Source organism: Dipteris shenzhenensis, chromosome 16 (assembly GCF_047967505.1).
Source record: "Dipteris shenzhenensis isolate YYH24624 ecotype China chromosome 16, Dip_SZ_1.0, whole genome shotgun sequence".
In the NCBI taxonomy this organism is placed as follows: domain Eukaryota; kingdom Viridiplantae; phylum Streptophyta; class Polypodiopsida; order Gleicheniales; family Dipteridaceae; genus Dipteris; species Dipteris shenzhenensis.
In genome coordinates this window covers 52534188-52678366 of record NC_141611.1, presented here as the reverse complement: position 1 = coordinate 52678366, position 144179 = coordinate 52534188, and the positions used below count along the sequence as shown (strand labels likewise).

General features: G+C 43.9%; 3 protein-coding genes across 4 annotated transcripts; 2 read left to right on the top strand and 1 right to left on the bottom strand.

Moving 5' to 3' along the window:
• Positions 1-3683: 3683 nt before the first annotated feature.
• Positions 3684-6869, top strand: LOC147893118 (biotin carboxyl carrier protein of acetyl-CoA carboxylase, chloroplastic-like). The gene is made up of 7 exons (XM_087387100.1): positions 3684-4009; positions 4574-4621; positions 4712-4860; positions 5064-5397; positions 5814-5885; positions 6011-6076; positions 6220-6869. Exons 1-7 carry the CDS (start codon positions 3833-3835, stop codon positions 6241-6243), a joined length of 870 nt encoding a protein of 289 aa, XP_087243226.1. The 5' UTR covers positions 3684-3832; the 3' UTR covers positions 6244-6869.
• A 26812-nt stretch (positions 6870-33681) lies between these two features.
• LOC147893116 (uncharacterized) lies at positions 33682-102580 on the top strand. Of its 2 annotated transcripts, none has more exons than XM_087387209.1 (10): positions 33682-34137; positions 36189-36415; positions 37836-37956; positions 44839-44996; positions 45130-46341; positions 54177-54231; positions 59044-59192; positions 66747-66833; positions 66960-67088; positions 101567-102580. In XM_087387209.1, exons 2-10 carry the CDS (start codon positions 36200-36202, stop codon positions 101654-101656), a joined length of 2217 nt encoding a protein of 738 aa, XP_087243335.1. In that variant the 5' UTR covers positions 33682-34137; positions 36189-36199; the 3' UTR covers positions 101657-102580. The 2 variants fall into 2 exon arrangements, with proteins under 2 accessions (XP_087243335.1, XP_087243334.1); XM_087387208.1 differs by having other exon boundaries at positions 44827-44996.
• On the bottom strand, positions 81358-100454 carry LOC147893117 (uncharacterized). Its single transcript, XM_087387327.1, has 5 exons — positions 100287-100454; positions 85514-85591; positions 85191-85266; positions 83439-83993; positions 81358-81857 (listed from the first exon to the last, which is right to left on the bottom strand). The coding sequence occupies exons 1-5, from the start codon at positions 100452-100454 to the stop codon at positions 81358-81360; spliced, it is 1377 nt and encodes a 458-aa protein (XP_087243453.1).
• Positions 102581-144179: the final 41599 nt, after the last annotated feature.

Below are 144179 nucleotides of genomic sequence, written 5' to 3'. Positions count from 1 at the left end.
CTAGCCCCCTATCTTAGGGACACCGTCTTAGGGCCAAACCGACACCAATGAGTGCCCACATCTTAGGGCCAGGCCAGCACTATATTGTGCTCATTCTGTACGCTAACGAAATCATTATACTTCCCAAAACCATTACCCCAAAGGAATTTCCTAGCCCATGTACAATAAAGACCACAACTGACCTTGCCTGCTCTATGTAATCCATCTGACTAGGGATAATTGGGTGTTGGTAGAGGAACTGCCTAGTGATTGGGAAGTCTTGGATCCTACCTTAGTGGAAGCAACTATTCCCAATATAGTATATTGTGAATCAGTCTAGTTACATAAATCATTATTTTGTGCAGGATGATTAATATATTCTAGTATACCAAATGGACCATATCTTTCAAAAGGCTAGAGATATGAATTCTTGACAAGAAGACCACCATCATGCTTATAATACAAGTAGTCTACAATTAGCCATCTCCTCCCCCAATTTCCTAAGCAAGGCATGGACGGACTCAGGGGGTGGTAGCTTGAATGATCTTATATGTGTCCTACTGTGTGATTTGATGTAATGAACCTCCTTGTTTTGACTAAATCTAAAACATACTAGAACTCTTGATTATAGATAGCCTTATTTTTGGAAGCATCTGGGGTATATTTGGAGGTCTAATGGGCTATTTTTAAGGAACTCCAACTAGTCTATAAGCTTGCAATCTCTCATTGAGCCCTATTGAATTTTCACTTTGAAATAGTGGGAAAGCAGCAGTTTAGAGGGAATGATTAGTTTTTACTTTATCAAGAAAGAAAACATGGAGTTTTTATGATGCTTCTCTACCATGCCCAAAGGTTTTTCAATATCTCTTGCAAACTAGGCATACGATATTTACAAGGATATATATTTAGTGTCTATAGTCAACTCATTGATGAGTTGTAGTTGAGTGCGTACACTCACCTATAATGTGTTACAATGCCTCTAGTCAACTTTTTGGTGTATGGAATGTTGCAATGCATATAATCAACTAATAGTGAGTACGTGGAACATGTCTATAGTCATTTTGTAGGAATAGGGAATCTTTTTTGGCCTGTCCTGAGGAGGAAGGCTTTAGTAAAGGCTACTTCCCTTCAGAAATGAAAATGAAGTGGATGTTTTATGATTGCTATTTTTGTCCCCATTTTTTTCTCCCCCTTTCTCTCTCTCTTCTTCTTCTTCTTCTTCTTCTTCTTCTTCTCTCTCTTAGCTTCCAGGCAAGCCTTTTGAATTTATTCAACTTGTTCAAAAAAGACATCCTTACATGATCAATTACAAAAAGTTGCAACGTATGCACTCAACTACTATTATAATGCATACAAATTATACACTCAACTATTATTACAATGCATGCAACCATCTATGTTATGGAACACCTTTGTTGGATTACAAACAATTGCAATCAATTATTTCCTCGTTGTGGTATTTTCATATTGTAAATTTTCATGTTGAAGATTTTTGCATCCGACTATTGGTATCAACTTTGTATCCTGACTTGGAACACTTCATTAAATGAAATGTAAAGCTTGATGTTGTGGGAATCATCATGTCATACGGCGGCAAATACTTAAGTATTGAGTTTTGGTCCCTTTACGTATGGTTCCGCACCCCCTTTTTTTCCTTTGTAGCTATTTATATATTGATGGCACAAGTGCATGAGAAAGACGATATATGATGCAATGGGAAGTATGAGTTGTTTTTTGTCTACTTACCCACTACATTTAGAAATGGTGAGGTATTGGTGAAACTTCCTAAAGAAATCGTGGGGCTCTTGATGCCCTCAACGTTTAACATAAGACATGAACGTTAGAGACTAAACGCCTATGTGTAGTCATGTTTTTAAATAGATGAACGTGGATAGTTCAAGAGGTCATGTTGATATGAACCTTAACAAAGCATTTCCTTTTTTCCTTAGTATTCCATTTTATTGTTAATAGCACCAAGTAATGCTAATAAGAAACTAAGATCTTCTCATTCTTTGATTTAAATTAAACAATGAATAAAGCGGTGGCATTGCTTGATGGCTCTTACCCATGAAGAGCAAGCATATCTATATGTTGATCGCTTTTCTAATAAATAAAACCATATTATGTTTCAAACCAAACTCTATGCCCTCGCTATTTGTATGATGATGTATGTAATGCACACATTCATGCCATTTTACAACATAGCAATATCAACAAGTAGGTACTAATCAGATAGCTACCTTGTTCTGCTTTTATGAGCTTGTTTGCTATAGTTTTTTTTGGTGAATCCACATATTGCTATTGGCTTCTTTTTTTCTAATTGGGTTTCCATTTTGTTTAGCCAAATTTTAAGAGATCTTGCAAGGGTCATCTTGTACAAATACCCCATTTTATCAATGAAGGGTTAATTAAAGATCCCCTACTTATGTATAGACTTTTGATTACTTTTTTATAAATTTAAAAAATACTATTTCCACGTTTCTTTTCACATATTAAAATTTTTTTCTTTAAATTCAAACCCCCCACATAATTACATGTGGTAATATCTCAAGTGGAATATGTTTTTGCTCTTGACTTTTTTTCTTCTTCTATTAAAAAAAAAAACTCACCCACCCAACTCACACAACGGTTTAGCCTATCGAGGGGGCGCCGCCCTACCTCTACTCCCATTGGGAATCGAACGAGGGCTGCGCGCCTTGGTAGGCAGGCAGCCTTACCATTGGGTTGCTCTTGACTTTTGTTATCGACAAGGGTCCTTCTTAAAGGTTTCTGGATACATGTCCTATTGTCCTAGTCAGAAAGGTTTTGAAAGTTGATTATCATAGCATTCAAGGTTTTAATGGTGATGGCCTAGTTTGAGCCTAAGTGCTACAAGGGTCCCATGGTTAGCTCAATGAAGTCTATGGGGGTTGAGGGTAGTTGTACTAGAGTGTAGGTGATGGTAGGTTACAATAATAGAACTAGGTGGAGAGGGATTGGCATAATTAAGAGCCCATGTGTGCATATGCATGCATGTGTCATACTACTATGTGCACACAAGTGGCACACATTCCATATTTGTCTACATGTCTATGCATCTTAAGAAATTTTTGAGTGAATGTGTGTGTGCACACACATTGGCAGGTGCAAAGATGTGCACACACATGAACATTGAAGGCATGGAGTGGGAGTTCCCCGTTGTTACATGCCAAAAGAGGGAAAATGGTGGGTGTGGAATTTCATTGTGCAAGGGTGGGCCACATGAACATTGAAGGCATGAAGTGGGAGTTCCCCGTTGTTACATGCCAAAAGAGGGAAAATGGTGGGTGTGGAATTTCATTGTGGAAGGGCGGGCAGGGCACTATTTGTAGAAGAGGGTGAGATGGAAGGTGGAGTGGGAGCAAGAGCCCATGGTTAGGGAGATGAAGATTTGTTGCCACTTCATCATTCTTCCACAACAAAAAGCTGCATGTCTAAGAAGAAAATTGAGTGGGGTGGTGGTGGGGAAAGTAATGGTGGGAAGGGGTGGGAAACGTTAGTTGGGAGTTGGGTGAAGGAAGTAAAGGACGAAGGTACGTTAATATTTGAGGGGAATGGGCTGCCAGGCCGCCCATTCCGACATTAACAAATAAATGACGTAAGTACGTTATTATTTGACAAAAGGGCATAGGGAATGCAGGAAGGGTGCATAGTAGGGGCCGCCGGCACAACCATTCCGCATTGGAAAGGCCGCCGGTTCGCCCATTCCTATCGTCGTCGTCTTTCTCGTCATCATCTGCTGTATTTTACTTATCCTCAGCTCTGAGCTCACCCGCGCCATAGCCAATCTTGCATCGCCCTCCTCAATTGCAAGCTTTTTCGCCACTCTGGATCCATGGCTGCCGCTGCCCAATCAGCTTCAGTAGCTTCCTCAGCTGCTGCTGCTTCTGTTGCTGCTCTCTCTTGCTCCGATTCTCCCCAATCCCACCACCTCAAGCCCTCCTCCTCCCTCCCCCCCTCCAGCTTCCTCGGCTGCCGCTTCTCCTCTTCTCCCCCCCTCAGACCCGTCCAGGTATGTCCTCCCTGCATGCTTCTCTGTATTGGAGCTTCTCTCAGACTCTTGTTCAATCAAGTAGAAGCCCAAAAACTCTGCGAATGAGCTTCCACGAGTTCGTATCAGTCCAAGCCTTAAGCTTTCTACAAAAACATCCTCCGGAGCTATCGTCTTTCGCACACCTAGTAGTGCCTGAACCACGTCGGGTTGTTTTGCAATTTTGAAAATTCTCTTGCGTGGCATCATTCATCCCTCTTTCTCATTCGTTGCTGTCTCGCTGCATGCCTGCATAGTAGACGTTGGACATGCTGCATGAGTTAGTACGTGGTGCATTGAGGCTCGTGACATTTCTAGACGCCCTGCTGCCATATCTCCTCATCACCTTCTCCTTACCCATGGGCCTAGCTCTTCAAGCTCGGCAATCTCTGATGGTCTTGCGCTGATTAGTCGCTTTTAATGGACCTCAGCCTTGGAATTGTGCGCTCCAACCTGAAATTTTTTCTGATTGGTCTTTAATCTCAGCCTAAAGAAAGGTTTGATTCCCTCCAGAGGATCTAAAACCCATCGACACATGTTTTACAGGGACATCAAGGACCTTCGTCTACTTCATGGATTTCTCCTGTTAATGAGGTGCACAAGTCTGTCTCTCTGTCAATCACTCTGCACGCATGGATTATAAGTTCGGCTTTTGCTGAAGTTGTCCTCGGCCTTCCCGTACAGGTTGCTGTCGACGGCTCCTCAAATGCTGCTGCAGTGACCACCTCGAAGCTTGACGGAAAATCAAAGGACGATTTGCCTGAGCAGCCTCCTGCTAGAGCTAATGAAGCAACGATTTCGGCATTAATGGCAGATGTGGCCAACTTAGTTAAGTAAGTCCCTCTTCGGCCCCATTTCCTCAGTTGACAGGAGTTCTCTGGGCGCTCTTGTGGCTGGGTCGTTGCTTAAAAAGACCGTGCTTTGCCTTGAATATGACCTTGACAGTAGAGCAAGAGAGCATCGTATTCTTTGCCTGGGCTTGCAGCTCATTATGTTGAAGGAACTTATCGTACCCATGTGCCAAAATTCTCTGCAGGCTTGTGGATTCCAGAGATATTGTGGAGTTGGAGTTGAAAAATTTGGACTATGAAGTTGTGATAAGGAAGAAAGAAGCCTTGTCGCCACTACCTGCTCCACCGTCTTATCCACCTCCCCAAGTTTTTGGACAGGTACAATATCCTGCGTATCCTCCACCCCCTCCGCCACCAACAGCTGCTCCAACACCTGCACCTGCCCCTACCCCTACCCCTGCGCCTACCCCTGCCTCAGCTTCTGCCACACCTTCTGCCTCTGATGTACCTCGTATGTTGTCACCCATGGCTGGGACCTTATACAGAAGCCCTGCTCCTGGCGAACCTGCGTTTGTGAAGGTCAGTTGAATCTCACTTTCTGTTAGTCTAGTTCATACCAAGTTGCGAGGAAGGGCATCCTGATATGCTGCATCATCACTAAAGAAAATGAAATTCACTCTAGAATCGGAGAATTTTGACAACTTACTATGCAAACTGCTAAAGAGAAGGCTGCCTGATCCCTGCTCCACTTTTTTACGATATTCGCTTATCCTTGAGGACATGGGAAGATGTTCCCTGCCAAGTGCCCCTAATAATATTTCCCCCTCCTTAAATGAAGTTTCCTGTATTGAGGAGAACCTGTTCCGAGTATTGGTGAATGGGAATGTGTTTCATTTTTGTGAATAGCTGTATGGAGGTATTTGTCTTGATTGCAAATGGTATCTTTTGGCAGGAGAAGTCAGTCTTATTTTTTGTACATGAATGTATATGGGCAGGTGGGAGACAAGGTTCAAAAAGGCCAAGTGATTTGCATCGTAGAAGCCATGAAATTGATGAATGAGATTGAGGTACCCTTCATGTGTGCTGGTCTTGAACTCAGACATCATCTTTTTGCCACTCTCTGAATTTTCGGATGGCCCAAGTTTTACATGCTACCTTTGTGATTGAATTGTCGTTTTGGAAATGTTCGCAGGCTGACCAGACGGGAACAATTGTAGAAATCTGCGCAGAAGATGGCAAGCCAGTGTCTGTTGACACGGTAAATCTCTTATCTTACTGTATTTACAAGTGATGAACAAGTGATGAAAGATTACTATTTTTTAAGCGATATTGATAGTTTGTTAACTAGCCTTTATAGTACATGTTGTCTTTGCTGGCGTTTGATATCCTGTTTTCGTGCAGCCTCTATTTGCAATCAAGCCTTGAGCAGGATCAGCAGGGTTGACTGATAGTTGATTTCCAGAAACCAAAAAGCTACGTACTTTCCTATGATGAACCTCCTCAACTGATACAGGCAGTTGTAAGAAGCAATGGTTTGGACAAGTTGGATCACTCAAAAGCACGTTTGTTGGTGCAGGAGCTAGAAAAGGAGCTAACAAAAGAGTCTTACAGCAGCATTCTTCTGGATGAGTTCAGCGCTGCAAATTCTAAATCAATTTTGATCACTAATTTTGCTCGGTGCATTGGTTCTATTTATCAGGTTGGATATTGTAAAGCTGTTGCAATTTTTATGACTGACATCCATTGACCTCAACTTCAGGCTTGAGAGCCTTGACCTGTTTTCTTTTGGTAGTTCTGACACCCTACAGGCTCACATTAGGTCTCCTTACGTCACTTTTCTCAGACATAAGGGTCCTTTGCCCATCCTTTCTCAGATGGTCAGTTTAAAGGATTTTTGTTAGCTACTACACCTAAAAGGCAACAAAAGCGTATCTTATGATCCCACTTTGTAAGCATTTTTTGTACAGTGTTTTCAAGGTTAAGAGCTAAAAGTAGTGTTCTGACAAAAATAATAGTTCGAATGATGGCTTGTTGGCAAGAGCATCCCTTCACCGCACCCTCCTTTTTCAAGGTTCTGCTACTACTGGGATGGTTGTTGTCTCACTGTTTCATGCTACCAATCACCCTGAAAATTCTTGAGCTGTGTTTTTCTGGTTTGACGGCATGACCATTTTTCTGGGATCAAAAAGTAGGTGAGATCATGTCCATGACCTTTGTTTGAGACAACATTTCAGTGTTTTGCTCTCTATGATACAGGGATTGTAACATTATTATGGTCTTCTGGAGTTCAGTCCCCTTTTTGAAGTTGGTACTAGTGATAATTCACTTACATTCAGACTGAAACCAACTGTGCAAACTGGTCTGAGCCAAGTGGCAGTCAACCATAACGAAAGCAAGCACAACAAAGCACCACCCCCACCAACAAAACATACTTTCAATCTTCTCGGAAAAACTGTAGAATAGACATGAAAAGATGTGTGGAGTAAGAATAGATATAGATTGAATATTAGGCCTCAATTCTTATTGACTCTTGCTGTGTTTTTCCTAGATCACTTGCACATGTCAATGGATTCATTGTGAAAACTCGGAAAAATGAGTGATCTGATAATGGATCAATATATAGCTCATAAAATAGACAAAGTGAATATGTTAGCATGCGTGGTTGGACTGCACACCTGTGGAAAATTCTAGAAACATAAGTTGCAACTAGTAACATGGAGGTTTTGTCTTTGTTGTGATCTCGTCTACTATCATGGTTGTGGAAGGTAGGTATCTAATGATAAGTATGGCTTGTAGAGACTTGGTCTTAATGGTACTATCATGCCTCAAATATTAAATAATATTAAAGCTGAGTCGTCAAAACAATTTGGAAGTGTGTTGGGGTATGTACCAAAAATAGGGAGGTCACGTTTGGAACTGCAACAAGTACAAATCTACTTTGGAGGTCACAAATAGTGATAACAAAGGGTGTACTTTTCTATGAGCTGTGATGAAGAACTACCCACCTAAATTCCAAACCTCCTCTCCTCTCTCCTGATACTATAATGGCCTACATCAATTGGATACGCAGCTCAAACATGGGAACTTGTAGCCATGATTAAAGAATTATGCCTTGAAAGTCTATAAATGGCTGAGCCAACTAACCTCCTAAGCATGATTGGGACCTGAAATCTCTATAGGATACTTAATTAAATAACCCTCAAAGTGTCAAATTATGGATTGATTGTGTTTGTGCGAGTGAGAAATGTGTCTACTTTCTTGGAGTCAATCAAAGGGTTGGTTTTTGAATTCAAGTACTAGGTGGTCGCATATGGGCAAGAGCCTCCAAAATATTCAATGTGTAAGTATGCCTATTGTGTTGTTGGCATGACTTGCAATGCTCTTGAGTATGGCATGGTAAATCAATTGAAGGAAAATCCAACCAAACCATGTTTTACTTACAACTTGAGCTTTAGGGATTTTGAGGAGGACAAAGAGGCAAAAGAGGAAGGACACAAATTACAAAATGTAGCGCTTATGTCACTTTTTGTTGAATGTAGGGGCGTGTTGCCATTGAATCTTTGAAGTTGCAAGGAACTTTTTAAGCATGCAAAGTACATTACCATGACCAAAAAGGAAAGGGAATCTTGTTATGCTTCTCAGTAGCATAAGAACAGCAAAAGAAACATGCAATTGCTTCAACATGCTAATAAAATGATATAATTTTATGCCAAAGTAAAATTCAAATATATCTTTCCATTATAGAGCACTTAGACTATATGTATGAATTTGTCAATTCATTCCCTTCCAAATGAAACAAAATCCCTACTATTTTTGGGTTTGGGAAAAGTTGGGAATTGAGCTTTTCCCAAAATTACTAATGTAGTGATCAATTGGGAGATAATATTAAAGACAACATCAATGACATCTTTCCCTTCCAAATTGTAATCAGTGCACCATTCGAGTAGCATCAAAATGTCGAATCTCCAAAATCAAGGGAGAGGCAACTCCAATTAGTCAGGGAACCTACATGATATTCTAAAAACTGTGGTCAGCGGTTTACTTATGGCTTGTGTGAAGGACTTGACCTTTGTTTTGGTCATTGCGAAATTTTTTCAACTGTTCCATGAAAAAACCAACATCTCCTTTTGTCAAAATATATGCGTTGCTTTTAAGTTCCATCAAGTTTGGTTAGAAGATCAGCGTCTTGTTTGTTTCTTGAGCTACAATAGAGAGAGAGAGAGAGAGAGAGAGAGAGAGAGAATCATTTACCACCCTTTAGAGGACAAAGTAGCCTCTAGGACCACTGAAATATAATGGAGAAATTCAATTTATTTATTAGGTGAAAAAGGTGGAGTAGCCTAAATTAAGCTAAGGTCGAGGTGGTAGCTTCTAAATATCACTTGGAAAGGGAAGACCTAAAGTCAAGACATCCTTCACCCACTTATAGGGTCATTCCACTAGGGCACATGAAGATGTGATGCAAGAAGTACAGTAAAAGGGTCTAAAGTATAGTAAAAGGGTTTGAAATTCACCCTCATTAGGCTCAACAGCACCCTTTCCCCTACTCGCTCCTTGACTCTCTTTGCCTTGGTCCTTGTTGATGTCATTCATTGTAGTGGCTAGTTACCCTATTTCTCCTTCCCATCCATACGAGCCCTTGGTCCTCTTGATCGCTGCCCTTTCATGTTGGTTGACCTACTTCATCGTCATACTCAAACGTTGCTCTTGTTCCTCTTGGTTTTCGTCACTCTTTGAGAGATATGAGCATAGCTGAGATGGTCTATTGGGGGGGGAGGGGGGCGGTCGAGTTGGGAATAGTAGATCTTTCTACTTTGCATGCGATTCGTTTCCCCCCTACTTCCCTTGCTCGTGAACACTCATCGGGAAGGGCGCAACTATGTAGCCAACCCAGGGTCAATCAGTTGATGAGGAATAGTCGATTCATTGACCTTCAGGTTGGTTGACCTGACCAAGGTTAGCCCTTGAAATGGCCTAGCTAGGTGGCCCTACAACCTAGGTAGCCCTATGTATAGCCATGGAATAGGCCTCCACTCATAGGTAAATGTAGCTAGGTGGCCCTACAACCTAGGTAGTCCTATGTATAGCCATGGAATAGGCCTCCACTCATAGGTAAATGTAGCTTGAAAAGGGTGAGCACACTCATAAATCATCCCTCACTCACTATGAGATGCATATAACTTCCAATACCTTCCCTGCAACCCATGGTGAGCATAATACTTTAAAGAAGCAAGCTGAAGAAGATTCACCTCAGTGAGAGCACCAAATAACTTGGATCCTCGAAGAAAAATGCCATCTTGAACAGAGAAGGGATCTTCCTTAATTGTGATTTCCTAAGCCAGTTGCACTAACTTTCCACTAGGGTATAATTATTTGTGATACACACTACAACCTGTATCCTCTAGTGAACACATCACATATAGGAACTTCGGCCTTCAAATGCCAATACACACTAGGTCTATAGTTGCCACCAAGTATTGCACCTTGAACTGATCTAGTTCATAGCTACACACTGTTAACTTGCTTGCTAGACTTTTAAATGATGGGGCCATTATTAGTCTGTAGTCCCCCCCACAAGCCCTCTCTGGCTATGACCTGTCGAACCTAGAACTAATGCTAAAAGGCAGGAGACTAGAAAGAAGATTCTAACTCCGAGACCTAGTGCTTAGATTTCTTCTTGGACTGACAATTTCTATCCAAATGCCCTTGCTTACCACATTTATAACACTTGCTCTTCTTTTTCTTTTGCATTGATGAAAGTGCTTCTCCTCCAATTGGAGTGCCACACCTAGAGTTATCACAAGCTTTCCTTAGGATACAAGAATTGTTTCCTCCTCAAGGAGGCTTAGGTCATCAACTTCTAATTGATACATTGTGACCTGGCACCTTAACGCTCGGGCAACCATGTCGTAATCCAAAGGGAGCAGCTTGGTCAAGATGAGAGATGCCAATTGACTCATAGAAAGGGTAGCACCCGTAGCTTGTATTTTATCACTTGGAGAATCTTGGCCTACATTAGGAAAGGTTTCATAGAGCTCCCATTGCATTAGGAAAGGTTTTATCTTGCGGATCTGCAAGGGCATGTACTTCCACATCTAGTTAATGGTTTTCGGCTCCGTCCATACCATCATGATGGCAGTCTTCAGTGCCCATTTTCGATCTCTAATGAGGTGCAGGTTGAGGTGGAGGCAGCAAATCTATCGCATGAGGACATGTGGCATAAGGGTTCGTGGCATGATGATGACATCAATCTTCTGCAAGGTCCTATCCCAGCCACCATGCAACTACCTTTCATAAGGGCGAGGTATTGGCAATCTGGATTGTAGTTCTTGAGCATTTGTTTGCATGTACCAGTTGCTTGCTGCTTTTTCTTCATCGCACTTATAGTTCTCTTGAGTTCTTTTGCCTTCCAGCTTTCATCTACATTCAGCGCGCTCTCTTTCCTTCTCCTTTGCATAGCTATGGGGATGGCTCATGCTCAGTTTCTTCCACTACTTCCACTGGTTTACATTGATTCCCAGTCGATTGATGCTCGCTTCAACTATTACGCATTTGAAGTTTCAGCAGCATTGATTGGCAAAGAGTGCCTGATCATCCAGCAGCATTGGCGCTTTGCCCCAGTAGTTGTCGGTGGGTTCTGTTGTGGAATTCTTGGCATCGGGAACCGACGGTTCAATTGATTTATCAACAATTATTCTTGCCCATGGATGGAGGAGTGATCGTGCAACCGATGTGTTCAGCGGAGGGGATGGCGGCAGAGTTTGGAGCCCATGCTAGAGGAGAATACAAGCTGAATGGGTGCCAGGATGCGCAGATGCGGGATCTATATTAGTGGATACTCGAGTCTGTGTTCTTGTAGGCCAAAACATATACCATCACTCCTCGGACTCGAGGGATGATCATGATTGCTGAGCAGCGGGTGGTGCCAGGGGCTCAGATTCTGAAGGAGCGTATTCATGCAGAAGCTCAAAGGGTGGTGACAGTAGTGGAGAAGAAGCAGATAGTGAATTCAAAGATTGCGCAAATTTTGGAGATATTGTTTCCCTTGCATCTGGAGTCTACGGCACCTCGTCGGCCTACGACGTTGGTACTAAATCTTGAGCCTGAGGACCTGCACAGAGAGAAGCTGAGGGGTCTACTGGAAGAGTGGCCAAGAAGCAAAAAAGACAAGGGCCTCGTCTCTCAGTCAGGGGATGGCCTCTACCCTTGCACCCTTGCCTCCTTCTCATGCAGGTGGAACGGGGAGTGTATTCACCAGTGGGGTGGCATTAATGCAGATCAGTGTCTTGCCTCCACTGGCACCACCGGTCATGGTGGAAAGGGTGACAATGACGGTGACTCTAGCACCCACTGCAACGGGGATTTTCGGAGGTAATCCACTGGTAGGAGGCTCACTTACTCAAAGGTGGCTGGAGCAACATCAGCAGCATTCAGCAACAATGACTACTACAATGACTCCTCCAATGGTGGTGGCGGTATCCGAGGCGGTGCAGGTGTCAACACGAGAGGCTTTAATAGTAATCTTCGAGTCTGCAATTGCTTCAACAGTGTCCTCGATCGGGTTTTCTTTTCGAGCGCAGCCTCTTAATGTTCAGCTGTAGTTTTGTTCCAATTGCTCGCTCGGCTTGCCTCACAATATGGTGCAGGGGGTGATTCTACGAGGGTGACCAGTTTGGAAGTAGAAGTCACTCAATTGTGGATGGAGAATGAGACCTTGCAGAGTCAGCAGGCGAGGGTTCGGCAACTAGAGGAAAGGGTGGCAGTTCTTGAAGCACATGTGCAAGTGGCGGAAGCACACTCTAGTAGTTGCATTCGGAGTATGTTTTGGGCATTCAGCATGAATTGTTATGCCGACATACTACCGATGCACTGGCTGAGTATTTAAGGGCTTCTCCGAGGAATGTAAGTGTCAACATGGAGTAGATGGGCTCGCTCCTGGAGGCTCTTCAAGGGGATGTGCAGGCGGAGTGGGATAGACAGATTGCACACTAGAGTGCGGCTATTGTTTTGCAAACATGTCGGGAGCTGGTTCCGCAACATGTGGAAGCATACATGAAAGGGAGAGGGAGAGAGAGAGAGAGAGAGAATTGACACATGTATGAGGCTATGGCAACTATATATACCATAAGGGAATCATCCAAACAAAGAGGAGATGAATGCTCTAGAAGATGCTCAGCAAAGGAGGAATGTGGTCAGGGCCAGCCATGTGGCCAACTTAAGGTCAATCAATTGGCCAAGCATAGTGGATTAGTTGACCCAACCAAGGTTAGGTCTTGAAATGGCCTAGCTAGGTGTCCCTACAACCTAGGCCATACAACCCTGTGTACAATCTAGGTGGCCTCTAAATTGTTGGCCGACCCCATTGGCTACCTGGGCCTAGGGCAGACTGCCCCGACCTACTACTACAAGATGGCATTGGTAAGCATCCCCAAATTTCCTTAGGTCGCCTAATAAGGAGGCCTACAAACAATGATTAGCACCTCAGATGCCTCTAGATCTATGCTACAATGCCTTGAAAAAGTGTGCATGAATTCTACTCTCCCTTGGACCCAACATCTGATACCATGTGAGAGTGGTGCAATGTGGAAGCATACATGAAAGGGGGAGAGAGAGAGAGAGAGAGAGAGAGAGAGAGAGAGAGAGGGGGAGGGAGAGAATTAACACATGTACGAGGCAATGGCAACTATATATACCACAAGGGAATCATCCAAACAAGGAGATGAATGCTCTAGAAGATTCTCAGCAAAGGAGGAGGGCAGGGCTGTATATAGGCCCTACCATGTGGTCACCTAGGGCCAACCATGTGGCCCAGTCAATTGGCCAATCCTAGTGGATTGGTTGACCCAACCACTGAGAGTGCTCTCAATGGAAGCAAGAACGAAAGAGGGAGAGAGAGAAATAGAGAGCCACACAAGTTTTGGTGGGTGCAAAACCACCCTAATCTTCTTTTTGATTCATTTATATATGCATTTGAGTATTGTACATAACCGAGGTAAAGCACAGTGACCTTTAACCCCCACAATCTCCCACTTAAAGGACAATGTGCCTTTAAGGGAGAACAACTAGTGAGCATACTATCCAATGCCCATCAATACACGACAATACTCAAACTGCTGACTAGGTAGACTCTTCGTCATCATATCTGCAGGGTTATCATCTGTATGAACCTTGACAAGCTCTATGCGCTTGTCCTCAAGCACCTCCCTAATGAAATGGTACTTGACCTCAATGTGTTTGGTCTTTGCATGAAAGACCAGATTCCGTGCTAGCTGAATAGCACTCATGGAATCACTATGCAATGTCAGTACACCTGTATGAATCCCCAAATCTCCCACTAGCCGATCAAGCCATATAGCCTCCTTGCAACCCTCTATGCCTGCAGCATACTAGTAGACAAAGCAACACACTTCTGTGCGCGAGACATCCACGACACTGCACCACTTGCAAAGGTGAACACATAACCAGAAGTGGATCTCGTACTATCCACATGCCCTGCATAGTCTGAATCTGTGTACCCAAGTACACGCATGTCTCCTTTACCAAAGCAGATGCACATCTCCTTGGTACCCTTCATGTACCTCATGATGCACTTAACTGCCTCCCAATGCCTCTTTCCTGGATTAGCCATATACCGGCTAATAACTCCCACTGCAAATGCAATGTCTGGCCTAGTAGCTATCATAGCATACATAAGACTTCCAACCGCTGATGCATAAGGAACCTTGGCCATCATGGCCCTCTCCTCATCTGATTTGGGACTATCTGTATGACTGAGTTTCACATATGGAGGCAATGGAGTACTCACTGCCTTCCCCCCCTCCATATTGAAATGCTACAATACTTTTGTAACATACTCCTTCTGTGAAAGCCAAAGGAGTTTCCTAGTCCGATCACGCGTGATGCGCATACCAAGAATATGACCTGCAAGTCCCAAATCCTTCATATCAAAGGCCTCATGCAACTTGGCCTTTAATGCATCTAGCTCATAAGTATTCTTGCTAGCCAATAGCATATCGTCCACATATAGTGCCAGGATTATCAGGCTATTATCCTTAGCCCTTTTAGTGTAGAGGCAGTGATCAATTTCACTCCTTCTAAAACCCTGGGACCGAATGAAAGCATCAAACTTTTGATACCATTCTCTAGGCACTTGCTTAAGACCATAGAGACTCTTCTTCAGCTTGCAAACTAAATGTTCTTTGCCCTTTTCTTCAAAGCCTTCCGACTGCACCATGTAAATTTCCTCATGCAAATCCCCATGCAAGAAAGCTGTCTTGACATCCATCTACATAAGCTCCATATCCTCAGCTGCCACTAGTCCAAGCATGCATCTAAGTGTGGTCATCTTCACAACTGGAGAGAATATCCCATCAATATCCACACCCTTCTCTTGCTTGAACCCTTTAGCGACCAAACGGGCCTTGTACCCAGGCACATCATCACCTGTGACCATTTTGTAGGCCCATTTACATGGCAATGCTTTCTTTCCATGTGGCAAAGAAACCAAGTCCCAAGTCTTATTCTTCATAAGTGAAATCTCTGATTGCATAGCATACTCCCACTTGCATTGATCCTCGTGCATCATAGCCTCTCTGTAGCAAGAAGGCTCCCCGCAATCAGTAAGCATCACATAGTCTACCCCTGGAACAAACCTATCAGGCGGTCTAGACACTCTAGATGATCTTCTCAAGGGCATTTCAGCTTGCTGTCCCACCTGCATATCAGCCACATTTGGCTCATCATTTCCACCAATAGATGATCCATCATCTACCCTTGATTGTATCCTGTGAGAGTATTTGGTGGTACCATTTCTTGCACATTTGGTGCATGGACAGCTTGCTGTCTATCAACATATGCAGGTGGATTCACATTCTGGAAAGTGATTCTCCTCATTTCAACATCTGTCATGGGTGCCTTATGCATCTTCTTCTCATTGAAGACTACATCATGGCTGCATATGATCTTATTTACTCTTACTAGGTGATCTATTAATCACATGCACTGCAGTCTTCATTGTCTCAGCCCAAAAACCACCAGAAAGACTTGCATTGGAAAGCATGCATTGCAACCTTTCTTGAATGGTACGGTTCATCTTTTCTACAACTGGATTTTGCTCTGGAGTACGAGGGGATATGAGCTCCCTCTTAATCCCACGTGTATCACAGAAATGTTGAAAGTCATGAGAGAGATACTCTCCACCATTGTCAGTCCGTAGGCATTTAAGCGTTCTACCTGACTGATTCTCAACCAAGGCCAGCCATTTTTGAAATACCTAGAACACATCACTCTTCCGAGCTATAGCATAAGCCCACACTTTCCTAGTTGCATCATCAATGAATGTCACATAGTATTCAGCCCCGCCTAATGATCGTGTAGGCATGGGACCACATACGTCTAAATGCACCAAATCAAGCTTTTCAAACTTTCTTTCCCCTTCTTTTATGGGCTGATTTAGTCTGCTTCCCATAGAGACAGTACTCACAAAATTCAAAATCAAAGAAACTCAAATGCGGTACATAACCCAAATGGCATAAGAGTTTCATTCCATTTTGGCTTATGTGCCCCAACCTGCAATGCCACAAAGAAGTGCTTGGCTACTCGGTTATTGCAACGACATGATCAAATACCCCTGATACATGTAAGGGATACAAAGTACCACACTTGGCACCCTTGGCCAAAAGCATAGAACCCTTCTGAATTTTCCAACTCTGAAAGCCAAAAGTGGTGTGAAAACCAGCATCATCTAGCTGATCCACTGAAATAAGACTCTTGGTCAACTTAAGCACATGTCTCACTTGTTTCAAAATAAATGCAGACCCATTTGCAAAAGAAAACTTTATGTCACCTACTCCCACTATGTCACATGCATAGTCATTTCCAAGATGCACACAACCTGTCTTTCCACTGTCATAAGTGGAGAACCATTCCCTATGGGGAGTAACATGGAATGAAGCACCAGAATCCAAAATCCAATCCTAGCAATATGCATCATCTGAAGTGGTAAGCAACTCTGCAAATAAACTAGATATGAAGAGAACGTCATTGTCACTATCATGTGTGACTGCATTGATCTCCTCGATCTTCACTTTTCCTTTGTCCTCCCTTGGACTCTCTTCCTTTTGATTTGCACCCCAATTTGCATTCTTTTTCTTATCCTTTTGCTCTCTTTTCAGCTTGTAGCAATCCTTTTTCATATGGCCCTTCTTGCCATAGTGGTAACACTCAATGTTCCGTGCCCTAGATTTGCTACGAGACTTCCCTCTTTCTTGGGACTTCCCCTTGAACTGTGATCTGCCCCTTTGCACATTTAAGGCTGCATCCTGCTTGTTGCCGTACATAGACTTCCGTCTAATCTCCTCAGCCAACAAGCTACCCACAACATCATCAAATTTCAATACTCCACCAGGTGCAGAGTTACTGACAGCTAGATGATGCTGGTTTTCACACCAGTTTTGGCCTCCGCATCAAAATTCATCTTCTGAGCCTGAAGCTGGCTGAAAATAATATTGAATTCATTCAAGTGAGAAGCAATGGAGACCCCTTCCTTCATCTGTAGCTCAAACAACCTCTTCATGAGGTAAACTTTATTAGAGGCAGTTTCCTTCTCATAAGTGGTGCACAGTTTCTTCCACAAATCTTCTGTAGTCTGCTCATTTACTACTGTGAAATAAACTGACTCTGCAAGATGAAGTCTAATAGTAGAATTTGCTAATGCATCCAACTCATTCCAATCATCCTCAGACATATTTGCAGAGGCTTAGCTTCAATCCCTGCCAAGGGTTTAATCTGCTTCTTTTGAATAAGCACATCCCTTATTTGTTCTTTCCACAAAGAAAAGTTTGTCCCATCAAACTTTTTAATGTTAAAAAATCCTTTTCAGACATGGAAGAGGATGCCATGATGCAAATAAAGCAAAATCCCAAATGCTAGTGCCTGCAAGAGAGAATCACACCAAATACTAGGTGCACCCAAATGTGTACGCCACAATAGAGTGAAATATCACCAAAACTCAAAGCTCAAAGCATCAAAAGATACAGCTAACTCATGTGCATGTACTATGCATCCATATGAGCAAATCTAGCCCAAAAGAAAATGCCAACTGCATTGCCAATCCAAAATGCTAATAAGTGCCAAATGGCTCAAGCATAAACACCATCCATGGGCATAGGCATCAATAATATCTCATTCAAGAGAGCATAACACTATCAGTGCATCACATGCAATGTGTCAAAGCTGTCCCTCAGCATAAAATAGCATCCATGTGTAAAGCGTCCATAAAAATAACATCCTACAAGCAATCTGGGCCTATCAGCGCATCCAATAAGGATCGCAATGCATCCAAATGGCCTATAAATCATCCACTGCAAGCTAATGCACACCACGAATGAGCGCACATGGCTCAAACTGCAACCAGAGTGATCTGCATAAGGTATGCTCAAGAAATCATGGTCCCACGAAAAAGACCGCTACTGAAAATAGAACCTGAGATGCCTCAAAACATGGGTGCCATTGCATAATCGGACTCAACAAGAAAATCTGCAAATATCTCTCTTTTGTTGGAACTCCAAAGTCCCAACCGATGAGTGAGAAATGGGAGTCAACACTTATCCACTGCCATGTGGCATAAATCTAAGGTTTCAAAACCTTAGAATGAAAAATTGCATAATAGAGAGACGAAATCGAATACATAGAGATCTATAACTCTGAAAATACTCCACCGAATCATGCAAGAACTGACAGGTAGGGGTTTTTGGGCGTCCGAAATACAATGGGACAGACGGTTTTGGAAACCATGGTCTCAATCATTAGGTCCAACACACGGATTGAAAAACGTTTTTGGAAATAGAACTGTTTGTAAACTTCACCAGAGTGCGAATGATGAGCAACATAGAAGTTTTTAGGACTCCTGAGTCCACTGGAACTGACAGATCTGCAAATGGTTGCTCCAAACTTGAGTTCCAACACCCGGGTAGAAAAACATAAGAACTGACACAGTGAGTCAGAAATCCAATGAAATGATCCCAATTCAAGAATGAAGTGAGGTGGACACCAAAATCAAGCAATAGTTGCCTCTACAATCAATACGGAGTCTCTGTCATCGAACGGAACAGGGAAAAGCTCAAAAAATGACTTTTTCTTTGAAAACACTTAACATGCTCTCAAAACCACTTTGCAAAGCCAAGGTGACTTTTCCAAAGGTTCCTCCAAGGTCTCTACACACTTAAATGCAAGTAAAGTCACCCACAAAGCTTCCCACAGAGCTTCTCCTTCCTCCCATAGACCTGCTGAGCTTCCGGGCATTCATGCATGCTCAGCTAGATCACTTGGGCTCTGATACCAGTTGAGAGTGCTCTCAATAGAAGCAAGAACGAAAGAGGGAGAGAGAGAAACAGAGAGCCACACAAGTTTTGGTGGGTGCAGAACCACCCTAATCTTCTTTTTCATTCATTTATATATGCATTTGAGTATTGTACATAACCGGGGTAAAAGCACAGTGACCTTTAACCCCCATAACCACTTGGTTAGGCCTTGAAATGGCCTCACTAGGTGTCCCTACAACCTAGGCCATACGACCCTTTATACAACCTTGGAACAGCCTCCAATTAGAGGTTAACCTAGCCTGAAAAGGGCTGGCACACCCACAAATTAGCCCTCACTCACTATGAGATGTACATAACTCCAATAATTGCCCTTTTTCAATTGATTCTCCCTTCGGTATCTACCTTTGTTGGCTCTGTTAATGCTTTCTTATCTATCCCATTAACAACTAGATTTGATGGTACTTCCATGCCAACTGAAACTACTAGAATATAAAAAGGAGTAGCCTTAAAATTTTTTTAGCAAGCCTTCATCCTTGAGAAGGGGTAGAGAGATTACTAACTAGGGATAATTTTTTACTGTGAGACCTTTGACTCCACAATAAAAACACAAGTTGGGTAGATTTTTGTAGACTAAGTCATGGGCGAGAGGTTGACTTGGAGAAATAAAAAGATTTTTTGGAAGCTCCTCCCCAATGTCCATAAGAACACATAGGATAAAAGTCTCATTTTCAACACCTATGACATTGCCCAAGCTAGAGCATAACCTCTCAGATTGGCTACAAAATGCCAAAGGAAGATAAGGTAACTCAACCCACACCAAGGCTTTGGTTGCTCAGGTTCAATTAGGGTCAAAAGAAAAGGACCAGCTCTATCTCTCTAAGTATACATGCTTGTTCCTCAAAGACCAATGCGAATGATCCTTTACAGCAGAGCTGAAGCAATTTCTAGCTTTCCAAATAGAGAAATAAGATATCCCTTTCGAAGATATATTAGGCCCTTACACTCCAAGGACTCCCTATCGATCATTAATGGGATAGATCCAATCATGATGCCCCATTGGCATGGATAGGCACATCCCACTTTATACACAACCAAAATCTGGGTCATTCCAAAATCTGAGCCAGATGTCACCTCTTGCCCATCATAAGAGATTTCATAGGCTGGCAACCTTGGTTGTCCAGGCTCAGGCACCCATTGCCCAACCAATAAAATTCAAGTAGAGGATGATTCCCTATTAAACGCTACCTTTTTATAAAGATTCTTGCTTGGGAGGTCCCTACTGGGTGCCTTTGGAAACGCCCTTACATAAAGCCAGGTTCACACCAACCACTGTGTGGTGTTCAACCAACTAGATAATAGCTCTTGATGTAGCCTAGTTATTTGCTATCAAAGTCCGCCCAACCGCCCCCAATTGGTGTAGTAAAAGGTGATCGGTGCTTGGGTTTTTGGACACCCTTCCCTTTCAGCACCCCCCCTAAAAAACTAATGGGTTAATTACGCCTCACCAAACGCCCCTATTGCAAATCCAGCCTCTGGGTGGTGTGAACCTAGTCATGTCTTACATTTCTTAAGGAGAGTATTCATGAACCTACCACATGGAGGACATCTCGAGGTTTGGGAAGATCAAGAGGAGGTTCGGAGGAGGCTAGGGAAGAGCAAGAGGAGGTTTGGAGGGAGTGGAAGGACTAAGAAGCTAGAGGAGTGTTGGGGAGACTTCCATGTGTTGGTCTTACCTACACAGCCTGATGACTCAAAGATGCTCATGGGCAGTATGACATGCAAGACTAGAGTCTAACACCAAGCACTCTGGCGCATGAGATTGTAGCCTGACACCCATCTATGGCACATGGCAGGGGCCACATAGCACATCACATATGGCAAAGACCAAATGGGTGCATGCCATGTGGCAGAGGCCACACCATGACATGCTACCCAGAAGAGGACATGTACCATTTGGGGGGGAGAGAGAGGGGGGGGGGAGAGAGAGAGAGACAGAGAGAGAGATGTTAGGTTTAGAGCACCAATATCTAGGCACTATATGTACTTATACTAAGTTAAATACACATAAAATGATAAAATCCGTCCCATGAAATGTCGCATTGTGAAAGCCAGCACATAAAAGACTCAAACTATGAATTCCTTAGATAATCACGGAAAAGGGAAGCATCAGAGACAAAGATAATGATGCAAAATATATTGAACCAAAACTGATAGACCTATGGCAACTCATCTTAACTCTTTCCTACTTATCCAAAGAATATGGTATACATTGTTACATGAGAGCTTGTCAATACTTCAAATATGGGACTTCTAGAGCTAAGGGAAACTCCTCTAAATCCATTGACTTACAATAATTCTAAAAGAGAGTATGGTAGGTAAGGATTTACAAGAGTTTTTAAAGTGTTCAGATGTTCTAAAAAATGAGGGTTATAATGATAAATAAGTATGTGATTCCATAAATGAGAAATTAATAAAGAATTGTATGTTCCTTTGAGAAATATACTTTTTTACTCGTAGGTTTTTGCTCAAAAACTATCCACATCACCGTATAAACCTAGAAAGCTAATGACATAGAGCCCTTGAATACATTGTGGAAACTTGTAGAAGAACACTGACCCGAGAAGCCTCTATATTGCATCCACACTAGAACTTACATAGCCGAAAAAGGTCTCAAATGGTCACAAGCCTCCAAATATCAAGGCAACACCTCTAGCGTGCATGAAGCTTCATGACATCTCTTGCCACATGGTTGCTATAGCATATCCACCAATCATCACAACCCCACTTGCATGGTCCAATCACATCATGAGGAGTATTGCCCCCTCCAGACCTTTGTCCCACAAACCACTCCTAGAGGAACACCTACTAATAATCCCCCTCATCATTTGAATAGGGGACACCCATAGTAATAGTCTCGAGCAATTTACTTGACAAGAACCAAAAGAACTAATGCTACCACCTACACAAGGCATGGTAACTCATTGTCACCCACACAGGGCACAACATCAAAATCAAATTACCCACATAAGGCACAACCAATTTACAAGATCTCAATCAACATTGACTAAAAAGCCCAGTCATTATTTGACATGGGGCTCTCTTCCATAGTAAGTCCGATGAACTCTTCTATTAGAGAGGCCTCTTTAGATGTATATACCTTTTTCTTCTTAGCCTATGAGTCATAAGCCTTTGTGTAGCTGTACCAGTCATGATGACCATCCTTGCCACTGCAATACAAACAATTCACTGGCTCTTTCCCTCTGGTTGGGTCCTTCTTCTTTTTGTCTTTGCTCCTTGATGCTATATATGATGGTTCTTCCACTAGCGACATAGCGTTCATCCTTCTTTCCTCACTCAATAGAAGAGCAACAAGGTCTATGAAGTCAAGATCTTTAGAGCTAGCCCAAAAGATTTGGCTTAATTCTAAATACTTTTGCGAGATTGCAGAGAGCAAAATGACTTTTGCATCCTCCTCATCAACCTTTGCACCTAATGCACTTCACTGCTTCATAATTGCCTGTAACATGTTTAGAAATGTGCCTAAGCTTTTCTTTTCACTCATCTAGAAATGAAACAAATCCTACTTCAAGAAAGACTTTGAATGTTTCATGTTTGTTCCAAAGAGACCTTCTAAAATAGTAAAGTTATTTGATGCATTCTTAGAGACATCCAAGTGATGGGTGGAAATACTTAGGCCAAGTGCCTTACCAAGAATGTCAATTGCCTTCGCATTTTGTTGCTTTCACAAAGAATTTTTTCTGGCTCATTGTCTTTGGGCTTCTCACCATTCCTACAACAATTTCTATCATACCTTTCTACATGAGATGAAGCCAATATTCGATTGTTGCCATGCAAGGAAATTCTGGCTCAATGAGCACCAGCATTTCAAATTTATCCTTCTTCCACGTATCCATTCTACTAATCTAAGGCAATTGATTACTGTTAAACCTGTGGAAACAAGGGCCAGAAGTGTAGTCTAGGACAACAGTGATGAGAGCATTGTGTGTGTAAAGTAGCGGCGGCAAAGCTCTGCTTGTAATATCTTGAGCCTGAAATATGGTATGATGAATCTTAAAGCATGAGGATAGCCAAAATACTCTCAAGAAAAGATCCAATCATACTTGCAAAATCAAGATCTAGAGAGAGAAATACTAAATATAGAAAGAGAAAGACTGCACTTTTTTACGTCCCCCCACTTTGTGTAGAGACCCAAAAGGTCCCCCCACTTTGTGTGGAGACTCAAAGGTCCCCCCCACTTTATGTAGAGACCCAAAAGGTCCCCCCACTTTGTGTAGAGACCCAGAAGGTTCCCCCCAAAAGTGGAGGCTCTTGTCCAAAAGGTTTCTTACAAAAGAGGTCCCACCACGGAGGTACCTACAAATTGTGTAGAGACCAACATGTATAAATATCTCTCAATGGAATGAAGCTCCCACTCTTGGGGGTTTAGTGTTCAAGCTCACCTATTGTGTTCATGTGATTGATCTCCATTGCGTCCATGCTCTCTTACACTATCATGTTCTAGCATACCCTTACCCTTGCACTCCCTACCCTTGTACTCCCTCGTCCTCCTCCCTCCTCCTTACCCCTCAAAACCACTAAGGAGACTAGCTCTCCACTCCTCAACCTTGGACTCCTCCTAAATCTTGCAACCCCCTCTAAACACTGGAACTCCTAGATACTCTCTCTCTTGTCCCCTTTTTGAACCCTGAAATCTCCTTCTAAACCCTTGAACTCCCATGGAGGCGACAATCTCCATTAATCATTATGATCAAGACCTCTTTCTCACCCACGCACGCATGAGATCTGCTTTCCATGCTTTAGCCTACACCTCTCACCGGAACACAACCTAAGGACCTATGTTACACTTGTGAACACCTATGCTACAATGAGCAGCGACACGATTGTAGGTGACCAACACCCTCGAATGCTACACTTGGGAGAAACAGTGACAACAATTACACATAACCTTAAATCCCACATAAAATTAAAAATTGGTCACATGAAATGTCGTGCAAAATTGCAGCACATAAAAGACTCAAACTATGAATTCCTTAGACAATCACAGGTAAGGGCAACATCAAAGACGCAGATAAAGAAACAGAATATATTGAACCAAAACTAACAAACCTATAGCAGCTCATCTCTATAAATCTTATTGTTAACTATTACATGATGGACCCAAACAGTACAACTACGTTGTTGCTTGAGCAAACCATCTCAACTCTTGTCACTTTATCATCTTCCAAACAACCTAATAAAACCTAGAAAGCTGTTGATAGAGAGCCCTTAAACTACATTGTGGAAACTCATAGAACAACACCAACTTGAGAAGCCTCTATAGCCCATCCACACTGGAACCTACGCACTCTAGAAAGAGTCTCACAGGTCACAAGCCTCTAAATATGAAGGCAACACCTCTTGCATGCATGAAGCTTCACAAAATATCCTACCATGTGGTTGTTACAGTGCGTCCCCCAATCATCACGACCCCTCCTGCATGGTCCAATCATAGAGTGAGGAGTATTGCCCCTTCTAGACCTTTCTCCAACCACTCTGTGTGTGTTAGAGGAATGACGATCACTCTAGTTACTAGGCATACTGGCTATGGCGTGTCCATCTCGACACATCCCTCTCTTGCCTTTCCTCCTGCTCCTGTTCCCCTCTTCTTCGACTCCACCTTCAGGGCAAAACCCAACCCTCCTTCCCATAATTGTAAGTTCTATTGCATTGATTCACCTCAATGCTTTGCTTTCTCTCTTTCCAATCACATTCACCATCGTTACTTTATGCAATCCATTGCAGTCGTTGTGTGATTTTGTCAACATTCATTTTGAGCGATTCATCGCAATTGTTTTTCCTTGTTTACCAAATCAATTCCTAGCCAAGTGTGGTAGCGAGGATGAACTCTTGACGCTGTCGTTTTTTGTGTGGCAACAGGCCCTCCGATAAGAGAAGTCAAGCTCATTTCCCTCACTGTACAAATTACTAATACAATAATGCTCGCAACCCCATTACACGAACAATTATGTCCACCAATGTAGAGTGAAAAAGAAAAGAAACCAGAAGCATTCGATCATACTCTCAAATGGTTCAGCAAAAAGATCTGTGAGCCCTGTAAAACTTGTCTGACTATCTATTATCTGCTCTATAGGACTCCAAAGATCATACTCGCATTATTGTCTTCGCTTCATGGGAACATCTACATCCTCTACTTGTTTTGCTTTCTACCTTGTTTTCTCTTCTACCCTTCTACTTTCCACAACTCCTGTAGACACAAACTCTTTTGATCTCTGTGCAGAGTGTGGTTATCTTCGTGTCCTTGTTCCTAACATCACTAGTTTTTGACAGTTTGTAAATTGTTTCGACCCCTCTAATGTTACAGGATACTCACATCGATGTCTTCACGGAGGCTGTTTAGAATTTCTCCCCAAACAAGACCGACCTTGGATACGATGCTATGATAATTGAACTGGCAAACGAGGTACGTGACCTAGACATTTCAAAATCTTCAATGCACATAGTGGATTGACTCTCAAGCAAAATCATAGCCCTGTTTCTTTCCCTGCTGCTATGGGAAAAGATTATCCACATATTGATGTCTGCTACAGAGCGAATACCATGCAGTTGTTTTGAGACATGACAATTGGAGCACAGTGGGTATCGATGGTGAACTTCAGCCAACCATACCTTCAATCTGGAATTGTAATGGTGGTAAAGGCTAGCAAGCAAGAACCTGCTTATTCACCGTGGACATCCTTTTTCGTACCTTTCATAGGTGTATGGTGATCGGATCGTTTCTGCTCACAAGAGTGTTGTTGTGGCTATTGGAGTGCAACACTCATCCCCACCAGACAGTCGGTTGGTGAGCCTCAACTGTGCGCTCTCAACATTTTTACTTGAATGCAACATTAGTAAGGGCTCCCAAACTACCCACTAATAGTTAATTTTTGTTTTGTGTGTATTTGGTCAACGTGGTTTAAGTGTGGGTTAGTAGTAGTTAAGGGCTTCTAACACCTCTTTTCTCTCCTTTCTTTCATCATCACCTTTCCCTTCACCTTCACTTGCTTTTTCTCTTTTCCTTTCCTTCCAATTTACACCTATCGTTTCCCTTTTACAAGTTATTAGAAATATTTATCGAGCAAATTTACACTTACACTTATAATGACACTCCAAGAGGCAGGGCCTTAGTGGGATCCCCACCTTGTTTCCTTAATGGGAATCCATGTCGAAGATCTTGACCGGCTCCATTAGGTGGACTTGACCTGTTAAATAAACAATTCAACGGTTCGCGAACATCACCAAAACTCAATCCTTGGATTAAATGTGGCTGATAGACCTGAAATTAAATAACTCTCGCGAATGGCAGCCCTTAGATCTTTTTTAATCTAATGGCAAAGATTGATATATGCTAGCCACCCAATCGTCGTGAGACACACGTACATAACACGAACCATCGCATACACAACTGTCTCGATGCCACACCAACCAATCCTCACATGATGCATGGACATCCCCTCCACCATCTGTTGACAACCGGGAATCCAACCCGGTCGCGCAAATAAGCAGGGTCTGCCGGTCCCCGTTGGCTGGGTTTCCTCCCTCAAGTAGAGACTAGTATGGTTTTTTTGGCCTGCCACCAGGAGGCTTAAGTGAAGAGGCCTATCAAAGCGAAAAACATTTTTTGCTTAATTTCCTTAGACGTTTGGGCAATTTTACACGTGGCCCAACTAGAGTTTAAAATCACCCTTTTCATATTTAAAAAGCATTTCTTTCTGTCTCTGCCACGCAATTCTAAAGCAAACCTCGTCAGTTAATACATTGGAATTGAAATCGTACTTGTCTTTTGGCTTCTTCTTTAAACTACTTAGATCTCATGTAATTGATACTATATTTACTTCACCTATTTGCAAGCAAACAATACGGATAGCATTTCCTTTTTTTCCACATACTACTTAACACAATGAGATTGTTCACATAAATCTTTGCATGGATTTTTAACACAAGCACTACACCTTTGTAAGCAGCCTATTGGGCTCATGGATGTTGTAAGACTGACAATAATGTGCAACCATTTCCTTTATTGACATGGTTCACATTACTCATACTTTCACACATGATTCGTGCGAGTATTGTAGATACTGCCCAAAACATTCAACCAAAGAACATGCCCATTCGAATGCATTGTAAACCAAATATTGCAACATTGTAGTTATTTTAAACGGTGATAATAGACTAGCACGAAACACGAAATTAAATAATTCGAATATCTAAAAGTATATACATACACTTGGTGGGTGTATAAGTAAAAGACTTCCATTACATATCGAAAAGCAATCTTGCTCATAATGTACAAATGCTTTTTTGCCCATCAAGCTCAAACGTTGGAGTGCATCCTCAAAAGAGCATTCCTGATGGGAATTTGAGCTACTTGCACAATGCACCCAACCCAATTGGAATGAATGATGGGAGTGGACCGAGCAAAGTGAATGAAGGTCTTGATGTGCCCACACCAAATGCAAACGCTCTCCCGATATTGCCAATCAGCACATTATCAGAGTTTGTCCTGTATCACTTTGCTTTTGAGGGAAAAGCATTGGCTAAGTATGGAACATTCAAAGCCAAAGATGTCCCTTACCCAGTGTACATACGTATCGATCTCGCAGATCATGCATGCTCAAAAACTATAACCTTGCATGTGCCGCACGCCTATGTTTTGGACTTCAAAGACATTTTTCAAATGGATGAGTTCTTCCACATTAAAGGTCCAACAATAACCAAGAGAGGCTCCGGTGAGGGAGGCATATCATCTTTTTCCTTGTGCATGGATGCAACTACAACTATCTTGAAAGCTGAACCTTTCGAGGGCAACGTCTATTTCATCCCCGATAATGTGATACGTGATTATGCACCTTGGGCGACCAACCAGTGGAAAACGTACATGCATCTGCTATCTACATAGTCACCTTTGTGATTGTGAAGATGGATCTAGATGGCCCACGTACTGATCAGATCACTATTGCCGATGGGCTACATCCAGAAGACCGTGCAACTATGAGGACAAGCCATCTCCTTCTTGCCCTTTGCTTCAGTTTTGTGTGCACGTAACCCTATTGTTTGACTCTTTCCCCTTGCTTGCTAACTGTTATCGTTCGTCGCGGATAGAAGAAATACACTTGCATGCTTATCATTGATGAAGGCATTGTGATGTATGTCACCAAGAACATTTCCTACATGCGTGCAAGACATGCCCTTGGAGTGTTTGACTTTACTATTCTCGATGCAGTCCCCGAGGAAAGCCTTCGCACCACATTGCACTAGGCTTTCATACGTCAAGTATCCCAACTAGTCTATGGGAAAAAGGTATGCCACCATTGACAAGTTGCTTTCATTATCGGTCCAAACTCATTTTAAAAAACATGTTGACCTCAAATTGCTTTGCAAGTAGTTGGTGTCTTGCACTTTATTAGCCTCAACAACCCCCTCACTAAATTCCATTGCGATGCACGTGGTGGCTCTTGAGTCGGTCGTGACCCTCTGCGCCCATACTGTTACACATGTGATGGTGTCCAGATCGCTTCGTAGGTCCCTTCCCTCAAAGGCTATATCATATTGCGCGATGCTACCCAGGTTGCTATGTAGGTTCGTGGCCCTCATGTCGATGAGGTTCTTGGGCTATGATGTCCCTTCCTGGAGTTTCACAGTCGGAGCATTGTGGCAACACTCTCTATGCTGCTGGAGAAAAGGCCCATGGGGAAGTTTACAGTGAACAGTTCAGGGTTTGTGACAAACTTTGCCGAGAGTGCCCAGCCATGTAGCCCGCAGTTGTTGCCTCTGAATGTAAATACGCAAACTATCCTTTCCTTGCGGCTCCTTGCCTAGTGTGATTATGTTGCCTTTGCTTTCTCATATCCTGCTCAGTTACTTGTGTGTGTTTCCATCCTCATGGACATATTGTACAGATAGAGACACTCCTTTGCGTTTGCAACCATTGTATATAAAAAAGTGCATGAAACTGCTTTGTTGAAAACCCCATGCTCCTTCTTCGCAATGTCTTCTTTTCTTTCAATACTCATGCCCTTGCAAACACATTGTGCAGTGAAGAATATGGCTACATGGTTTTTGCCTCTGTGAATAAACCCACTTGTAGAACAACTTCTTTGCTACAAGGCGTTTGCTCAACCTCTTTCATGTGTGTCCATGCCATCAAGGACACACTGAGCGGACAAAAATACAACCACATAGTTTCTGTGAGTGCAAGCGAATCCAAGGCCGAAACTATTCTGCTTTGAACGAACTTTTCTTTGAGTGCCTACAGCTAATAGGCATAGTTTTTGTTGTGTACATAAAAACATTGAAACCAAAAGGCAGAACCCTGCCTTTGAAAACATTGCAGAAACCACTGAATTACTAACACAAACAATTACTCGGGAACAAACGGCAAGATCCAAACACATTGTATAGCAAACAACTAAATTTCGCTCGTAAAGCCATGGACCCAAGAATAGATTTGGAGCCATTCAATGCCTCATGGAATCACCCATTTGGCAACGCAAACCCACAAAACACAGACTTGATATGGTGCTTGGTTGCTCTTTTCCCTTCATGAAATTATGGCAGGATCTTGGACCTGCTCCTGAGCACAACAAACATCCTATGCATCCCTTGCAAGGGGTCTCCCACCACAACAATGGCAAGAGGCCTCAGAAAGATATGCAATGTGAAAGGTTCAATTTTTGCACACAATCCAACATTCTATTGATTGCCCCCCACTAGTCTACGATTCTGTCATGGCCATGCATAACAACCTGGATTCCCTCTTTACTATCTTTTTGTATGATGCACAATCGGTATTGCAAGTAATGGAGGTCGGCAACAGAATTCCAAGCTAAGAAAAACTCCTGCTCATAAATCAAACAACTTGCCCCGCAACAATTTGGCCACTCCTTCATCAGAGAAAGAAGTAGGCATGCAATGTTTGGGCGGAACAAGAGGAAGCCCAATTGAGAGAACTCTCTCAGCATAGCTTGGAACTCCCTGCAAGAGCTATAGCAAAAGCCTACCAAATTAAGTACAGCTCCGAAAACTGCACTGTTGCAACAATAAGCAATAAAATATACAAGATGCGCTCAACAAACTATCACGCACGTATTACGGCGTCCATCAACAAACCACTCCAACGGTGGAGCTTCTCCCCCAGCACCGCATCAATGCATCATTGTACCCCCCACGCAAGCGAAAGCCTATTGAAGCGAAAGCGAGGGTGGTCAAAGCCACAAAGAGCATATATGCTAAAAATCAAGGAGGCTCCCAGTTGCACTTGATCTTCCTATGGTTATCTGACATTCAAATCGAAACTGAAAAAGGGAGGCAACTCTTTAGCGGCAATGGAGATTGACGCAAGCACGACTAGAAACGAAGTCGAAGACATTATCTATGTCTGCAAATTGTGCCGCACTAAGATTCGTGCCAACAAAATACCGAAGTTCAGCAAGGCACACATGATGTCCAAACCATTGGAAAATACTTCTACCCTCAATAGGATCGAAGAGCGTCTAGTTTCAATAAGAATCCCCTTGCACAGATCAGATATTTTACGTAGGAAGGGTAGCTTGGGCTCCATGGGACCATGATCAATGTGTTTTCGGACCTTAATAAAGTACAACCACCACTTCCAAGATTTATCAACAACAGTGCAACAGTTATGGTTGCAATCAAGAGGCAAATGTAATTCAACCATAACTACCTCAGTTGTTTGGTCTGACCTACTTTGACAATGCTTGCACCGTAGGAGCTACTCGACACACCTCTTTACATAGACAACCACATCAAGATAAACCATGAATGGCAACAACACATTCACGAACTTCTGCGGAATGAGCAAACATCACAGCAAAGCCCCGCAACAACAGAACAAGAGCAACGTCTACATGAGCTTGAGATAGACACATTGGTTCACAGACTATACACAAGCCAACAAGTGGTGGAATTCGAGAGTAAACCCATAGTCATGGTTCCCTCAGAAGGTTTTTCACGACTCGGACTTTTCAAAGACAAACAATGCGAAGAGCTAGCATTCCCACCCTTGTTTTATGGCCATCCGCATGCATACCGACTCCCAAACCGTTGCAGCTACCAAAAAATCGTGAAATGGGGATCACGGAACGAAGATCGGAGGTTTGCATTGTGTATAGAGAACTTATTCTTCAAAACAATGAAAATCTTGGTGCAGCAAGTGCTATCTTCGACTTGGGTACACACGTGAAAAAGGCCAACTGTAGGGGAACAAGCCTCGCTGGCAAAAACAATGACACTCGACACCAACATTGAGAAGCTTCTGCAATCCAAGATTGGCTTTCGAGACTTCGTTTGTCTATGGACATCAACAGATTACAAACAACGTTTGAAAAGAAACATTTTCACAATGGTCAAATAGCTTGTTCCACCAACGTTCTTCATTACATTATCAGTGGCCGAGAAAAGATGGGAGCCCTTGGTAGCATGCCTTCAAAGCCTTAATAACAATGGTGTAGACAAAGGAGATGAGAAAATTCCATCAACCATCTAAGACCTCATCCAATTAGATCCTGTCACAACAACTCAATACTGTGTCCACAAGTTCAGAGCTCTGAGGACCTTGTTGAAAAAAGATGACACGATCCTAGGCACGGCTAGAGAACTTTTCTTTGCAACTGAGTTTCAAAATAGGGGAAGCGAGCATGATCATGGCCTACTTTGGATACAGGGAGTGCTTGCTTGCAATGGCCTTGGCTTCAGTGTGATTGAGGAATTCATTGACAAGTTTATTTCAACTGATAGCTCAAAGCTTTCAACCAGAAAGGAGGATTTACAAAGCCATAAGCACGGGAAAACATGCAATAAAGGAAAGAAACAATGCCGTTTTGGCTTCCCAAGGCCTCCTATTCGGGAAACAATGATACTGCACCCAGTGCCAAGTGAAAGCAGTGACAAAAACCATAGAGACAACTACAAGAAAGTAACAGAAGCAATGCACAACAAGGACATTTCGGGTTGGTCGTTTCAGGCATTCTTAGACTTGGTGCCTCTTACTATGCATGAATACATACTCACAATGAGGTCCACCATATTGTATCCAAAGATCTTTTTGAGAAGGGAACCAAAGGACACTTACACCAACAACTTCAACCCAACATTGACAAAGCTTTGGGGGGCAAACACTGACATCCAATTTATCATGAACCCTCACGGTGCAGCCTCCTATTGCACATCGTACATAACCAAAATAGACAAAGAGACAAATAATGCTGTGAAGGATGCAATTATTCAAAGCTGCCAACAAAATGCACCAGTAGATGAAAGGATCAGAAAAGTAGGCAACACAATACTCAATACGCAACACATCAACGCACAACAACCTGTGTACCTTTGCCTCTCACGACCGCTCACCAGTGTAACAAGGGAATTCATTTACATATACACAAGCCAACTGAAAAAAAAACCCTTCATTGTGTGGCTTGAATTCAGTGACAAGAATGTGGGCCAGAAGGCATGGTACGAAAACAACAAATCCTACGACAGCAACACACCTAGAACATGGACACCAATTCTACAAGTAATCCACCAGAACACAATTCTCGATTCAAGCCACATCGGGAAGAACAATACATCACTCACAAGGGCTAACCCTTGAGTCACTTGCATTCGACCTTGCGGGGATAAAAACACATGGACTAGTATACACCGCTCTGTCAAGGGTTCACAACCCCTCAAACCTATTCTTCCTGTCGAAACTAGAAATGAAACACATAAAAACAGACAAACATGTATTGCAGGAAATGACAAGGCTGAGAACGGAGCGCAAATGGACATGCAAACAGGTCGACTTCGGACAACTACACGAAATAGGAAAAACACTACAGAGCCTCAACACAAGATCATTTCACGCACACAGAAAAGAATTACTTTCCTCCACAAGCATTCTCAATGCAGCCATCCTATGCCTACAATGACATAGGTGGAACTACCAGGGTACAAGAACATCTCGACAACAACAGGACGAGGCCTGGCGACATACTACAACACAATGAAACTATTGTGGGGAAAATCTTATTACGACAAAGGGTGCGAAGCGCTAGTCACAAAATTATAAACAAAAGAGGAAAAAGAAACAATAATTGTTAACATGTACAAATCATCGGGAACTAACACTAATGGATGCAATACCGAGTGAACAAAAACGTACATTGCAGGCGATTTCAACGTAGACTTCAATTCTGAAGCAATAGCAAAACAGAAAATAAATGTCTTAATGCAAATATACGGAATGGAGAAAACAATTACGACAACAACAACAATTTACGGAACAACGTTGGATCAAATGTGGACCAACGTCAAGACACAGGGCACAAGGCAAGGAACAAACAACATTTAGTGGACCGACCACTCCCTCCTCTACACAACCACAACAGAATGAAAATTAAAAACAAAACAAAAAAAATAAACAAGTACATCCTATCTGGGCAGGCCCAATGAAGATACTTCATCTTGTTCAAAAATTTACGTGCAAAGAGCCTCTTCATCTACAACAGCTATGGCAGACTTAGTGTTTCTTTGGGCTTGTGGAACTGGCTCTTCTGACTCTGGAACTGGCCAATGCAGTCGAGGCATCAATGTCTGAAGGACTCCGTTGCAGCTTCGATGGCCTGCACATATGAAGCCTACGGTTTCTCGTCGCTTCACCTTGCTTTGCTTCTGGAGCTAACTCTGTCTCATTTCCTGCAGCGGAGGGAGAATTGAGTTGTGTTACATATTCAAGGCGGAGAGTGACGTTTCAGCCAGTTCTGAATCAGGGACTGGCCTTGCCTCATACATTCTGCTGCAACGTTGGAGCGCTGAATAAATGATGGGTGCCTGAATAAAAAGCTCGTCTGAATCGCCAGGCACAGCAAAGAAACTTTTGGAACGTCACGCGACATTTTGCTTTGGGCCCGCTTGTTCAGTATTAAGCACACATTGAACGGTAACTTTCTGAGAAACAGGGTAGGGAGAAGTCCATTATCGCGAGGCAATATGTGAAAGTGGAAGGGAGAAACCAAGGGTGGAACGGCAAGCTGAGCGACAAAAGGGGGCCGGCCAGCTGGGGGAAAGCGTGAGCTTGAGGAGAAAGCCGAAGGAGCGGAGGAGGGGCGTGGGCAAAACGCAGGGGAGAAGGAAGGGGGACCTATTTGACCCTTGACATGGCGATAATCTTCTCAATCTGTTAAACCCATTTATTTTTTGGTTTGAAGGTTCACACTGATTTGCTCTCTCGGGTAGAGAGGGATACACATTAATCCTGTGAGCCTATGGCTAATAGACTTTATTGGCCTGCCAGGTGCTATGTGGAAGCCTAAGTAGTTTGTAGGACTTTTTTAAAATTCCAATATTCCACGCCTCCTCTCCTTCCACTCTCTATTTCTTGCTATTTGCACCCCTTCTTTTTCTCCCCCTTTCTCTCTCCCTCCTCTTTTTCTTCTCTCGCCTAGCTTCCAATTCGTGCGCACCATCTCTGGCAGGCCCACTAAAGTTACTTCACCTAGTTTTTTGCTCTCACATGGGGAAATGGGGTACACAATAATCTTTATGCGAAAGTGAATGACAGTTTAGTCACTACCTCCACTGTTCCACGTGTGAACCTTGCCACTCACTTTCTTGTCCTCCCACTCATCAAACGGCCCATTTGATGTAGAACACTCAATTGGCTTCTAATTTTGAATCTTTGCAACATGTTAGATGCTTTGTTTTCTATGTTTGTTTCAAATATTTTTTTGGTTGTCTCCCTCGAGTCCCTTGAAAAACTGAAGGTAGTGCTAGCGGGCATGCATATTTCCTTGTTAATTCCCTCCCCCACCCTCTTTTTCCCACTGTTTTCAAATATCCTGAAGCTGTTCTGCCTTCTTATCTTCCATTTGCTCTTCAGCCCCTCCATTAGAGACCTTTCCTCCTCCAAACACCTGTAGACAGACTTAGTAGTGATTTCCCCCCTAAGACTCCCCATTGGTTATTATAACGATTACTGCAAGGAATTCAGTTAGTGGGCAACTAGCCTTAGGACCTCCTCAACCATTGGGGGTAGAACACTTGCGGCTTCGACATGTTGACTATCTACTTCGTCTTTTAACCCCTTTGCCACATTTGGTTAAAATGCCCAATTTATTAGCAGGATCGCCAGTGTAATAGGTAGAGATTGGATCCCAAAATCTACCTATTAGTAAACATATGGTATCTTCATGAATGCATTCAGAGCTTTCAAAAGAGAACACACTAACTCAAGATTGAGTGCAATAGAGATGATTAATTGAAGCAAACAACTACATATTTCTTATATTGCAAATGCTTCTGTAACAACAGTATATAAAGTAGGCATAGAACTAGCCAATCAACAACACCATATCCGCATTCGGAATACTGTGTGATAGATCCATGAGTCAAACGATTAACTAACTACATATGGTAGTTGCTTGCTGAATTGCAGACGCGCCTCATCAGTGGTTGCACAACTAACTCCCATTAAGGTACCAGATTGAGGCCGCATATGTTGTCGCGACCGTGAGCACATAGAGGATGACATCAATATCCCTCCCCTCGCGCCCATGCATGATGAATGCTTCTTCCCTTCATTAATGCCCTGCTCTTGGCCTTCTTTTGTCTCCTCTCAAATTGAGGCTGCAATTTTCTTGGATGTCTCCATGAGACAACTGTATTGATGATACAATCGAACTTCTTCAATTTTGTCAGTGTTGCTGTTTCTCATGCTACTTTTTGGCCTCTCTTGTTTGTTAGTGATGTCACTGTCCCTGACTGCGTAATCTAGAGCAATGATCCCTTAAATCTGCAATCTGGCAGTCTTAAAGGGGCTAGCAGCTCATCTCTTCAATTATGGACTGTTCTCTATGTGTTTTTTTGCGTACCCCACCCGATTTTATATAAATTAAAGGTATGCTTCAATTTGAGAGCAATAGTATCTTACTCATAGCTGCACTAAAAAGTTTCTAATCATCTGATGCAGTGGATGTTCATTTCCATGTGTAGGGATTAGAGGAATGGACCATGATGAAGCCGATTTTGGAGACAATTTCTTTGGTGAAGAGGACGAGGTACTGGTAGACATGGAGGTGGTGAGGGAGGGAATGAAGCTTGTTCCTCTTTCTGACATGTGCTTTGGAGAACCAGATGGTGTTATGGATGTGGAATCCTCAATGAAAGAGCACATTCTGAGCCCTTTAAGATTTATGATGCCAGACCAGATAAATTTTCAGGTCTCTCTCTTTTTGTGTGTGTGTGTGTGCGCGCACGAGTGAGTGTGTGTCTCATAGATATTGAATATAAATATACTGCGCTGGATTTTAGTAAAAAAAAAAGTGTGTCTCATAGACATTGAAGGGTCTCACGCAAACTTAATACAATCATATTCTCTCTCTCTCTCTCTCTCTCTCTCTCTCTCTCTCTCTCTCAGGCAGTGTACACCTAGCTACTCGCAGAAGAATAGGGGTCCCACGGAGCATACTAGCACCAAATCGCACTCCACATTTGCACATAGTTGCTCAGAATTGGATCATTACTTAGCAAAGAAGGCAGCAAAACACTGTCATTATCATGCTCCTCTGAACAGGACTGATGAAAAGTACAGAACTTTCCCCAAGTGTGATGCCTGGAGCTGACCTACCTACAGCCTTGGCTGCAACCGTTGAGCACGAAGACAAGACTCTCGACTCCTCCCACACCTGCTGGCCTCCCTTACTCCGGTCATAGAACATTCCAAGAAGAGTAGTGATTTTGCTAAGCTTATAATTGATGGAAACAAATGAAAAAGTTGCAGTGCCAGTTGAGGTCTTAATATTTGGCACGGGGAGCAAGCTTATGGACTGTACCTCTACCTGTTGCCCCTTGCCCTAGCTGCCCATTCAGCATACACATGGTCACTTTCCTTTAATTCAAGAAGTAAACAAAACGCCCTTTATGAATGGTGCATGATATGAAGTTATGGTTCATTGAGAGTTTTTGAAGCGCACTTTTTGAGTGGCTCATGAGTGTTGGATTTGCTGCCATCAAAATCAGTTGTCTCATGAGCAAACCTTCAAATAAATGCGGGTGGATAAGGATAGCATATCTTTAAACCAGATTTTTATGTCTAAGATGAGATTTCAATGGGGCAGACATTAATCTAAGTTTTGGTCAAGTACAAGTTAAAGTCTAAGACGAGATTTCAATGGGGCAGGCATCAGTAGAAGTTTTGGTCAAGCACAAGTTGAAGCGTTTTTGCGAATGGCTTATTATATTTGGGTTAGGGCCTATAAAGAATCAAATGGTTTCATGAGCAAATGTGTAGGTAGAGGATTATAATGGAAGCATTGTGAACACCTCATGGAGTGCTAGTCTATAATAGAAGATTTTTTAAGAGGGGGAGGAGGGGGGGGGGGCAGATCATCTTTGCAATCTTTACTTGTAAGTTGCTGTTTCGGCTGTTTGAATTCTTTCTTGTTGCTCGAGGTCAATTGTTTACTAGCAACAAAAGGATGTTAAACACTCTAGCAAGGTTCTTCTAGCTGGTTTGATTTCTGGTGTGAGTATGGATTTGGTTTGCAAGGGACTTGTTGACCGAGGGTCTTCTTTTGTTAATGAAAGCTTGCCAGGTTTTTTGCATAAAATTTCAGCTAATTTATGAGTTTTGTGTATTAGGGGCCTATAAAGCAAGAAATTGGAGCTGGAGGGATCGAGTATCCAGAAAGAAAGAGTTTTGGAGATGGTAGTGGACAGGAGATCGTGAGGCATGCCAAAATAGAAGCTAATGAGATTGGAAGTAAGCTACTGACCTAAGTCTTCAGCAGTGATGATGAAGCTGTGTTTCAGAAACTTTCTTAAGAGTTAACTGTGCATCGTGTATCTTTAGGTGCAGCTTAAGCTTCAACTCTGACAATTAACATGCTGGGATGACTTTCTTAGGGGTTTTAAGAGGGCATAAATGCTACATTGCTGACAGGATGCCTTTGATAACATTGAATTGTCTTTGTACTCTCTCTCTCTCTTTCTCACACACACACACACACACACACTTTTTTTTTTTGGTGAAACCAGTAACTATAAAATTAACATGAAATCAATGTACATGACATTAGACTCCAAAAGAGAGCCTAATGGAAGAACTCAAAAACAGTGAGAAAACACTTCAAGGCTAGTAGCATCCAAGTCCCTCGCAACATAACTATCATATAAAGATTGCTTGAGGGACATTTTGAAGAAAGCATATGCCTGAGGAAACTGTTGTCCCATCCTAAAATGCAATCTCTGTGTCCAAATAGTCCATAGTACCCAAAAACGAGCCCAGTGAAAGAAAAGGAGGAATGGAGACATCTGAGATGAGAAGCATCCAAACATTCAGAAGAGTTTCCCGAATCTGATAGAGTTTCCCGAATCTGATAGAGGGAAACCGGAGCCGCAGCAAATGAGAGACATGAGTGATCAATATCCGAGAGTGCGGGCAAGACCATAACAAATGGGGAACTGTCTCATGGTGATGAGAGCAACGGGGGCAGGAAGAAGAAGCAATACGACGTGCTTCCAATTTCACCCCACTGGAAAAAGCTCCCACTATACATCTTCAAAAGAAAAGCCTCTGTTTCAATGGCAATTTAGCTTTCCAAATTTTCTTGAGTTTTGATTGCCACCAAGATAAAGGCCTATCCAAATTCCAAAGAGTGTTGGCATGCTTATCAATCCATGGCAGTGGAAGAGGAAATCTGCAAACCATCGAGGATGTCAAATTATGCATTGAAAGTGAACAGGTAGCAGGAGACAAGGAAGTCAAATTCCAGTCCAGTAATCTGTCCTGTACAAACAACAGCGGAGGAACAGGAACAAATGGTTGCAACATAGTTGTAAGTATTCTCCAAATGGGCCTATGATGCAGACCCAAGGGGAATGTCGTGCAAGCTTGTGGAAATGAAAGCACATAACCATGTTGATCCACCACATCTCCGACAAATCTTATGCCCAATTTCATAAGATTATATGCTTTAATAGGTGCCTGTAAAGCAAGAGGCGATTCAAACACCTTGCTCCAATGGATGCTTTCCAAACGAAGAGAATTACCATGATGGGAGGAAGCACCTGACCATTTAGCATAAGAGAGAATTCTCTTCCAATCATGAATAAAAGCAGTGGAAACAGGACAGCCAGGAATTTTCCCCTGAAATGTAGTCATGACTGCTTCCCAGTGATCTGTAATCCAATGCCCATATGCGTGAGACCTCATGTTTCCACACATAGCTGCTAACATAATAGCCCATGGCTGTTTTTGCTGAAATAAATCAGCAATCATAGTGCTCTTTCTTGCCAACATATGAAATTGAAGATTGAGAATATTCAGTCCCCCATGAGTCTTAGGAGAACAAACAGACTGCATGGGAAGTAGTCGCAAAGCCTTTTTATGAGATTTACTTTTCCAAAATATCTCCATAGCCTGGGACATATAGGAAGCCAAATGCTTAAAAGACCAGTGATGAAGAGGCAAATAAAATTGCACATATGCCATAATGATATACTGTCCTATCCGAAGTCGAACATGTAAAGGCCAAGTTGACAAGTGCCAGTATTCCAGCTTCTTGTTAATCTTTTGAAGCACCCATTTAAGCTGTTGTTGAGGGGTAATATTCCAGCCAATGGGATACCCTAAATGCCTCACAATGGTATGGGAAGAAATAATGTGGCCTGGCGAGAGAAGTGTGTGCCAATCAGCTTCTTTCAATGCTAGAAGGTTCGATTTCTGAAAGTTGATATGCAGTCCAGCAGCTATGCCAAAATCATCCAATGTATGCATCAAATGAGAGAGGTCACGTTGAGAATTCCTGGGCATGAAATATGAATCATCAGCATATGCCTGTGCAAGAAATGGCTGTGCACTTGGAATTTGTAAGCCATGAAGTTGCCCAGTATCTACAAGATGGTCCATAGGCAACAATAACAGATGAGTAGCAATGGCATACAGTAGTGAACTAAGAGGGCATCCCTGTCTCAGTGAATGGGTCATAGTCCATGTCCTTGACAACCCACTACCAAGCAGACACTGCGCAGTGGCATGAGAATACAACCAGTAGATAACATGGACCAGCCGAGGGCCAAAGCCCAATTTATGCATAGTCTGAGAAATAAAATCCCAATGGACAGTATCAAATGCTTTCGCAATGTCCACTTGCAGAGTGAGAACATCTTGTTTAGAATATTTGGCATACTCAATCGCAAGCAAAACATTGGAGATATTGTCAGTGATCTGCCTTCTGGGAACAAACCCATACTGCCTGGGATGAAGTCCTGCCTACAGGATAAATCGAACCCTAAGGACAATCATCTTGGCAATGAGTTTGTAAATGACTAGCATGAGAGATATGGGCCGCCAATCAGCCATTGTCTCACACAACCTTTTTTTTGGGATCAATTTGACAAGGCCATGTTTCCAAGAAGGAGGAAGAGATTGTTCTGCCCAAGCATGATTGATCATAAGAAGAAGAGTGTCCTTGAGATCACCCCAAAATGCACGGAAAAATTCAGTAGTCAATCGATCCCAACCGGGAGAGCTGCCTTTACGTAAATGACTCAAAGCATCATCCAGTTCATTAAGCATAAATGGCTGCTCCAATGCATGAGCCTGTTCCCGAGACAATATAGGCTGAACATGCGTAGGAAATTGAGACCTAGCTGCATTCACTTGCATCGAATAATCAGGCTGAGGAGAAAAGAGATGCTGAAAATGACTAGAGCATTGCGATTCCAATTCTGATTTGGAGGTGGTCCAGGTGCCATCATCTTGCCTGATCCTGCAAATATTCTCCTTTCGCCTATCCGCATGCAGGCTTTTAAAGAAGGCCTTGGAGGAGCAACCCTTATCCAAAAGGGGTTTCATGCAAGCTCAGATTTGCCACTTCTTTAATTTGCGAAGATCATTTTGATGGATGATATGAACCGCATAAGCGCAAGAATCTTGTTCAGAAGAGGTGAGCTGCCTATAAGAGCTGATTACATCCATTTGTTGCTTGTGAGATTGAGCCCATTCAGCTTAAGCCTGAGGTTTTCCATGTGACTCCGTCCATAATCTTGAATAACAGCCTGCAAGCGATGTGCAAGACTGATCCAAGCAAAATCCATGTCCTCCTGAGCATGTAAGAGGAGGGGGCGGATAGCCACTCTCACCATATTCTGAAATTGTTGATGAAGCAAATAAGCACTATTAATATGGAGTAGACGACGACCAAAAAAATGCATATTATCTGTCAATCGTGCTATAGATAATGTCAAGCATACTGGAAAGTGATCAGACAACAAGAGGGAATGATCAACCCATAATGTACATGTGAAACTAACATACTACTGAGCATGCAACAAATACCATGTGTCAAGTCGAGCCCAGTAATGAGTGAAAGCATTGTGATGGTATGTATAACCCATATCTCTATCCCTTGTTGAGAGCCATAAATCTTCTGCATGCAAGAAAGAAAGCATATCCTCCCAATGTCGAAGCTCAGTGGGGATCATGTGAGATTGATGAGTGGTGTTGTCTTGCATGGCAGGCGAGTTATTAAAGTCTCCACACAAAAAAGCATTAGACAGCCATGGATATTGCTTGAGGGAGGCCCACATTTGAGCTCTTATCGCAGAAGTTTGAGAGGCATAAACCGATGCTATTTCATAAAGATCGGCATGGCAGATGCATCTGATTACCATCCATCGACCCTGGGGGTCATTGTAAGCAACCGTGGGCTGCATATCATGTTTCACTAGCATGCATACCCCCGAAAAGTGCATTGTACCAGCATAAAAGATGTCATAACCAGCAAAGTGGCCTTGCTGGCCAGCCAAGAAGTGTTGATTGTGTTCGTGCAAGGAAATTACATCGGGGTGCATTCTATGTACATAGTGCCAAAAAAGTCTCCACTTATTGACATTGCAAAGACCTTGGACATTGTATGTAATGCAAGTAATTGAAGCAGACATAAAAGATATGTACAGTCGAACCGAGAAACATAGTAAAGGTACAAGGTGTCAGGCATCAGCCATGACATCCACATCCACCTGGCCTCCTGGATCAATAGCTCTATCGTCCTCATCATTGTCACATACAGGAATGCACATCAACCCATAATCGAGAAGTCAGGCTATCAGCAGAGGTAGAGGCCTGACCAGGGGTGGAAGTAGAGGCATCCCAATGCCAAGGTTGTAACGGTCGTGGCTTAAGCGCAAATACCTTTTTGGGTTGCTGCCAGGCACCCTGGGGAGAGGCATTAGATTCTGAAATTTTGCCCTTTCCCTTATCCTTTTGCTTGGCTGAAACATGGACCACACTGTCTTTGGAAAGAGCAGATTTAGATGTCACATCACCCAACTTGCTAGGCATAGCCTTAGGCCCCGGACCATAAGTTGGAGGGGTAGTATTTTCTGTAGCAATAGCCGTAGGTGGGAGCTGATGCAGGACTGCAGACACTGTGAAGCTAGATGGCCAAACTTATGACAAGTAAAACAAGCACCTGCAAATACTCCCCATTTCAAGTCAAAATATTTTTCGCCCAAGGGAACATCCTCCACCTCTACCGCAATAGAAGGAGGGGTTGGGTGATCTGTATCCCAAAGAATACAAAACCGATTTCGATTACCCGATGGACGGGGTGGGCATACAACTTGCCCCAAAGTAGCTGCCAGACTAGGTAACTCAGCCCTCATATAGTCCGGAAAATCCACTACCTCAACCCATACAGGGCAGTGATGTCGAATGAGACCGTGATAATCCTTATTTGGCGACCATGGCATGGCATGCACCATTTGTCTGCCATAGAATAGAGGGGACATCTCCAATTTCTGTTGACGATATGAGGCATCCAAAAAGTGCACTTCATAAAAACCTCGAGAAGCAAAGTATACTCCTTCAACAAAGCAACCTCCCAACAAAGCCTGAACCCACTGAGCCACATCATTTGCAGAAGGTAACTTCCCAGGGAAAAAAATGATAACTGCTTGCTAAGAGAACTTCCGGAGAGGAGTGACCAATGAGGGCAGCTTCAACTTATACCTAAGTGCCGGGGGAGGTTTGGCCCACTCCTTCCGGCTCTGGTGAAATTCATCCTTGATCATATCGAAAACATAGTGAGCATCTTTAGAGGCTGAAGTAGACAATTCGACTTGCTGTCTTTTGGGGTCCCGGGAGAAACACACAGACACACACACAGACACACACACACACATTGTTGAGCGTCCAAAGGAGAACACATTATGTAGCTGAGGCTTTGACTCTCATTATTGATACGCTTGGAATGATCTCGTTCTATTATTTTTGCAACCCATTTTATGCAAATAAATTCAATTTGTTGACAGTGTGTCTTCAATTCCCCTAACTCGTCTTTTGCTAGGCTTGTGGACCATACTGTTCAACTTAATTGACTTTTACTTGTCTATGGTACTAATCTCTCTAACAATGACTTGGAGTTTTAGATAGACGGAGGGAGTTTTTTAAACCTAAGATCCTTCGATTGGGGGTCTGACTTTGCCCATGTGTAAGGGTCCCCATTTGTAGAGGATGTCTCACTTTAGAGGCCTTTAGCAGCTTGGATGGGAGTGGTGGCCATAGCTATACAAGTGCTCACTATTACCAACCGCCCATGAGCTTGGAGAAACATATTGAGAGAGGTTGATGTTTAAGTAGATTTAAGTTGGATTTTGAATGACTTGTTGGTAGTTAAACTTTTCTAGGCATGTGTAGAAGAGAAACATACTCCAATCGTTCTTGAAACTTTGATTCTATACTAAAATAAATCTTGAAGATTTGAAGTTGCGAATAGAAGCTTGTTTCACAAGTTTTCAATTATAGATATGAAAAAGGTAGCCTTACATTTTGATTCTTGTTGGCTTAAATTTCAAAAAGCAAGACCTTGAATGGGAAAGAAAAACGTGCATAGAGGTTGTAGTGTTGGAGAGTTAATGCCAATGTTCAGCATTAGAGATGCATGTTTGAGGATTGGCTTGCTGTCTTCTTTAGAGGGTTTGATTGGGGCCCTAGTTGCATCAGATACCTAGATTAGAGCTGCTTTGGCATTTTTCATTTTTGGGGACGAGGAGGCACATTAGGGTACCTGTCAAGAGCCCTTAATCTCTTGTCGGATACCGACCATTGGTCTTTCTAGGCAGGAGAGGAGCCGTACGTTTTATAGCAATCGCTTTCTTTGGTTTACGGAGGTTGGCTTGATTCAAAGAACCGGATATCTTCAGATCCAGTTGTCCCATCTCCTTAAATAGCTCATAGTTTTATCCCACAGATTGGAGATCAAGAAATAACAATGGAATATTTATCTAGATTGGAGAATGTGCATGATATGTGATTCAAGCAGGTGGAGATTGAAGACGGCTAGACCTGGAGGGAAGAAAAGTCGGTATCCTGATGATTGATATCACAGATTCTAATGCGAGAGCACATACTGCAAATATTTTTTTTGTCCTGATGTGTATGGTCAGTGTTTTAAATCTTCTGTTGCATTCTTTCAATCTGAAAAGTATGATTGCTTTGTTTTTTAGTTCATATATGTTTAATAATCCTGAATTTATGGTCTGCATTTTAAATCTTCTGTTGCATTTTTTGATCTGAAAATGCTTTGTTTTTCAGTTCAACTATGTTTAATAATTCTGAATTAGTCAGGTCTTGACTCAGTGGAGGCTATTGGGGAAGTACCCACAGCGGCTGCAAAGGTGGCTGCGGAAATTGGTGCCAATGTTGTTACCAGTGGTGCTGTAGCAGAAACTGGCCCTCGTCCAGACTTTAGCTCCTGGACTGTGCAAGATGATCTTATGTTGAAAAATGCTATGGAGGTGCTTTCTCCTTTTGTCTTTGCTACTAAGGACATCCAAAGGCTATCGTAGTTTTTTGTTGGCAGTGTATCTTTGTCTCGTATCATTTTGCTCTGAATAGGATCAATTGAAAACGTCGACTTGGGGATTTTAGGCTGGTGCAGCTATGGAAGCACTTGCAAGAGGTGCAGTGAAGTTCTCACAACGTTATACAGTACAGGAGCTCAGAGAGCGATGGCGAGCTCTTTTGTATGATCCAGAAGTTTCAGAGCAGGCAGCAATTCGGATGCTAAAAAGTGAAGCTGCTGCAACAAATCCAGGGAAATTCTCTTTTTTAAACAGGCAAAAAGATCCAAAAGATGCTATGAGAAAATGGAAAATGAACAGTGTCCGGACACATTTTTACAAGATGAGGAAGCTGATTGCTGCTGAAAAATTTCTTGATGATGGTGAAGCCCTACCAAATAAGATGGCCACTGATATTTTATGTAGAGATTCTCCCCCAAAATCTTTGCTTGCTCAATTAGATATGTGCACCTTTGAGCCTGGTGAAACAATCCAGAAGGAGCTGGAACCTTGTGTAGAAGAGAGTACCTTTTCTCAGATTGTCAGGCTGCTGGCTGTTGGAGATGTGGCAGTTGTTCAAGCACTTCCATCTGCTGCCGCTGGCGATCCACTCCAAGAAGCAACACATGCTCATGAGCATATGGTCTGTGTTTTGAATACTGAAGATACAAACGTCCCTTCCCCTCCTCCTGGTTCTATCATGCACTCACCATCCTTCTTTCTCCGAGTAGATTCACCCTTGGAGATTGAAGGTGAGGAAAACGAGTCAAGTATTTCAGGTGGGGAATATGAAGGGACTGATGACTTTGAGATATCTGCGCATGAATTATTGCCAACCATTTCAGAGGAAAAAGGGAATATTTCCAGGGTAGCACTGGTTGGTAAGATGGAGCCCAGTTTAGATAACATAGAGAGCAGTGGAAGATATTCCATTGATACTAAGGCTTTGACCGTTGCTGTGCAATCTCGCATGTTAGATGGAATTGTTCAGAAGAATGACAAACAAGCAATCATTCCTGTTGGAAATGCTGGTCCAATGAAGGAGAAGCCTTATACGGATGATCTTTGTGCAGGTGCCAACCATCAGTCTAAGTCCTATTCTAATCTTCCCATATGTGCAGAACATGGAGTAGCCTCCTTTGCTTCACATCCAGGGTTTTCTGGCCAAATTGAGGAAGGTCTATGGTATGAGGATGGTGTGTTAGCACCCAGAAATGGGACAGGTGCTTCACAGGAAAAGTATGAGGAGAGTTTGGAAAGTGAAGAAGAAATGCCGAGTTTTTCTGATGTGGAAGCAATGGTACGCCCACTTTCTTTCTCTTTGTTGATGTATTTCTTTCTTTTCCATTTGTCAATGATATTCCATCTGTTTATAGGCTGATAGTAAAATCTAACATGCTTAATTGGGGGATAGGGGGGGGAAGGCTGAAGGGGGGCGGGGGGGTTTTTTTTTCTACATTGTGTCCATGGACTATAACATCCTAAGCTAGGCGATACAGTATATTTTTACTTCGGTGTGACATGTATCAACCAAGGTACCAAGGTAGTTAACCCTTGTCACATGCACCAGGATCAAGCCTAGGTGGCAGTGACAACTGGCTGCCTTGTCAGCCTATCGCCACTCCCTATGCAGCATATATGGCAGGTTTTGGGGCCTCCAAAGGGCAGCAACAATCATCAAAAGTGGGCTGGGGGAGGCGCCTTTTATAGGCAGCCTCAACCCCCCCCAGGTTGGCCCCTAGGGCTGAGTAAACAGTCCGACCAGCCCAGCCAACCAGTTGACTGGCTGGTTGGTTCGGCCAAAACGGGCGTTTCCAGTCGCTATATAAAGAGGGCCTTGCCCCTCATTTCAGCACTCCTCCGGCAAGGTTCGGTGCCCTGTTTCAGCAGCAGAGCTCGTAGCTCCATCCGCAGTTTTGTATGCCGATTTGGCAATCATGTACAACAGTAGTCAGGGCATTTATGCCATCAGTAAAAATAAAGCAGTATACTAGAGCTAGGAAGATATCTGGTGTATATCGTGCTTGAGTTCTTCCTTGTATGCTCATCTATTTTCCGCACAGCTAGTCCCCGCATATTACAACCCTTGAGGCTAAGACTGATGAAGGGGAGGTCTAGGTGGAATTCCAAGTGATGAGAGGAGGGTTCAGCTCTCCTTCTATAGCCCCCTAGTGGCTTGAAATGACCTGGCTGATCTAGAAAGGGCCCAACTGTAGACATGCCATCTGCCACGTGGCAGCCAGTCGATTGCCATATCAGAAGATTACCGCATGGCTGTTGATTGTGCCACATCAGTAGACCTTTGGCACAATTAAGAGCACTCGTCGTGTGCACCATGTCATAAGTTGCTTGTAACACATCATCAATTGCTTTTGCACAATGTCATCAATTGTTTGTAATTCATCATCAGTCCACGTGTTTGACATCTTGGCATTTGGTCTGTTGATAGGCGGCTGCTGTATCAACATCATGAAATGATTTACGTGAGGGGTTTTTGACATATTATCTATGCTTGGGAAATCTATTTATTGAATGGCCATTTGTGCCATGCCCCAATCTTACCTGCCATTGTGCCATGTCCCAATCTTACCCATAGATGGCTGAGTTTTTAATCTATTCTTTTGCTCTTTAGCTTCTCCTCATTGGGGGCCTCACATGTTGAGCATCTAGAGCATTGAGCTCTAACAATCCTTCCCTCCCCCTTTTCAATGGCCTATTGCTCAAGCACGGTGGTGGTCCAATTCCAAGAAGCTTTATAAGGTACTCGTGTGTTTTTCGACTGAGCACCTAACCCTTGTTTGGACAATCTGACAAGACCAACGCTTTGCTGAGCATGTCTTATCATATAGAGTGGTTTCAAAGCCCAATCTGGAAGGTGGGGAGGGAGGTGGTCCATTTGGATACCTTGACTAGCAAACCATCTGGATATGCATGCGTACCAGGCCGTGCCAACCCCACTCTCGGCTAGTCATTTGGATGCCAATAGTGCCAACCTTGGTAGTCTTTAGCCAGGCAAGGCCCAAACCTTGTGAAGAAATGTCACCGTGTGGAAGATGGCATTAATCTGGAGTGGTGTCATAGGGAACTTTGCCTGTATGATCTAATGGGGAACTGAGGCTTTCTTTGAATTATCCTGATAGGTCTCCCCCAGAAGGGTCCCTTCTATAGTTAGTCCTCAGCCTGGCTCAGTCCGGTACAACAACAGATCCGGGACTGCCCTCCAGTAGCCCTCAGTTCCAGGTCTACAGTGAGGGATCTCCCTCTCTACAGTATTCTCTTTCCTCTTTTGACATTGAGGGTCTTCCCTCCATACCATACTTATTCTTTCAGTTATATTCAGGCCTATCGGGCAGACAGTTATTCAGTTATTATTTATCTCTTCGGAGGCCATTTACATCCCTCCCTCAGGCTCTCACACTCACTCCGCGATTCCACATGTGTTTGAGTGCATATTTCATTTCAGTTCAGTTATTGTGAGCAGAGAGAGAGAGAGTGAGTTAGGCTATCTCCCTGTTACAATCTTCACTCCAGGTTCACCAGACCAGAGGCGCAACCAACGCACGCACACTAGCACTTGTCGAATGCGATATATACGACAGACCTGTCAGCGTGTCGAGGGCTGTCGGAGTGCTGCAGACTCTCCTATCCTGATCCAGGCCTCTAGAACTGCTGCTGGCTCAAAGCTAGAGCACTGAAGGGTTGGACGAAGAATGAGGGCCAAGGGGCTGCCTTTTCTTGGCCCCTTGGGATTGGCCGCTGCAATCCCACTGACCAACATCCTGCCAATACCCGATTGCACCGACCTGTTGATGTCACCCGACTACCACGTGGCTCGTGTTGACATCAGCCACTGATGTGGCGCTGATGTCAGTCTCACTGACATGGTGCCTGCTGTCCGCCTGCATGTACCTGTGTGTACCTTGTGGTAGTCCATTTGGCTGCTACACAGAATGCTGACATGGCTGCTTGCGTGGCGGCTAGCATGTCCACGGGCTGTGGATGACCGTGACATCCCCTTCTGCTGAAACTCGAACTAGGGTATGGAAAAGGCCTCCTTCCACTCCACGAGGAGGTCTGGATAATCTGTGAAAAAATCCTATTCCACCCATGGTGCCTCGTGGGAGCCCCTTTGCTTGAATTTAACTGCATACAAACGTTGTGGATTGCTTGTCCCTTTCTTGAACCGAGGAAGCAGGATTTTCTCAGGTTCAACTACCTCGGCCTCATCAGCAATCTCAGGCAGCTCCACAGTTGGAACTGCTGCTAGTGCCATGGGCTCACATACGGCTTGAGCCATGACACATGAAAAATGGGATGCATGGTCCATGTCGAAGCACAGCTTTGAATATCGGAAAGGGGCCAAAGCTCCGATGAGAGACCTTCGGGCACTTTCTTCCCATGAATCCAATTCAGCTTGCATAGCCTTCAACCAACAATCATCTAGAAAGGCATCCTGATGGCATAATGGCTGTTCATTGCATGCTGTAGCAACCAATGCACAAGCAACCAAATTCTCATGCTCTTTCCGGACAGCGGGTCTAGTACGGGTTGGCAGAGGAGTATCCTGTTTGCTGTCTTTAAATGTGTCAAGGAGCCAATGGGGGACCTTTTTGGGCTCTTGTATTTCAGCTCTTTCCTGGTCAAGAGCCCTGTGCATAATGTCCTGATCAAGCCGAGGCATATCAGGCTGTAAATGAGGCTGAATATCAGGCTGCACATGTGGCTGATAATGACCAACAGATGTAGGAGGAGCAACCTCAGATGTGACATCATCCTGAGCATTTGACAGAAACAAAGACATCAAACTGTCAAAGAGATCTGGTGCATCAACAACGGTTTGATAGTCCAGCAAAGGCATAGTGGAGGATTCATCAAATACAACATCCCTACTGACGAAACACTTGCCTGTGTGGGGCTAGTAGAGCTTGTAGCCCTTGCTCTCTGAGCTATACCCAATAAAAGTGCATTTGACAGCTTTATCATCCAACTTGGTGCGTGTCTGAGAAGGCACATGGGCATATGCCAAGCATCCAAAAGTCCTCATGTGAGAAATCCTGGGCTTATGACCTGTCCAAAGCCTCATAAGGTGTGATGGTCTTCAATGCCTTGTGGGACATCTGTTCAAAATGTAATTAGCAAACATAACGGCATCCGACACAACTTGTTAGGCAAGTGCTTGCCTTTCAACATACACCTAGCCATCTCCATCATTGATATATTCTTGCGCTCAACCACGGGATTCTGTTGAGGAGTGTAAGGCACCGTGCACTGATGATGAATGCCATGTGAAGCCAAAAAAACAGCAAACTCCTTTGACATATATTCACCCCCCCTATTTGTATTAAGGTGTGCGATTTTCAGCCCACTCTCATTCTCAGCCAAGGCAATAAAATGCTTGAAGCATGCAAAAACTTCAGATTTGGATTTCAATGCGAAAATCCAAGTGTACTTGGTAAAGTCATCAACGAAGGTGACAAAAATAATAGAATCCCCCAAGAGCTGCAACCCGCATGGGTCCACAAACATCACTATGAACCAAATAAAGCTTGTGTGAGGCACCGACTCTCCCATCCTTGGGAAATGCAGAACGGTGCATCTTATCAAGCAAACAAGGTTCACAGACATGCTTTGAAGGCATATGCATTTTGGGATGATCAACAACCATACTATCCTTATGTAACTTCACCAAAGCCCCAAAATTGAGGTGTCCAAACCTCTCATGCCACAAATGGGTATCTGCCATGGTAGAAGAATCAAGAGCAAAGGCATCTGCATCTGCAAGTCCAACATCATCCAAGCATCTGTCATAGGCATCAAGTCTATACAGTCCTCTAGCCAATGTCCTAGTCAAGACCATGGTAAAGGCATGTAGCATCATACACTACAAACCGAACACCATAAAAAAGAACCTGATAGCCACAAATAGCTATGGCTGAAATAGAGAGAAGGTTCTTGCGAATGCCTGGAACATAAAGCACATTCTCTAGAGTGACAAGACCACCAGAAACAGAAGCAAGAGCAACTTGCCCAATGCCTTTCACTGTATATGATGCATTATTGGCACATTTGACTGTCCACTTTCATTGGGAGGTACATTAGCTTGATATCAAGACCGCTTTCCTTCATGGGCATTTGTAGAAAGAGGTTTATGTTTCCCAACCTCCTGGCTTTGAGGTTGAAGGTTTTGAAAGTAAGGTATTTTGAGCCATGTCCAGGATACTTCAGCCCATACCATGGAGGGGGGTTTGTAGGCCATTTTATGGGTTATCCATAGGTGCCACTCATTCCTTGGTATGTGCCTTGTAGGCCTAGTTACATTCTGTTAGGTGAGTTGGTACAGTTAGTACATGTACCAATTAGGATAGTTAGGACACTTAGTCCAGTTAGGGCACTAAGCTTCCACTCTCAATTTTGGCTGCAATTCATTACAACATCTTGATTTTTGTCTTCTCACCTCCATTTTTGAGCTTCCATTGCTTGCCATAGCCTATGCAGTCGACTATTGGGTTGGGTTAGCCTGCTAGGTGGGTCCGTTTAGACCGAACCAGCCAACTAGGGTAGAGTCGACTAGTAGTCAGCCCCCTATTGCCTATAAATAGTTCTTTTTTGCTCTTTGTATTGTACCTTTTAGAGGTGCAGTTCTGCCTTTGTTTGGAGTCTTCCAAGGCACAGCTCATTCATCAGCTCATAAACAATGGTTCATCAAAGGCACATTTTATAAACAGAAGCATGTCTATCCATCAAGTTCGTGGAGCTTTGCAAATTGGCTAACTTGTGTGTCGAGCATGATGCATAGATGTTGGACATGAGAGGCCAATCATAATGGTCCTATGGTTTTCCACTAATGGGATCCCTTGCCCTGTGAATGGGACTGATGGTAGTAAGAGTCCATGTGTGGGGGAAACTGGTGCTTAGTCCATATGCAATGTATTCAGTACGTAGTCTCTCGTGATCATTGGCTTGGCCATTATGTAGTTTTAGAGCTGCGTGTAGTGGGCAAGAACATCGTTGTATGATTCTTTAATGAGAAGAGTGTTAGGTGCAATCGTCGGACGAATTTTGTTTCTGAAATTGTGAGGTGCGAGCATCTAAAATAATAGTGAGTGTTTTAGATTTGTGTGTTTGACATCATTGGTGGTGAATAGTGCGCAAGAGCGTCGTTGTACAATTCTTTAGGTGCGTAGCATGTGAAGAGTATTAGGTGCAAGTGTCGGAAGAATTTTGTTTCCAAAGTTTTAAGGTGCAACCACTTAAAATATTAAAAGAAAAATAAAGTTAAAAAAAGGGGGGGAACTATTCACATCACACGTAGAGAAGAAAATGAAACACATAAATGATATAAAACATCACATTTAACCATTAACAACATGAAATAGTTATTGAGAGGAAAGAAACTAAGAGAAGTTTGATAAATACATGATGAAATCTGATCAAAAGACATCTTGTGCAATACATATACTGCCATACTGCCTACATATCTGAACTTGAGTCACCCTCCTTCTTGCAAGGGCACAATCCTCTAGTCGTGGAAGTCGATTCCCAAGAGCTTCTGAATCAGGGTCATCCTTCAGCAAGGTCCCTGCCTTCAGGCTCCCACACCTGTGAGCCTCCTACTTGGGCTCTGATACCATGTTAGAAATGACCCAAGAGAGGGTACGCACAGCGGAAGACTGATAGAATAGCCCAAGAGCTCACACAGTGTGGTGTGGGATGTGGAATCACAAACTTCTTAACTTATGTGCATAAAATAGATGTGCAGACTCATCAATAGACAATGAACCAGCCAGATAGAGAAACCACCAAAATAATATATCTCTGTCTAAAACTATGGACACAATACAAAAGAGATAGATCCAGAGTCCCACCAATGGTGTGGTCCTCTGATCTTACCACAAGGTACTTCTCCTATCTTCTAGCTATTTCTAGACTCGAGCCCGCGTGCTCCTTGTCGAGCGTCTGTAGACTTTCTGTCCAGACTTGATCTCTACACCTTGCTGTCCTGGATGTCAGCCTAGGTGTGCAGCCCTAACTCAGCTTGTCTGCAGCTCTTCAGCCTCCTATACACCTCCTGGATGTAGGCCCTATAGATACTGATCTGCTGCTCCAGTCTGCCGAGGCTGTGCTGCTCCAGATGATGATTTATGAGGGCTGGAGGCCCTCCTTTTATAGGCCCAGGGGCCTGTCATAAAAACCGACCAGTCAGCTTCATACTGGCCGACCAGGCTGCTGCTGGTCCAGCCCTTTAAGGGCTCTAAAACTGGGGCCCCTTTGGCCCACACTTCTAGGGCCTTTAGCCCTCCAACAAGGCAGGGGCCCAGCCCTATATAAGGCATGCCACTGCCCACTAGCAGCCCCATTTGCTGCTCCACCTGGCCTCCATGTGGCCGACCCAATCTGCTGGTCTGCCCCGCCCTTCTGCGCCATCTCCTCTGCCAGACAGCCCGCCACGCAGGCGCCTTCAGCCTGCCTATGCCGCCACCTGTGTGCCTCTTTTGCAGGCCCATGGATTCCTGCTTTGACAGCTGCCCACATGGCAGACTGTGTGTTGCCCATGTGGCAGCCCCAATATCCCCTGGTCTACCTCCCCCATGCTCTCCTCATATGGGGGCTTACAGATGGGGAGGTGACCTTTCCAACAATAAAGAACATCAATTCTTACGCTCAAGGAACCTCCTACCAAAAACAAAAGCTACCACCATTACAAAAATGTAGCCTTCTTCTAAGAAAATCACCCTCACACACGTCGTCAATTTAACAAGCTCTATGATGAAACTGTCCATGATATTACACAATGTACGATGTTCAACATTCATTGCCTTACGCATGGCCATATCTATTACTGTCCGTTGAAGGATATGCTTATTCTATATGAATTTTGCAACCACTAGGTCCACAAGACTAATTTTTTACTCGTTTCATGGGAATAGATAGTAATTGGCATCTTGACAAAGCATGCAGTTTTAGAAAATGAAAGCTTTCTTTGTAGAGGTTGATTCCTGACTGTGGACCTCGGGTATTGTAGAGTGGTGTGCTTGTAGGTTGCGTTACTAAATGTATGTCTTTGCTAGACAAGAGAGATCACAATGCATGTCATTATTGAGAGGCCTGCCTTATGGATTTCTTCTTTAAACACAGATATTAGACATGGATCTGGACCCAGCATTTGATGAGGATGTATCAGCACGTGCAGGTATTCCAATAATATTTGTTTGTCAAGAAGTTTGGATTGTATCTGGCTGAATTGTTACTTCATTCGTGATTATGTCTATTTGATGAGTTGTCCGTGAGAATGTAGTCTTATCATTGAAATTGTGTTTCTAGAGGATGATCCTTTGTATATGGTGGTTGGATCATCAGGTCCTAGCTTGCTTTGCTGCTCTATGTGTTCATCTCATTGAGTATGTAATGGATTTCTGCTGTTTACTCTAGGGGAAAAAAACGTGGCTTAGCCTTTCATTGTAGTTTGGAGGTTCATATGGATAGTTTGAATATGCCTTAAGGAAACTAAAGGCATTAGTTTGCTTTTTAATCATCTAAGGAACTTGAACCTGTATTTCAATAGAGCCAGCTCATTGCTTTGTAGGTCTTGTACCTTTGATGTATCTCAAGACTCTCTTGGCTGCATTCCAATGAGATTGTATTGGATTTTCCATAAACTGTGAAAGTGAACTTACTGCATAACAAATATTTGGTCTTGTGATAGTCTAATATATAAGAACTCCGATGAGCTATCAATTGTACTTGTCTTTAATTGTAGGCTTTTTTGGATCTTTTGTAAGTTTCAGACTCTGTTCCATGGGAGTGGCTGCAATCTTGCAATCTGCCATGCCATATGAAACTTTTTCAAGAGACTGTCCACATATTTTTGCTGGCTGAAGAAGGTGCTGTCTGAGTCTATCTAGAACTTAATACCAAGACAATAGTGCATAAGTCCAAGATCTTTCATGTCGAGCTTTGCACATAAGTCTTGTTTCAACTTGCTGATGAAGCTTTCATTGCTTCCTGTTCAAATTAGATCATCTACATACAAAAGTGCTATAGCAATGTCTTCCCCTTCTGCATTGGACTTCATGTATCCCAAATTAGCAAAATACTTGTCAATTTTGCTATACCATTTTCTTGGTACTTGCTTTAAGCGGTAGAGACTTTTCTTGAGATGGCAAACGATGCTCTTTCCTTGGTTCAACATAACCTGTTGGTTGCTGCATGTAGACTTTCTCGTCTAAGTAATCATTGAGAAAAGCATTTTTGACCTCTTGTTGATACACATTCCATCTGGTGAGTGTCGCTAGTGATATAAAGAATCTAGTAGAATCCATCTTTGCTACTGGAGCATAAGTCTCATCATAATCTTGACCATATTGCTGTGCAAAACCTTTTGCAACTAGTCTGGCTTTGTATCTTTCTATGCTTCCATCTGGGTTGCACTTTATTTTGTAAACCCATTTATTTGCGATGAACTTCTTTCCTGGTGAAAGGTTACATAAATTCCAAGTATTGTTTTTGTACAAAGCTTCCATTTCTTCATCCATAGTAGCTCGCCATTCTTGCTTGTGAACTTCGTCTTCGAAGTACATTAGTTCTTCTGTACTGTTTTTCGTTTTTGAGCATATGTCAATCTGGCTGGTGGTCTGCTTTCTCTAGTAGACCGTTTGAGTTGTTGTGGCTCGTCTGGCAATTCTTGCTCTTCTGTATCAACCCTTTCTGTAGGTGTCTGAGTACTTGGTGTGACTATCTCCTGAGTATTTGATGTTTTCTATTCTGATTCTTCATTAAATATTACATCTCTGGAGATAATGACCTTTCGGTTGATGGGATTGTACAACTTGTATGCTTTGCTTTCTTCACTGTAGCCAACCATGATGCATTTGCGTGACTTAACATCCAACTTTCTGCGATGATTGTCATGTATGTGGGCATATGCTATGCAACCAAATATGCGGAGATGTCCAATGCGTGGCTTGTATCCAGTGAATGCTTCTTAAGGTGTCATACCCTGAATCAGTTCAGTTAAGCAAGTAGTTTGCAGTGGCAATGGCTTTTGCCCAATATTGATTTGGAAGATGCTTCTCATTGAGCATTGCTATAGCAATGTCTTCTAAAGTCCCATTCTTCCTTTCAGTTATTGCATTCTTGTGAGGAGAATTTGAAGATGTGAATTGTCTTCGAATGCCATTACTTATGTAAAAGTTCATGAATGCTGAAGACATGTATTCACCTCCTTTGTCAGATCTTCGGTCTTTGATCTTTCTGCCTGTTTGTTTCTCAACCATGGCTTTGAATTCTTGAAATCTGGAAAAAACTTTAGATTTTTGTTTCGAAAAGTAGACCCAACAATATCTACTGTAGTCGTCAACAAAAATTAGGTAGTACAGTGAACCATTGATGCTGCAGGTCTGTGAATAACCCCATACATTTGTATGTATCAAATGAAGAATGCCTCTTGCTTTAGAGATGCTTCTGTCAAAATTGGTTCTCTTTTGTTTATTGAAGTAACATGCTTCGCAAACTTTTCCAAGGAATTGAAGTTTTGGAATTCCAATTGCCATATTATGGTTTCTTAGCTGCATCAATCTTTTGTGATTGACATGTCCATATCTATTGTGCCAAATTATGGAAAGTGGCATTGGTTGCTATTGAGCTGACATGGCATGCAAATTTGGTACTGAAGCTAGTCTTCTGAACAAGTGTCCTTCCTTGACTAGCTGGTATTCCCTAGATTTATCTTTGATCATCATTCATCTCCATCGAAGCTGACTCTGTAATTGTGTTCTGTCATTTGTCCAACTGACCAGAGATTCTTGCTGAGCTTTGGAACATAGAGTACATCTTTCACTAATCCTTTCGTATCAGTAAAATTGTTCATAGGGACAATGTCTTTTTCTTGAACTTGATTTGGTGTGTTAGCTGTAGTGTAGATAATATTCTTCTGTCCTTCTAATGGTTTCATCTCTGTAAACCATTCCTGATGCTTTGTCCCATGCAATGATTCAATACTGTATATGTACCAAGGATCTTGATCTGCTTGATCAACTTAATAACAACATTTGCCTTTGGAAATTACAATCTATGTCAGTGTACACTGTTTCAGTCTTCTGTGTATCCTCACTTGCAAGATACATATTCCGAGGTTCATTAGCATAATGACTGTGACTTGAATGTCCACCGATGATTTCCTCTTGCACGGAAATTCCCTCGATTGTAGCTAGATTGACCTCCTCGGTTGTACTGCTTCTTGCGAAAATCTTTGTCACAGTGTCGAAACTTGCACTGAATGTTTGACAAGTTGGTGGATACATTCCCTCTTCCTTGAAATCTTCCTCGGTTGGAATGATTTTCTCTTGGATGCTGATTTTGCTGTTGCTGCGGATGCTGCTGTTGATGATGATGACTACTTCTCTGAGATGCTCTACCTCTGCCTCTACCTCTGTGTGAAGCTGTGAATGCTTTATCATTGGAATGACCTTTGCATCCTTGAATGGCATGAGTCCTCAGTTCTTTATTAAATAACACTGACTGTAACTCTTTCAGTTTGGAATTTGTCTTTGAATGGCAATACTCTGGACTAGTCTCGTATCCCTCTCCTAGTCCATTCAGGATGACTTGAACCATCTTTGTTGGATTCATAGTCTCTCCTGTTGCTGCGAGTTGATTGTTGTAATCCTTGATCCCGAGTACGTAAGCATGACCTATTTCATTGCTGTTGCGAAAACTCTTGTTGATTGGGTTTCTCAGTGTGAGAATCCTAGATGTGTTCTTAGACTCGTAAAGAGCTGCGAACATATCCCAGCCTCACCTTTCCTCACGGTGGCTAGGCGGCCTGGTTGGTCCCAGGTACTGGGCCATCAGCATTCAGGTTCCAACAATGCTTTTTAAAAATTTGCTTGCTAGTTGAATGGAGAATGTTTGAGGCTCATGGGTCCTTGCAGAGAGACAAGTTCTTGCTAGAATGGAAGCCCTTTAACGAGCTTTTGCTAATAGTATTGTCGAATAGGAAATTGCTTTAGATTTCTCTTGTCTCGAGGGTTGCTTAGGTGCTGGCTGCCATTTGGATCCGGTTCTTTTTGTCCCGTTTTTGTGTAAAATTTTGCTTGCTACTTCAAGTAGTTGAGTTTACCTGTGTTTTTGACTTGCTAGTGTAAGCTGTGGTGGCATATTTAGTATTGAGGTTCTCTCCTTCTACGACCTTTTTTTGTCTTTGTACTTTGCTAGGCTGTTTACTTTGCTAGTTTTTAAAAGGCTTTTGTGCTCTATGCTGCTCTGCTGGCTGTTGTATTGCTGAGGTAGTTTTTCTTGTCCTTTGTTGTTGTCTCTTCCTGTGATGTCTGCTCTCTTCTCACATTTGTTTTGTTTTCCAGCCTGTAGCTAGCTTTGTCATCCAATGCCCTGCTGCCAGCTTCACTTGGTCTCTGAATTATGTGGTTTTCTCAGGTTCTTCAATTTGCTAGTTTCTTTTTCTGTTGCTTGTGTCTTGCAGCTCAAAGGATTGCACTTTGTAGCATGCCTTGTGGTAGTTTCTCTAGGATGCCCTTTCTTATTTGTAGGATCTTTTTGGCAGGGCTGAAACTTTATTTTGGTGAATGTCACAAGTTTGCAGTCTCCATATGCTCCATGCAAATCCTTAATCTAAACTCTGTTTTCTCTCATAATTCGAGTATTAAGCGTGTTATGACAGTCATTACTATGCTGCTTTGGCTCAGTTAAACTTTGCTTAATGCTAGAAAACATGGAATGGCAAAGTTGGAGAGTTACGCCTATCACTTCTGACAAATATGGTGCTTATGAAGATGCTTTACCTGCTGCTTTTTTGTTAGGTTGGAAAAGGTCAGGTTGCATATGGTTGCTTTTTCAAGGATCGTATTTAGAAGGAGATCAAAGTTGAATTGTTGTCTTGCGTGTCGTTTTTACATCTTTTGATTGTAGATTTTTCTCTTTAACTCTGAAATAAATGCGCATTTTGAACTTTTAATTTTGCATTGTTTGCTAATTTCTCTTCTTGTAGAATCTCGGCGCTTGTACAAGAGACACCGCAAGACTTTTATGAGGTTGGAACAAGGTGCTAGTGCTGCTCTTGAAAGGACTTTGCATCTCCGAGGAGCCATTGCTATTTTCTATGGACACCATTTACAGTACTTAATCACTAGAAGCGAGGTACATTTTCTTGCTGAATTGATTGTGGATCTCAGGTTTCATTGATTTTTTTTTTTCAGTAACTAGAAGGATGAAATTTCCTCCCTGATCCAGGAAATAGCATTAGCAAAGAAGCTCTTGCTTGTTCTTGGAAGGTCTCTTCCTGAGCTGAATCCGTAGTTATGTTTTTTACTCCTTGTTTGTAGAATGGCTGTAATTTGCTTTCTTGGAGATTTCTAAAGGGTAAAGGTGCATCATCTTCCAAAGATATGCATTCATCTCACTAATCAATAATTTCAGACAAGGCCAGTGTGAGATAGGGAGATGGAAGTAAGTAAGAATTTTTAAGACTTATGGTCTTAATTGTTTAAGGAGTTTATGAAAGGGATGAATAGCTTTCCATTTGTTCCGGTTGTCTTCGATCTCCTCGTATTGTGGAAACCTTACTATGGCATGACCAATCATGATTGTGCAGTCTTTTTTAAGACTGGATGGGGTGCCTATCTTAAGTATGGGTATTATAGAGTTTTATGCGTAGGGGTGAGGGCAAGAGGGTATTTGAGGCACTATCCTTAGGCTTAGGGTTAGCTCCTAGGTCTCTTCCTAATCTCAAGTAGTGCATGTGTTGTTCAGCACGATCGAGGTCCCAATTCTAGTTTGATTCTTCTTCGATGTGGAATCAAGAGTAGACAGTGCCTTGTGGCTAATTTATCATGCATTGAGTTAGCAATTTAGAGTGCATTGAAATATGGTTCAGTGTGTATTGAAATACGGCCAATTCAGCATGGTGCTAATTCAGTGTCCTGCGAATTCAGCATGCTGCTAATTTAGCGTGCCCCCTCCCCCACCTTCTCCACCACCAACCCCCCCCTTTTCCACCCCCCCCCCCCCCCCCCCCCCCCCCCCCCCCCTCCACCCACCCCTCAACCACTGGGTGGGGATTCCTCGCGGAGGGAAAGTCACCCATCCCCATCACCGCCAATCCAGGCGTGTGGCACACCTATGCATGCTCCTTATATGATGGCCCGAAGCAGGCACCGCCAGACATGTCCACTATGCCCAGGCCCACTACTTGTCATCTATTCACTATGCAGAATGTGCGGGCAGCACTTCACCAGCTCCACAACCGGAAAGCACAGGATCACGAAGGCCTTCGGACAGAGCACTTCGCACATGGATAGGAGGTCCTAGCACCGATCCTTGCACATATGTTTAACCTTGTAGTTTGCCACGACTTCCCACCAGCATGGAGCACCACTACTATCGTATGGATACACAAAGTAGGAGACCCTATGGACACTGGGAACTATCTTACCCTCATGATTGGCCACACACTGGCCAAGATCTATGGATCGGTGCTAGAGAGAGAGATCAGTAGTCACACAGAGACACGGGGCAACGAGCACTAGGGCAGGCAGGATTCAGGAGACATCACTCTACTCTAGACCACATTTTTACTCTAAGGGCTATCATTGAGGAGGCGAGGTCCAAACATCAGAAAGTCTACACATGCTTCGTAGACTTTTGAAAGGCTTTCGACACTGTTCCACGATCCCGCATGATCTGGAGACTACAGGAGATCCAGATCCTAGAGATACTGATTTGGGGTGTGATGAGCTTATATGAGTCAGTCAAAGGCAGGGTCTGTGCCCCAGGCGGCCTATCGGAGTGGGTCGAGAGCATTATTGGGGTGAAGCAGGGCTGCCCTCTCTCACCGACTCTTTTTGGACTCTACATTGATGAGATCACATCTTTCGTAGATCGCATAGGTAGTGAGGGCTCATCACTAGGGGATCTCCTCATACAGATACTGTTATATGCTGATGATATAGTCCTCATATCCTCTTCAACGGAGGGACTACAGAGAGATCTGGAGGCCTTAGAGGTGTTTTGCAGAGAGAGAGAGATCTGACGGTCAACCTTGGGAAAACTAAGGTTATGATCTTCAACACCTCACGAGCAGTGACTAATCGACTTACTTTCACCTATCGTGGTGAACCAGTGGAGATAGTGCAGTCATACACATATCTGGGAGCAGTCTTCACAGGACCCAATTTCACGATGAAACATGCAGCCCAGGCACGACTCACATGAGGGCATAGTGCTATGGCTAGACTAGAGCAGCAATGTTTCCAGGCTCACTTGCAGGATCCACCAACGAAGGGCTGGCTTTTCGACACACTAGTGCGACCGACTGTCATGTATGCAGCATCTTTCTGGGGATGCAATCTTCCGAGGACAGATTGGAGGAGCTTCGAGTGGCTACAGGTGGCGATGGGATCGAGGATGATCCGATGTAAGCCCTCAGTTCCACATGAGATAGTACAGGTAGAGTTCGCCATGACACCTCTCCAGGTTGATGCCATCTTTCAGACAATGACTTTCATCCACAGGGTGTGGGACTTACCCCATTGGAGACTCCCAAGATTGGCCCTAGAGTCATCCAGACGACTCACAGAGAGTGGGGCAGACACATGGTATGCACGCATATCTACATGGCTCGCCAGGCACGGTATCCAGATGGATAGGCCTCCCCCCTTTGAGTACAGCATGGATGCACCTCCTGAGTTGATTCTGCAAGATGAGATCAACCGTATTATACGGTTAGACCTCCTCCAGCTTCACACATCTCGGACTTGGGGGGAGGACCAGGAACTCCCCACCATGACCCAGTTCTATCGCGACCACTTCCTGCGAGTATCAGAGGAGGGATTCATTATCAGACCCCAGTATCTTGAGGATAGAGGAGTATCTCATGCATCGAGGATTGCCATTGGTCAGATGCGGGTTTCATCCCATTAGCTGAGGATTGAGGTAGGGAGAGCAACGGGTATACCTAGAGAGCAGCGGATCTACACGCTATGTACGTTGGGGGCGGTTGAGACAGAGGAGCATTTCCTTTGTATTTGTCCAGCCTACTATGAGATTCGAGGATGCTACCACTGTCTCTACCTAGAGGGGAATGGCTTCGGTCCTTTGTCATGATTGATCCATTTCCATGACCAGGTCTGTATCGGACTCTATTTGATGGAGATGCGGCGACACAGGGAGGCGCTTCTATGACAGATCAGAGAGCAGCAGGGGTTAGTTAGACCACTATAGGACATAGAGGGTGATCGGGCACAGCGGCACGTCACAGACTTCTATACATTTGAGTCAGCCCTTGGACACAGTGGAGTGGAGGAAGAGGAGCTAGCCGATATGAGAGCAGTCTGGATGAGCAGCCAGCACAGTACCGTTGAGAGAGGGACGCAGAGGCCACATGTGCGACAGAGAGCCCCCAGAGTACTCTATTGAGGTCCGACCTATCACAGCTTTCCTCAGAGGAGACCGACAGAGATGAGGGATCACTCTAGACATAGCCCAGAGAGTCCAGAGAGTGAGGAGACCACGCCCCCCGCCACAGCTCGAGACAGCTCGACAGACGCAGATACCGGATATTTTCGCAGCCCACCAGAGAGCCATCACGGTACCAGGCTTCGGTTTCGTCCCAGCGCTTGGATAGATTGATTGATATGATATGACTATGATTATGTTTATGATTATGATTCTGTTAGCATAGATTAGTACTCAGCAAGGGTCCTAGCGTACCCTTTGCTTCAGCCCACTGAGGATTGTATGAGTTCGCTTTTTTGTGCGCTTTGTCCCATAGGCCCGCGAGGTCTCCGGTGGATGTTAATATCTCTCTCTCTCTCTCTCTCTCTCTCTCTCTCTCTCTCTCTCTCAGCCCAACCCCTCCCTTAGCCCCTCAGCCCCCTCGCCAGCCCCTTAGCCCCCTCCCTGGCCTGTTGCAATCCAAGCGGCAGGCTGTGGAGCTGCCCTTAAAAACAGGCCGTTGGGTCTACTCTCAGCCCTCGCCTAGCCTATACACCATTGGGCCTTACCACGGGCTGTCATCCAGCCTAAATCTCTCTCTGCCCTCGCTTTAGCCCTCGGACTTTCAAGAAAACAGCGAGAACAACCAAGAATCAAGATTCGAATCAAGAAAAGGCGCCAACAAGAGCTTCATCAACATCTATTCACAATGCACTACTTAAAAAGAAGAAGAAGAATACCAGTTCAGTTGAAGATCACCTAAAGACCACTACAGGCTGCAAACATGCACATAAATGTGAGGAAATTATATTTTTCTGTTTCTCTGCACTTTTGCAAATAGACAAGGGACAAATAGAGCTTTTGCAAAATGCCTACACGAGGATGTGTAGAGAATATTTGGGGGAAGCAAGCACTAGAAAATGCCATGACAGCCTACACAGCAGGGACAACTCACACTGCCACATCTAATGTCCTCGGCATGCCTGGCATTGATCGAGAAAATTGATAGTGGTCACAAATGTGGCCCAACAGAGAAAGCAGGTGTGGATAAAACACTGGCTGAAGTGAAGAAACAAGGAGGGAAAATACAAGAAGAGTGGAGAAAGAAGAAGTCGAAAAGGGAAGAATGGGAGAAGGAAAGGGAAGATGGGAGAAGGAAATAGTTGAGTGGGAAACTTAACAAAACAGACTCCAAGACAAGGTACATGCTTTGGGGTTTGAAGTGCAGCAACTAAAAGACACGAAGGGGACCTCCAAGGCCATGGAAGAGCTCAAAACAGAAAATCCCACTCTCCGAAGAGATACTGCAGCTATGCAAGCAACAATACAAGGAACACATGCTGAACTCAAACAACAAATCAGCAAGGGAGAGGCAAAGATGATGGAGTGGAAAGATGTGGTTAAGAAAGGTACATCAGCCCCCAAGAAAGATTTTATTTCTGAAGCTCTGGAGGAGGAAAAGCGTCACATTTTTGCCGCCTGTACGTCTCAAATTGCCACCCATACATCGCCGGTATGCTGAAATCGACCTTCAGCTCGTACATTTGCCTTTAGCCTGTCCAACTGCAGCACAGACATGAATCATGATTCATGATTCCATGTATCTTTTTCAATTATGAAATATGACCATTGATGCTTGAATCTAAAATGTATTGTTAATTTTCTGATTTAGAAATTAGAAATATGTTTCAAGCATCCAATTTCAAGTTCTAATTGACATATCAAATGTCTGTGTACTATGTTTCATGAGTTTTTTTCAAGTATTGGACTTCTGGTGGTAATAAACTAAAATGTTTTAAAAACGTTTTAACAGACGTTTCGGTTTGCCCCGAAATGTTTCTGAAACCCCGAAACGCATTTCAAAACTTGGCGTTTCGAAACTCCTCGCCTACTATGTTATGGAGGCTCAGGACATCATCTTTATCAGCACCAGGTTTCTAGTGATCGTGTTGAGATGTTTCAAGCCAAGAGGGCGCTTCTTCGATAATACCTGTGGTGATCTTCAACGACAAAATGTCACACGACAAAATTCCTCCGGCTGTTCCAGCGGCACACAGAGCTCCCTGGAGATCATGTTCCATCCAAGAGCTGAGAGGGGGTGTTGGAGGTCGATGTCCCGTGGCTAGGTTAGTTCATGAGTGAGGGTCTTTTTGTGAGCATGCCTGCCCCCTCGTGGGGCTAGCCTAGTGTAGAGTAGGGCAGATCTGCATGTGTAGAGGAGACTCGGGGCCCAATGGGACTGCTATGGTGGTGCACTCCTGCTAGGGCTCCCAGGAGGTAGGGCTTCTTCTTGGCCTGCTAGTTGCCGCGTGGCAGCCTGTGCTGTGGTGCATTCTGCTGGGCAGTGTTGGGGGCCTGCGTGGCCACAGTTGAGTTGGCCTTGTATAGGTAGAGGTGGGCTGACCTGCTGGTTGGCCTATAGGTAGGGGGGTCAGTGCCCTTACATGGCTGCGTGGCAGTCCATGAGAGTGCAGGAGGGGGTTGGCCCTTTGGAGCAGTGCAGTCGCGTACCTAGAGCCAGGGGTAGAGCCCCTTGTAGAGCTTCTTGGCAGCCCCTATGTGGAGCAGAGGGGGTTGGTGGCCTTATGCAGTAGGTGGGTCGGCCCACCTTAGGCTTGCTGGTTGGCTTGTTAGACCAGCCGACTGGGGGAGGGGGGAGGGGTGTGGTGTCTATTTATAGGCCCCCCCTCGCACACTTGATCTTCATCTTATTGCAGCATCACCTGAGCATCTATTAGAGGTTTTGCCCATCAGTTCTTGGGGCTTTTCTTTGTTCAGTTCCGCTGCACTTCTCACACAAGGAAACGTAGGAAAGGACTGCAGGAGCTTGAAATCGCTTGGGAAATTGGGGTTTGGATTGTCAGAGAGGGGGGCGAATTATTGTAGGCTTGTGAATTCCAGCTTCTGGAAGGCAATTTGTGGTTCACACTCTCCGATCTTGGCATAGCACTTCCATCCACCAGAGTTTCCCTACAACTATTGTGATTCATAGAAGGTGTATGTTACACAGAGTTCAACTGATGTCCACCTCTTCCTCTTCCTCGTTTCATCCCTTTGCCCACGATCCTTATACCGGAGAACAGAAGGCCAAACCAAGGAGGTGGTTGATACTCGGCTACACAAGTGGCAGGTACACTTCCCAATTTCATCCCTATGCTGATGATAGGAAAATTCAGCTTGATGTAGGGTATTTGTTAGGCAAAGCACTTCCTTTGTGGAAGGAATTGTGGCCGAAACCTACAACCTGGGCTGAATTCGAAGAAATCTTCTGGAAAAGAATTCTTGGAGGAGAAAGATTATGACATCGTGGGCAATTTTAAATCCCTTGACACGGCCAAGCAAAATCTTATCTAGAGAAGCAGAGACTTGCAGAGACGTGCGACCAAATGGGTCGCGGCACTGGTTGGGATTCTGTGCTGATGGATTACTTGATTGTTATAAGCTGCTGCAGGTCAAGTACAACAAGAGTACCACTTTTAGGAGGCCATAGGATACACACGCATTTATGTACTCCCTTACAGGTGGCCGCAAAAGCATCAATAGCACTTTAGAGAATCTAGAGTGTTTATTTTATCGGCCAAGGATGTAGAAGGACATTTGCGCGGATGCTGGAGTGCTGCGTGGCATCCACTCTCCTTCAGTGAACACGGTTTAAATTTTTTTCTAAAAAATAGGTGAAAATTCTCAAGGGGGGCTTCAATCGTGCATGATAGCACTATCTCTCTTTGAGAGGTAGTGCTAATAACTAAATAAATAAATATATGTCTGTGGGCACATACATACATACATACATACATTTAAAAAAAAAAGATATTTATATGTAAGTATGTATACACAATACATTAACATTAAATATTTATATTTATATGTATATGCATGTGTAATGTCACAGATGATGGCTTGTGAAGTCTAGTATGTAGGTCTGTTAGTTCTTCATTCTCATGGACTATGGCATGAAGATGGATGTTTTTTACATAGGGTTCTTTTGTTTTGGATAGTAGCCAGGAAAAGGCTCCACCAATTGTATGCTCTTCTTGATGTAAATGTTAATTAATAATAAATAACATTGAATGTCCAATAAATGCTCAAATATTCTGCCAGAAATAAATCAGAAATGATGCAATTGATATAGGATAATTTATAGCTGTCTTTCTAACATTCTGTTATCCTAAACAAAGCTTTCAGTATCATTTGGGTCACATATTTGTTTGTATACATTATGCATCTTTATGATTGGTTGATTTTCGATATTATATGTAGGTGTTACTAGGGAGAGTGACACAAGATAACTTTGTTGATATCGATTTGGGAAAGGAAGGTCGTGCAAACAAGGTTTCTCGTCGGCAGGTTGCCTATGTTGCCATAACCTGGTTTAAGTCTCTTTCCTAAGTGGATGGTGAATTGATATGATGGAATGTAATCTTTGATGTCTTTATTGTGGTCATCCTACCTGACTTATTCTGTTGCTTTTAGGCCACTATCAAGCTGAAGGAGGATGGAATGTTCTACCTAAAAAATTTAGGAAGGCGAGATCTTTCAGTGAATAATGTTTCTATTGCAACTGGGCAACATGCGAGTCTTGGGTCCAATTGCCTTATTGAGGTTTGTGGGCCCTTATTATTTGATTTTCGTAAGTTCTTATTGGTCGTTATTTTGTGGTCATGCATGGAAACCAAGGGTGCAATCAGATAAACTTGTCGTAGCCAGGAAGAATCCTTTTATGCTGAATACTGCAATATTCTTGGAATAATAATGTTCAAGTAATATATAATGAGCTCTGCAGAATTGAAGGAAGGCAAGTTTATTATAAATATTACAGGATGGAGCGTGTTTCCAACTAAAATCTTTACAAAGAGAGAGGGATGAGCATGAAATTAAAAGAACCATAGAACTGTGGAGGTCTACAAATTAACAAGACTTCTCTATGTCATACGGTCACCAGTTTAAAGGAGCAGATGCTTTTTTGTTCTTAACTTCAAGACTTTATGTGCAAAGATGCTAGTGCTTTTGGAGAAGGAATCTATCCTCGTGACTCTTGTGAACTGAATTGCACTTCAAGAGGGGATTCTTGTGTTTTCTTAGATCTTAGAATTTCTCAATCTACCATAGGATTAGCGGTTGATATATATGATAAACGTGAACAACCTGAATATAGTGGTTTACACATTATAAAAATGCCTCACATTGACTCAAACATTTCTGATTTGGCAAAATATGGAGTCATTTCTTCCCAATTCCATAGATTTTCCCGCCTTTGTACAACTAAGGAGTCTTTTATCACTCAATGTAGTAATTTGATCACTTTACTATTACACAAGAGGTATAATCCAAGGAAAATAATGAAAAAAGTACGCACAATCTTAGATATGAAGTCTTTTATCTATGGTGTATCGGCCTTAGGTATGTTTAGAATGATTGAACATAAGCTGAAAACAAAAAGCGAGGAGCTGAATAGCCCGTTTTTCTTTTAGTTTCAAAAGAGAGTTTGTTTGAGTATGCTTGTGCTTTCTAAGTTAGAAATGTATTTTTGACTCTTTGTAGGAAACAATACATAAGTGTAAAGGACCATCTAGCTTTTTACGTTTTAAATAAGAGTGAGAGTGAGAGTGAGAGAGAGAGAGAGAGAGAGAGAGCGATATTCCAGTTTTTTGGAAGATTTTGTTTCTTGACTTGCTTGTTTATTTTTGCTTAGTCACCTGCTTCCTTTCTTCTTTATTTCTTGTTTTCTTTCTCTTCTGTTTATTTGATGTATTTTAGTAAGCACTGGGTTTGCCCAAGAGACTCCGCGGGTCTTTAGAAACCCAGTATAGCTGCTTATGCTTGGGCACTGATGATGACATAAGTGTTGCTTTGCTTGCTAAGTATGTCTTCCTTTTGTTTTTCTTAAAAGTTTTTGTTTACCTCTTTTTTCTTCTCTTTCATATTCTTTGTTATTTTCTCTTTTATTTTCTGTGTAGATTTTTGATCTTTAGAACAACAAAAAAGTATGATTGGACTTATTCTAGTCTTACAAAGGTATATCCTAATTGTGCTTTCTTAATAACCGCATCTTGTAGGCAATCCTGGGATTTGTGATGAATCTATGACAAGTTATGAGGAAATCTGTACCAAGGAGGGACACTTAAAACAATGGCCTTTCATAGACTCTGAGGAAGCCGTTTCCAAGGAGAGGGATTTGAGACTATGGTCAATTGAGTGCTTTTGAAGGCTGCAGTTAGTTCTGATCTAAGCGACTTGTCTTTGGACCAGTGCTTCTGGAAGAAATTTGTCCCTTGGCATCAGATCGTCTTATGCATTCGGTAGCAAAGGATAAGAACTTCTACTTTATGGAACTGATGTTCATGAATAACAAAGGTAGAAACGTCTGTGATAACGTCCTCAGATCTCATAGTAGATTGGACAGGTACATAAGAAATGCTCCTCCGTCTCTCTCTTTCCCAAAGTGCATAGTCTGCAGATCCGGTGCTCCCTAGGTGTACCTCTAGCTCTCCCTGTCTCAATTCTTAGTTGATGGGATGAGACCCGTATCTACTCAATGGCAATCCTGGGGGCATGTGAAACTCGCTTGTCGTCCAAGAGAGAGAGAGAGAGAGAGAGAGAGAGAGAGAGAGAGAGAGAGAGTGTACAAACGATATTAACGTCTGCAGGAGGCCCTATGAGACAAAGTACGGAATCAAGTAACTCATACAGACCACTGTGGGCTAGGGCAAAGGGCTCGCTAAGGCCCTTGCTGAGTACTAAAATGCTATACTAGTACAAAATAGCAAAAAAGTAGCAAAATAGCATGAGGGTGGCATGAAAATACCAAGTGCTCAGAGCTAGAGTCCCAAGTGCATGAAGCGGTTCCATGTATCCAGGCTTCATGGTGGCTCTCTAATGAGATGCAAAGAGCTCACGTATCTGCATCTGTTGGGCTGTCTCCCGTGGTGGTGGAGGGCGTGGTCTCCTCGATCTCTGGATCCGATGGGCTATGTCCAGGTGAGGCCTCACCTCGATCGATCTCCCCTGAGGAGAGCTGAAATAGGTCGAGCCTCGATTGTGTGTGCTCTGGTCACCTGCGGTGTCATGTACGGTCTCTGTGTCCCTCGCCTAGCAATGCTGTGTCGGCTCTCTCCACAGATCCATACATCTCTCATGTTGGCTAGCTCCTCCTCCTCTACCCAAGAGTGCCTTGGAGCTGAGTCAAATGCGTAGAAATCCGTGACGTGTTTCTACGCTCGGTCTACCTTAGTGCCCTGTGGTATGGTGGTCCCATCTTATTGCTCTCTGATATGTCGTAGTAGTGTCTCTCTGTGTCGTTGCATCTCCATTAGGTAGATCTCAATACAAACCTGGTGCTGGAAGTGGATCAGTCGTGAGAGTGTGCCAAAGCCATGTCCCCTTTGAAAAAGGCAATGGTAGTGCTCTCGGATCTCATAGTAGGCTGGGCAGACACACAGAAAATGCTCCGCTGTCTCGATTGCCCCCATCGTGCACAACTTGCAAGTTTGCTGCTCTCTGGGTATGCTTGCAGCTCTCCCTGCCTCGATCCTCAGCTGATGGAACGAGACCCGCATCTGTTTGATGGCAACCCTCAGCGCGTGTGAGACTCCTCTGTCCTCGAGATACTGAGGTTTGATGATGAGCCCATCCTCCGATACTCTCAGGAAATGGTCATAGTAGAGTTGGGTCTTGGTGGGGAACTCTTGGTCCCCCCCCCAAGTGCCAGATGTGTGGAGCTGAAGGAGATCTAAGCGTATGATGCAGTTAATGTCATCCTGTGGGATCAACTCGGGCGGTGCATCCATGCTATACTGAAACGGGGGAAGCCGGTCCATTTGAATGCCGTGACTGGCAAACCATGCGGTGATGTGTGCATACCATGCTGTACCGACCCCCCCACTCTCTGCTAGTCGTATGAAAGACTCTAGTGCCAGTCTCGGAAGTCTCTCGCGAGGTAGGTCCCAAACTTTGTGGAGGAATGTCAACTATCTGAAAGATGGAATCCCCTCCTAGGTGGTCGATGAAAGATGTGATCTCATCAATGTAGAGCCCAAAGAGAGTCGGTGAGAAAGGGCATCCTTGCTTTACCCCGATCGTGCTCTCAAGCTAGCCTAATAGGCCTCTTGGGGCACGAACTCTCCCTCTGACGGACTCGTATAGGCTCACCACTCCCTAGATCAGAACCTATGGAATCTGCATATCTTGTAGTCTCTAGATCAGTCTCTAGATCATGCAAGATCGCGGGATAGTGTCGAAGGCCTTCCGAAAGTCTACAAAACAAGCGTAGACTTTTTGGCGTCTCAACCTTGCCTCCTCAATGATAGTCCTCAGGGTGAAGATGTGGTCTAGTGTGGAGTGCTGTCTCTGGAAACCTGCCTGCCCTAGAGCACGCTATCCGTGTGCCTCTGTATGGCTGCTGATCGCCCTCTCCAGTACCGATCCATAGATATTGGCCAGCGTATGGCCAATCATGAGAGTGCGATAGTTCCCAGTATCTATGGGATCATCTGCCTTGTGTATCGGTACAATGGTAGTGGTACTCCAGGAGGGTGGGAAGCTGTGACATATGGCGTGGTTGAACATCTGCGCTAGGATCGGAGCCAAAACCTCCTGTCCATGATCGAAATGCTAAGTTCATAGCCCCTAATGGTCTTGTGCTTCCAGTGCAGCCCGCACATTCTGTGCATTTAACAAGTGGCAAGTGGTGGGCTTGGGCATAGTGGACATATCAGGTGGTGCCTGCATTGGAACATCATAAGTGTGCCAAAGACCTGGATTTGTGATGGGGATGGTGGCATGCATAAGTGTGCCAAACACGTGGGTCTGTGATGGGGATAGGTGGCTTCCCCTCCGATAGTAGCCCCCAGCCAATGGTGGGATCCCCCCTTGGAAATGAACTGATCACCTCGTCCAATCTTTGGGTGAGGAAGGCCCGCCGCTAACGGTGTGTCAGTTGCCGTGAGATCCGTTGTGCCTCGGGTGATGTCAAGTGGCCAAGGGCTCGCTCATGTGTGAGGTGAGCTCTCATCTCTCTGCACTCATCATCATACCAAGGGTTCTATTGCATCTTCCTTGGTGAGGAACATGCAGATCGAGTTGTGGGGAAAGTGTGAGAAACATGGAAGCAAGAGCAAGAGTGAGCAAGTAGAGAGTGAGCTGAACGTAGGTCACTCCCAAAGTGAACTGAATGAAGTGAAGTACAATGAAAGAGATGAGGGTTTTGTCTAAGTGACAAAACCCTATCTAATCACTAACCGTAGTTAGAGATTAGACTGTGGAAATTGACGAGGAACAGAGAGCAGGGTTCCCGTAAGCCAGACGGAAGACAGGTGACGGGAGGAGTCGTCAGTGCAGCAGACTCTAGTTGAGGAGCGTATCAATTGGTGGTACCAATCTGTTCACCAAACCAGAGCCAGTTGGTCCAGTTAGTGTAACCAGACAGTTATCCATCCAATTACTGTGGAAAAAAAAAAAAAAAGAGAAGTTTTCTTTGGCCACCAGTTTCCACTTATCTGCTGTCAGTTGATTTCCTGTCAGAAACACAGAGTTTTGCAGAAACCTAGAGACTTGCAAAGGCTTTAGCAGAAGAAGGCTTCGGGACATTTGCGCTACGTGAAGACTTCAGGGGTATTAAATCGGGTGGCAGGAGAAAGACCAGGGAGCACTTTACCCATTTTCCCCTTTGTTTTTGTCATTTCTGTTTTGTTAGAAACAGATTAGGCTTTTGTGGTTGTAGCAGAGTTGGGATGGACAGTCTTTGAGACTATGCCTGTGTGCTTTAGTCACAGTTGATTTGCAGGAATTTCCCTAGTATAGGGAAAAACGATATTTGGATATATGCCTGTGTCAATTACCTAGTCAGTATAGTTGTCAGATTGCAGGTATTCCCTAGTATAGGGAATTGTGTTAGAATTTTGTCGGTTTGTAAATACAGTGTTCTAGCGGTGTTAAAAAAAAAAAAAAAACACCCATTGACCTGAATGGAAGCAGAAGAAGGAGCTTCCAAGAGGGACCCTGGTGAGTCAAGAGTCAGGCCGACCCAGCAGGTGTCGCGCCCAGTAGTTCACACCTTATCCGGCAGGATTGCATTACTTGAGGATGCCTTGCAGCAGTTATTAGCGCAATAGTTACAAGCAAATGCAGGGCAGTCTGAAACTTAGAAGAGTGATACACAGTATGTTTGCCAGACCTTCTCGAGATGAGAAAGGAAAGGCTCCGATGGAACCGGAGTCTAGTGTCCATACGGTCGAGCCTAGGAGGGCTAAAGTATCTAATATTGCCAATTATAGGCCGGAAAAGTATTCTGGTCGGATGAATGACCGTAGTTCCGATATCATTGAGACTTGGTTGCACAAATGGGACGAGGCGTTCGCCATTTGTGAAATGAGAAATGATATCAAGAAAATCCGCGAGGCCACCCACATGTTTAGTGAGGCAGCGGATCGGTGGTGGATTAAACAACAGAAAGATGGTATTGCATCCACTACCTGGGAGGGGTTTAAAAGGGAATTTTGGAAACACTTCTTACCTCCTGACGAAGCATCTCGAGCTTGGGATCAGTATAGAAACCTTCGTCAGAGAAATTTGTCAGTGGCAAATACACTGATAAGTTTCGAGAGAGCATAATGAAGGTTGATGAACCCCTACGTCAATCAATCCAAGTGAAAGATTTCATATTTGGATTGAATGATCGGATTAAAATGGAAGTTGGGGCTAAGTATGCGAACACGTTGGATGATGCAATAGCCATAGCTCTGAACTATGAAGATGCCAAGGGCAGTAGGCCAAGTGGGTTTGCGCAGGTCGGAACCCAGTATGGGTACCAGAAGAAATCTGGGTTTAAGAAGAAGTGGATTAGTAAAGGGAGTGGTTCTCAGCCGAGTGGTCAAGCCAAGCAGGCGAAACCAGCTGAAACTCCTAAATCAAGTACCACCATTGGAGTGAAGAGGAAAGTAACACCAATGGCAGCTCGGGCTTGGTCAAAGTCTCCCTTAAACCCAGAGCAAAGAGAAAAAGCGAGGAGAGAAGGCTTGTGTTTTGGTTGCCTTCAGCCTCATCAGTGGAAGGATTGTCCACGAAATAAGGATCGTCGGATGGCTGAGATGGTAGTCTCAGAATGCGACGTGGAAATGGAGGGAAGTTCAGAGCGGAATAGTTGCAGATTCAGCTAGCAGAATCTTCTCAGAGGTCAGTACCTTGTTTGTTATGTATGTCTGTTGCTAAACTAGTAATGAGTGCACTTGATAACATCTTATCTAAGCCCGTAGCAACAGGGTATACAGTCTTTAATGATACGGAGTTAATTAAGATGAAAGGGCAAGTGGCCAATCATGATGTCATTGTGTTGTTTGACTCGGCGTCAACTCACAATGTAATTAACTCCAAGCTCGTGAAGAGGCTGAAGTTAAAGACTAGCCCATCTGACTATGCGTATATAGTCAGGATGGCAGATGGAAGTTCAACTGAAGTATGGGACCAAAGGGTTACCCAGTTGGAGCTTCGTATTCAGGACTATGCTAAGAAGCTTGATTTTGAAATGACTAAGCTTGCTCATGCAGATATAGCCCTGGGTATGGCGTGGCATTCTAGGAAGAATCCAGCCATTGATTGGAAAAAGCACGTATATCAATTCAAGATGAATGATGTGCTTTATGTCTTACGAGGTGAAAAAGATATACCTCAGGGACTGTTGGTTTCCGTGATGGAAATCCGAAAAGCTCAAGAAGAGTTTTTATTCCTTTGTACGGCATCGGTAGAGCCGGTTGATGATTCTTCGGCTAGCACTGATGTTGTTCAAAGTGGTGAGATGGCCAAGCTGGCTAATCTAATAGCAGAGGAGTTTTTTGAATGTTTTAGGGATGAGTTACCTTATGGGTTACCTCCAGAGCGGAATGTTCAGCATAAAATTGAACTGATCCCGAGGGCAGAACCTGTAAATAGACCTCCCTATAGAATGAGTTTTACTGAAGAAGCGGAGGTGCGTAGACAACTGGAAGAATACCTCAAGTTGGGCCAGATTCAACCAAGTTTCTCACCTTTTGCTTCGCCAGTGATATTAAAGAAGAAAAAGGATGATACGTTTCGCCTCTGTATAGATTACAGAGCATTGAATAATATCACTGTTAAGCACAGGTATCCGATGGCTCGGATTGATGATTTGCTAGATGCATTACATTGAGCCGTGATTTTCAGCAAGATAGATCTTAAGTGTGGCTACCATCAGATCCGGATTAGAGCCGAGGATGTGCATAAAACCGCTTTCAGAAGCAAGTTTGGTCATTATGAGTTTTTGGTAATGCCCTTCGGACTTACCAATGCTCCAGTTACATTCGTCATGCTTATGAACGATTTACTACGTCCGTATATCGGAAAGTTTGTAGTATATTTTATTGACGATATTTTAGTGTTCAGTAAAAGTATTACTGAGCATCGTGAACACTTAAGAATAGTGTTCAGTACTTTGAGGAAAGCCAGTCTTTATGTAAATAAAAAGCAAACTATAGTGTGTATGGTTAGACTTGAATATTTGGGATTCATAATTATTCCAGAGGAGGTAGAAATGGACTCAAAGAAAGTGGCTGCGATACTGACTTGGCCAATCCCTCAGAGTCTGACTGCTTTGCGATCATTCTTGGGATTTGTCCAATTTTATAGAAGGCATATCAAAGGATATTCCGAAATAGTATCGCCATTGACTGATCTGACCTTAGATAAGGTACCTTTTATATGGGGACAGAATCAACAAGAAAGTTTTAACACCATAAAACAAGTTGTGGTCACAGGACCGGTGTTAAAAATAGTTGATCCCCAGAAACCGTTGTTCCTGGAAACCGATGCAAGTGGCATTGCGGTAGGAGCAGTTCTCCTTCAAGAGGGAAGGCCAGTAGCCTTTGAAAGCAAGAAGCTTTCTCCCTCCCAAAGGAATTGGCCAACTCATGAATTGGAGTTGTATGCTGTTATCCATGCTTTGAAAACATGAAGGCATTATTTGTATGGTACAGAGTTTTATGTGGATGTGGATCATGATACTATGAAACATTTTTGTAAACAGCCTGACTTGAGGGGCCGCTAAGCTAGGTGGGTAGAGCTCATGTAGGAGTTTAATTTGACGATTCGGTACCAAAGAGGGAAGGATAATAAGGTTGCTGATGCGTTGTCTCGCATTATGCACAATATGAGTTTTACGGTATTAGAGAGTGCTCTAATGACCGAGATTAGAGAAACTCAAAAGGTGGACGAGTTTGTCCAGAGCTTATGGCCTAAAGCTTATGTGTTTAGACTCGGGGAAGAAAAGGATGACCTGGCATCCAGAAAAGGCTAAACATATGCAAGATATGCCATAAGGGATGGTATGCTAAAAAGAAATGGCAAGGTAGTAGTACCTAGTCAGAATGATCTCAGGCAGAGAGTCATTCGACAGTGCCATGATAGCCCATGTGCGGGACATCCAGGAGTCGAGAAGACATATGATCTCGTGAAGCGAGATTTCTTTTGGCCAAAGATGAAAAAGCATATTCATGAATATGTGACACGGTGTTTTTCGTGTCAGGTAAGCAAGGCCGAGCGGGTGAAGCCACCCGGACTTTTATAGCCCTTGGAGATACCACTAAGTAAGTGGGAGAGCATTTCCATGGACTTTATTGTAGGGCTGCCTACGACACAAGGTGGATATGATTCTATCCTTGTGGTGGTTGATCGTCTAACCAAGATGGCTCACTTCATTCTGACTAGAGAGTCTGTTAGTGCCCCGAAAGTGGCGGACTTGTTTATTAGACATATATTTCGTCCGCATGGATTGCCTAGATCCATAGTGTCAGACAGAGATGTCAGATTTACCGGTGAATTTTGGACAGCGGTATTTGAGACACTAAGGACTGAGTTGGGAATGAGTAGTGGGGATCATCCTGAAACGGATGGTCAAACAGAGAGAGTCAACCAGATTTTAGAGGATATGCTGAGGGCATATGTGTCATTGAGGCAACATACGTGGGACAAGTGGTTGCCATTGTTAGAGTTTGCCTACAATGATAGAAAACATTCCTCTACGAAGTTTAGTCCGTTTGAATTAAATTATGATTATAGACCAACAAATCCAACTACAGTTGGAATACCTCAGAGAATGCCTAGTGCCGCGAACTTTGTGGTTTAGATGCGGGAGATGCTAGCACTTGCGAGAGCTAATATCCGCCAGGCTATGGATAGAGCCAAGGCGTATGCGGATGAAAACCGGTCTATAAGAGAATTTAACGAAGGAGAAAAAGTTTTTCTCAGAGTTGCTTCGCACTCGAAGTCGTTAACTTCAGAAGAGTGTGCTAAGTTATCACCTCGATACTGTGGGCCGTGGTTAATTCTAAAGAGAATAGGCAAGGTAGCCTATAAATTAGAATTGCCACAGGGTTGCAAGGTGCACCCAGTGTTTCATGTTTCTCGTTTAAAGAAATCTTTGCATACTGGTGACTCACTAATCGAAGGTGTGGTTTTGTTTCAGGAGATAGAGGATAATGCAAGACGCAAACCAACAAGAATCCTGGACCGAGGAACAATGCAAGTGCGAAATCGGAAGATACCCACGGTGTTGGTTGCATGGCATGGTCAGCCTCTATCAGAAGCTACCTGGGAATCCGTATACCAGTTGTAGAGAGTGTTCCCAGATTTTATCATCGAGGACGCTGATGTCTGAAGAGGGAAGGAATGTTACGCTCTAGCCAAGGTAGCATGACCTCGGAAGAATCAGTCGACATTTTCCTTAAAAGATCTATGTTTGTAATATATTTGTTTGCGCTTCATGTAAATGATCATGAGGGAATTAATGTTAAGGTCCTAGGTGAGGGCTGATAGCACCAGACTAGGTGGTTCTAAGGCTAAGGGCCTAATGCAAGCAATGTGCCTAGGGGCAATTGGAATTAAAGTATCCCAAGAGAGGGGTGAAAAGATGCATTAGGAAGGCCCTATGATGATGACATGTGGCATCTAGATCCATCTAGGGAGATGGGGCTTGTTGGAGTTAGTGATAGAAGGAGAAGGAACTTTGATGTGATTCGATTTTGATCTCTCTGTGAGCTCTCACGCTTCAACAGGAATTGGCTGGGTGGAACTAAGTTGGTGCTACTCCCGTGATCTGCAGTAGTAGTTTAGGAAATGTACGTAATACCAGGTGCGTGGAAACCCCAAGCAAATAGCTTTATTAAATAGCTTGGCTAAGATTGGGGCTAGGAGGTTAATCCCAAATGCAATGAACTTAGTGCATAGTTTCTTGTGATCCTTCGCTCGGCCATTATGAAGTTTCATTATGGCATCCTTTACCCCTCCCTAGTGAAGAGGGTGCAGGATGTTGGGGCGTGGCATATGTGATAGGTTAGGGGCTGGCTGATTTGGGATATCAAAGAGCGTGCGTGTTCCGTCAGACCACACTTGAGTGTCAGTAAGTGGTGGGGGGGACTGTCCCTCTAGAAATCTCTGCCAGAAGTCCTTAGAGTTGATACTGAACAGAATGTTCAGTAGCTCCTCCTCGTTTTGGTGCATGAAGTCAAGTTTCTTTCCACGTACCAGATGACAGTACTCGCGTAGCGTCTCTGGTTCACTTGGACGGCTGTTTTTGTTTCGAATGTGAGCTGACGGCGTAAAGCCTTACACTCATCATCGTACCAGCTATTACAGGCCACGGTCCTAAGTGGTGGTGGTCGGGTGGAGCTGGTGGTGTGGGGGAAGGCGTGAAGAGAAGCCTCGTGTAGTGAGCGAGTAACTAGGGCAGCACGTCCTCTAATAGGGGTATAAAGTCAATGTAGGTGAGAAGTATGTATAGACGGCCAAAGTAAGTAGGTGAGTGATTGTGACCAAAGCGTATATCATGGTAGGTGGAGTAAGAACTCAACGGGGTAGAAAGTGATGTGCGGCGGGGGTTAGAAATGCTAAAGAAAAGATAGGTATGATCAGCCCCTGGAGGGGGAGGTGCTACGGTAAAGTCAGTGATGCGAGATGTGAAGGCAGGGGATCCCATGATGTAGTCCACAACACTGAAGCTTCCCCCATGTGAAAAGCAAGTGAAGCCACCTGATGCGGGCCATCTGTCAAGTCCATTATAGATAATGATATCATGCATCCTACCGAGGTCTAATAGGGCTTGCCCATAAGATGTGAAGCCACCTGATGCGGGCCATCTGTCAAGACCATTATAGATAATGAGATCATGCATCCTGCTGAGGTCTAATAGGACCTGCCCATAAGATGTGAGCGGTCCTCGTCTGTCAATTGAAACTCGTAGCTTACCTACCTCGTCAAGGTCAATGTCTGGCAGTAGAGTGGAATCATTCCTGAAGTCGAGGAGTGGTGCCTAATGAGCGCTTGTCATCGCGTTGAAGTCCCCAACTAGGAGGACTTCCCCACGGCTAAGAGAAGTCAACAATGGACTGATAAAAAGCAGCAAATGGGGATGTCTCATCCTACCCTCAAATATCTCTGGCAAAGCGGGAGGTCTCGGGGGGGAAGTAGCAAACTGCAATAAACAAATCGCGGCTATCCATGTGTTGAATCCGGATCCGGAGAAACCTGGAGTGTGGATCTCTCTGCTCCACTTAGATGGCCCCCAAAAGTGTGGATTTGTTAAGGATTGCGATTCCTCCTGACCCTTGAATCCCTCGTGTATCCCTCGTCTCATCTTTGTAGGCAAACTCCCATGTATACCCGTTGACTACTGGTAGTGGGCGCTCTGGACTCTGATGTGTCTTTGTGTAAAAGACTATGTCGTAACCTGTATAGGATTCTAAGAAGTTTCCTGGTTCTGACCATAAGGTACCATTACAGTTCCATATGGTACAGGATAGGGTCTCGGATGTCTGGGTCTCATAGATCCCGCCTCCCTATGCGGGAAGAGAGGTGGGTGCCTGACAGGGACCTGCAAGGAGTCGTCCATCTCGTACTATTGCCCACTTGCCCTCCTTGCGGGCCTGATCCCGCTGCTGCAACAGAAAATGCCTCTCCTCAACGCATCATGGAACCGTATGATAAGAGGTTGTGCTCGGTTGGGATCCGTCCCAACCTGCCATGCTCTCTCAATCCTGTGCTTAGTTGCCCCTAGGGTAGTGGTCACGAAGGCATGCACATCTGCCATTTGTGTAGCCTCAGTGCGGGGGATCCCACGTACTCTGATGTTGAGAGCCTTACTGGCTCTTTGCTGTTGCTCCTGGAGGGTAGCCGAAACGGTTACCCTTGCAGGTTCCCGTTTGGCTACGTCGACCCATTTGGACGTCTCCTCGATGGCAGATTGCATGCTCACAATCTGTGCCTCCACAACTGGGGTGCTCCCTGGGATTGTACGTATAGCAATGACCTCCTGTTGGAGCTGTGAGATCTCCTGCTTGAGCCCCTAAATAAGATCATCCTGGACTCGGATAGCCTAATACTGCTCCTGTATGAGTCGTGCCTGCTCCTGGGTGAACCGTGTCTGCTCCTGTGCGAAGTCTGATATCTCCCTCTCGCGCTCTCGGATGCTTTGGACCTCCATCAACAAGTACTCCCACGCCTCTGATGGATCAACTCGTTCGTGCTCTAACAGAAATTGAAAGGATTGTGGCCTGAAAGTGTGAGGATGAGACTGGAGGCTGGGTAATGATTGGGTGAGATGGGTGCGGAATGGGGATGATAGTGGCATGGAGGAGGCGATCCCAGTAGGTGTGGGAGCATGGGCTGACTGAGAGGCAGAGGGGAGAAAGAAAGAAAGAAAGAAATTTTATTAAAGTCTTCGGGAGACCGTGAAGGTCTATGAAACTAAAGATAACTACAATGAGCATAACGGTGGCGGTCTCAAAACGGGCTGGCCAACCGTTTCTTCAAAAAAAGTTATGAAGGACGGTGTGTCTAGTCCTGGTACAAAAATGTGTATCTATCTCCAGATGATACAAAAAATGGCACAAAAAATGGAGCAGAAGGGGGAGATACAAATATATATATATGCCTGTGGTGATCGTCAGAGGCCAATCATAGAGGGGCCGTCAAATGGGAGGCCGAAAAAAACCCTGCGCTGGATGATTGGCCTCTGACGTCACGCGGCCTAGTTGAGCTCGGTCGTCGGGGGCGGCGGGTGGCCCTATGGTGAAGAATGAGAGCGACGGTGACCCCGGTAGGGCGGGCTGAGAGCATAGAAGGGATGTCATGGACCCGGATGTGTGAGTCTGTCCGCTGGCACAGCTGTCGTGGCTCTGGCTCTCGCTCACGTCCGCGTCGTCGGCTAGACTGAGGAGAGGTATCCTATGACTGGAAGAAATTAGTGATGGGTCGATGAGTGTCCTCACGCTGTGTGGGCTGTGCATGCTGTCGTGCCCGAAGAGATGCATCTCGGTGGCGGGTCATCTCATGTAAGAAAGCGGCTAGGCACTGCTGGTCCGGGAACTGTAGCATAAATAGGCAGTGGTACCGGCCTCGGATGGCATAATAGATAGGGCATCTGGAAGCAAAGTGCTCCTCCGACTCAATCTCCTGCAGGTCGCAAAGTGGGTAGATACAGCCCTCTCGTGGGATACCCTCTGCGTGTCCGCTCTTATTTGTAATCGGTGTGACGAAACCCTAAATTGGCCAAGTGAAATCCGGAGCGCATGCGGTAGATGAATCTGTGTATAACCTGGGGGCGTGATGAAACCCTCCTGTGAGATCTGGAGGCAGTGTCGGCGATAGCAATCGAGCTTCACAGGAAAGCTCGGGGTGAAGAAACCAAGTCCTCCAGGTGTGAAACTGGAGCAGATCCTCTCGGATGATTTGGTTGACCTCTTGGTCAGTGGGGGAGAAAGGGGATGGTGGAGCGCCGAGGCTGTACTGAAAAGGAGGCAACCGGTCCACGTCGAGGCCCAGTCGGGTGAACCAGCTGGAAAGGCATCTATACCAACATCGCTGGTCCCTATCAGCGGATAAGGCCATAGAGGAGGATAAGACTAGCCAGGGTAGGCGGAGGCGACCGTCGGAAGAGAAGCTGAAGTCCCTGACCTTGTGTAGATAAGTGATAGCCTGGAAGGCCATGTACTGGTGAAGCGCCGAATTTTGCTAAGATGATCTGATGAGGTACCGATGGTTTGTTGCGGATCATCCGAGCAAACATCAGTATTTGTAGGTGCTCGATGCGTGCCCACTCTGTGTCTGAAAGGTCGGCCCCCCACCATGGGCTACCGTACATGCCTGCTGGGCGGACTAAGGAATCAAAAAGAAGAGACTTTGTCTGCGGGTCCTGAAAGTGAGAGTGGTAGCACTGTCGCTCCAGTCTGGCAGGAGCGGCATAGCCTCGGCTGATCCTAGCTTGCATGGCCGGGCACATCGTGAAGATCGGGCCTGAGAATACAATGCCCAGGTATGTATAGGAGTCGACTATCTCAACAGGGTCGCCGTCGAAGAGGAACTGCTCTCGGTGCATAGCGGGTCGGGAGGTGTTGAAGATCATTACCTTGGTTTTCTCAAGGTTAACCTTCAAGTCATGGGTATCACAGAAGATCTGAAGTCCATCCAGGTGTCGCTGAAGACCAGTAGTAGAGGAGGATAGTAGTACTACATCGTTTGCATATAAGAGAATCTGGATGACAGTCTCTGCAAGAGAGCAGCCTGCACCTCCGAGTGTCCTGATGGTGGTCTCGAGCTCGTCGATGTAGAGGCCAAATAGAGTCGGTGACAAGGGACATCCTTGTTTGACCCCTATAGTGCTCGTGATCTCTGTGGTCCAGCTGGTACCAATCCTAACCCGGCCTGTCACCCTCTCATAGAGAGCTACTACTGCCCATATAACCTCCGAGTCGTAACCTAACTCCTGCAAGTGTCTGACAAGGCAGGCACGAGGAACAATGTCGAACGCCTTGCGGAAATCCACAAAGCAACAGTATACCCTCTGTCTCCTGTGTCTAGCCTCCTCAATGATCCCTCGAAGTGTAAAAATGTGATCGTTAGTCGAGTGATCCGTCCTGAAACCGGCCTGTCTAGATGCCCTGAGGCCTCGTATCTCTGCACGAGCGCTGACCTCACCATCTAACACTGATGCATAGATCTTGGACATAACATGTCCAATCATGATGGTCCTGTAATTCCCTGGATCCATGGGATCTCCTGCTTTGTGGATGGGTGTGATAGTGTTCAAGGTCCGGGCTCTAGGGAATCTGTGGCAGACAGCTTCATTGAACAACGTTGCCAGGATGGGGGCTAGAGTTTTGATACCATAGGCGACAAACTCTGTGCATAGGCCCTCATGATCCTTGGCTCGGCCGTTGTGAAGCTTGAGCGCTGCGTGGGTGACTCCCTGGGTTGTGAAAAGGCTGCAAGATGTGGGGCGGGGGGTGGCGGAGAGGTCAGGAGGGGGCTGATTAGGGATATCATAGAGTGTGCATGCGTAGGAGTGCCAGAGGGAAGTGTCTGTGAGGGGGGTAGGGGATCGGCGTTCTAGAAATTTCCTCCAGAAATCCTTGGAGTTGCTACTGAACAGGATGTTCAGTAGTATATCCTCATTCTCGCGTAGGAAGGCTAGCTTCTTGCGACGGACTAGGCGGCGATATTCCCTGGTGAGGTGTGGGTCAGCCCTAGCATTTCGCTGGGTCGTGAGTCGGAGTGTGCGGCATAAGGCTTTACACTCGTCATCATACCAGCTATTGCAAGGGGTGGAGCCAACGGGTGGGGGGCGGGTAGACTGAGCAGTGTAAGGAAAGATGTGGCGAGCTGCATTGTGGAGAGAGTGGGTGATGAGGGCGGCTCGGTGATCTAGAGAGGGTATGGTGTCTATGTGTCTGAGGAGAGAGGCTAGGTGGGTTGAGTAGTCAGGTGAGAGGTTATGATAAAAGTGTATATCATGATAGGTGGTGTAGTGCGGAGTGTGGCTGGAAGGGGCTCAAGGCGTAAGGAGATGAAAGAAAAGGTAAGTGTGGTCGGCTCCTGGGGGTAAGGGTGTGGTACGGAAGTCAGTGATCTGTGAGGCTAAAGCAGGAGATCCCAAAATGTAGTCGACGACACTGGCTCCTCCGCCATGCGAGAAACATGTGAAACCAGAGGAGGTGGGCCACCGATCTAGTCCATTGTAGATGACCAAATCATGTATACGTCCAAGATCCAAAAGAGCTTGCCCATATGCAGTAATAGGGGCTCGACTGTCGGCCGAGGAGCGGGGGAAGCCCGAGTCCTCTATGTCCATCTCAGGTAATAGGACCGGATCTGAGTGGAAATCCAGGAGGGATGTCTGATGTGTGCCTGTCCTTGCTTTGAAATCCCCAACTAGGAGGACCTCTCCGCGTCTGGAAAACTCCACAATGTCTAGGTAGAGATCTAAATAGGGGGATACCCCCGTACCCTCGCGTAGCACCCGTGCGAAGTGTGACGTCTCAGGGGGGAAGTAGCAGACTGCAATAAAAAGGTCGCGTGTGGAAGGGCGTCGAAAGCGGAGCCATAGGTAACGGGCATGAACATCCCGTCTGACCACGGATATCAGACTAATGAGTGCTGAACGGAAGAGTACTGCAACTCCGCCTGAGCCTCGGACCCCCCCAGTATCTCTGGTCTCCTCACGGAATAGTGTATGACCCTCCAAAGTAGGTGTCATAATTGGAGAGAGAATTGTAGCGGGAGAAGAAGGGAGAGATGGAAGAGATGGTGTTAGGGACAACCCCTGTATCCTAGGGGAGGGTGGGGCAATCGATGTCATGGGTACGGGTATATCAGAGCCAGTAGCTGTAAGTGTAGAGGTTGTGGGCGAAAGTGGAGTTGGAACTTGAACTAGACCTGACGCTGAGGCTGGCGCTGAGGCTGAGTATGAGGATGTAGCTGAGACCGAAGCTGAGACTGAATCTGAAGTTGGGGCTGAAGTTGGGGCTGAAGCTGAGGCAGAAGTGGGTCCCACCTTTGCTTTGCTGTCCACTCCAAGTCCATTGCGGTTGTAGCGTGTGTTCACATCTTCGAGTTTCAGCTGTGTTTGTTTCTTGGCTTTGTTGTCATCCTTCTTGGCGGTTTTATCTGTATCCTTGCCACCTTTTCCCATTTCGTTCGATTGACCCGTGTTCGGTGCAGGTCTTAGTGTAGGAGCGGGAGTGGGAGTGGGAGCATGAGCATGAGCATGAGCTCCCTCCCCATGATGGGAGGTACCCCCAGGGGGCTGAAAAGAGGCGGGGGGCAGGAGGGCTCAATGGAGGTGACAAAAGGTGGGGCTGTAGGTTGGAGCTGCCGGTACAGTGTCTGCCCCTTGTATCTCTTTTTTTTTTTTCCCCTGTTCTTCTTGATGTTCTTGATTTTCTTGATTTTCTGCAGGTCAGGGACAGATGTTGAGGTGCTGGGGGGGGGGGGGGGGGCTGTTGGCCAAGAGAGGCAGCCAATCAGCTGCTGTTGGTGTCGCCCTAGGAGAGAGCAGCCAATAGGCCGCTGTGTAGGCTGGCGACAGTAGGCTAGGTAGGCTAGGGGGGGCTGTAGGTAGGCGTAACAGTTTAGGGGGCTGTAGGTAGGGTGAGAGCAAGCGGGGTGTCGTGACAGGGAGAGAGTGGCTGGAAAGCAGGCGGGGGTGGCTGAGGGGTAGCGGGAGTAGCTGAGGGGTGGCGGGGGGGCTGTAGGTAGGTGGAGAGGGAGAGAGAGAGAGAGAGAGAGAGAGAGAGAGAGAGAGAGAGATGACTGACTAACTGAGAGACAGGCATGGGAGAGGAAGGAAGGACGAGGAGAGAGTGGGGTCGAGGTGGAGAGATGTATTACCATCTTTTGGAGGCCTCACGGGCCTATGAGACAAAGTACAATCCCAAAGATAACCCATACAAGCCGTTGTGGGCTGAAGCAGTGGGCTTGCGAAGGCCCTTTGCAGAGTAGTATGCTAAAACCAAAATCAACATACAAGAAGTACTCATACTCGAGTCAATATACATAGCCCGGTGCCTGGGTGCCTTTCCTATGAGCGGCAAGAGCGAGAGAGATGTTATGATTGTATTAAAGTCCGTGTGAGACCCTTCAGGATCTCACTATCAATTAATAGTGATCCCTTACATCTTGTGAGAGAAAATATTAGAAACTTGTTATGTAGTGAGTAGTTGTTGGGCTAGCTTGTGTGCTAGCCCCAGTACCTTGGTGCGGTGTTCTAAAATCTCTTTCAGGTAGCTTCTTAGCTTTTTGTCAGGCTGCTCCAGCATATTTGGCCTGCCCTGTTGGGTAGGTCTTACTAACGCTTCATCATCTTTACAGAAGTGAAAAATAGTTTTCTCTTATTTTTTGTGGTTCAATGTTTTGTAAATCAATTATTGGGCCAAGTTTGATTCTCGCGCACCGTCAAACCAATTTTGGCATGATAATGACGGATTTCCAGGTGAACCATCAAGACCTTCTTGTGGAGGGTCACTGCTAGAACCAATCTTGATATTTGTATTTGCTATGCAGCCTAGTGTATCTTTCTCATCCGATGTTCATTCATGAAGACCTTCTCGGCTCGAACACAGAAAAGTGGAAGTGTGGGTCAAGCAGCCCGTTTATTTGCAGTCCTAACCCCCTCTAGCTATGAGTTCCGCCCATCTTTTTGCCGATCACTCAAGGAGAGCTCAAGGATTTTCTCAGAACAGGACTCCTCCATAGCTTCGAGCTTGACAGACGGTGATCAATCCCAGAACTTGACAGCTTTTTTGTTTGGCTTGCTTGTTGGTTGGAAGATATTGATAGCTTGGAAGGGGTTTCTGGCTGGCTTTTCTTGCTCCCTTGGATTGGAAGACTTGGAGCCGGTTTTCTCTTCAAGAATTGTGAGGGAGTTTACTTGCATTGGAGCTTCATTGTTTGCAGGCATATATACAACAGTGAGGGTCCCCGGGGGTTCCCATAATGATGCCTTGCTTCCCCCACACCACCTCAATCTCTTCTCCTGCTGCAGCACCGCTTTCAAGCTCCTCACCCACCTCCTGATCTCGCTCATGGTGCCTAGAATTTGGACGCAGGTCAGCAAGGCTGTTAAACAGCTTCCAATCATCTATTCCTACACTAGTGCAATCACGGGCGATGGCAACTTATTTTTCCACCCAGCCAAACTCAAGGATAGGATTCGTCTCGTTACATCTATTTCTTCATGATTTTTCCTCATCCTTATCCTTGAGACCCCAATCTCCCTAGATAGTTCTTGGCCACATGTCACATTTTAGGCCCTTACTTAGATGCATCCTTTTTCACCCCTCTCTTGGAGTTCCCTTTTAAAACAATTGCCCCTTGGCAATTTACACATTAGATGCACCTAGGCCCTAGCCCTATTAGAACTATCTAGTCAATGCCATTACGCCCTCACCTAGGACCTTGGCAGTTACTTCTCTTGACCATTTAATTACGCACATTAATTATTACAAAAGTTGGCCATCTAAGAGAAAATGCCCACCGATCTATCCGAGGTCATGCTATCTCGGCTAGAGCATAACATTCCTTCCCTCTTCAAGCATCAGCGTCCTCGATGATGAAATCTGGGAATGCTCTCCGCAACTGGTACACGGATTCCCAAGAAGCTTCCGATAGAGGCTGACCATGCCATGCAACCAACACCGTGGGTATCTTCCGATTTCGTATTTGCATTGTTCCTCGATCCAGGATTCTTGTTGGTTTGCGCCTTGCAATATCCTCTATCTCCTGAAACAAAACCACACCTTCGATTAGTGAGTCACCTGTATGCAAAAATTTCTTTAAGCGTGAAACATGAAAAACCGGGTGCACCTTACACCCCTGTGGCAATTCTAATTTATAGGCTACACTGCCTATTCTCTTTAGAATTAACCACGGCCCACAGTATCGAGGTGATAACTTAGCACACTCTCCTGAAGTCAACGACTTCGAGTGCGAAGGAATTCTGAGAAAAACTTTTTCTCCTTCTTCAAATACTCTTATAGACCGATTTTCATCCGCATACACCTTGGCTCTATCCATAGCCTGACGGATATTAGCTCTCGCAAGTGCTAGCATCTCCCGCATCTGAACTACAAAGTTCGCGGCACTAGGCACTTTCTGAGGTACTCCAACTATAGTCGGATTGGCTGGTCTATAACCATAGTTCAGCTCAAACGGACTGAACCCAGTAGATGAATGCTTCCTATCATTGTAGGCAAACTCCAACAATGGCAACCACTTGTCCCATGTATGTTGCCTCAATGACACATATGCCCTCAGCATATCCTCTAAAGTCTGGTTGACTCTCTCCGTCTGACCATCCGTCTCAGGATGATCCCCACTACTCATTCCCAACTCAGTCCTTAGTGTCTCAAATACCGCTGTCCAAAAATGACCGGTAAACCTGACATCTCTGTCTGACACTATGGATCTAGGCAATCCATGCAGACGAAATATATGTTTAATAAACAAATCCGCTACTTGCGGGGCACTAATAGACTCTCTAGTCGGAATGAAGTGAGCCATCTTGGTTAGACGATCAACCACCACAAGGATAGAATTATACCCTCCTTGTGTTGCAGGTAACCCTACAATAAAATCCATGGAAATGCTCTCCCACTTACTTAGTGGTATTTCCAAGGGCTGTAAAAGTCCGGGTGGCTTCACCCGCTCGGCCTTACTTACCTGACACGAGAAACACCGTGTCACATATTCATGAATATGCTTTTTCATCTTTGGCCAAAAGAAATCTCGCTTCACGAGATCATATGTCTTCTCGACACCTGGATGTCCCGCACACGGGCTATCATGGCACTGTCGAATGACTCTCTGCCTGAGATCATTCTGACCAGGTACTACAACCTTGCCATTTCTAACTAGCATACCATCCCTTATGGTATATCTTGCATAAGTTTGGCCTTTTCTGGATGCCAGGTCATCCTTTTCACTTTCCCCGGGTTTTAACACATGAACCTTAGGCCACAAGCTCTGGACAAACTCGTCCACCTTCTGAGTTTCTCTGATCTCGGTCATTAGAGCACTCTCTAATACCGTGAAACTCAGGTTGTGCATAATGCGAGACAACGCATCAGCTACCTTATTGTCTTTTCCTCTTCGGTACCGAATCGTTAGATTAAACTCCTGCATGAGCTCTGCCCACCTAGCTTGGCGGCCCCTCAAGTCAGGTTGTTTACAAAAATGTTTCAGAGTATCATGATCCACATCCACATAAAACTCTGAACCATACAGATAATGCCTCCATGTTTTCAAAGCATGGATAACAGCATACAACTCCAATTCATGAGTTGGCCAATTCCTTTGAGAGGGAGAAAGCTTCTTGCTTTCGAAGGCGACTGGCCTTCCCTCTTGAAGGAGAACTGCTCCTACCGCAATGCCACTCGCATCGGTTTCTAGGAACAACGGTTTCTGGGGATCAACTATTTTTAACACCGGTCCTGAGACCACAGCTTGTTTTATGGTGTTAAAACTTTCCTGTTGATTCTGTCCCCAAATAAAAGGTACTTTATCTGAGGTCAGATCAGTCAATGGCGCTACTATTTCGGAATATCCTTTGATATGCCTTCTATAAAACTGGACAAATCCCAAGAATGATCGCAACGCGGTCAGACTCTGAGGGATTGGCCAAGTTAGTATCGCAGCCACTTTCTTCGGATCCATTTCTACCCCCTGTGGAGTAATTATGAACCCTAAGTACTCAAGCCTAACCATACACAGTATAGTTTTCTTTTTATTCACGTAAAGACTGGCTTTCCTCAAAGTACTGAACACTATCCTTAAGTGTTCACAATGCTCAGTAACACTTTTACTGAATATCAAGATATCGTCAATGAAATGTACTACGAACTTTCCGATATACGGACGTAGTAAATCGTTCATAAGCATGACGAAGGTCGCTGGAGCATTGGTAAGTCCGAAGGGCATTACCAAAAACTCATAATGACCAAACCTGCTTCTAAAAGCGGTTTTATGCACATCCTCGGCTCTAATCCGGATCTGATGATAGCCGCACTAAAGATCTATCTTGCTGAAAATCACGGCTCCATGTAATGCATCTAGCAAATCATCAATCCGAGCCATCGGATACCTGTGCTTAACAGTGATATTATTCAATGCTCTGTAATCTATACAGAGGCGAAACGTATCATCCTTTTTCCTCTTTAATATCACTGGTGAAGCAAAAGGTGAGAAACTTGGTTGAATCTGCCCCAACTTGAGGTATTCTTCCAGTTGCCTACGCACCTCTGCTTCTTCAGTAAAACTCATTCTATAGGGAGGTCTATTTACAGGCTCTGCCCCCGGGATCAGTTCAATCTTGTGCTGAACTTTCCGCTCTGGAGGTAACCCATAAGGTAGTTCATCCCTAAAGCATTCAGAGAACTCCTCTGTTATAAGATTAGCCAGCTTGGCCATCTCACCACTTTGCGTAACATCAGTGCTAGTCGAAGAATCATCCACCGACTCTACCGATGCTGTGCAAAGGTATAAAAACTCTACTTGAGCCTTTCTGATTTCCATCACGGAAACCAACGGTCCCTGAGGTATATCTTTTTCACCTCGCAAGACATAAAGCACATCATTCATCTTGAATTGATATACGTGCTTTTTCCAATCAATGGCTGGATTCTTACTAGAATGCCACGCCATTCCGAGGGCTATATCCGCATGAGCAAGCTTGGTCATTTCAAAATCAAGCTTCTCAGTATAGTCCTGAATCCGAAGCTCCAACTGGGTAACCCTTTGGTCCCATACTTTAGTTGAACTTCCGTCTGCCATCCTGACTGTATACGCATAGTCAGATGGACTTGTCTTTAATTTCAGCCTCTTCACGAGCTTGGAGTTAATCACATTGTGAGTTGACGCTGAGTCAAACAACACAATGACATCATGACTGGCTACTTGCCCTTTCATTTTAATTAACTCCGTATCATTGAAGGCTGTATACCCCGTTGCTGCGGGCTTAGATAGGATGTTATCAGGTGCACTCGTCACTAACTTAGCAACAGATACACATAACAAACAAGGTACTAACCTCTGAGAAGGTCCCGCCAGTTGCATCTGCATATGTTCCGCACTGGGACTGTCCTGCATTTCTACGTCGCATTCAGATATTATCATATTAGCCGTGCGACGATCTTTGTTCAGTGGACAATCCTTCCACTGATGTCGCTGAAGGCAGCCGAAGCACAATCCTTCTTTCCTAGCTTTCTCTTTTTGTTCAGGGGTCAATGAGGACTTTGACCAAGCCCGGGCTGCCATTGGGGTTATTTTCCTCTTCACCCCAACGGTGGTACTTGTTTTCGTTGGTCCCTCAACCGGCTTCACCTGCTTGGTTTGGCCACTTGGCTGCAAGACACTTGTCTTTGAAACCCATTTCCTCTGAAATCCCCCTTTCCTCGGGTGCTCATACTGAGTCCCTGCCTGCACAAATCCACCAGATCTGCCTCTGGCATCCTCATAGTTCAGGGCTACTGCTATAGATTCATCTAGTGTGGTCACATATTTAGCCCGAACTTCCATTTTTATTTTGTCGTTCAGTCCATAGATATAGTCTTTTAACTGAACCGACATAGGGAGAGGGTCTGTTATTTTCATAACACATTCCCTAAATTTGTCAGTGTACTCTGCCACTGACAAGCTCCTCTGACGAAGATTTCTATAAGCATCCCAAGCTCGGGATTCTTCATCAGGTGGGAGAAAGTGTTTCTTGAATTCAGTTTTGAACCCTTCCCAGGTGGTTGGAGCAACTTGATCCTTCTGTTGCTTTATCCACCATCTATCCGCTGCCTCAATAAACAGGTGTGTGGCCTCGCGGATTTTCTTTAGATCGGATTTAATCTCACAAATGGCGAAGGCTTCTTCCCACTTGTGCAACCAAACCTCGATCACATCAGAGCTGCGCTCGGTCATCCGACCAGCGTACTTCTCCGGTCTATAATTAGCGATATTAGGTACTTTGACCCTTGCGCGCTCTAAGGAATGTACACTGGGCTCTGGCTCAGCTAGAGCTTTGCCCTTATCAATCCTAGACGGTCTAGCCGACAAGGCTTGCACCATCTCCCTAATCTCATTTTGACCAGCATTCGCCTGAAGTTGCTGGTTCATAATCTGCTGTAAAGCATCCTCTAATATCGAAATCCTACCAGCCAATGTAGGTGCTGCCTGATGTGACATTGGTTGTGTTGACTGTACTCTAGACTCGCTAGGATTTATTCTTGAAGTCTGTCCTTCTGCTTCCATTTGTTGAAAGGGAGGTTTTTTTTTTTTTTTTTTTTTTTTTTGGGATGGATTTCCCCCTTTTCTTATACACAGAAATGAATAGACGACAGCCTCTGCTGTACAGACAACTTCGACTGAAAACTCAGATTTTAATTTTTTTAACAAAAAAGAAGGACTGCTCCCTGGAATCTCCACGCAGTCCGAATTCGTGCGCTCCTGACTCTGGCGGTTACGATCTCCTCCAACAAAAGTCAAACACTGTCAAAGGATAAAGAGCTCGTGGAGGAAAGGTCGAGAACTCCGACTGAGCCTTCGCTCGGTCACTAGAAGTGCGAGGTCCAGAGGTAAGGATGGAAAGCCATCTGCGTAGAAGACAAGGTCTTCTGCAATTCGAGCGACAATTCCCTCTTCAAGTCCCTCCTGGCGCAGATTATTCCTTCGTTGATTATGAAATCGCTCCTTCTTCCAAACCACCGCGCAACGCCTCACATTAAGCAGCGCCTCACCTAAATCGTCATAGATCGTGCACGCCACTCAATCACAGGTCGTGTGCCTGCAATCCTTCATCACAACCAGTCACCTCGCCATCTTCATCGTTGTCTGTGTCTCCCTGTCTGTGTCTCCGTCGGACGTCACGCTCAGCAATTCACTCCTGAAGTTCGTCATTACAACCACGTATTCGTCCCTGTTGTTCGTCCGTAGCTTCCGTCAAAGTTCACGAACTTCTTCCTTTGCCTTGTGCTCTGATACCAAAATGTTAAACAGCTTCCAATCATCTATTCCTACACTAGTGCAATCACGGGCGATGGCAACTTATTTTTCCACCCAGCCAAACTCAAGGATAGGATTCGTCTCGTTACATCTATTTCTTCATGATTTTTCCTCATCCTTATCCTTGAGACCCCAATCTCCCTAGATAGTTCTTGGCCACATGTCACATTTTAGGCCCTTACTTAGATGCATCCTTTTTCACCCCTCTCTTGGAGTTCCCTTTTAAAACAATTGCCCCTTGGCAATTTACACATTAGATGCACCTAGGCCCTAGCCCTATTAGAACTATCTAGTCAATGCCATTACGCCCTCACCTAGGACCTTGGCAGTTACTTCTCTTGACCATTTAATTACGCACATTAATTATTACAAAAGTTGGCCATCTAAGAGAAAATGCCCACCGATCTATCCGAGGTCATGCTATCTCGGCTAGAGCATAACAAAGGCTTGAATACAAAGCGAGGAGAGAGAGGCCATTCTTGCAAAACATTGTCCCTGGTTGGCTACACTTTCCCGTGGGAGAAAATTCCTGTCAATAGCAGCTGCAGGTTGATGGATCTTTCTATATCCTTCCACTAAGGCGCACATCGAATGGTATATGCAGAAACATCTCGTGATCCAAGAACGCATTGGAGGTGCTGGCACACATCTGTTCTAGAGGGCAGCATTCCGGTTGATGATGGTCCCCTGTCTGCGTGACCGAAATGGGAGACAGAGACTTTCTGGAGAGAAGCCTGCGGCAAGGGGCAAGGCGTTTGGAGGAGATAGACTTTGCATGAAGACTTCGTATTGTATGTAGAGATGGAAGCCATTCTTCTGTTCGTTTGTATGTAGGGATGGAAGCAAACCTTGCAGCCAGCTCCTCCCTGACAAAAGATCTTTCCTCGAGACTCTGAGAAGCCCTAGAATCAAACGAGACGCCGCATTAGTTAGTCAGTAATTGTCTTTTTGATTGCTATCGACTACTATGGTCTCTCGTGAATTGCTAAGATCACGCCCAAGTGAGGAGGATTGAGGAAAACTTTTGCTTGGCAATGGGTCCGTGGTCCTCTTTCCATAAGCCATCAGCATCTTGCTTACTTGACGCACTGAATGGTGGACTGTTCGTTGTTATTGCTTACAAATGAGACTTTTCTTTACTCAAAACCTTCATTAATTTTTCTACCACCATACAAGCACTTAGGTATTGAAATGGCAAGTTGGTACTAACAAGCCTTCAGGTAGTTATTAGACGAGTCAGAAGCCAGGGAGCTACTTGAAGAATTAGACGAGTAAAAAACAAAGGAGCTACTTGAAGAGCTCTCTGTGGCTTTCGAAAACACTAAGAGGATTTTCTATAAGACCTTTCAAAGGGACACAAAAGACCCAAACTGGTTTGTAGGCCCGTGGTCTAAGTGGTGTTGATGGCTGGAATTTTCTACTGTGGACCTCTCATGCTTGCAAAGAAGCAGGTAGATGCGCTAGTTCGAGAAGACAACCATTCTTCTTGCACGAAATCTTGAGTTTCACAAAGAATGCAATTGTAGCTATGCTGAAGGAGAGATTTAGGTGGAAGCTCGAAACTGAAAGGCTACACTCTTCATTGATATGGCCAGAAAGGCAGCGTAGGAATTCTTCATGTGTGCATAGGAGACCTGCCATTAGGGGATCTCTTTTTATGACTTGTCCTTTCTTTCGGGCAGGCCTAATGAATATCATTCAGCTTGATTTCAAATTATCTGTGTTGCTCCAATAGCCTTCTCTAATGTGTGCGTAGGCTCTACATCTCAGGAGTACGTGCTGCTCATTTTCTACCTCCCATGTGGGGCAGATTTTATATGTTCTTTCCTCTTTGGGGATCCTGGGTCTTGCACATCTACCCCTCTCTACCTCGATATCATGTGAACTAGTTCTGATTTAGCAGATGAGATGCCTTTTAAATGTTGATATGTCTTTCCCGAAGGAGATGGTGATATGCATTACAAGGTAACTGACGGTGGTGGGTGATGAGCTCTGGAGTGCTAAGAGTACAGTGTACAGTTAAGTTGTAGGGGTATGCGTGTGGGCTGTTTTTTTTGTGTCTTACCACCTGTTTGTGTGCTTGATCTTTGTCCTCCTCTGTTATGTTTGCTGTTTTCCAGGCTCGTAGTCATACTAGTGATTACATGGTATCCCCGCACTTCTTCCCTTGCTTTTAGTGAAGCATATTTGGGCTGTTGACAGCAGCATATCTGTTATGTATTTGGCATTTGCATTTGTGCCATTGCCACCTCTATCTCCCATTCATAAATATGTGCTTTTTTGTAGTCCATTCTTAACCTTGGGATGTGTAATAATGCTTTTTTGTAGTCCATTCTTTCATAAATATGTGCTTTTTGGTAGTCCATTCTTAACCTTGGGATGTGTAATAGTTTTCTATTTTTTCACAGCATTGCTTGTCCCCATTATGCCTATAGATATTGCTCTATGATCCGACTCGAGACTTCTCCTCAATCTTGATGAATCAATGATGTGCTTTGCATGCCAGTTTGTGATCACACAGTCAACTATGCTTGATCCTTGGGCTGTCTTGCATGTGTACCCTTCCTCCTGTGTTTTGAAAATTTGTTGTGCCATTGCATATTTGCAGCCCAAAGCATCCACACATTATGAGGAGTTGCCTTCCCATATGAGTGATGTCCCTGGTGTCATTTGATGTTCTTCTTGCACTTCATCCATCCATATGAGAATAATTGTACTTTCTTTGGAGAGCCTGGCTATATCCTCCCCTTAATGCATCAGGGGGTCTTCTCGAGATTTGTTGCTGTTGTTTTTGTAGATAGGTGATTGTGGGGGTGCAAAATAACATGCTGCCATTTTGATACTCATGTCATTCTGACGTAGCATGCTATCCCACCAAACCCTTATCCCCCAATGTGTGTCTTTGTTTCCATCTTTCATGTATACATGTTACCTTCCTTTTTTGCTTTTCTGTTCAAATCTAACTTGTTGAGCTTTTGGGCATATTGACTTCGCGTAAGGTCCTCATTAATCCAAATGGAGTGTTCCTTACAGGTAGTGCTTATGGATAAGCACTTTGAGGTGAGATTGACACTTCATGAGTATTTGTCATGGAAGGCTTCTTGCCATTTAGTGGATGATATGTGCATTGTTTTTTGAAAGACGTGGGTGATGACTTGCCCTATGCCCTCATCCTTACTCTCTTATATTTAGGTTGCCACCCAAAGGCGCCTTCTCATTGTTTGTTGCCTTTGCATTGTCTGTCCCATGGAATGGAGCCTAGCCATGCGACGCCCAGGGCTGCTCCTAGCAACAAACAACACCTAGATGAGGCCTAGGAACTACACCAATTTGCCACGCATTTCCTAGATGAGGGCTTGCCTTGTCTCGCGAGAGTGAGATGAGAGGTGCTTGCTAGTGTTTAGGATGGGAGGGGGACAAGGGGGGAGGGGGAAGGGGCAAAGAGAGAGAGAGAGAGAGAGAGAGAGAGAGAGAGAGAGAAAAGAAAGAAAGAAAGATGTATTAACGTCTGTAGGAGGCCTTGCGGGCTTATAAGACAAGTACAAAACCAAAAGTAACTCATACAAGCCGCTATGGGCTGAAGCAAAGGGCTCACTAAGGCCCTTGCTGAAAGCTAAAGTGCTAAACTAGTGAGCAAAATAGCAGAGTAGCAAAGTAGAAAAATATCAAAATAGTATTAGGTGCTCAGAGCTAACGCTCGTAGCACATGCACAGGCTCTACATATCCAGGTGGTGCCTCTCTTATCGGATGTGAGGAGCTCGTATTTGTGTCTGTCAAGTTGTCTCTCGAGGCGGTGGAGGGTGTGGTCTCCTCGATCTCTGTATCCGATGGGCTACGTCAAGGGCGACCCCTCGTCTCTGGCGGTCTCCTCTGAGGAGGGCTGAAGTAGATTGAACCTAGATCGTGCATGCTCTGGTCACTCCCCGTGCCAGATGTGGAGTGTGTGCCTCTCGTTTGGTAGCATCGTGGCGGTGACCCTCACTACTAATCCATGATGCTCTCATCTCATCAAGCTCCTCTCCCTCAGCCTCCCCGGTAGTTGACTCAGATGCGTAGAAGTTTGTAACCCCAGTGTCTGTGCTCGGTCGATCTCGATGCCCTCCTGTTGCTCTATGGTCTGTCGCATCAGTATATCTTGTGTCGTCGCATCTCAATCAGATAGAGCCCAACATAGACCTGGTCGGGAAAGTGGATGAGTCGTGGAAGCGGTCCAAAGCCATGCCTCTCCTGAAAGAGGCAATGATATCGCCCTTGGATCTCATAGTAGCCTGGGCAGACACATAGAAAGTGCTCCTTTGTCTTGACCTCCCCCATCAGGCATAGCTTGCAGATCCTCTGCTCTCTTGGTATGCATGCAATTCTCCCTGCCTCAATCCTCAGTTGATGTGACGAGACATGCAACTGTCGGATGGCGATCCTCAATGCATGTGACTCTCCTATCCTCGAGATACTGAGGTCTGATGACAAGACCATACTCCGAGACCCTCAGGAAGTGGTCATGGTAAAATTGGATCTTGGTGGGGAACTCCTCTCCCCCCCAAGCTCCAGACGTATGAAGCTAGAGGAGGTCCAACTGTATGTACGGTTGATCTCATCTCATGGGATCATCTCGGGTGGTGCATCTATGCTGTACTAAAAGGGGGGAAGTCTGTCCATATCTGAATGCCGTGGCTACCAAACCATGTGGATACCCGTACGTACCATGTTGTATCAGTATTTCTCTCTTAGAAAACTCCAATGCTAGCCTCGCTAATCTCCATTGAGGTAAGGTCAGACTTTGTGGAGGAATGTCACTGTCTGAAAGATAGCATCAACCTGGAGAGGGGTTATGACGAACTCTGGCTGTATAATTTTATGGGGGACCGAAGGCTTACTCCGAATCATGATTCATCCTAGATCCCATGGTCACTTGTAGCCTCTCAAATCTCTTCCACTATGTCATTGAAATGTCACTCTCCGAGAAAGGTGTTGCATACACGGCAGTCGGTCTCACCAGGGTGTCAACCCTTCATCGGGTGTGCCTGGAAGCATTGCCTCTCTAGTCGGGCCAGACCACCCTCGTGTGAGTCGTGTTGTAGTTGCATGGGTAATCGTGAAACCTGGCCCAGTGACCACTACCCCCAAATATGTATAAGATTGCACTATCTTCACTGGCTTGCCTCGGTACGTGAAGCTATGGTGGCGGGACACTGCTCGCGAGGTGTTGAAGATCATAACTTGGTCTTTCCAAGGTTAACTGTCAAGTCTCTATCTTAGTAGAAAATCTCCAGAGCCTCTAGATGTTTCTGCAATCCCTTTGTTGAGGGTGATATGAGGACAATGCCATCTGCGTACAGCAGTAACTGCACCATCAGGTCAGCCAGAAGTGAACTCTCTCCACCAAGACGATCTACAAAGGATGCAATCTCATCAAATAGAGCCCGAAGAGGGTCGGTGAGAGGGGGCAGCCTTGCTTCACTCTGTGCTCTCAACCCAATCCGATAGACCTCCCGGGCACGCACTTTCCTTTTGATAGACTCATATAGACTCATCACCCCCCAAATCATGATCTCTGGGAGCTGCAACTCTTGTAAGGTGGGAACATGGGACAATATCAAATGCCTTACGAAAGTCTACAAAGCAAGGTGTAGGCTTTCCGGTGCCTCGACTTCGCCTCCTCCATGATAGCCCTCAAGGTGAAGGGGTGGTCCAAGATGGAGTGCTGTCTCTGAAAACCTGCCTGCTCAAGAGCCTATTGCCCATGATCCTTTGTGTGGTTGCTGATCTTTCTCTCTAGTACCGACCCATATATCTTAACCAGAGTGTGGCCAATCATAAGAGTACGGTAGTTCCCAGTGTCCATGGGATCACCTGCCTTGTGTATCGGGACTATTGTGGTAGTGCTCCAGGTAGATTGGAAGCCATGGCATATGGCATAATTGAATAGCTGCACTAGAACCGGGGTCAATACTTCTTGCCCATGTGCAAAGTGCTCATTGCATAGTCTCTCATGGTCTCGTGATCTTCGGTTATGAAGCCAGAGAAGGGCAGCCCGTACATTCTGTGCAGTAAACAAGTGACGTAGTGGGCTTGGGCATAGAGGGAGCATGGATATGTGTGCCAAACAGCTGGATCTGTGATGGGATGGGCGGCTTCCCCTCAATAAGAGCCCCCAGCCTGAAGTAGGATCCCCCTTGCGAAAAGATCCGATCACCTCATCCATCCTGTGTATGAGGAAAGCCTGCTTCTTACGTCGTGTCACTCGGCGTGAGATCCTCTATGCCTATGGTGAGGTCAAATGTCCCAACGCTTGCTCACGTGTGAGGTGGGCTCTCATCTCTCTGCACTCGTCGTCAAACTAGGGGTTTTGGGGCATCTTCCCGTCTGGGATGCGTGCAGATCGAGTTGTGGGAAAGGATTTGGTGGCAACCTTCTGTATCACTGAAACAAGGGTATCTGAGGCAAGGGCGAGGTCCATCCCATCTCCAAGTAAGTTTGGAAGCTCGGAGGCTAGGTGGCTCACCTGTATTGGATCAAGAGCACGGTCAAAATGGATCTGAACACGAGGTGCGGGGGGTCCTCATGACTGGCATGGCAGCCAAGATATCTGAGGCAAGGGTATCTGAGGCAAGGGCGAGGTCCATCCCATCTCCAAGTAAGTTTGGAAGCTCGGAGGCCAGGTGGCTCACCTGTATTGGATCAAGAGCACGGTCAAAATGGATCTGAACACGAGGTGCGGGGGGTCCTCATGACTGGCATGGCAGCCAAGATACAGAACACAAGGTATGAATGGTCGGCACCGAGTGGAGGAGGGGGCACAATAAAGTTGAGTATCTGTGAGGCAAAAGCTAGTGGACCCAACAGGTAGTCCACTGTGCTTCTTCCCTTGCCATGTGGGAAGCAAGTAAGTCTTGACCAGATGATGGCCATCTTCGGAGACTGTTATATACGATCAAGTCATGGATAGCCCCCAACTCAAGTAGATGTCTCCCGTATGTTGTCATTGGTGCATCTGCATCTGCTGACTGCCTCACCATCCCTAGCTCTACTGCATCCATCTCCGGTACTATGAGGGAATCATCATTGAAATCTAGCAGGCCAACCTATTTGTTTTCGGTACGTGCATTGAAGTCACCAAGGAGGAGAGTGTCCCCCTGTCTAGAGAGCTCCGTGATGTCATCATGAATAGTCTCATACGGGCCATGCCCTTCTGTGATGACTTCTCGCGCATAATATGATATATGTGGGGGTAAGTAACACACTGCAATGAAAATCGGACGTGTATCTTGTAGCTGAACTTGCACCCACATATGTCGTGTGTGCTCCTCTCTCCGGATTACAAATATGAGTGGTCTCAGGTGTGCTCTAAAAAGGACAGCCACGCCTCTTGACCCCCGTATCCCACTAACTCCCCTCATCTCTGTCCTATGAGCTGATTCCCAGATATATCCTGTCGCTGTTGGCAGCCCTCTTTCCGGGCTTTCATGGGTCTCAGTGTAGAAGATCATGTCTCTGTGGGTCTATGTTTCCAAGAAACCTCCAGGATCGGACAAAGAGTACCATTGCAAATCCACACTCCTACTTTCAGCCCCCTTTGTGCACCCAGCCCATTGGTCCAACACCGTCATAATTTTCCATCCTCTTTCTCCTCCTGTCTATTCTTTGTCTATTCTTTCTTTGATGATCACTTTGCCATCTCTGTAGTAGGCAGCCCACTTTCCTGAATCTCTTGCTGCCATTACTCATATCATTCCCTCCCTCCTGTGTTCCTGCTGTAGGAGAGTGAGGTCGTCATCCAAGTATATCTTTGTCCCTTTCAGAGTTGTCCTCATGGTCATGAGGGTAGATCTATCCATGGTAGTCCGGAGTTTCAGCACTAAAGGTCTTGTTGGTGTCTCTGCCTTACCTACATGAAGCTGTCTCACGCGTGAGATTGACGCCCATCTTAATGAACAAAACTTGGGCATGTGCCATTGGAGTACTCCCACTGTCAAGCCTCTTACCAGCATGTTCAATGCTTTGCTGGCCCTCCTTTTCTCTTCCTCCAGAGTTTCTGAAATTAATTCCTTCTTAGGGGCTGCTGCTCCCTTTTTAACTACTGCTGTCCATTCAAGCATCTCTTCTTTCCTTTTAGTGAGCTGTTGTGTGATTTCAGCATGTTTGCTATTCATTGTGGCCTGCATGGCAGCCATCTCCCTCTTTGAGAGTTGCATTTTCTGCACTAAGTTCCTCCATGGCTTTGCAGCCCCCTTTTGAGGTCCCTTGCATATCTCTCATTTGCTGTAGTTCAGTCCTAGTGCATGTATCTTGTCACTGGGTTGCCCATCCGACTTTCTCTTTTTCCCACTCTTCACGCTTTGCCTTCTCCTTCCTCCTGTATTTTTCCTCCTTGCTTCTTGAATTCATTAAGTGTCTTGTCCACATGATCCTTCTCAGCCATGAAAGCCACATTTGTGGCCTCCAGACTATTCGGTCCTCTCAATTAGTGCAAGGCATATTTTGTCGAGGCAGGCCAGTACATCATTTGTTGTTTTGTGAGCTGTCCCTGACTATGAGAGGGCTGCTATCGCACTATCCAGAGCTTGTTTTCCCCATGTGTTTTCGATGAAACCTTGTGTAGGCATTGTATAATCACTGCAATTTCAAGAAAGCATGAAGTGGCTGGTGTTTTGATTTTTACCCCTTTCTTGATCTATGCTGATGGGCTGTTCTGTGTTTGGAGGTACGGGCAGTTGGAGAAGCGTGTAGCAGCCCCGGGGGGTATGTCGAGGGGGGTTGAGGTGGGCAGGGCGCCCTGAGGCAGCGCACCTCATTGCACGCTGTTTTGGAGCAGTCGGGGGCCCCAAGAGAGCCCTATAGGGCTGAAGTGGCTGCTCCTAGCAGCCATGGGGGCTGCAAGGCAGGCACCCAGCCCAAGGCAGCTCCACCAAGGCTCGAAGGCTAAAGCGTGGGGTGGGGGGCAGCAGCACCAGCAGCATGGCGGGGGCTGCACGGTGCAAACAGCAGCAGGGGGGGCACCAACAGTGCACCACGCCACAGAAACGTTAGGACGGATCAGGGGTGCGCGCCATGCGGAGCAGGGCACCAGCCGAGAGAGAGAGAGAGAGAGAGAGCGCATATTGATTTAAGCCTCTATGTTCCACTGCTGTATAATTTGCGCTACATCATATAATATATACAACTGACAATTTTGTGCTCAAAACAATGGTGGTGAGGAGGATGAGGCAAATACAAGTATAAGAGATTCAACTTGCACTAACAACCATATCTTTGGGTGCTGCAGGTGGGTGGCATGAAGTTCATTTTTGAGATTAACAAGAAACTAGTGAGACAAAGGGTGGAAGAAATGATGCTCTCCCGGCAACATGGTTGACTCAGAAAAAATGTATCAAATTTTTTGTGTCAATTGCATGAGGATCTTTTTGTAAATCTGTAAAATAAGTGTGCTGAGTGGAGTAATGTATTGAGTTATTTCATGTGTAAAATGAGAGTCATCATATCTAATATTGACTGGGCACTCTTGATATAATTAGCATATCAGTGGTGGCCCTCCTTTTAGGTACCCCACCCCCACTTCCTGCCCCTTTTTTTTGCTTTCTTGGCAGCGTGGTGACCTTGTTCTGGCAAGAGGAGCTCCCATGGCTGGCACATGGAGGCTGGTCTATCGTTCTTGGTTGGAGAAGATGTGGGTGGATGGCAGGTGTCTTTGTTGTACAGACGGAGTGTTCGAGGTGATCCCTGATTGCCTTGGGGTTGTCTAGCAGTGCAGAGGATATGGACAACAACTTTTAAGATTGTGGCTAGCACGCAGCGGATGTAACAGTACTTCACATGAGGGATGGTAGCGTAGCTCACAGGGGTGGGTCACCCATTGTAGTCAGGTGATGGGAGGCCATCAGGTCTTCCGGACGATTACCCTCATCGCCATTTGGGAGGACATCATATTTACCTTGCACGCATTTGGGAGCGCGAGACTCCAGGTTCTAAAGCGACTGTTGAAAGGTGGGAGCGTCTCTGCATGACTTGGCCTCTAGGCAATTTTTACATCATTACCATGAGAGGTATATGCTAGATGTATAGACCACCACCTTGGTTGTTCCAGAGGCTTCCTAGGTAGTGAGTTGGGTCCTCTAGAAACAGGCTGGTTTCTTTGTGACAACCAATCTATTGTTTTTTTCCCCACTATCAAAGCCTTCTGGTTTTGCTGATTTGTATAGGTGATTTCAAGTTTTAATAGTTCTTTTCTCTAGAAAAAAAGACGACTTAAAGTGGCAGTGTACATATATTGATCGAGGGCTTAAGTAAGCTAGGCGTCGAAGTAGCAATGCACTAAAAGCATGTCAAAAAGGAAAATGTTTTACATGTCTCAAGAGGGAAAATGGAACAATTTACCAAAGTTTCAGTTAGCATTTAAATTGCCCAAGAAGCAGACCTATTCTATCCTCTTGCCAGAATGATGGGAAGGAGAGAAACAAACTAAAAGTCAAGAAGAACTCTCAAAATTGTTAAGTCTCGAGAAAATGGTAATAAGATGTGATTGCTGTCGGATATTGCTTGAAGTGCTTAAGGGCAAGGCCACAAATCCCAAAGTATAGAGTTTATCATCAAGAATATAGTAAGGATTCTAACTAAGACTTGCTACTTTTTTTGCTACTTATTATGACATTGAAGTAAAGAAAGGAAGCTTGAGACTTTTATTGTGCGTCAAGTCTGAGAATGGATGGAACAATCCCTCGTCAATTCCTTTGAGGTACTCTATTGTGTTGTTGCATAAATCACTTTCACATTTTCTTAACATAAGCACAATCTCAAAAGAAATTCTTGACATTTTGTCTGTGCAATTACAAACCATGCAATCAAGGGCTATGTTGGAGATTGAGAAGGTCAATTGAATCTTGCTCCAACCTAATCCAACTCCCAAGAGAACCAAAAAGAGTTGATTTTAGGGATTGGCTCTGTGCCAAATGATAGCTTGGATAGTCATCTTGCACAATTGAAGGACCCCCTGAAACATATGACTCATATTGAAAGATTTTTCAAAAAGGTAAGCTTGCTTAATCGAGGACACTTTGGTTCGATGTCACTCCAGCTCTAATGGACTTCCAAGAACTTGCTAACCTAATGAGGATGTGGGACCATGCAATAGTTTGTTTAAAGAAGCCACGCTTGAATTACTATTTTAAATCTAGAACAAAAAGAGCTACAATGAGAACAAAATAAAATGTGAAAACTTTTACCTAATGTAATAGAAAAATATCTTTCAAGAAAAAGTAGTAAACACCATAGTGTATGTGATCGATCTCTTACTAACACATACACTCACAAGCATGATACTAGAAGGGGGCATGGACAAGAATCAAACCCACGATGGTACATCTTCAAGTATTTGGTTCGAGAGCCTATGTCGATATCCACAAGAATAAAAGAGAAGTCCGCTTCAAGGAGTGGGAAATGCATATTCATTCATTAAGGGGCAGAAGGCATACAAGATGTGCAAGTTAAAAACTATGAAGAAATTTAATAAAAGGATGCCATCTTTGATGAAATGGCAAAGATAAGCACACATTAGGGTCACGATACAAGAGACAAAATGAAAGGGTGCCTAATATAGATGTAAGATTGGGCTATCATCAAATAAGAAACAAGACAGTAAAAGCAGTCGTTAGCGAGGCCTTTAATAACTACTTCAAAAAATAGAAAAACTTTTAATTATGGATGTTTAATTATCATTATATTTACAAGTTAGTAGAATTTTATTGTATTTTAAATGTCATGGTATCTTTCTGTATGGATGTATGCATGCATGGATAAACCTTTGGAAGGTTCAATGCATTGTTTCAATTGAAATAAATTATATAGATGCTAAAGTTTTCATTGTTTGAGACATGAGGGTTTGAGATTGTTGAGCTAAATTGAATTCAACAACAATGGTATATGTGACATCGTGTTGCTTTGCAAATAGATGCAAGGTAGATGTGTTTCAAAGGGGGAGGTAAGAGTGAAAGAACTAGAGATGAAGGGATGAGGTGGTGAAGATGAGTATTGGGTGGTCAAGGGTTTGCTCAACGCCTAAGTTCTTTCAATTTCATTGAAAATTTGAAAAATGTTGACCTCAAAGCCATGCACTCATTCAAACTATCGACCCCAAAATATGTGCCATAAAGAGGGCAAAGGATTTGAACATTGCTAGAAGGCTTCTTCAAAGGACTCTTCTCTTATTTTTCTTGTATACTTCTTTTTCATGAGAGTTTACAACTTTTGGTCCCTAAATCTCATGGCCTTTCATCTTAAGCCTGTTTTCTCTAGAAATCTTAGGTGTAATGTTATTATCTCATTTCCAAGGTGCCAATGTGTCATGTTTCCTATGTAGCTCACCCAACAATGTTTTTTTAAATAGCAAAAATTCTTGCTAGCTAAGCAAATCTATATTAACATTTTTTAGCACATAAATTCTATTTTAAATATTTAGAAAATAGTATATGGTTTCTTCTAGAAATATTCTGTTGGATTGCATTATTTAAGGTTGAAGAATACTAAGTATATTACATTATTCATATTTGAGCTCTTTTAACATTCCTCGTTACCAACATAGTCATACGTACCCATGTATGGAAACCTAAAGTTATGTTACGTGATTGTCTTAGCTCTCTTGCAATCTCACATGTTGATCGTGATTTGCCTCGCTCACTTCCTCTTCCTCCTCTTTCAGTTCCTTTAACTTCCTTAGGTCCACGAGTTTTTCCTTCTTAAGACTATTCAAGAAGACTTCTTTACCTAGATAGACTAAAGTCTCTAGGTCCTTTTTCAATAAAAGGTTTGAAAAATATAAGGGAATCTCAAAGTTTGCTTTGCAAATAGAAGAAAGTTTAGGAGTTCAAAATATCTTATTAGAATGGAAAGGGAAGATTTTGAAGAAAGTTGCTTTGAAATTAGAAGAAGCCCCTTTAGTTAATTGCTCAAAGCAGAGTAACCATCTTTCTAAAGAAGATGCAACTCTTCTTCGAAAATTCCATAGAAGATTTGTCATTTCTTATATGGACAAATGTTCCCAATAAATTTGTTGGCCTGCCCTCTATGGAAGGCCCTAGTAAAGGCGGATCCCCCACTTACGAAAGGGAAAATTCATTTCCCCCTAAATTTTCATCGCTTTTTTGTGATTGGTTGGAACCATGTGATCTCCACCATTTCAACCCTGTTTTCCTCGTCTTTCTATTTCGAGTTTCCCCAAATTTTCATCGCTTTTTTGTAATTGGTTGGGACCATGTGATCTCCACTATTTGCTCCCTGTTTTTCTCTCCTTTCTATTTTGGGTAGGCCTAGTGAATGTGATTCACCTTGTTTGAATTTGCAAATATTTTTACTTAGAATGTCTTTTGAGAGAAGTGAACTTGTCTACCAAAGTTTATGCCCCTGCCTTAGTTTCTCAAAAGGATCTCATCTCAAAACACCAGAGTTTTTCCAAGTCTTTAGGTTTGTTTGCAATCCAAGTATCCCTTTTCTTTGTGCTACTTGGAAGTTTCACAAAACTCCAAAAAAGCCAAGATTTATTGCAATTGCTTATGAGACTACTTTGGCAGATGTCTCTAAATGCCTAAGTTACTGCTTCAAAGCCATGTTGCCTAGTGTCCATGAACTTTGGAGGGACTTATTAAAGGAGGTAGATGTCCCCTCACATTCAAGCCGTCCCCTGACATTCAAGCTGGATTTGAAATGACTGTATAGGAGTGATACCTATTGTAAAATTTTTTGATTCCTCTGGAAGCATTCAAGAAAAGGAGTCTCTTATTCTCCCTCAAACCTATGATTTTACTACGCTTTATACAAAGATCGAGCTCGAAGATCTGAACTTTAGAATGAAAAAGCTAATGGTTGAAGTTTTTAAACTGAGTTTTGACAAAGATAGATGCAAAGTGCTAAATGTTGAGAAAATAGCTTTATGTTTTGGCTTTTTGTGGCTAAATAATAAAGATCATGACATTGATTCTAAAAAGAAAAGATATATAAAGGTAATAAGTGTTGAAGATGTTTTCTCTTAGATAGATTTTCTTTTAGATAATCTTTACATCATGATAGGCGATTCTTTGCTTCAACAAATTATAGGAATCCCTATGGGCACTAATTATGTTGTCTTTTTAGCAAACTTTTATCTTTTAACTATGCACCCTATCATTTTGCATAAGCTTAGCCAAGTTAGGCATTTTATAGATGATTTATTTGTACCAGATATTCTTGACTTTCAAAACTTTATGTACAAAGACACTTGTGCTTTTGAGAAGGAATGTATTCTCGTGACTCTTGTGAACCGAACTGCACTTCAAGAGGGGATTCTTCTGTTTTCTTAGATCTTAGACAGGATTAGAGATTGATATTTATGATAAATGTGAACAACCTGAATATAGTGGTTTACACATTATTAAAAACTTGAATTTAGTGGTTTACACATTACATATATGATTAACGTGAACAACTTGAATATAGTGGTTTACACATTATAAAAAACCTCACATTGACTCAAACATTTCTGATTTGTCAAAATATGGAGTCATTTCCTTCCAATTCCATAGATTTTCCCACCTTTGTACATCTAAGGAGTCTTTTATCACTCAATGTAGTAATTTGATTACTTTACTAATACACAAGAGGTATAATCCAAGAAAAATAATAAAAAAAGTATGGAAAATCTTAGATATGAAATCTTTTATCTATGGTGTATAGGCCTTGCATGTTTAGAATGATTGAACATAAGCTAAAAACAAAAAGCGGGGAGCTCAATAGCCCATTTTTCTTTTAGTTTCAAAAGAGAGTTTGATTGAGTATGCATGTGCTTTTTAAGTTAGGAATGTAATTTTCATCTTTGTAGGAAGCGGTACATAAGTGTAAAGGGGGTTCATTTAGTTTTTTATGTTTTATATAATTCATTCATTCTGTAAATTGTTTCTTTCATTCCTACAAGAGAGAGAGAGAGAGAGAGAGAGAGAGAGAGAGAGAGAGATTATATTAAAGTCTTCGGAAGACCGATGGGTTTATGAGACTGTGAAAAACCTGGTACAAACGAGCTGTGGTGGTGGAGCTACTCGATGAGCATCCACACCAATGCAAAATGCAAAAGATCCAGAATGGTAGTACTAAGTCCTAAGTACAACATAGTCATGTCGGTGGTCGACTATATATCAATCTCAACATCATCATCAGGACATCAGGGTGCTGAGGCAATGGGGGAATGAAATTGGCGATAGAGTGTTGTCGGTGACTCACACGTGCAGCCCTGGCATGTATCCTGGCCATAGCTCTGCATCTAACCAAGGCTAGTGTGACCCCTGTGGGTTGGGCTCTGGACTCTAAATAGGGAGGGGATATCCCCAAGTGTGATCTGTGTGTCAACCCTCTGTTTGAGCTGTCGGGTCACAGGCTCCGGATCACGGTCATGTCGAGGCCTCGCCTCGTGGGGGTCCATGTGATTGGATGACAAAACTCCATGATAGAGCTTTGAGAGGGATTGGCCAAGGAAAAAGTATGCTCTTGTCTCTGAAACCTGCCAAACATCGCTGGTTTGGGTAGGAGAGGAATCGGGCCAAAATCCCATAGCTATCTCTGAAGAGGTAGTAGAAAGACCCTCGGATCTCATAGTAAACAGGACACCTCATGTCACATAATGTGCATATGCGCACTTCCCTGGGTAGTCGCTTTGATCTGCTGCTCTCAATACGAAGTCTATGTGAAGAGACCCGGAATTGCCCAAGAGAGATCCTCAGTGAGGGGTAAGTAAATCTGTGTGTACCCTGGGGGGACAATGAAACCCTCTGCTGTGATATGTAAGAAGTGATGTCAATAGAAGCAAAGCTTCACTGGGAGTTCACTCGGTCCCAACCAGGTCCGAAATGTGTGTAGCTGTAATAGATCCTCACGGATAACCTGGTTGACCTTGTGTGATAGGAGGGGAGAAAACGGAGCATCCATGCTGTACTGGAAGGGAGGTAGTCTATCCATGTGGAGCCCTAGTCGCTCAAACCATGTCGCTGTGCCTGCATACCAACACAACTGGTCCTCTCCTGCTGCAAGTGCCATAGAAGAGGACAGTGCTAGCCATGGTAACCTACTACACCTAGAGGTGTAATTCCCATATTCTTTGACTCGGTACAGATATGTGATGACCTGAAATGGGACATCTAGCTATAATGGGGGTGACCCAAACTCAGCCTGAATGATCTGGTGAGGAACAGATGGCTTACCAACGAATATGCCTGGTAACATGAGAACATGTAGCCGCTCCACACGAGCCCACTCTGTATCGGAAAAGTCTGGCCCCCAACATGGGCTATCGTACATCCCTGCTGGATGGACCAAGGAGTAAAAAGGCAACCCCTTGGTCCGTGGATTGTGAAAGTGCAAGTGGAAGCACTACCTCTCTACTCTAGCCAATGAAGTATATCCTCTGCTCAAGTGTGTTTGCATCGCGGGTCTCATAGTGAAGATGGTTCGAAAAAGACAACTCCAAGATAAGTGTATGACGGCTCGAATGTATTGAAGATCATAACCTTGGTTTTACCTAGGTTGACCTTCAAATCATGAGACTCACAAAAGGACTGTACTACATCAAGGTGTCTCTGGAGCTCCTCTGTTGTGAGGAAGACAAGAGAGCCACATCATCTCCGTAAAGCCAGCGTGCGTGTCACAAGAGAGCAACCTACACCCCCCTGTGTCTGCATCACTGTCTCAAGCTCATTAATGTAGAGGCCAAACAAGGTAGGTGATAATGGACACCCTTGTTTGACCTCGATAGTGCTCGTGATCTCGACTGTCACCCAGATTCATGCCCGAACTCTGCCTGAAACTCTCTCGTAAAGTGCCATGACAGCCCAAATGATCTTGTGGGCATAACCCAAATCTTGTAGGTGCCGTACGAGGCGGGCTCTTGGAACCGTGTCAAATACCTTGTGGAAATCCACAAAGCAACAATAAACCCTCTACTTTCGTGCCCTCACCTCCTCGATGATACATTTGAGCGTGAGAATGTGGTCCATGGTTCCATGATCATGCCAAAATCCGGGCCTGTCTTGCTGCTTTAATGTTGAGAGTTCATGCTCAACATCATGCGATCATGTGTGCATAGCACCATCACGTGATCATATGTGCATAGCACTAACTTTATAGAGTGCTATAAAGGAAAGGGTTAGATCCCCTAACCCTAACCCTAAATGGGTTTGTATATATTCTAGTTTTTCAACTAAATCTAGTGTCATTTGTGGTGTGCTCTCTAGTTGTGCCCCCTCTCCTCATCTCCACTCTTCTCCTCTCCCCTCTTCATATTTTGTCATGGTATCAGAGCTCCCTTGCCTTTCGCTGAGGCATTGCAATTCCTGAGAGTGCGAGAGAGATTGTGAGATTGAGAGTTCTTGAGTGTTCTTGTGAGAGTTCACTTCCGTAGAAAATTTCTGTTCATTGGAAAAATTTCCGTCCATGGGATTTCCATTCATCTCTTTCGGTTTGTAAGAGATCTACTCAAAGAAAGAGAGTTTTACATTCATTGCTTGAGTTCTTTTTGTGAGGACTTCCAAGTGAGAAAGAGAGTTAGGGAGAAATTTCTTTCCATCAGCCTCCATAGTGGAAAAAGAGACAAAGAGAGCTAGGGAGAGACTTAGTGAGAGATTTGCTTCTCTATAGTAACAAGCTCCCTGCAATAATTCTAACGATTCTAGCAACCTATCAAGCGATAACCTCTCCTACACGATTGATCTACTACATAACCCGCGACCTCCTACACAGTAGAACTACTTCAGCTACTCCATCTATGGGCAATAGTCATAGCTGCCATCGATGGTAAAGACCTCCTCCACGACTATAGGCGGCTCCCTCCAACAATGGCGCTCGATTCCCTGCTAACGTGATGGTAAATGAATACAGCTGAAGAAGATGACGTCCGTTGTAGCACCTCTAGCTGCAATAGGCTACATCAGCCCTCCATGGACTGCGCCCAAGCTCCAAACTCCAAACAAACACAGTAAACTTGAAGACTTCAAGTGTCAACGCCTTCTTCAGACGCGCAACGCCAGGCCACGCTCTTTCCTTGCTCTAGCTAGCTCCTGAACTCCATCGATAGCACGCCAATGGTGCCACGGGCTGCTCCAACGTCAACCTAGAGCCCAGCGCCCTGCTCTACCACACTGTGGACTAGCCTCCACCGCTGGCTTGCAGCAAATGATAGCTCCATCTCCACACCTTTGGTGCTCCTACGACCGGAGCTCCGAGCTCCTACACTAGCCACCAAGAGGCTGCAGATACACCACCAACGTCCCAGGGCTACATGCTAACAGTCGACTTCTATGGGCGACTTAACAGCTATGCTCATGAAGCCAACAAACTGGCTCTAGGAATGGACCTCCAAGCTCCAAGTTTCAATCAGACACCCGGCTCCTCTGCAAACAGCACTGCTGCTCCATCGCCCAAGGCACAACTTAGTCGGCCAACAAACACTCAACGCATCTCCTGAGGCCAGCATATCTAGCAATCCGCTCCATGCAAGACTCCAACGAATAGCTCTTTTGTGCGACCCTGTAGCATCAATGCACAATCTCCAACGTCGAACACACGGAGACGAAGCAGATAGAATCTCATTGATTTCGTTCGAATCTGTAAAAGATTTCGTTGAGCCAAATTTTGACACGTGGGATCTCCCTCATCCTCACCACAACCTCACCTCAAAAGGTTTGGATAAGGTTGGTCAATCCAACCCAAGTAAGAGTTAACCTCGGTTCACCTAACCCAGGCAAGGTTAGCCAAGGTTTAATCAACAGTTGCCACATGGCAACCTTATCTCTAGTGCCATGTCATCTTATCCATCGACATCAGCTTGCCAGCTCATCACCGACTACCACATCATCATTGACTAGTCAACTACCACGTCATCATGTTGACTAGTGAACGCTTACCACATCACCTGTGCTACATCATCTGCCACACCACTAGTGCCATGTCATCAGTGCCATGTCATCTACCACATCACCAATACCATGTCATCAGTGCCACATCATCATTGCCACGTCGTCTACCACATCATCAGGGACACGTCACCTACCACGTCAGCATTGCCATGTCATCTATTGACATCATCATCTATGCCACCTCAATAGTGCCACCTCAATTGTCCAGTCAGCACTGACCCCTGCAGGCATAGTTACCTCTTCACAGTCACTGCATGTGACCACTCTTGCCACCTCAACATAGGGCTCTACTAGCACACCTCTTGCTAGGTACAGTGCCACATCATCATTGCATGTGACCCACAATGACACATCATTATTGAGCACATTTGCACTCCTTTTGCCCCTCCACCTAGATCAAGTCGTATTTCTTGATCCAGGAAGAATTTGAGGGCGCTCCAAGAAGGAAAGTCGCTCGTTTTTTTGTGCTCTACGCACTCGTCACATCATGCACACATTTTGGTGCAAGTTACACTCACATTTTAGCCTCGTTGTCGAGAGAAAGCCACTTCCTTCATGCACATTCGCCTCTACATCGATACATCTGACCCAGCACTTAAAAAGAACAAAAGAAAAGGAATTATTTGCTGTTCTTTCATCGATCGATGGTTGGTATCGATCTAGATCAAAGCAGACTAGATCGCCATAGAGGGGATGCTTTGAATTTCCCCAAGTTGCCAATCTAAGCCATGCCGAAAATTCCCGACTGGTACCTACTCGGAGTCAGTCCATACGCTCACATGCGGTTTTACATCATTACATTACCTGAAACCTTACGCTCATCAGTTCAGTGAGTAGACTTCAGAGAGTACAGAGGCATTGCAGATTGTTTCAGTGGGCAGATAGCACTTGATTTCACACACACATGCCACCATTGTAAAGCCTATTCGGCTATCTCACGGCATCGTGCACATCATTTCAGCCTTGTAAAGCCTCTTGGTTATTCCCGACATCATTGCCACAAGCCTTGTAATACAGATCAGATTTTATATATTGCAGTTCTATCTTCACAGACAGTTCAGAGATTTCACTTGGCATAGTCAGTGTATTTGCAGTTGATTCATACAGAGATTCTCACGACACTCTTGAGTACATTTCTTGCACCATGTCTACGACTAGCAACCTCGATCTGGAGGCATCTGCTAAGTTAGACAACTCCAATTATGGTACATGGAAACACCGAATGGAGACCATTCTTGTACTTCAGGACAAATGGGAGTATGTTGACGGGTCTACACCTAGACCATTGGATGATCTAGCCCCACCAGTAGCTCTACTCCACCTGTTGTCACAGCACCAGCATCGGGATCTACAATGGGGTCTACAGCTACACAAACAGTTTTCGCATCTATAGCAAATCCTACCATTGCCCGAGCTCCGACAGAATGGGATAAGAAAGACAAGTATGCCTATCATCTGATCAAGAAGGATGTGCAAGATGTCATGCTAAGACAGCTCAACACAGTCAAGACATCAAAAGAAGCATGGGATATGTTCGTAGCCCTCTATGAGTCCAAGAACACATCCAGGATTCTCACCCTGAGAAACTAAATCAACCAGAGTTTCCGAAATAGTAGTGAAACCCGTCATGCTTATGTACTCTGCATAAAAGACTACAACAATCAACTTGCAGTAGCAGGAGAGACCATGAACCCCACAAAAATGGTTCAAGTCATCCTGAATGGACTAGGAGAGGGATACAAGAATCTAGTCCAGAGTATTGCCATTCAACGGCAAATTTCGACACTGGAAGAACTTCAATTAGTTCTACTTGGTGAAAAACTCAGAACTCAAGCTATTCAAACATGTAAAGGTCATTCTAATGATCAGGCATTCACAGCTTCAGATAGAAGTAGAGGCAGAGGCAGAGGCGAAGGCAGAGGTAGATCATACCAGAGAAGTGGTCATCATCAGCAACAAAATCAAAGTCAGAATCAGCATCAGCATCATCCTCAGCAACATCAGAATCAACAAAGAGGAAATCATTCCAACTGAGGAAGATTTCAAGGAATGCATCCACCAATGTGTCAAGCATCCAGTGCAACTACTATCACAAGTTTGGACACTATGAAAGAGATTGCTGCAAGAAGCAATACGACCAAGGCGGTCAATCCAGCAGTAATCGAGGGAATTCCCAAGGCAGAGGAAATCATTGTGGTGGACATTTTAGTCATAGTCATTTTGTAAATGAACATGGAAATATGTTTCTTGCAAGTGAGGAAATGCATCAGACTGATATAATGTACCCAGACACTAATTTCAATCCCAAAGAGGACTTCAGCTACCTATCAAGTCGACCAAGTGGAACAGGATCCTTGGTATATCTACAGTGGTGCATCATCTCACATGACAAATCATCAAGAATGGTTCACAGAAATGAAGCCATTAGAAGGACATAAAAATGTCATCTACACAGCAGACAACAATACACCGAATCTGGTTCTAGGCTAACCTTATAGAGTGCTGTAAAGGAAAGGGTTAGATCCCCTAACCCTAACCCTAAATGGGTTTGTATATATTCTATTTTTTCAACTAAATCTAGTGTATAGTTAGTCATTTGTGGTGTGCTCTCTAGCTGTGCCCTCTCTCCTCATCTCCACTCTTCTCCTCTCCCCTCTTCATATTTTGTCATCTAAGTCCTTGACACTCTGCAAATCTGCTGACCTCAAAATCAAGTACTGATGCATAAATTTTGGACATGACATGTCCAATCATAATGGTTCTGTAGTTCTCGAGGCTCATGGGATCCCATGCCTTGTGGATGGGTGAGATGGTGTTAATGGTCTAGGTGCATGGAAACCCCAAACAAACAGCTTTATTAAAGAGCTTTGCTAAGATCGGGCAAGAGGTTAATCCCATATGCATTGAAATCAATGCATAGTCCCTCATGATCCTTCCCTGGACCATTATGAAGTTTCATTACGACATCCTTTAACCCCCCCTAGTGAAGAGGTTGCAGGATGTGGGGTGTGGCATATGTGAGAGGTTAGGGACTGGCTGATTTGGGATGTCATAAAGTGTGAGTGCATAATCATACTAGACCTCAGTGTCAGTGAGTGGTGAGGGGGACCGTCCCTCTAGAAATCTCTGCCAAAAGTCCTTAGAGTTGTTACTAAATAAAATGTTCAGTAGCTCCTCCTCGTTTCGATGAACAAAGTCTAGTTTCTTTCTCTGTACCAGTCATCACAACGATACTCGCATAGCATCTCTGGTTCACTCAAAAGACTGTTTTTGGATTTGAATCTAAGCTCATGACGTAAAGCTTGACACTCATCATCGTACCAGCTATTACAGGGTACGGTCCCAGGGGGTGGTGGGCAGGTGGAGCGGGTGGTGTAAGGGAAAGCGTGAAGGGTAGCCTCGTGTAGTGACTGGGCGACTAGGGCAGCATGATCCTGTAATAGGGGTATGAAGTCAATATAAGCAAGAAGTATGTAACAGACGGCCAGAGTAAGTAGGTGAGTGATCGCGGTCAAAGCATATATCATGGTAGGTGGACTAAGAGCTCAGTGGGGTGGAAGGTGCTATGCAATGGGGAGTGGAAATGCTAAAGAAAAGATAGGTATGATTAGGCCCTAGAGGGAGAGGTGCTACGCTAAAATCAATGATTTGATATGTGAAGGCAGGGGATCCCATGATGTAATCAACAATGCTGGAGCCTCCCCCATGTGGAAAGAACGTGAAACCACATGAGGTGGGCCATCTATCAAGACCATTATAAATAATGAGATCATGCATCCTGCCGAGGTCTAATAGGGCCTGCCCATAAGATGTGATCGGAACTCGTCTATCAATTGAAACCCGTAGCATACCTACATCCTCAAGGTCAATGTCTGGTAGTAGCGTGGAATCATCCCTAAAGTCGAGGAGTGGTACCTGACGGGCGCCTGTCCTTGCGTTGAAGTCTCCAACTAGGAGGACACTTCTCCATAGCTAGAGAAGTCAACAATGGACCAATAAAGAGCAGCAAATTGAGATGTCTCATCCTCACCTCGAATATCTCTGGAAAGTGGGAGGTATCAGGGGGGAACTAGCAAACTACAAACAACAAATAAGTCTCGGTTGTCCATGTGTCAAATTCGGATCCAAAAAAACCTGGAATGTGCATCTCTCTCCTCTACTAAAATGGTCCCCAAAGGTGTGGATCTGTAAAGGACTCCAACTCTACTTGACCCTCAAACTCCCCCTGTATCCTTTGTCTAATCTCTGTAGGCATCTAGACTCCCATGTATACTTGTTGACTACTATTGGTAGTGGGTGCTTTGGACTCTAATGTCTCTGTGTAAAAGACTATTTCGTGACCTGTATAGGATTTTGAGAAGTTCCTAGGTTCTGACCATAAAGTACCATTATAGTTCCAAATGGTGTAAGATAGGGTCTCAGATATTTGAGTCTCGTAGACCCCACTTCCCTATGTAGGGGAGGGGGTTGGTGCCCTACGAGGGCTTGGAAGAAGACGTCCCTCTCGTACCACTGTCCACTTCCCCTCCTTTCGGGCCTGATCCCACTGCTGTAACAAAGAGCATCTCTCCTCAACCTATAGAGGGGTGAGGTCCTCATACATGGATATCACTGGTGGTTGATCTTGAAGGACTGACGTGTGTCATAAAGCTGAAAGTCGTGCTTAAGTGTCATGGAACCATATGATCAAGGGTTGCTCTCGGTTGGGGTCTCTCCCCACCCGCCATGCCGTGTCGATCCAGAGTAGTGGCCATGAAAGCAGTTGCATATGCCATTGGTGTAGCCTCAGTGAGTGGGATCCCACGTACTCTGATGTTGAGAGTCTTACTGGCTCTCTGCTGGTTGCTCCATGAGGGTAGTCGAAATGGTTACCCTTGCGGGTTCCCGTTTGGCCATGTCAACCCATCTGGATGTCTCCTCAATAACAAATTGCATGCTCACAATCTATGCCTCCATAATCGGGGTACTCCCTGGTACTGTGCGTATGGATGTGACTTCCTGTTGGAGCTGCAAGATATCCTATTTGAGTCCCTGAATGAGACCAGATTCCTCCCAAATTGAGTGAGCCTACTCCTGTATGATGTGGCTCTACTCCTGGTTGAAGTGGACCTACTCCTATGCGAAGCATGTTAGCTCCATCTCTCACTCACGGATACTATGTATCTCCATGAGTAAGGTCTCCTAGGCCTCTGGTGTGTCAGCCTGCTTATGTCCTAGCTGAAATTGGAATGGATTTGACATGAAAGTATGGGGATGAGTCCAAAAGTTGGGTAGTGACTGGGTGAGATGGGCGAGGTATGAGGATGACAGTGGGATGGATGAGGCAGTCCCAATGGGATGTGGGAGCATGGGCCTGACTTAGAGGGAGAGGGGAGAGAAAGGTTGAGGCATAATGCGGAGCAATGTATGACACCTCCAAAGTAGGTGTCCTAAGCAGTGAGATAGCTATAACAGGAGTGGAAGAGAAGGAGGCAATCGGCATCATGGGTATGAGTATATCACTGATAGTGGCTATAGTTGTAACTGGGGATGTAGAGGCTGTAGCTAAAACTAGTGCTGAAGTGGAAGCTGAAGTCAAAAGTGAGGATGTAGAGGGAGCTAAGAATGGAACTGAGACTGAAGTGGGGGCTAAAATTGAAGTAGAGATAAAGGGAGTTGAGGCTGGCTGAAGCGGGGGCTAAAGTCGAAGTAGAGATAGAGGCTAAAGCTGAGGTTGAGGTGGGCCTCGCCTTTGCTTTTCTGGCAACTCGGAGTCCACTTCGATTGTAGTGCATGTTCACATCCTCAAGTTTTAGTTGTGTCGTTTGATTTTTATTGTTGTTGTTTGTCATCTTTCTTGGCTTTGTCCATCTCTTTCTTAGCTTTTCCCATTTCTTTGGACTGATTTGTGTCCCCTTAGTGCAGGTTTTAGTGTCCGATCGGGAGTGGGAGCACAAGCTCCCCCCCCATGGTGGGAGGCACACCTAGGGTGAGGAGGGTAGTCGGAGGTGGGGTGGAAGGGAGTAGCGGAGGCATAGCGGGAGGAGGTGTAGAGGTGGAATGAAGCGGGAGCTACAGGGGAGGAGCTGCAAGGCGGAGGGGCAACCGGAGGTGGTGGAGAGGTGGCCAGAGGTGGAGAGGTTGTCGAAGGTAGAGAGGATGAGGTGGCATAGGAGGGAGGCAGAGAGGCCCAGGCGGGAGGGGTGGAGTAAGGAGCTGAGGCGAAGCAAGGAGACGGGAGGCAAAGGCGGAGGGGTGGAGAACTTAGGCAAGGGAAGGGAGCCTAGGCAGAGGCGGAGCAACAAGACAGCACCAATGGGAGGTAGAGCGACGACAGTAGTAGCAGCAGGAGGAGAGGAGTAGTAGTAGCGAGGGGAGGAGTAGCCTCCACAAAGAAAGTGAAATAGTATTGCCATCAGTCATCGAAATGCGTAGATAGATGGCCATGAATATTTGAATGAGTCTTTGTTTCGATGCTCTCTTTACTTCAAACAAATCTCTTGTTGAACTACAAACCAATATTCATAAGAAATACACATGCTTTTGAGAAACGAAGGGAAAAAAACACAGATTGTTTCAAATATTGACAACTAAGGGGGAGTAATGTATTATCAACAAACCATCTCTTATTTTCAAACCATCCCTTGCTTTCATCAGTTTGAGGAGATCACTTCTTGTTCCGCCAAAGGTGAGTTGTGTCAATGCCATAGAAGCAAGTTATGTCGATCCCATAATGTTAGAACATGCTTTTGCAGGTTATGGTCACACCATCATAGGTGATAGCCATGCTATAACATACCATCAAGGGTTATGGCCATGCCACAATATTCACACATGTTATGGCAATGCCATAACCAGTTATAGCCATGCTATAACATGGGATATGGCCATGCTATAACATGGGATATGGCCATGCCATAGAATATCAACATGCTTGCACAAGTAATGGCCGTGCCATAATAGTATGTCATGATGGTACATGCTTGATGTCATATCTGGAGCTTGTTGTAGGAAGGAACTTGGCTTTGATAGAACAAAGGGGAGAGAGAGAGAGAGAGAGAGAGAGAGAGAGTGGGTATGAATGTTGAGAGTTGTGGTGCCATGAGCACTTGTGGAGCAAAGGTATGAGTAAAGGGAAAGCTGCCACATGGCATGGAGGAGATATCCCACATGTGAGCAAGCATATGGATGTAAGTACCCTCACCTATAAAAGGGAGGTTCATTTGAAGTAATATCAATCAAGCACTTTGCACTATCTCAAGATTCTCTTTATGAGTCCAAGCTAATCTATCTTGGAACCTAATTGACTTGAGATACATGTCATGAGCACTCTCTTCATCATGTTTCCACATACGTTCCATCCACCTTAGAGTGCTCCATAGATCCTGAGGCACACATGTTTTGTTATGGTATCAGAGCATAGGTTTAGCTCTCCTAGTTTAGCTCATTAGTAGTTCACTAGGATTGCTCCCATTCCTAGATTAGTTGTAGGCATGCCTTAGGAGCTCATGTTTTTCTCCTAGGTTAGTTTCAGTTTTAGAGTGAGTTTTTTCTTGAGTGATATTTGAGAGAGAAATTTTCCATCCATCCATTTCATGAGAGATTCATGAGAGTTCTCATCATTCCGTTCTTGTGAGAAAGAGATGTAAGAGTCCACTTTATCCTTAAGGGGAGAGAGAGAGAGAGACAAGTCTATCCTATCCTAGCAGCAACAAGCTCTCGGCCATGCAAGCTCCTATCTACAACTAGCACCTCTAAGGGCTCCTAGCATCGATGGATCCTTCAACGACAAGGTCCAACAACAGCCTCTCCAGTGCCATCTCTCAAAGATCAGCTCCTTCACGGGTAGTAGCAAAGCAAGAAATGAGCTGCAAACCCGTAGCTCCTTAGCCTCACCGACGAGACAAGTAGTTCATAGATTGACTGAGCCTCCAAAGTGTCCTATGACAAAGCATCAAAGTCTTTGGCTCCACGGGTTGTAGCTACCGGCCAGTGATGCCTCACCCAGCTCTACTCCTGAAGCCTAAACGACTCAGCCCACAGCAACCGAATGGCGCCTCTCATGCACACAACTCCACAGGTAATCGCGACACTAGCTAGTGACAACAAACGGTGCCTCTAGAGCAACTCCACACCACGCTCCTCCATCGCCATCTGTCGTCATCGTCGCCATCACGGTCGACAGAAGCTCTATCATCGCCATTATTTTTCCTAAGGACCAAAGACACGTGGCAAGATAAAAATTTACCCGAGTTAAGGTAGTTAACCCTGGGTTTGAAAGTAGTTAACTGTTTACCACGTGGCAAGATAAGATTTAGCCATGGTTAAGTTTCCTTAGACTTAGGTTAACTCAGTCTGGTTTGAAGATTGCCACATGGCATAGTGCCACCTAAGCATAGTCCCTTTGTAAGCATAGTTTGAATTCTGCATGTGAATCCCTGTGCCACATCATCAAGACCCCCTCTTCTTCACAAAAGCTTCAACAAAGCGTAACTTCCAATCCAGGAAGAATTTGCACACGCTCCAAAAAGGAAAAGTGATCGTCTTTTTGAGCTCTACGCACCTGTCAGATCAAAATCATTGTATGCAATTAGACACTGCCAGATTTGAAAGTATCATCAACTGGTAAGACCTTTGCAATGGCAATCCGCACACCAACTGTTGAGAAGTTCACAGGGGAAGGATTTCACACATGGTCCACACAAATGAGATATATCCTGATGCACCAAAAGCTTTGGAAGACTATAAAAGAAGACATACCCACTGCACAAAATGATGCTTGGAAGGAAAAAGATGAAGTAGCACTATCACTCATTGGATTGCACTTGGGTCCAAACATAATTCATCATATAGACTCTAAGGATCATGCCAAGGATGCATGGGATGAGTTGAACACAGTGTTTGGTGCAAAAGCCAAAAACCAAGAAATCCATCTTAAGATTAAATTCTATGGTATGCACATGGGCTTCAATGAATCCATGGCACAATTTGTCAACAAAATCAAAAGCATTATGACTCAACTAGAGGGCATAAATGCAAAAGTAGGAGAGAAAAATGCACTTGTAATTCTTCTTAAAAGCATGCCTGCATAGTATAGTGCATTGACAACCACTTTGAAGACTTTGCCAGATCCAAAGTTTGAAGAATGTGTATCCTCTCTTCTCGAAAAAGAAAGGGAGTTGAAGGCATCAACATCAACATCGACATCAACACACAACAGCTATACTGAAGAACAAGCACTATTCAATAAAACATCAACGAAGTGCTACCATTGCGGAAGGATGGGTCACTATCAAAGTGACTGCAGATTAAAGAACAAACCAAGGTGTTACCATTGCAAGAAGTTGGGACACAAGGAAGAAGATTGCAGATTGAAGAACCAGCAAGTCAACTACGTGGAGTCATCATCAAGCCATGAGCAGAATGACATGAATAACATGTATTGAAAAGCAAAAACCTTGCCAACCTTGCCTATATTTTGTAAATCAAACCTGACCACCTGAGAGTAGCCATGTAGGCATCTAGGCGAGGATTTGATCTTGTAGCCTCACATCTGACCACCTTGCGTAGCCAAAGGATCATGGCAACAAGGGGAGGTGTTGAGAGTTGTGGTGCCACGAGCACTTGTCGAGCAAAGGTATGAGTAAAGGGAAAGCTGCCACATGGCATGGAGGAGATATCCCACATGTGAGCAAGCATATGGATGTAAGTACCCTCACCTATAAGAGGGAGGTTCATTTGAAGTAATATCAATTGCACTATCTCAAGATTCTCTTTATGAGTCCAAGCTAATCTATCTTGGAACCTAATTGACTTGAGATACATGTCATGAGCACCCTCTTCATCATGTTTCCACATACGTTCCATCCACCTTAGAGCGCTCCATAGATCATAAGGCACACATGTTTTGTCAATGAAAACATGAGTGATTGCTTTGAGAAGTGATGTATAGTGATCATATCCCACGTATTATATAGGCTATGTTTAGGGTCATATTCATCGTATCCCACAAATTGAATATGTGGGAACTTGGCTAGGTTTAGGGTAGGCTATACATAGCTCTAGGATATAGATAGCTCCCACAAAAAATCCCTTTAAAGCCACGAGTGTAGAAGGAAATAATGTATTTTGGATTCTTCTCTCAAGTAACTTATCATGGATGCTTCCGCGTTCCATATCCCATGATGAGCCTTATTTCGAGTCACCCTAATGATTTCGTGTTGGTCAATATCTTTGCTCGCCTGTTCGCCCCTTGGTCGCTTCCTTGTCCCACACATGGCGCTCGGCCCTCTACCACCCCAACATCTTTGCCTCCTCATCTCGAAACTTGCTCCATCCATTAGGCCTCATCATTGCCTATCATCCAGCCTCGCCCGACAATCTTCATTCGCTCTTATTTTTTGATCTTCAAAGCTTCCATTCACTTCTGCCCCTTCCTCTTCCATTATTTGAATTCTACGAATTTGTTTGCATTAACGGACGATTGTTCTTTGTCTCTTGGTGGGGAGAACTTCTAATGCTTGATATTGGCACTGGAATCTAGAAGTGGGAGGAGAGAGCTAATACAAGCTGATTTAGTGTGTAGTGCCAGCAAGAAAAAATATTTATGGAATTTGACACAATGACGGATTGCAACATATGATGTTCAAAGAGATATGTGGGAAGAACGGATCCACGAGATCATGATAGTGAATGTTACTTATCATTATTCACATGACCAAACCAAGTTATGGTAGAATTGAGTAGTATGGGTTTTGTCCAATACGATACTATTTTCAAAGCATATGATGAAACAGAGAAGAGATGGATAGAGGATTGAACATAGGTTGTAGACCTGCCTTATTGGGACATCTTTGTGGTTGGAAGGCACACATGGTGGTACCCATGTGGCATAGTTAGGGATTACATTCATGTTTTCATGTTTGCATTAATGGGTTATCAGCATTCGTTAATTATGATTTAAAGTACCGTGAAGACAATGTGATCACTTTGTTTACCAAGAAAAATCATCGATATACCGGGTAAAACTACTGTCGATCATATTCATATAGCCGACGGTGGTAATATGTACATTACTGGTGGTAATATGAATACTACTGATAATGTTTTTCATATTACCATTGTAGCTTAAGTACCGGCACTATTGTGGTTATAGATTCACAGTTTCCCATGCTGCTCGGTGCTATATATTGGTGGAAAGGGAAATAAAGGCTTATCATTCGATCCGATTGTGGTTCATCTCCCGATAAACCCTTTGGTAAGTTGGGAAAGAAAGTGAACCATGGTTTGGATCTCAATAGTGGTAAGGTAGAGTAGGGGAGGGTGAGTCAGCATTCATTGTACTTGTGGGTGTGGTTTGCTAGTACTAATCCTTGCATTTTCAAAAAATTATAGACCATGAATGCGAGAGGTTTGTTGCGTGTCCTTGAGGGTGGTCTATACTCTAACTCCTTGCATTTTGGGGAACTTGTGGACCATGATCATGAGTGCCAATGAATGCGATTGGGAATTCCCAATATGGTTAAGATTTGGCCACATGGTCAAATTTTAATCCATCACTTTGAAAGTGGAATCCATCCTAAACACCATATTAGGAAATCCTTCTAAGTCCCACTTTCAGATAAGAGATCAAGTTTTGACCACATGCAATATGGTCTGGCTTTGTATCTTTCAATACTTCCATCTAGATTGTACTTCACTTTGTAAACCCATTTGTTTACTATGGCCTAATTTCTTGGTGGAAGGTCACATAATTCCCAAGTGTTGTTTTTGTACAAAGCTTCCATTTCTTCATTCATAGCAGTTTGCCATTCTGGCTTGTCAATTGCATCTTCGAAGTACACTGGCTATTTTGTAGCCATGATGGTAATGATAAGAGCATAATTGGTGGTTTCAACCTGAATTTCTTTTCATTTCTGAGCATATGTCAATCTGGCTGGTGGTATGCTTTCCCTAGTAGAACGTTTGAATTATTGTTGCTCTTCTCGGGGTGTCTCTAGCAATTCTTGCTCTTCTTCATCAACCTTTTATGTAGGTGTGACTGAGTAATCGGCATGTCTATCTCCTGAGAACTTGATGTTTTCCATTCTGATTCCTAATCAAAGATTACATCTCTGGAGATTATGATCTTTTGGTTGATGGGATCATGCAACTTGTATGCCTTTCTTTCAAGTTTCTTCACTGTAGCTAACCATGATACATTTATGTGTCTTCACATCCAATTTTCTACAATGATCGTCATGTATGTGGGCATATGCTATGCAACCAAATATGTAAAAATGCCCAATGCATGGCTTGTGTGCAATGAATGCTTCATAAGGTGTCATACCCTGAATTGGTTCGGTTAGAATTTGATTAAGCAAGTAGTTTGTAGTGGCAATTGCTTCTGCTCAATACTGATTCGAAAGATACTTCTCACTGACATTAGGAAACAAGGGATGCCTATTGCTATACCTGGACTTCCAGTGCTCGTTTCTCTTCCATGACTCGGGCATGCTGTTGTTGATCCATTGTGGCTTTTCATTGCAATGCCTTAAAATCTGCCTGAAGGGTGTCTGTGCAGGAGCATTAGGGCCTCTTGGGTCTACAATGGCTCCTGTTCCAACTTCTTGGCTATCTCAATTGCTTGAAGCCCACTAGTCTCTACCATCATGCAATCCCTTATCTTTCTCAATGCAAGCCTTTGTTTGCCAGAGTTTGCATGTGGTTTTGAAATGCCCCCACGTAGCATGAAGACTTCTTGGGGCCGATGGAGAACATTCTGTACAACAACTGTGAGGGCAGTGATAGATTGCATAAAGGCCATCTCCTTTTCATCAACATATCTATCTTGACTTATGAGATTCTGATAAACTTTGTCAGAGGCATAGGTGCTGGACATACAATACTTCCTTTCCTACTAATACACATTTGGAAGGAATGGGGGTTAAAGAGGTGGCTGTCCCGGAGTTGGTTGCTCTACTGGCTATTTAGGATGTGGTGGGGGGTTGGGATCTTGAGACTCTTGAGTTAGTTCTGTAATATCTCCCCCCTAGCCAATTGGTCTTTTCAACTTTTTCTTCCGTTCGCTGGCGTTCAAGTGTCTCTGTAGCTTGTTTTTGTTCTTCCTCTACCTAGTGTTAACATGTCTATGCACTTATCCCACTAACTCAGAATGCTTGGGCTAGTTCCCAACCTGGTGCTATGCTTTGTGAAGATGCTTTCTCTTACAATCCTCGGCTAGGGGTGCTCGGGTGTAGAACATGTGCCAACAAAATTAACCCTCAGAGGTCAAGGCTGGCTAATGGGAAAGAACCGTGTGATGATGGGAGAATACCGAGTTATTATACACACTTAACACTTAGTGAAGTACACAACAAGTGGAACAAAAAAGAGAGACCGTTTTTCATTCATTGAATCAAAATCACTTTGTACAGCCAAGCCACCTCGGCTTGCAATGAACACTCCCTAACCTATCAACTCAGGTCAGAGGAAGAGAACGTGGCACAGTGTTCTCTTGTCCTACCTATTACGACTGAGTTTCTACCTAAGAACCACCTTCCATTTTAGCACAAGCTTGGTGCACTCGCTACTACTTGCCTATAGGTTAATACTCCAGAATCACCTGCACCCATTGGTGCAAAACGGTTCTTGACTGCGTGATGACTGTGCATTCTACTGATATTGATTTTTAGTCGGTATAGCGGGTCGAGAGGAAATGGCTTGACTAGACCAAAGATTTGTATGGCTTTAATTTGGTTTGAAGTTATTTTGTAGTTCTTTTTATTTATTATTTTGTAATTAATGCTTTAAATAAATATTAAATGATTTGCTATTGCAATTGTCAAGATGCATCAAAATTTATCATTTAGGGATGTGAGACTAGGGTCAACAATGCTCTTGGAATGGATATGTTATTATGTCATCATATTTGTAGACCAATTACCTTGTACTAGAGAAACTTGGAAGGAATCTCTCACAAGTGGAGTCATGTGCCAAGCACTACTACAATATCTATGTCAAGCAAATTTATGCCTACAATGGGGCACCTCCTATGATGGTTATTATTTATTCAATAGATCAAAAAGTTATTGGAAAGGCACATGGATTTAATAGAAATTTTCATTGAAGAAAGGCATTGAGCTCCATGTACATTGGCTAAATATGCTTTGAATTAATATACCAAGCAATGTTTTCTACAACAATGGATATCCAAAATTTTTTCTATGAATTATCATATTAATTCTTTCAAAATATACCAATTCGGGATATTTTTGTATTTAATTATCCATGATAACTCTTTCTATCATCAAGGCCCAATCAATGATATTCATATCATCTCCTAATGTTTAGCACCAAAAAGCCATTGTATGCATCATAAGTATATAACACGAAAAGTAAGTAACATATGTAGATCAATTGTACCATAAGCATAGAACATGTGCATGAAAACCCATGCTATTGGGATTGAGGTACAAGGAGATAATTAGAGGCATATGTATACATATGTTGTTTACTTAAGGGTTATGTTATGTTTATAATATTGATGATTCTTGTATAAGGATAAGATATATTTGTAATGACAAAATGTCTCTAAAAGTTTAAGAGTGATATTTGTTCTTACTAGTTTTAATGTAGACACTAAAAATAGCACATGGGACCAAACAATCATTTTTTTTAGAAATAAAAAATCATTTGAAAAAAAATGGTCGTTTGGTCCCATGTCCCTATCGGCGCGCATTTGGGACAAACGACCACTTTATTTTAAAAATAAAAGTAAAAGCGCCTCTCCATGGACCCCAAGTACACATTCCTCAAAAAAAAAAAAAAAAACACATTCCTCCATGGACCAACAACAAAGTGGATAGATTGGAAAAGTTGGCCAGTTTTAATCTCCTATATAAACCACTCCCCCTTGTTCGATTCCAACACTCAGCAACCCCCCTCACAGCCTCTCTTGGGAATTGTTTCCTATATATGTTACCTACCTAGGCCCATCCTATAGGCTCGTGGAGTAGAGTTTCTAGTGTGGCCTCTAGTTCCTTCTCACTGGTGGAAACCTATAGTGGTTTGGGGTCTACTCTATTTGGTGCTTCAATAAATTTACAATTTTTAACACTGTGTTTTTTTCTATGTTCTCTAATAATTGAATCTATATTTACTACTAAGGAAGTGTTTCTTATACTTTCTATAGGGACATGCACCAATATAGGATTGCAGGACACGAGAGTCTATTGTGTGAGCATCAAGGTTTGATAACACATGGGTATATCTAGGTGGAGGAAAAAAAGCATGGGACAGCTTTCTGGGTAGCACTCTAGGCTACCATGTGTCAAAAAGGGAGCTTGAGAATAAAATGTCAAGGCTAGAAGCTAGCAAAGAGGGAATCGACGTACTAAGTCAATGTATAAGATAAGAGAGATGATGGCACAAATGAGACCTTAGCTATACAATGGTTATATGCAATGTATTTCAATCTCATAAGATACTCTCTTGGGCCCTTTAAATAAGAGCCAAGAGGTCCACCAAGTGATGTACTATTGACACACTTGGTTGTACTTATGTCCACACACTTGATCGTATCCACAACCCAAGGGTACAAGGAGCATGCTCCACATGAACCACATCATGAGACCCATGTGCACATGTGAGAGCCATGTGATCTACACTCACCCTTTCTACCACCCAAACCATGATTCTCAACGCCATCCCTCAAGTGTAACATCTAGAGAGAGTTACATTGGTTGCCTAAAATCATGCTTTCCTAGATTACAAGGATTTAGTGCCTTTGTAACTTAGACAATATTGCCAAGGGATTTTATGAGTGTGGTTGAACAATAGCTTATAAAATATTTTCACGTGATGATAATGCTACCACTAGCATGGGTGATTTTTTCATATTAGTTTCGTTAAGAAGAGAAACTTTTATATTGGTGTTAAAAGTTTGTATGCCTTGATAAAAATAAAGGTTTGAAAAATTCACCAAAATTTGAAATTTTTATGAGAAAAAAATCAAAGTTTCGCCAGGATTTACAACTTTTTCTTAAAATTCAAAAGAAAATATATCAAATTGTAATATACTCTATAAATATTATGAAACTAAAAAAACTAGCTCGATAAACTTTTGCCAAGATTTTATACTAATACATAAGTATAGCTTCAATAAAAACATCCTTGACCACTAGATTTATTTTTTCCATTTTACCATTACATTCTTGGGATAAGTGAACCAACTCTTTGCATTTGTTACATCTGACAAAATATGAAGAGGGGAGAGGAGAAGAGTGGAGATGAAGAGAGAGGGCACATCTAGAGAGCACACCACAAATGACTAACTGTACACTAACTGTACACTAGATTTAGTTGAAAATGTAGAATATATACAAACCCATTTAGGGCTAGGGTTAGGGGATCTAACCCTTTCCTTTATAGCACTCTATTGGGTTAGTGCTATGGACATATGATCACATGATGGTGCTATGCACACATGATCACATGATGTTGAGCATGAACTCTCAACACCTTCCCTCAAGATCAACATCATGAAGTAGGCCTTCCCTCAAGATGATGATTCTCGAGAATCAAAGAAGGATTGAGCATTACATTCTATCACACCCCTTTAATGGAAATGTCCTTCCTCTGTGTCAAACCAAGAGCTAGCTGGTGTTTCTCGAAAAGCTCTTTACCGAGTGGTTTGGTAAAGATGTTTGCAACATTCTCTTTGCTATCACAATGCCATAGTGTGATATCACCAACTAACACTCTTTCTCTAATGAAGTGCTCTCTGACATCAATGTGCTTTGTCCTGGAGTGATATACTAGATTCTTGGCCAATGCTTGAGCTGATTGATTATCACAATATATTGTTGTTGGCTCTGACTCATTAAAGTAATCTGTTTCTGACAATAGTCTTCTGAGCCATATAGCCTCACATGCACCTGTAGTGAGTGCCCTATATTCTGCTTCAGTCGAAGACAAAGAAATAGTTGGCTGTTTGTTTGACAACCATGATATAGCACCTTGACCAAGGAAAAATGCATGTCCCTGTGTCGATCTCTTGGTCTCATGATCTCTGGCATAGTCATTGTTATCACAGTATCCATGCAATCGTGGATGACTTCCTCTGTATTCTATTCCAAACTATCTTGTACCTCTGATGTATCTCAAGACTCTTTTGGTTGCATTCCAGTGAGACTGTTTTGGATTTGCCATAAACTGTGCAAGTGGACTTACTGCATAATAGATATCTGGTCGTGTGATAGTCTAATATATAAAAGATCCAATGAGCTGCTTGTAGGACCTGTCATTGACTGTAGGCTTTTCTAAATCTTTAGTAAGTTTCAAACTCTGTTCCATGGGAGTGGCTACAATCTTGCAATCTACCATATGAAACTTCTTCACGAGATTGTCAACATACTTGAGCTGACTCACAAATGTGCTATCTGAATCTCTCCAGAACTCAATTTCAAGACAATAGTGCATAAGTCCAAGATCTTTCATGTTGAACTCTGCACAGATAAGTCTTGTTTTAGTTTTTTGATGAAGCTATCCTTGCTTTCGGTCACAATCAGATCATCTACATACAAAAGTGCAATAGTAATGTCTTCCCCTTGAACTTTGTAGTAGAGAGCATGATCTACATCGGCGGACTGCATGTATCCCAGATCAACAAAATACTTGTTAATTCTGCTGTACCAACTTCTAGGTGCTTGCTTTAAGCCATAGAGACTTTTCTTGAGATGGCAAATCTTATTCTATTTTCTTGTTTCAACATAACCTACTGGTTGTTGCATGTAGACTTCCTCGTCTAGATAACCATTGAGAAATGCATTCTTGACATCGAGCTAATACACATTCCATCTGCTGAGTGTCACTAGTGCTATCAAGAACTGTATGGAATCCATCTTTGCTACTATTGGAGCATAAGTCTCATCATAGTCCTAACCATATTGTCGTGCAAATCCTTTTGCAACTAGTTTGGCTTTGTATCTTTGAATACTTCCATATGGATTGTACTTCACTTTGTATACCCATTTGTTTGCTATGGCCTTCTTTCTTGGTGGAAGGTCACATAATTCCCAAGTATTATTCTTATACAAAGCATTGGCATTTCTTCATTCATAGCAGTTTGCCATTCTGGCTTGTCCACTGCATCTTCGAAGTACACTGGCTCTTCTATAGCCATGATGGTAGTCATAAGAGCATAATTGGTGGTTTCCACCTGAATTGCTTTGCCTTTCTGAGCATATCAATATGGATGGAGGTTTGCTTTCCTAATAGACCATCTGAGCTGTTGTGGCTCTGCCTGGGTGTTGCTAGCAATTTTTGCTCTTCTTCATCAACCTCTTCTAAAGATGTCTGTGAAGTAGATGCTTCCATCTCCTCTGTATTTGAGGTTTTCCATTCTGATTCCTCATCAAAAATTACATCTCTAGAGATAACGACGTTGCAGTTGATGGGAGCATACATGATCATCATGTATGTGGGCATATGCTATACAACCAAATATGCGGAGATGCCCAATGTGTGGCTTATGTCTAGTGAATGCTTCATAAGGAGTCATACCCTGTATCGGTTCGGTAGAAATTCGATAAACCAAGTAGTGGCTATTGCTTCTGCCCAATACTGATTCGGAAGATGCTTCCCACTAAGCACTATTTGGTAAAGTCCCATTCTTCCTTTCAGCTCTTGCATTCTGCTAAGGAGTATCTGTACAAGTGAATTGTCTTTGAATGCCATGATTTCTGCAAAAGTTCATGAAGATTGAAGACATGTATTCATCTCCTCTATCTGATCTAATGACTGAGAGTTCTCTCAACGAAAGTAAGAACGGAAGAGGGAGAGAGAGAAATAGAGAGCCACACAAGTTCTGGTGGGTGCAGAACACCCTAATCTTCTTTTTCATTCATTTATATATGTGTTTGAGTATTGTACATAACTGGGGTAAAGGCACAGTGACCTTTAACCCCCACAACCTCCCACTTAAAGGACAATGTGCCTTTAAGGGAGAACAACCAGTGAGCATACTATCTAATGCCCATCAATACACGACAATACTCAAACCGTTGACTAGGTAGACTCTTCATCAGCATATCTGCAGGGTTATCATCTGTATGAACCTTGACAAGCTTTATGTGCTTGTCCTCAAGTACCTCCCGTATGAAATGGTACCTGACCTCAATGTGTTTGGTCTTTGCATGAAAGACCGGATTTCGTGCTAGCTGAATAGCACTCATGGAATCACTATGCAATGTCGGTACACCTGTATGAATCCCCAAATCTCCCACTAGCTGATCAAGCCATATAGCCTCCTTGTAACCCTCTGTGGCTGCAACATATTCAGCCTCTTTGGTAGACAAAGCAATGCACTTTTGTGTGCGAGACATCCACGACACTCCACCACCTGCAAAGGTGAACACATAACCAGAAGTGGATCTCCTACTATCCACATGCCCTGCATAGTCTGAATCTGTGTACCCAAGTACATGCATGTATCCTCTACCAAAGAAGATGCACATCTCCTTGGTACCCTTCATGTACCTCATGATGCACTTAACTGCCTCCCAATGCCTCTTTCCTGGATTGGCCATATACCGGCTAACAACTCCCATTGCAAATGCAATGTCTAGTCTAGTAGCTATCATAGCATACATAAGACTCCCAACCGCTGATGCATAAGGAACCTTGGCCATCATGGCCCTCTCCTCATCTGATTTGGGACTATCTGTATGACTCAGTTTCACATGTGGAGGCAATGGAGTACTCACTACCTTCCCCCCCTCCATATTGAAACGCTGCAATACTTTTGTAACATACTCTTTTTGTGAAAGCCAAAGGAGTTTCCTACTCCGATCACGCGTGATGCACATACCAAGAATATGACCTGCAAGTCCCAAATCCTTCATATCAAAGGCCTCATGCAACTTGGCCTTTAATGCATCTAGCTCATAAGTATTCTTGCTAGCCAATAGCATATCATCCACATATAGTGCCAAGATTATCAGGCTATTATCCTTAGCCCTTTTAGTGTAGAGGCAGTGATCAATTTCACTCCTTCTAAAACCCTGGGACTGAATGAAAGCATCAAACTTCTGATACCATTCTCTAGGCGCTTGCTTAAGACCATAGAGACTCTTCTTCATCTTGCAAACTAAATGCTTTTTGCCCTTTTCTTGAAAGCCTTCCTGTGGGGGTTAAAGGTCACTGTGCCTTAACCCCGGTTATGTACAATACTCAAACACACATATAAATGAATGAAAAAGAAGATTAGGGTGGTTCTGCACCCACCAAAACTTGTGTGGCTCTCTGTCTCCCTCTCTCTCTCTCTCTCCTTCTTTCATTCTTGCTTCCGTTGAGAGCACTCTCAACTGGTATCAGAGCCCGGGTGATCTAGCTGAGCGTGCGTGAATGCTTTGAAGCTCAGCAGCTCTGTGGGAGGAAGGAGAAGCTCTGCGGGAAGCTTTGTGGGTGACTTTACTTGCATCCGAGTATGCAGAGACCTTGGAGGAACCTTTGGAAAAGTCACTTTGGTTTTGCGAAGTGGTTTTGAGAGCCTGTTAAGAGCTTTCAAAGAAAAAGTCGTTTTTTGACCTTTTCCCTGTTCCGTTCGATGACAAAGACTCCATATTGACTTGTAGAGGCAACTATTGCTTGCTTTTGGTGTCCACATTACTTCAGGAGCCTGGAAACACCTTTATTCTTAAATCTGGGATCATTTCAGTGGATTTCTGACTCACTGTGTCAGTTCCTGCGTTTTTTGCCCGGGTGTTGGAACTCAAGTTTGGAGCAACCATTTGCAGATCTGTCAGTTCCGGTGGACTCAGGAGGTCCTAAAACTTCTATGTTGCTCATCATTCGCACTCCGGTTGAGTTTACAAACAGCTCTGTTTCAAAACACGTTTTTCAGTCCGTGTGTTGGACCCAGTGATTGAGACCACGGTTTCCAAAACCGTCAATCCCATTGCGTTCCGGACGCCCAAAAACCCCTACCTATCAGTTCTTGCGTGATTCGGTGGAGGATTTTCAGAGTTATAAATCTCTGTGTATTCGATTTCGTGTCTCTGTTATGCATTTTTCATACTAAGGTTTTGAAACCTTAGCTTTATGCCACATGGCAGTGGATAAGTGTTGACTCCCATTTCTCACTCATCGGTTGGGATTTTGGAGTTCTGGCAGAAGAGAGATATTTGTAGATTTTCTTGCTGAGTCCGATTATGCAATGGCGCCCATGTTTTGAAGCATCTCAGGTTCTATTTTCAGTAGCGCTCATTACCGTGGGACTATGATTTCTTGAGCATACCTTATGCAGATCACTCTGGTTGCAGAGTTTGAGCAGTGTGTTTGAGCAGTGTGCGCTCATTCGTGGTATGCATTGGGTTGCAGTGGATGATTTATAGGCCATTTGGATGCATTGCGGTCCTTGTTGGATGCGCTGATAAGCCCAAATTGCCTTGTGGGATGCTATTTTTTATGGACGCTTTGCACATGGATGCTATTTTATGCTGAGGGACAGCTTTGACACATTGCTGGTGATGCACTGATAGTGCTATGCTCTCTTGGATGAGATATTATTGATGCATATGCCAGTGGACGGTGTTTATGCTTGAGTCATTTGGCACTTATTGGCATTTTCTTTTGGGTCAGATTTGCTCATATGGATGCATAGTATATGCACATGAGTCAGATGCATCTTTTGATGCTTTGAGCTTTGAGTTTTGGTGATATTTCACTCTATTGTGGCATACACATTTGGGTGCACCTGGTATTTGGTGTGATTCTCTCTTGCAGGCACTAGCATTTGGGATTTTGCTTTATTTGCATCATGGCATCCTCTTCCATGTCTGAAAAGGAGTTTTTCATCATTAAAAAGTTTGATGGGACAAACTTTTCTTTGTGGAAAGAACAAATAAGGGATGTGCTTATTCAAAAGAAGCAGATTAAACCCTTGGCAGGTATTGAAGCTAAGCCTGCGGATATGTCTGAGGATGATTGGAATGAGTTGGATGCATTAGCAAAGTCTACTATTAGACTTCATCTTGCAGAGTCAGTTTATTTCACAGTAGTAAATGAGCAGACTACGGAAGATTTGTGGAAGAAACTGTGTGCCACTTATGAGAAGGAAACTGCCTCTAATAAAGTTTACCTCATGAAGAGGTTGTTTGAGCTGCAGATGAAGGAAGGGGTCTCCATTGCTTCTCACTTGAATGAATTCAATATTATTTTCAGCCAGCTTCAGGCTCAGAAAATGAATTTTGATGCGGAGACTAAGGCAATATTTCTCTTATGTTCATTGCCATCCTCATGGGATACCTTCCGTATAGCTGTCAGTAACTCTGCACCTGGTGGAGTACTGAAATTTGATGATGTTGTGGGTAGCTTGTTGGCCGAGGAGATTAGACGGAAGTCTATGGATGGCAACAAGCAGGATGCAGCCTTAAATGTGCAAAGGGGCAGATCACAGTTCAGGGGGAAGTCCCAAGAAAGAGGGAAGTCTCGTAGCAAATCCAAGGCACGAAACATTGAGTGTTACCATTGTGGCAAGAAGGGCCATATGAAAAAGGATTGCTACAAGCTGAAAAGAGAGCAAAAGTATAAGAAAAAGAATGCAAATTGGGGTGCAAATCAAAAGGAAGAGAGTCCAAGGGAGGACAAAGGAAAGGTGAAGATCGAGGAGATCAATGCAGTCACACATGATAGTGACAATGATGTTCTCTTCATGTCTGCTTTATCTGCAGAGTTGCTTACCACTTCAGATGATGCATATTCCCAGGATTGGATTTTTTCTGGTTATGTGTTCACCTTTGCAGGTGGTGCAGTGTCGTGGATGTCTCGTGCACAGAAGTGCGTTGCTTTATCTACCACAGAGGTTGAGTATGTTGCAGCCACAGAGGGTTGCAAGGAGGCTATATGGCTTGATCGGCTAGTGGGAGATTTGGGGATTCATACAGGTGTACCGACATTGCATAGTGATTCCATGAGTGCTATTCAGCTAGCACAGAATCCGGTCTTTCATGCAAAGACCAAACACATTGAGGTCAGGTACCATTTCATCAGGGAGGTACTTGAGGACAAGCGCATAGAGCTTGTCAAGGTTCATACAGATGATAACCCTGCAGATATGCTGACGAAGAGTCTACCTAGTCAGCGGTTTGAGTATTGTCGTGTATTGATGGGCATTGGATAGTATGCTCACTGGTTGTTCTCTCTTAAAGGCACATTGTCCTTTAAGTGGGAGGTTGTGGGGGTTAAAGGTCACTGTGCCTTAACCCCGGTTATGTACAATACTCAAACACACATATAAATGAATGAAAAAGAAGATTAGGGTGGTTCTGCACCCACCAAAACTTGTGTGGCTCTCTGTCTCCCTCTCTCTCTCTCTCTCCTTCTTGCGTTCTTGCTTCCGTTGAGAGCACTCTCACTTCCGACTGCACCATGTAGTTTTCCTCATGCAAATCCCCATGCAAGAAAGCTGTCTTGACATCGATCTGCATAAGCTCCATATCCTCTAATGCCACTAGTCCAAGCATGCATCTAAGTGTTCTCATCTTCACAACTGGAGAGAATATCTCATCAAAGTCCACACCCTTCTCTTGCTTGAACTTTTTAGCGACCAAACAGGCCTTGTACCTAGGCACATCATCACCTATGACTTTCATTTTGTAGACCCATTTACATGGCAATGCTTTATTTTCATGTGGCAAAGAAACCAAGTCCCAAGTCTTATTCTTCATAAGTGGACTCATCTTTGATTGCATAGCATACTCCCACTTGCGTTGATCCTCGCGCATCATAGCCTGTTTGTAGCAAGAAGGCTCTCCGCAATCAGTAAGCATCACATAGTCTACCCCTGCAACAAACCTATCAGGCGGTCTAGACACTCTAGATGATCTTCTCAAGGGCATTTTAGCTTGCTATCCCACCTGCATATCAGCCACATTTGGCTCATCATTTCCACCAATAGATGATCCATCATCTACCCTTGATTGTATACCTATGGGAGTACTTGGTGGTACCATTTCTTGCACATTTGGTGCATGGACAGCTTGTTGTCTATCAACATATGCAGGTGGATTCACATCCTGGAAAGTGATTCTCCTCATTTCCACATCCCTCATGGGTGCCTTATGCATCTTCTTCTCATTGAAGACTACATCATGGCTGCGTATGATCTTCTTTGCTTCTGGATCCCAGAGACGATAGCCCATCTCTCCACTTTCACCATAACCCAAAAAGATGCATTTTCTAGACTTAGGATCTAGCTTCTTTCAAAGCTCTTTTGGCACATGTGCATATGCCTCACACCCAAATATACGCAAATGAGAGTAAGAAGGCTTCTTGCCACTCCATGCCTCTTCAGGAATACCACCATCCAAACTCTTACTAGGTGATCTATTGATCACATGCACTGCAGTCTTCATTACCTCAGCCCAAAAACCACCAGAAAGACTTGCATTGGAAAGCATGCATTGCAACCTTTCTTGAATGGTATGGTTAATCTTTTGTGCAGCTGGATTTTGGTCTGGAATATGAGGGCATGTGAGCTCCCTCTTAATCCCACATGTATCACAGAAATGCTGAAAGTCATGAGAGAGATACTCTCCACCATTGTTAGTCCGTAGGCATTTAAGCATTCTACCTGACTGATTCTCAACCAAGGCCAGCCATTTTTGGAATACTTGGAACACATCACTCTTCCGAGCTATAGCATAAGCCCAGACTTCCCTCGTTGCATCATCAATGAATGTCACATAGTAATCAGCCCCGCCTAATGACCATGTAGGCATGGGACCACATACATCTGAATGCACCAAATCAAGGTTTTCAAACTCTTTCTTTCCCCTTCTTTTATGGGCTGATTTAGTCTGCTTCCCATAGAGACAGTGCTCACAAAATTCAAAATCAGAGAAACTCAAATGCGGTACATAACCCAAACGGCATAAGAGTTTCATTCCATTCTGGCTCATGTGCCCCAACCTGCAATGCCACAAAGAAGTGCTTGGCTGCTCGGTTATTGCAACAACATGATCAAATACCCCTGATACATGTAAGGGATACAAAGTCCCACACTTGGCACCCCTGGCCAAAAGTGGTGTGAAAACCAGCATCATCTAGCTGACCCACTGAAATAAGACTCTTGGTCAACTCAGGCACATGTCTCACATGTTTCAAAAGAAATGCAGACCCATTTGCAAAAGAAAACTTTATGTCACCTACTCCCACTATGTCACATGCATAGTCATTTCCAAGATGCACACAACCTGTCTTTCCACTGTCTTAAGTGGAGAACCATTCCCTATGGGGAGTAACATGGAATGAAGCACCAGAATCCAAAATCCAATCTTGGGAATGTGCATCATCTGAAGTGGTAAGCAACTCTGCAGATAAACCAGACATGAAGAGAACGCCATTGTCACTATCATGTGTGACTGCATTGATCTCCTTGATCTTCACTTTTCCTTTGTCCTCCCTTGGACTCTCTTCCTTTTGATTTGCATCCCAATTCGCATTATTTTTCTTATCCTTTTTCTCTCTTTTCAGCTTGTAGCAATCCTTTTTCATATGGCCCTTCTTGCCATAGTGGTAACACTCAATGTTTCGTGTCCTGGATTTGCTACGAGACTTCCCTCTTTCTTGGGACTTCCCCCTAAACTGTGATCTGCCCCTTTGCACATTTAAGGCTGCATCCTGCTTGTTGCCATCCATAGACTTCCATCTAATCTCCTCGGCCAACAAGCTACCCACAACATCATCAAATTTTAGTACTCCACCAGGTGCAGAGTTAGTGACAGCTGTACGGAAGGTATCCCATGAGGATGGCAATGAACATAAGAGAAATATTGCCTTAGTCTCCGCATCAAAATTCATCTTCTGAGCCTGCAGTTTGCTAAAAATAATATTGAATTCATTCAAGTGAGAAGCAATGGAGACCCCTTCCTTCATCTGCAGCCCAAACAACCTCTTCATGAGGTAAAGTTTATTAGAGGCAGTTTCCTTTTCATAAGTGGCACATAGTTTCTTCCACAAATCTTCTGTAGTCTGCTCATTTACTACTGTGAAATAAACTGACTCTACAAGATGAAGTCTAATAGTAGATTTTGTTAATGCATCCAACTCATTCCAATCATCCTAATACATATTTGCAGGCTTAGCTTCAATCCTTGCCAAGGGTTTAATCTGCTTCTTTTGAATAAGCACATCCCTTATTTGTTCTTTGCACAAAGAAAAGTTTGTCCCATCAAACTTTTTAATGTTGAAAAACTCCTTTTCAGGCATGGAAGAGGATGCCATAATGCAAATAAAGCAAAATCCCAAATGCTAGTGCCTACAAGAGAGAATCACACCAAATACCAGGTGCACCCAAATGTGTATGCCACAATAGAGTGAAATATCACCAAAACTCATGTCTCAAAGAATCTGAATCATGTGCATATACTATGCATCCATATGAGCAAATCTGGCCCAAAAGAAAATGCCAATTGCAATGGCAATCCAAAATGCCAATAAGTGCCAAATGACTCAAGCATAAACACCGTCCACTAGCATATGCATTAATAATATCTCATCGAAGAGAGCATAGCACTATCAGTGCATCACCGGCAATGTGTCAAAGCTGTCCCTCAGCATAAAAGAGCATCCATGTGCAAAGCGTCCATAAAAATAGCATCCCACAAGGCAATTTGGGCCTATTAGTGCATCCAATAAGGACCGCAATGCATCCAAATGGCCTATAAATCATCCACTGCAACCCAATGCACACCACAAATGAGTGCACACTGCTCAAACTGCAACCAGAGTGATCTGCATAAGGTATGCTCAAGAAATCATAGTCCCATGGTAATGACCGTTACTAAAAATAGAACTTGAGATGCCTCAAAACATGGGCGCCATTGCATAATCGGACTCAGCAAGAAAATCTGCAAATATCTCTCTTCTGTCAGATCTCCAAAATCCCAACTGATGAGTGAGGAATGGGAGTCAACACTTATCCACTGCCATGTGGCATAAATCTAAGGTTTCAAAACCTTAGAATGAAAAATGCATAACAGAGAGATGAAATCGAATACACAGAGATCTATAACTCTGAAAATCCTCTACCAAATCGTATAAGAACTGACAGGTAGGGGTTTTTGGGCGTCCGGAACGCAATGGGACAGACGGTTTTGGAAACCGTGGTCTCAACCATTGGGTCCAACACACGGACTGAAAAACGTTTTTGGAAACAGAGCTATTTGTAAACTCCACGGGAGTGCAAATGATGAGCAATATAGAAGTTTTAGGACCTCTTGAGTCCACTGAAACTGACAGATTTGCAAATGGTTGCTCTAAACTTGAGTTCCAACACTCGGGCAAAAAAATGCAAAAACTGACACAGTGAGTTAGAAATCCAATGAAATGATCCCAGATTCAAGAATGAAGGTGTTTCCAAGCTCCTGAAGTGAAGTGGACACCAAAAGCAAGCAATAGTTGCCTCTACAAGTCAATACAGAGTCTGTGTCATCGAACGGAACAGGGAAAAGCTCTAAAAACGTCTTTTTCTTTGAAAACACTTAACAGGCTCCCAAAACCACTTCGCAAAACCAAAGTGACTTTTCCAAAGGTTCCTCTCGAGCACGAGGTATTCTTGTAGTTTAAAAACTTTTCGAGGTATTCCAAGAAATTGTAGCTTCGAAATCCGAATTGCCATATTCTGATTCCTGAGATCTAACAGGTACTTGAAATTGACATGACCATATCTCTTGTGCCATTTTGCAAAGATAGTGGCATCTATTGCAATTGAGCTGACATGGCATGCTTATCTAGTACTATGGCTAGCATTCTGTACAAGCATCCTTCCTTGACACCTTTTGCTACTAGGTAGCTATTGACATCTTCTGGATTTATCTCTGATAGTGCATTCATCTCTGTCGAAGATGACTCGGTAGTTGTGTTCCATTATTTGACCTACTGACAAAAGGTTCTTGTTGAGTTTTAGAACATAGAGCACATCTTTCAGCAATCCTTTCGTACTAGTGAAATTGTTCATAGGGATAACACCTGTCCCTTGAACTAGATTTGGTGTATTATTTGCTGTGTAGATGACATTTTTCCTCTGTGAACCATTCCTGATAATTTGTCATGTGAGATGATGCACCGCTCTCGATATACCAAGGATCATGTTTTGCTTGGTCGACTTGATAGCTGAAATCCTCTTTGGGATTGTAATCAATGTCTGGGTACACTTTATCAGTCTAATGCATTTCCTCATTTGCAAGAAACATATTCCCATGTTCATTTGCAAAATGACTGTGACTAGAATGTCCACCACGATGATTTCCTCTACCTAAAAAATTGCCTCGATTGCTGCTAGACTAACCGCCTTGGTCGTACTGCTTCTTGTGGAAATCTCTTTCATAGTGTCCAAACTTGTGACAGTAGTTGCACTGAATATTTGACACGTTGGTGGATGCATTCCCTCCTCCTTGGAATCTTCCTCGGTTGGAATGATTTCCTCTTTGTTGATTATGATGTTGCTGAGGATGATGCTAATGCTGATGCTCACTTTGCTGATGACTCTATTGTTGATAATGACCACTTTTCTGGTATGATCTACCTCTGCCTCTGCTTCTGTCTAAAGCTGTGAAAGCTTGATCATTAGAATGACCTTTTCATGCTTGGATGGCATGTGTCCTGATTCCTTCACCAAGTAGGACTGACTGAAGTTCTTCGAGTGTCAGAATTTGCCATTGGATGGCAATACTTTGGACTAGATTCTCATATCCCTCTCCTAGTCCATTCAGGATGACTTGAACCATTTCTATGGGGTTCATAGTCTCTCCTGCTGCTGCGAGTTGATTGTTATAGTCTTTTATCCAGAGTACATAAGCATGACCAGTTTCGCTGCTGTTGTGAAAACTCTGGTTGATTTGGTTTCTCAGTGGGAAAATTCTGGATGTGTTCTTAGACTCGTAGAGAGTTGCGAACATATCCCATGCCTCTTTCAATGTCTTTACTGTGTTGAACTATCCTAGCATGACATCTTGCACATTTTGCTTGATTAGATGATATGCGTACTTGTCTTTCTTATCCCATTCTACCTAAGCTCGGGCAATGGTAGGATCTGCTACAGGTGCAAAAACTATCTGTGTAGTTGTAGATCCCGCTTCTAGTGCTATGACAACAGGTGGAGTAGAACTACTAGTGGTTGGATCAACCAATGGTCTAGGTGTAGCATCGACATACTCCCATTTGTCTTGAAGTACAAGAATGGTCTCCATTTAGTATTTCCACGTGCCATAATTGGAGTTGTCTAGCTTAGCAGATGCCTCTAGATTGAGGTTGCTAGCCATAGACATGGTGCAAGAAATGTACTCAAAGTGTCGTGAAAATCACTGTATGAATCAACTAAACACTAACTAAGGCAAGTGAAATCTGAACTATCGAGTGAAGATAGAACTGCAATATATAAAATCAAATCTGTGTTACAAGGCTTGTGGCAAATGATGTCGGGAATAGCCAAGAGGCTTTACAAGGCTGAAATGATGTGCACAATGCCGTGAAATAGCCGAATAGGCTTTATAATAATGGCATGTGTGTGTGAAATCAAGTGATGATGTGAAACTGTATGTGAGCGTATGAACTGACTCCGAGTAGGTACTAGTCGGGAATTTCAAGCATGGCTTAGATTGGCAACTTGGGGAGATTCAAAGCGTCCCCTCTATGGCGATCTAGTCTACTCTGATCTAGATCTATACCAACTATTAATCGATGAAAGAACAGCAAATAATTCCTTTTCTTTTGTTCTTTGTAAGTGTTGGGTCAGATGCGCCGATGTAGAGGCTGATGTGCATGTAGGAAGTGGTTTTGTCGTGGCAAGGCTCAAAAAAGAGTGCAACTTGTGCCAAAATGTGTGTGTGATGTGACAAACGCGTAGAGAACAGAAAATTGAGCGACTTTCCTTTTCAGAGCGCCCTCAAATTCTTCCTGGATCAAGAGATACGACTTGATCTAGGTGGAGGGGCAAAAGGAGTGCAATGGTGCTCAATGATGATGTGTCAGTGTGGGTCACATGTAGTGATGATGTGCAATGTGCCTAGCAAGAGGTGTGCCTGTGGAGCCCTGTGCTAAGGTGGTAGGTGTGGTCACATGAAGTGCCTGTGAAGAGATAAATGTGTTTGCAGGGGTCAATGCTGATTGGATAGCTGAGGTGGCACATATGATGATGTCAGCATATGACGTGGTTGTGCTGATGTGGCATCTAAGCTGGCACGGGTGATGTGGTAGGTGATGTGTTATTGATGATGTGGCACTGTGAGCCACCACGTGGCAGATAAGGGTTGACACGTGTCAACCCTCACACCACACCGGTGTGTGGTAACCCTTGTGACAGGGTTGGTGGCTTGTGCCATGTGTCGTGCTCTAGGGCACCAAAATCTAAGAAGGATTTCGACTCTGATTCCATCCGTCGGGGCATGTCATTCAGGGAGACGCACAGAAGTGGCTTGTATGAGGTGGAGTCGCATCTTGGAGGTCCTCGTTGAAGCTTAGGAAGTCGCCCGTGGCTTGTATGGGCTAGTACTCTAAAGGCATGCAGAGCATGGAGACTGGAGCCGTTGTTGAGCCTGTGAAAGCTTGCATTGAAGCTTGCCTACTTCTGATGGAGAGCGGTTGTGCAAAGGCTTAGACGGGAGCTTTGGAATGGGGCATTGGACTATGAGTAGAAGCATTGTAGTCGATTGGAGATTGTTGAAGGTCGACTGGCGGAGATTTGGACCTGGTTGAGGTCGACACTGCAGACGACTTCTCACCTTTATTGTGTGAAGGCTGGGGGCGTCGAAGCCCGTATGATTGCTTTGGGTGGTGAGGCTATGAGCTTTGGAGATGGTGCCTAGGAGGTCGTTGGTTGCTGTGCATGTTTGGCGCTATGACAGAGCTGGAGTTGCCATCTAGAGCTCTCAGATCCATGGTGCTTGGGTTGCGCAAGCTTTGCTAGTCTAAGGTCATTGCTCCGTGGAGCTATAGTCTGTTGGTTGTCGAGGGACTGTAGACGTAGCTCGCAGGATCGTCTTGGAGCTTGTAGAGGCTGCAAGCCTTGGAAAGAGATAGGAGCTGCTGGTCGGCTCTTGTTGAAGCTGTACAAAGGTCATTGGAGCACGCACAAAGGTCGCTGAAGAAAGGAGAACTCAACTCCTTAGCTATGGATATGAGTCGATGGAGGCGCTGAGTTGAAGGTGCGGCTTTTTGTAGGAGACGTCAGTGGTGTCTACTGCAATCCAGGCTTGCACGGAGCTTAGTTTACTCGCTCTCTCTCTCCTTCAAAGTAGTATAGGAGAGTAGAGATCTCTCCTTAGATCTCTCTCATAGAGACTTCTCTTGAGTCGTTGTAGATAGAGCTTGCTGAAGTTTCTGTTGTAGAAGCCTTAGTTGTAGGTTCTCTGAAAGACACGAAGTCTTTCTCTCTTTCTCACTCCCTATAACTCAATTAGCAAGCCATAGAGTGAGTAGGAACCTCTCTTCGCTTTCAATCAAAGAACTCTCTCTCACATAGATGGAATTCCTTCAATGCAATGAAAGGAATCAATGGACGGAAATTTCTCTCAACGGAAGAAAACACTTAAGAACTCTCAATCACTCTCTCACACTCTCACAAGAAAGATGGAGCCTCAGCAGAAGGCAGAACCATGCTCTGATACCATGACAAAATATAATGAGGGGAGAGGAGAAGAGTGGAGATGAGGAGAGAGGGCACAACTAGAGAGCACACCACAAATGACTAATTGTACACTAGATTTAGTTGAAAATGTAGAATATATACAAACCCATTTAGGGTTAGGGTTAGGGGATCTAACCCTTTCCTTTATAGCACTCTATCGAGTTAGTGCTATGCACATATGATCACATGATGGTGCTATGCACACATGATCACATGATGTTGAGCGTGAACTCTCAACAACACCGTTTCTTCTTGGAATCTTTGATGTAACACTTGCCTCAGCATATCTATTCTTTTTGCAAAAGGATCATTTGATGGAGATATATTTGGAATACAATGATTTAGTTGATGGTGTGATTAACATGAAGAATGCAGTGGACTTTAGCCATTTCTCCTTATCGAGGACAGAAGAAATAACTCCCCCAATCATAGGATTAGGAACATTCTTTAGAGTCATGACCAAGATAGAATATGGCTCCACCAAGGGCCTGCAACAATACTACAATTGCCTCTTCCTCTTTGATATTCACTTTTACTAATGCTAGTTGGTCCATGAGCCCTTTTATGCAAGAAATGAAGCTACTTAGATCTCTTTCATTATATTCAAGATTGAAGAATTTAATTTTTAAGGCAGTCTTGAAATATTTTGCCTTCACACCATATAATTTCTCTATCTCATCCCACTTGAGCTTAGCAATTTCCATTTCATCAATGTGGTGGAGAAGACTCTTATCTATGGTGAGCATAATAATAGCCTCCACCCTTTTTTCATCTTCTCCGATCTCTCAAGAACAATGACCGAGTCATTGTCGTAAACTGGTACATACCCTGTGGCAATGAATGGTTGAAGAAGGTTCTCTTTCGACTCACGGATCTCCTACGGAGTCATGACTGGTGTATCATCAAATTGTGTGATGTGAAAAACTCCATGCTAGAGGCATCTTGGTGTTGTGTCCAAGAGGCTTACTTGTGTACCGGCAAGAGTGTCTACCCATGACAACACTATAAAAAGCTACCACACTGAGGGGCTTACACTCAAGCTGCCGTTGGGAGCTTACGCTGAACTGTCAAAAACAAGTCATGGTGGAAGAACTACAATGTGCCAAGGATCAAGCACGTAGTAAAGTGATGAAAACTGTGTGTTGGGAGTGGCCAAGAGGCTGTACAAGGCTGGTGTATGCGTGTAAGAACCAATGCCAAATCGTTAACAATGTATGACTTTACATGGGTGGCATGTGTGCAAGAAAAATGTAACAATCCTAAATCCAAGAGGAAGATGACTCTGCCAAGTGTCACACTGTGTGATGAACTAC

Bases quoted from the DNA above. Each gene is read 5' to 3' on its own strand.
- LOC147893118 (XM_087387100.1), top strand. From the start codon at position 3,833: ATGGCTGCCGCTGCCCAATCAGCTTCAGTAGCTTCCTCAGCTGCTGCT. The intron at 4,622-4,711 runs GTGCACAAGTCT...CTTCCCGTACAG, and splicing joins GGATTTCTCCTGTTAATGAG to GTTGCTGTCGACGGCTCCTC. The intron at 6,077-6,219 runs GTAAATCTCTTA...GTTTTCGTGCAG, and splicing joins AGCCAGTGTCTGTTGACACG to CCTCTATTTGCAATCAAGCC.
- LOC147893116 (XM_087387208.1), top strand. From the start codon at position 36,200: ATGGACCATGATGAAGCCGATTTTGGAGACAATTTCTTTGGTGAAGAG. The intron at 44,997-45,129 runs GTGCTTTCTCCT...TGGGGATTTTAG, and splicing joins TGTTGAAAAATGCTATGGAG to GCTGGTGCAGCTATGGAAGC. The intron at 67,089-101,566 runs GTTTGTGGGCCC...TGGGTGCTGCAG, and splicing joins GGTCCAATTGCCTTATTGAG to GTGGGTGGCATGAAGTTCAT.
- LOC147893117 (XM_087387327.1), bottom strand. From the start codon at position 100,454: ATGAATAGCAAACATGCTGAAATCACACAACAGCTCACTAAAAGGAAA. The intron at 85,267-85,513 runs GTACTGGGGCTA...TTTTGGTTTTAG, and splicing joins TTTTAGAACACCGCACCAAG to CATACTACTCTGCAAAGGGC. The intron at 81,858-83,438 runs CCAGTGTCGTCG...GACCCGCTATGC, and splicing joins TTTCTCGCATGGCGGAGGAG to ACCGAGAGCAGTTCCTCTTC.